Source organism: Colias eurytheme, chromosome 1, assembly GCF_061535395.1.
Source record: "Colias eurytheme isolate Ceu_HAF_F1 chromosome 1, ilColEury1 Martin Lab GWU primary, whole genome shotgun sequence".
NCBI lineage: Eukaryota > Metazoa > Arthropoda > Insecta > Lepidoptera > Pieridae > Colias > Colias eurytheme.
This window is the reverse complement of record NC_142980.1, coordinates 4,615,609-4,759,787: the sequence shown is the minus strand read 5'-3', so window position 1 is coordinate 4,759,787 and position 144,179 is coordinate 4,615,609. Positions and strand designations below refer to the sequence as shown.

The following is a 144,179-nucleotide window of genomic DNA, read 5'->3' as shown; positions in this document are numbered from 1 at the left end:
TATATCGTTTAAGTAATTTTAAATTTCAAGTATGGTGGTTACACTATACTTGAAAAATATGATTCGACCGGAAAATCTTCATTGTAATTGGAACGTCGGTTGAGCTTTTATAGCAATGTTCGTATTTTACAATTTCAATTTTTACAAAAAAAAATTAAGCATAAACCTGTTACAAATTTCTTAATCTGGCCGTACTTCTTTGTAATTTCTGAGCATTTAAATCATTACGTACAAAGAAAGAACTGAAAAGAAATGTATGTTTTAAAATTCCTTTAATATTAAATTCTGCAGCATTTTACCTTAACCTTGGTTCGTATCAAAGGTAATGGCTCTGTTAAATATTTGATGAAAATAGTTTCGCAGTAAGCAAGGTCTGCGCAGGCTTGACTTGCCTTTGCAGCAGAACTAACTGCGTAAAACATAGAATAAAGTATGAGCAAATTTTATTTACAGCTTACAGCATTAAAGCTTTTTACGTCTCTATGCATATAATAAGTACAATTTTTGAAGGAAAATTATTCAAATCAGTATTGATTTTTTATTAGGTCTTTTAACCGACGTTCCAAAAAAGCTAAAACTGAATAATTCGTAGCGTATGTTTTTAAGAGTCGCACACCGATGACTCCGTGAATCTTTTTTGCGTTTGATAGAAAATGTTGGTTTATCAAATGAAAATTTTGAGTTTAGTGTTACCACTATCGCGTGAAATTCTGCAGATAATGTTTAGTTCATTAAAATTTCAATATTATGAGAAACTATACGAACCATATTGGTTCAAGCCGATAGGGAACATTATAACGTCTAAACATGCTCAATGTTTTAGTAAAAACTATTAATGTAGATTTGTATAGGAATAGAATTATAGTATCAAGATACTGCGCTACATTTCAATTGAAACTTATGTTGTTCGAGGAATAGACAAATTTTATAGGATTTATATAGGCCAAAAGGATTGATCAGTTTGTAGGAAATCTTTTATACGAATAGATCTGATATCTTTTTCTTTCATCTTTGAAAAAAAAAATTGGCGTGTGTGTAGATAACTTTCCTGTAAAGTATTAGTAGATCCTAACTAAAAAAATAAATCGTTTAATATAAATGAGAATTGAATAGTTATGTTTATAAAACAATACATTTATTAATTTTACGTTACAAATCATACGTTGGCTTAAAATGTAAATTTTATTACATAATACAATCGTTACGTCTGTTAAGTTTGTGTCAAAGAAATATAAAGACTTAAGTTACTGTTAGTTGCGTAATAATTTTACGAAAGCAATTATTAAAATTTCAAATAAATATAAATGTAAATTACTGCACCTAGCTAGTAAGGAAGTAGAGTAGCTTAGCATGAGAGGGAGCGGTCGGATTGCGTCTGTCGGACTATGCAAGGTCTGTAGGGGATGAGAGTATGAATGGTAATTAGGTAGGTAGTCGTAAGTCAAAACATGAATGAATTGCAACGCTAAAAAGGTATAAAAGACGCAAATCGACCGCAAACCTCCACTGCGAAACCAAATTCTAAATCACATTTAAATAAACGTTAGAATAATAAAAATATATATTGAGATATAAAATCGAGTTAGTGAATTAATATAATGTATAGGTATCAATTGTTCAATGCCTATAATATATCAAATTTCATACTAGCGTTTGAAAACGGAGGATATGCACATAATACAACATTTTATAATAACATTTGGGAAATAGAATTCAATGTGGACGAGAGAGAGGTGTTGAGATGACTTTGACGAGAGCCGAATATTAGGTATTGATTAGGTAACGTGTAAAATTATATACATATAAATAGGGATTCAAATTACAATAGTTGAAGTGATAAATAGCAACATCGACGCCATGCCGAAACTTGCCGAAAACATCACAGACGATCGGATGCCTTTATTGTATTATGAATTACAGATTGGATCTATTTTTTGTCAAATTTGATGGTCTGGGCCTGCAAAAAGCACACGCAAGCATGATGCATAAATATTGTAGATATGCATATATATTTTTATTATTGTACAAGTCACGTTTATATGGTAGAAAAATTTCGTAATTTTAATACACGATTCGTATTTGTAGATGGTGTTGATTTTAAAACAAATGAATGTTGTAATAGAATTTGAATTTCGTACAGAAATGAAATTATGTGCCAAATTCAGGCTGTTTTAAAATGTCCGTCTCGATATTTTAATGTGAAAAATATTTTAAATTTCTTTGTAGGACGCAGATTATATTGAGATTGCTAAATGTACTCAACGTATAATTGGTGTTTCGTATTTCACTATTTAAATGATAATTACGCGCGACGATATGCTTACTTTTGAATGTTACATAGATGTTGCTTTATAAATAAAAAATCATGGTGTATTAGGACTAGCCAATGACGTTTCATGATATCTAAGTTCACCTGTACCTACACAATGACCTTCGAATCCTACACTAACGCGATAAATCTATCAAGAACAGCTTAGGCGAGCTCCATATCTATAAAATTAAATTCCCCGTGGTCCACTTGAATTATATCAACATCTTAGGATATGGGATTCCTTTCGGTGCTATTAACTGACTACCATTTCTTCAATTCTCGTTTTTCGAGCAGGACAGTAATATTGATGTGATACAGGATATTGGATTAGGTAACAATTAAATAATATTATACTATCTCGATGTTATCTTTAATTTATTGTGAATTCACGGTTTCAGCCTTTTAAACTCGGTTTGTTCTTCTCCTAATATAAAACTCTCATAATATTCCTAATCTCATTATTTATTTAGATCGTAATTATTATCCCTAACATATAATTCTCTGTACTTATTCTTGACATTTCAATTAATGTTCAGAGTTGATCATTAATATTTTTGTACAGCTCAAGTAACAAAAATCACTTCGAACCGTAATTAAAAAAGTAATTAAAAGGCTTCGTGTATTCATAATAACTTTCAGATAAAGTCTATTATATTTGACTATTGATAAAAGTATTTTTAGTTATATCTTACTAAGGCCCTCGACCTTTTCTTTCGAAATATCATGTTAACTTGTTAGTATTATTAAATAACTAATCGAATCAACTTCACTTACACTTAGACCTTATCCGTAGACTACGAGTTAAGTAACGAAATTTTATGTTTAACCTTTTGTAATTTTAACTTTAGTTCTTGTTCTTGCAACATTGTTATCGCGCTTATTAAAATGCTCAAACCGTAGTTCTTATTAAAATTGTTCAAAGATTTTGTACGGGAGTAAAACTTTATTAAATCCCTAAAATGTTTCGGCTAACGAACAAAGTTTAATTCGCGGGTTTCAAAGTTACGTTTCGGGGAAGGTCTAAAGGTGAGGCTAACACCGTCCGTCTACTGTTAATTATTCCTTTGTGTTATTTTACACGTCATTTACTCCCACTAGCTTTAACTAGATATTGTACTCAACGGAATTATCGATTGTCAGTATTAAAGAGGTAACTTTGAGGATGTATTTGTTACGTATGCGTTTGTTATTTTACTGAGCTAAAGTATTTTCGGATAAGCAGCATGAATGATTTGTATTGATTGTTTTGTAATAAATTGTAAAGTTTTTAAATCATGTTGTGTCCCCCGCTCATATGATATGGTATACAATCGGCCTCAAGCTTTTACAACAAAACTAACCATGTCATTTATTTATGATCACTCTTCTTTAATTCTGACAACATTGTCTTCAATTAACTATTTGTATTATAATATTATTTGATTCATGTTTCAAATTTGTTTTAACTGTGCTGTTTGCAGAGCTGTATTACCGATCTAAATTCTTTCATTGCTATTACCTACATAAAACTATTGGTATTATCTAATTGTTATATTCTTAGTTATATAATTTGAGACTGAATTAAGTGTTTTATCATAATTAATTTATTAATTAAGAGTTTATGAGTATTATTTATTAGTCTGTGATTAAGAATGGTTATCTGCATTTAAATTTTCAAGAATTTTAAAATGTTTGTTATGTAATGTGTAAAGAGTTTATTACGTGTTTTAGTTTATTTGGAGTCCTTATAGGGTCGTGTATCGCAATGTTATGTTATATTGATGGATTTAAAAATTATTTTATAGATACATTTTTTAAATATGTAATAATTGATAATAGCTTTCTAAATAATTGTTGAGATATCATTCTGAAACTGTTTCTTAGCATATCTTGTAATCTGTCAATAATATTTTAATAGTGTGTTAAAATAAAATGATTTTTTTAGATGGCAATTAAAGAATAGCAAATTGTATTTTTTTCCAAATTCCTATAACACAAAACAATGGGTAAACATCCTAAAATATTAAATAATAATACTTTATTTTTTCATCCATCAATACATTGTGGTACACACCTCTTCGCTAGTCATTTTGTAACATCTGACTATACGAAGACCCTTACAACTTCTTAAACTTAAACGAATTGTTAATTATAAATAAAATTTCGACTCGAATCAATAATTTAACTGTATTCTACGATTTAATCGTTACCGTGTTCTGTATAATTTTAAGCATTTTGTATTTTTAGTGTCTGAGAACTGTTTCGGGAAATTTTCTGAAAATAATTATTTAGATAGGTATTAAAATATGTGATACAGATAAAATTACTTATTTATAAAAAAACAGTGTGTGTGCCGTGCACACGTGTCAGAAATGAAACTTCTTTGGTAAGATTCAAAGGTATCAAATTCGTCGCTAACATGACGTGACGGTATTGCCATGACCTTGAAATTTTACTCTCAACGCGCATAAAGAAGTTTCACTTCAAAAATGAGGAATTAAATGTTCATATTGTGTTTACGCGCTCACTAGGCGGGTCCGTACAGCGGCCTCGAGAAGCATTTTCCGCGCGAGGCTGGTCTATGTGTGCCTCAGCCGAGGCCAGCGCGTGTTTAAACGATAAAAAAATAATTAAGTAATTTATGTAAGAACGATAATTCGTCTTTAATTTACTAAACATATTTAATCTCTAAAACTTAACTATCTTCACTGCATCGTGTGCACTTTGCGTACGATTTCCCAAATATCAATTAGAAAAACTAGTTTTTCGAAACGGTTCTTACATGTAGACGTTTATAGAGCGTTTTATCATAATATTTCTCTTTTGTATGAGTGATTTGTGTTCAAGTGATACCTATATTTGTAACAGTACATATTTAATTTTTTATATTATCTACCTAATGGTGTTGGTGTGAATAATGATGTTGCTCAAACTGAATAACTTTAAAATATGTGTGTAGTAACAATGTACGAAATTTAGTTCTGTGATCCAATAAAGTTATATAAATAATTTTCTGTGTTTATTTCCTGATTCATTTAGAATAATCTTCAATAAATTATAAAACTTAAAAAGCATTATTTAAATATCCACGAATAAAATTGTTAATTTAATTACTTAATAAAAAAGTTTTAAAAAGTCACAGTTAAACTAATTTAGGAAGAATCCGTAGTAATTGATTTCCACTCTAAACTATTTTTTTTTTTCAAAATTCATTTACTCGCGATATTATTTTTTATTTATTTATTTCTCTAGTTGCTTTTATTTTAATATTAAATTGTGTGTTAAATTAAAGAGAAAAACAAATAAAAATAGTTTATTTCGTTTCCAATTTTACAAAATACGCAGTAGTAGGTATAACTAGGAAAATTTTATTTTAAATTTAATAAATAATAATTATATTGTCTTCATTCTTATGGATAAGCATGCTTAAATTCTTCAAGAATAACTAAGACATAATATTATTTTACATTGAGGTCTCCTCCAAGTATGAGAATTACTAAAATAGGTCAATTAGTACATAAAAACTTATCTTTTTTTAAATAATAGAAGGCATTATGTTATTATTTAATCACACATGGATAAACCCCCTTAAAATAATTTTTTTTTGATGATTCATGCCCATAAAAATGGACTTTAATAATACAGTAAGTACCTAATATATTATATTATAAGACATCCATATTGTTGGAAAAAATACTGTTTAAAAAAACATCTAAGTACTCTTAAATTAAGAAATAACAAATCAAGTTAATTAAATTTGCAAAAATAAGACAGAGGAGTATTTTTATATCATATACATAATATAATATAGTTAATTTATAATCAATTTAATAAACATACAACAATTGTAATATAAAATACATATCATACCTATAGGCATTCCTTCCGCTGCGCTAAAAAAATATTAAGCATTGGCAGCAGCTATATTAAACATAATATTATCATATTGTCATGTTGTAAAGCTGAAATTATGAAAGTTTGAAAAAATAAAACTTTTTGCCGTAATAACTCAAGCCCCGGAACCACAGACACAATAAAAAATCTATTGTGTCTGGGACCGATCGGGCCGCTTGGGGTCAATGGGTGGGGTCAACGTTTTTTTCGTGGAAGATACAAACTACACCGAATTCAAGGGCGTTACATCTACAATAAAACACATAGGTTCAGTCCCACTTAATATATTTCAATGCCTTATTAAACACTATTTCAAATTCCCTATGAAGTACTGGAAAAATAAATATTATATATTCTATCATCCGTTGAGTCACAGGCCACAGCACTCAAAGACAGCTTTGTTGACAGATTTGCTTCGTATCGATAATGCATCAAATATTTTATTTAGGTGTATTTTGTGATATTTACATAGATTACATTTACGTAGCATATCCATTTCTAACTCCTTAATAGGCGAGTGATATACAAAAATGTCATGTGAAAATATACTTTTATTTTCTACTCGTTGAAATCATTACATACTACGTAACAAACATAATTATATTCTTTATTATATCATGTCAATATATTAGCTTTACGCATTTATTTTATTGCTACGTAAATGCAACCAAATTCAATTGAATATTTACAAGAAAAAATTATTGCCAAAGGATCTATTTAAAAGACAGTTTTTGTATTTTTTTCGTAAATATTATATTTTGTTTTGTAATCCGCGAAATTATGCAAATACTTCATATTTCGAACGAAGAATAAAAGAGCCGGAAAAGGTAAAATATCAAACACATTATAATAAATATTATCCACTTTATTAAAATAATATAAAACTAAAATAATTGAAATAACTTAAGGTATACAAAAAGTGTCTTATGTAATATAACCTTACAATTACGAATGAAATTAATTAATTTACAATATAATAATGGTGTAGGTAGTAATTGAGTTGACGTGTTCCAACATTTCTAATCTAGAACGTCTACGATCAAGTTAATTATTATTAATACTGTATAAATTATTAAATTACGAGTTGATTTTTAATTTCTAATACTGAATAGAACGTAATAGATTATGATTAAAGTCACGATGATTAAAAATTAAGTGGTTTCACCTACACCGAAAAAAAAAATATATATCACAGTATTTGAGATTCTGTTACGCTTTTCGTCAGTTTTTGGGGAAAATGGAAAATGAAATAATAAAACGTGAGAAAATTTGCTTGTTAATATTTGGGCAATCATCAAAGGAATCGAATGTATCATGAGCTCTAAGTATACTAATATTGAAGTCGTGTTATATTTTACTGTTTTTTAAATATACGAATATTTAGGTAAAGCAAGGCGCAAAAGGCGTGATATTATTGTTATCGATGAATTAAAATTTAGATAAGTATATTTTTATATATTATATAATATAATACAATATGAATACATTTAAGTTTGAAGGCGACGTAGGTTTCGACAGCGAGTTTAAAGCTTTTATAAATTCCACAGATGATTACCGCAATACGCCTTTGGCGTTGTAATCGAAAGATTTCGCAAGCAAATTAACAATTAAAATACGGGAAAAAGCACACGATATTTAGTAATATCTCTTGCCTTTCATTGTAACACAGGAATATGCTAACTATCTGTGAAACTTGTTTGCCGTTGTACTTGTTTACTCTATATATATGTCTTCGATCGGGTAAGCTGTTTCTATGAATTTTTGATAAAACCTCTGGAACGCCCGCCTGAAAAAAAAGAACTGATTATTAAATTTTATTTCCACATCTATCCATAAATAATAACATAGACATATAAAACCGAGTAAGTTGTTAACAAGATTTACGAGAAGTAAACATTAAACATTTTATGGTATGTTAACTTGTTTTCATTTAACTAAGCTCGTCTTATTGTCGTTTGTTAATAAATGGACCTTGCCATGAACACATAGATATTTGCAAAAAACAAGTTTGATACAAAAAAAAATACTTATTTCTAAAACGCTGGGTGAATTAAACCCGACTTCATTGACGACAAATCATAACATAATAATGTTTATATTTAGACCCTAGAATCACATAGTATGGCACAAATATTATAACTAAGTGTGCTCATTTGGGTCGGTTAGAATGTTAGAGAAGACACAGTCGCTAGGCTGAGGGATGTTATTGGCCGATTAAGAAGAGCTGGAACGTCAACACATTTAAACATGGCACATAATATTGTGTAGTGTCTGTGAAGACGCGCGCGGCGTGACGTCATACTGCATACGCATCATGAAAAGTCTGTCTGTCTCTCTCGCGCGCAGACTAGCTTATGAGGGTGAAGGGGACAATTATAGTTTTTATGTTGCAATTGTTTATAAATACAGGGTAATGTAATTTAAACAAAGACGTTAGGTATGTCTACTACTAACTATATTCGACGAGATACTTCACGGCACGCGGATATCTAAGCATATTTTTTTACTTTACCCAGGTTAATTAATTATGTAATCATTTTAATAAGTTTTGTAAACAAAATGTAAACGCCGTAAGTTAAAATTTTCATACATAGCTGAACAATACAGCTTTTATTGTAATGTAGCCTTATCTCTTACGTGCTAGGGTTTCGCTTGTATTGTTTCTTGTGAGTGAGCGCACGTGTTATTAGAATTGTTTATATCGTTATGATTGAATATGACATGAAATTTAATTATTATTTGATAATTGAATGATTATCAATACTATATTACAATTGATTATGAGAATAAATAATTAAGTTCATCGATTGAGTTACTTTTAAATTGTAATTTTACATATAAATTATGAGAGCTTTCATATTTATATTTATCTACAACGCACTCATTTTACGATTCAAGTCTGCAATAGTTAAACTAGAGTCGCATTTATTTTTGAATATACTCTATAGTAAAATTGCATATGTGTGAGTACTGTGAAGATGCCAGCTTTCCTTAATCGGCCAGTATATAAGACGTTGACGTCTAAATAGTCCATTGAAATGTTACTTTTTAGGCTTTAGCTTGCGCTTCTCAGAAGACGCAATTTTTATGTAGTAGTATGTAGTAGTAGGGATTAGTTTCTACTTATTTTTTATTATTTTGAAAAGATTCTGCTTAACGTCAAGTTTCAAGTTTGACTGCCATCTTGAAAAAATAATTTTACGCTTTTTCTCCTAAAATAACTACAGAAAATTTTATTTGAAAAATTTGTATTTGTAACTAGGTCTACAACTTTTATTTTACAGTAGTACCCCGACTTGCGTAAGCCCGTAACTCGGAGTTACGCGCTTTTTCACGCATCATTGAAGATAAAAGAAGTTAGATAAAAGAAGAACCGCATTAGACTTAATGTATTTATTTAAAATTTTAAATGGTCATATTAACTGTTCGGCGTTGCTATCTAAATTCAAAATTAAAGTTCCTTTCAAATATTCCCGAAATCCAGTTAACCTTCTATCTCCCCCATTACGTAGGACAGTCCTTGGTTCCAGTTCTCCGATTCCTAGACTCTATAGAATTAACAATGAATTTGCTAAAGATCTATAATACCTATGTTCTCCCTTAGGTTAAATAAATTTAAGTACCTTGTCCATCACTTAGTTTAAGATTTTAGATGTATTTTTTGTTTCCTGTATAAAACCTTTTAAAATTTAAATGTATGCATGTGGTGTTTACCTACCTTAAATTGTACACTTAGTTTTAAGATTAATTTTATATATACTTGTTAATTTTGTGTAACAATTACTGGTAAACCTAATAAATAAATAAATAAATAAATAACGATCCAAATAATTTTTAAGTAAAAATAATATTTTTGAATAAGTTTCATTTGGGAGTAAAGTAGATAATATTCTTATCTTCTTCATGTCATTTTACGATGATATTTGAGACGTTTTTTTTTTAAGTTTATCGCTCAGAAGTTGAGAAAAGCGACCGACATTGTATCTTTTCAATGGACTAATATCAGACAATTTATGATAAATATATCTACATACTATTATGTATAAAAAGACTATGTTTATTATTTTATAATTAATATTAAATATCAAAAGTATTTTATGTATAAGACATTTGTAAAAAGAATGGCTAAATTAAAAAAAAATACACATTAAATATACATCATAGTCATATTTCGCTTTGCGCATATTTGAAGTAAGAAGTAAGTAAGTATTTAACTGGGGAGGTAGAATAAGGAATAAATAAAATATAAACGTAGTGTTAAGGGTAAATATGATTTGATAATTCAAAATTATAAAGAACTTTTAAGAGTAAATGAAGCATTTTTTAAATTACTTTTAAATCAATATAAGATTTATGGATAAATTATGAATGGACTGCATGGCTTTTGAATGCAGTATTATGAAAACAAAAATCTATCGATCTGTCAAATCGAGTTTTAAAAAACGCAATAAGTGGAGTTTACATAATGTAGCGTTAATAAATATATATTTTCTTTTTTATTAGGTGTAAACACAAAATAAAAATTATCCAGATTCGTAAGACAAACTAGAATAATATTTATAATGATCTTAAAATACTGAATATTGCGTACCTATAGATCACAATTTTTAAGTGTGACAACTCAAATAATTATTTTAATATAATTTAAAATAAAGTAGATAATTAAAAATACTATCCATCTTGTATTTATAAGCGCAAAACTCAAGAATGACTGAATCAATTCGGCTAATTTGTTTTTTTTTATCTCCTAAAGATCCACGGGAAAAGCCGCAGCGAACAGCTAGTTAATAATATTTTATCAATCTCCTGTATGTTTGTGTAATTCCGAATTAGTGCGGTGAAGAGCTGCAAAACCATATCTATAACTTTTTAAGCTTACATGCTTCTCTAGAAAATAATAATAATAGTTAAAAAAAAACTAAAAAACACGCTTTTTATAGAAAGCCGAACTAAAAAATAGAAAATTTTTATCAAATTAGTGTATTGTCATCGGTCCTCATTAAATCTACAAAGTTTGAACGAAATCTGGCCGTTTAAAGTGGGTCAAAATCGCGCCCAAAGAAGTCGGTTTAACAAACATACAGGTGAAGCTACTATAAAGCGTGTAAAAAACACGCTTTTTATAGAAAACCGAACTAAAAAATTGAAAATTTTTATCAAATTAGTGTATTGTCATTGGTCCTCATTAAATCTACAAAGTTTGAACGAAATCTGGCCGTTTAAAGTGGGTCAAAATCGCGCCCAAAGAAGTCGGTTACAAACATACAGGTGAAGCTAATATAAAGCGTGTAAAAAATAACCTCATTTCCGATTTCACATTGCAAGTAAATAACGATCATAATATTATAAGTCTGTGAAATAATATAAATAAAATAAAAATATTAATTATTTAGCAGTAACTTTTGACTATTTAATGAAACTATTATGATCTATTTGTAGATATTATAATATGATTGATAATAATTATTGAACTCTAAATTTATTCTGCCAATACGATCTCATGTTTAAAATTATTGTTTTTTTTTTTATAATAAAATAGCAACTTAAAATGTTTAAATAAATAATTCAGGTGAACGTTATTAGATACATCTTAAGTTTTTGTACCCATTTTTGGGTCGCAAACAGCAAGATGTTACAAATTATTTGAGGTCACAAATCTTTTTTGCCAATATTGGTTTTATCAGTAATATTGTTTGTAATAACTGTAGGAAAAATTTGGTTACGATTTCAGCTTTTCAAAATAGGATTTTTAGTATAAAAAATTAATAAATTCAACACTGCTTGAAAGTGCTGATGGGGTGATCCGTGATTACGAAATTTTGAGAAATAAGGTACCTATCGAATGTTTGGAATACAAAAATAATATTTGATCCTATCTTTTAGTTCATTATTTTTTATTTAGTTTAATTTAATTATTTTTATATCAAGTCTACCATAATATAGATTTTCTAAAAAATACGCTTCGATATTTATTGTAAAATATTATGTTTAAAGTCTATTTAATCATTTTAAAATAGTAAGTATTGAAAAATATTTTACATGAAAAACATTTTTTTTTTCTTTTAATGCAATTCATTCATAATTTATCAGTAGTCTAAAATAATGTAAAAAAAAACTTTGTTTACCTATTTTTAATAGTCCGTATGTAGAGTTATAATTGTATAATAATATTATATCAATCCCTATATTATTTATTAATCTATTTAATTTATAAAAAAAATACTTTATATCCATTAAAATATGCCAAAAAAGTAATTTTTCCATGCTTCTTAGTAAAAAATTACTAATATTACGAAAAATTCTATCGTACATTTTTATAGGAATATATAATTATTAATTAATGAATGGATGTTCAAAAATTGAAATGGAGAATGGGATAAAAATGGGATTTTTTACACAGGATAAAAATGAAAAAAAAAATAGTATGTTACTTTGTATTTGTAGTGGGGTGTTGGGTCAAAAATATTATGTAGTCTCTGTTTGATAGAGCTTGAGTGGAAAATACAGTAATTGCACATAGAGGACGTTCTGTCGGTTCGGAAAAGTATATTATTTGTGCAGTATAAGTTCAGTAAAAAAAAAAACATGAAAATTGATTTCAAATTGTCAAAAAAAAGCTGTACATGCGCCCCTTGAAATAAAGCAGGTTGAAAAAAATCCTTCATATGAAATCTCACCACAAGAAAGACTGGCAAGTGTAATTTTTTGAATTACTAAAATGCCTCGAAAACTTTTACAAAACACAAAATATAATTTTCTAAACTGCCAACGACGCCTTCTACCTGCAGTCACCATAATAATATTATCTATTCATTACGCCACACCTTAAATGAACACTAGGTACCTACCCATTATGGAATATGTCCCCTAAAGGGTAATAAATGGGCTATCTAGGCTATGTGAGCAAGCCGCTGGCTAATAGCTAGTATAATATTATTATAATAATACACTACTGATTCCTATAAGGTTCTACAATTGGACTTTAGAAAAAAAAATACTTACTTGTTATTTTCATTTACCTTACTTTGAAGACTGGACAAACGGGCTAATGATACTCGTAAATTCCCATGCTATTACAGCATAAAGTGGACACAATATACAGGACGGATACAAGTTAGAGAGATTTCATGCATATAACTGACCCTAGCGATCGATGCAATATAAGTACAGGATGCATTTTTTTAGGCAGTTCGATTACCTGGAGTAGTAAGCGAATTCTGGGGTCATCTCTGAATCAACGTCGTCATAATAGACAAAAGACATCACATCTAAGGAGAATACTTGGTGACTGACTTTGTTTAGTGTCGACAACTTTAGTGATCCATGATCATCTTCTATTATTATTGAATAATAAATTTATACTGAAAGAAATTTCAGAACCTTACGGCGATACAATGTTTAAAAGTACTTTGTAAAAATAAAAACCAAACGCTGGTCTAATTGTATCTGGTGTGGATTATTAAATTGAATTGGTATCAACTTTTGGGTTCTCTATAGATGATCGAAAACTATTATTAGGTTACGGTCAACCTGAACCCTGAAATAAAGAACCGTAGTAGTTTTCTAAAATAATTGAGACTGATTCTCATATTTTTGAAGGAACGCCTAAAATGTCCAAATTTTGGAGGGATATAGTATTTTGACAAATAACTTTAAGTTCAATCTGAAAAAACAATGCCTTTGGATCTTTATAGATCTGAAGGTCACTCAGAGAGGTGCAATGGTATCTGTCCAAGTAAAAGGGATCGAAAAAGCAAGACCATCTGGTCAGCCATCTGGCTACCATGATGTCTTATAGCAGTATTAATTTCAATGTAGGAAATAATATAGACATCTTTAGACCACCTATAAGGCCCTGCCATTTATGTCTGTAAGACGTGGTACGGGGGCACGTGCACTTAGTGCAAAATTCCAACAAACCAAATATGCCAAAATATGCCAAAAGTGCTCAAATTGATTAACTGTGTTTAAAAAGGCTGATAGATGTTTTCAATATTTAAATTAATATTTCAGCGAATAAAAGCCTGATTAGTAAATCTTTTAAGGGTACCCACTACCCATATAGTCAAAAACAGGACCGTATTACTGATACTTTACAGGCTGTCATTCCGTCCTTATGTCACCAGGCTCGTGAACCGAACTAGTTTAGTTAGACAATTGAAATTTTCAGAGATAATCATTTCTTTTGCTATCTGCCCGAACAAAAATAGTAAATAATGAGGTTAAGCAACGGTTGGCACGGTCATAAATTAGATGCCTAATTTGTTTTCCAGTTGTCCATTTGCTTATTTGTACGGAACCCTTAGTGTTTCGGCCAAGGGTACTATAGGTGCTTGACCTTACCTAGTAGATTTTCTATTTCAATACTTATTTAATGGACTATATAAATAAAAAATAAAAAAAAAACTATTTTTTTAATACGCGTGCTTCATCACTTCAGTGTAGGAATATAATAATATATGCAATGCTATATACGCAAAACAGTGTTCTTACATAAAATTTTGCAAATAAAGAAGAACACGTTAATTCCTGGAATCTTTTCCAGGCATAAACGTGTTCTACTTTATTTGCAAAATTTTATGATAAATATTATCAATTCAACATACAAAATCTAAATTGGGTTTCGGAGCTACGATCACTAATATATACCCTTAATAAAGGCGTTGTAATCGAGTGAATAGGTTAGAAATAAATATTTTATGTTGCCAATGTATCATAAAATAATAGGGGATTATTAATAATGAATTGCTTTTAAAAATCAAACATACATTCAAACTTGATTTTTGCAAATAATTGTACAACCAGGTCCGTACCAACTCACTCGGTATTAACTGTATGTTAAAAAGCTATTTAACTATCTATAAAGCAATTAAAAAATGCACACAATTGAATTAGTAATATAAAAATCATCAATTACCCCACTGCTTCGGCGACAGGCCTTGTCGATTCCTGACCGCGGAAAACGTGACATGCGAACCTTTGCAACGTTGGATGTTTTGTAATAAAGCCGAGATATCGATGGTCACGAGGGTGGAAGGCGCAGAACGAAACATTTTTCAACGAATAGAAGTAATCGATGCAAGGTGTGTTCCGACTCCTCTGTTAAAAAATGTAAATCAAAAAAGGAAAATTAAAGAAAAAAAAAACTATAACAAATAGTTGTTTCATTTTAATAAAAATAATAAAAAAAATGAAATTATAAAACATAATTTAAATAAGAAACCAAATAAATCACCAATAAACCGAAACTTTTTTTTAATCGGTTGAAAATAGACATTTTTATATTTTACGTTTCATTTCAAATCACTCATAGTCACAATAATTAGAAATAGTAAAAAATTATAATCTATCACTCACATCTGGTTTAGATCTGTCGACCATGCGGAGGCCTTGGTCCGAAACTTCAAGAATGCAAGCTTGAGCGCCAATATCACCATTCGAGTCACCAACTATCTTTTTCACAGCCTGACACACTACACCAGTCCCCTTATGAGCGAGAGTTTCGACAGACCCCATGTACCTAAAGAGGACACACCTTTAACTCGAGAAAATGTGAACCTTCACGTTATATCTATGAATTATAAGGCAAAATAATGTAAAGTTTTGATTTGGTCCTTTTTTAAGTTACTTGGCGAAATTTGGTAATCTATAAGATGATATTTGATTAAAATTAGCTTCCTAACTTTCCTAAATCTCGCCTTTCACGTATTGGCGCCTATTTTGAGGAGTTGCGTGGTAAGAATCCGTAACGATCTTGAGTTTTTCGCAAACTGTGAAGGTCCTGATGCTCTATCTCATGTTGGTTTTTGAGATAGATTTTTAGTGCTTATGCTTTAAAATGACATCGAAGTATGCAAAAAAAATCCTTAGGTATAACAGATCGAGTGACAATAACTTTGAAAAAAAAGAAATACGAAATATAGCAACATTTGGATATTATGTATCAATAATCGAAGTCAAATATTTTAAAACGTTTATAATAAGCAATTTAAATTATACGAACCCCAATAAATATCTCTCGCGTTTAACTTTGGCATTGGCTGGATCGAAGTCGTTGTAGTCCATGTCAACGGCATAGGCCGATGGAAAAATGCCTTGCTGGCCAGTTCGTAAATTTACCCCTAAAAATAAGGAATTGCTCAAAATTTTGGAACTTTTCTCAATCTTGCAGATCTTGCGCACACCTAATTTAGTGCTTGTTGCTTTTTCAATAGATATGCATTACGAAGAGAAATAGTGAGTCTTATTTTACTGCTACTATTTAAGTTAAAAGTTTAAACGTGAAGTAAGACAGAACAACTCGTAACTATTTTATTACTTTAAATATATTATTACCTTCACACCATAGGTCTTCAGCTTCTTTCTGGACGTAAATAGGATCGCCGATTTCGACCTCTATTTCGTCATGGTGTCTGGGGTTGAACTTATGTAAGCCTCTGTGCGTAGCTTCAAGCATTTCTAGTTGGCTATGTGGGACAGTAGTCATGTTTCCAGCGAAGTTGATGCCGCTAATACTACAACTGGAGGATGGTGACACTGAGAAAGGAAAATAATCATAACTTATACATTCAAAACAAAAAGAAACATTAAAACTAAGTCTAGTAAAAAAAAACCTGCATACAATCACAAATAAAAGCTTAATTAGCAGTTCTTCAAAGACTTCTACAAAAAATGCCATTACAATTTTCGCCTTCCGCTTTATTTCCGCCTTTCCTTTATTTCATAGTTGAAATACAGGAAATACAACCAGAAAATGGGATACTTATTACTGATTTTAGAAATTTTAATACACTTGCGGTTGGTGTTTTCTCAGATTCAAAAATTAATTTAAATTAAATGGAATGCGTATATTAATTATTTAAGGATATATTTTGTTGTAAAAATAAAATTATGAAAGAAAATTATCTAATGCCGGCTCAAATCAGTCAGTCGGTCGGTCAGAACTCAGATGAAATCAGAAAACGTTATTTTAAAAAAGTTAGTTAAAGTACATGATATCAACGCCACCTATTAGACAACAGTTGTACTAGTTTAATATTCACACTGCCATCTATTGGGCAATAGCTGTACTAATGCATTCACGGTATACACACTTAAAGTTAAATCTGCTCTCATAGTTCCGTAACTCAACCATAGAGGGCGTGGAAAGGTTTTTTTAGATTTTACCCTCACCGATATCGGTAAACTATGTTGTTTTGAACATTTAAGGAATTACGGCGACAATTACAGTATGTCCACATGAGTAAATAAATATTTTAGAGACAGAGCTTCATACAACCGCGCAAATCGGTCAAAGTTTAGCTTGATCGCAGCTGCTGTACCGCGGTATGTGCGGTGTGGCGGGGACCAGAGCGCCGAGACAAACGTCAAAACATAAAGAAATAGAATCCGCTATTGATACTAATTGACATAAACGTAATATGATGTTTTGCTTAGGATGTGTTCACCCTACCAACGACGATGACGACCACCAACAAAATTTTCACCCAGTCGCAATTTAACAAAATGGTACAAAACCCAATTAAAAATAAAATATTGGAATTTTCTGTCGTTCTGGAGTTTAGAATTTTTATTTTTGAGATCAATGAATGCAAAAATAGATTTTTCGTAGAATCGGTAGATCCTAGAAAAAAATGTATTTGAAGTTTTTTATAGATAATATTATTAATTTTATGATCTACAATTTTGGTTCGAGGTGATTATATTATTATGATTAACTTACCGTCTCGACGAAAAACGCAAAAAAAAACATTTTTTTTTTATTAATTATTGACCTCGAAATTTTTTTCTTTCCGAGTACCATATGACGGGAAATTTTAATATTTTATTTTGAACAAATTTTGTCTGGATGGGAATTTTGGTCGTGGTCATCGTCGTCGTTGGTCTATTCCTTAGTACTCTCCCCCGCCTCACCGCGCACATACCTAAAGCGCGGTACAGCGGTTGCAGACAAGCTATAGTACAAGCATAATATGACACATACACATAACAGCATGCGTACCACTGGGAAGATATCATCGCTTCACGTACACGGCGATTTGAATTTTCAAAACAGTTTGACACGGTATTTTATTATTAATAATCGTTACTTTTTGCCCAGTGTGTTTAATACCTTATTGCCCAGTGAATAATACTCGTGTGTATAATATGTCTACAAACTCATGAAAATAATGTTTGAAGAACTCATCATATTCAAAAGCGTGGGAACTCTAAATTAGAGTAAATATTAATATTATGTCGTCGGCACACATACAAGTTGTAAACAATAAAATTGTTATATTTTTTATTAATTATTTAAGGCGAGAAAAATTCGTAAAAATGTTTTGTTTTTGTTAATATTAAGAGTTTTATTTATTTTATAGTGTTTTAACCTTTTTAATGTTTTTTTTTTCAAATTTGGATGATGAAAGCTCGAACAGCGGCTATGACAGGTATAATAATATTATAATCGTATAAATGTTTGTTTTGTCTACCAGAAGTTATTTTACTAATTAGGTACAAGATTTTAGGACTAATATAAAGATTGTTTACATTGCCAATTTATAGGTTACATTGACAATATAAAATTCAGTTTTTCATGCGAAAGTGATGGCAATATTTTATTTCAATACGGCAAATTGCGTTAAAGAATCGTCAACCTTACAACCAGTTGGGTTTAAAACCATGATATTTAAAGCAGCATTAGTTCCAGTGTTAAAAAGTAAGTGTCTTAGGATAATATGGGCTAAAAACCTATATATTTTTGCAAAAAAGGATATAAATACACAAAAAATAAGACTTATTTAAGGATATGGATTGCAGAAATCTATTTAGGTCATTGGTTCCTATCCGACGACTCGAAGGACCAGATGTACGACTAATAACACAGTAAGCATTTCACTGTTTATACGACTTTGACCTTTATGATTCGGGTTAGATAAACAATGTAAATGAGACATTTGAAAGCCCACAATGTGCTCTTACTCCAGATGAATTAAAATCTCCTTTAGAATTGGATATAGGTTTGCTTTATAAAATAAATCCTAACACCACAATCACCATCACCGTCATTGTCAGTAGATATAATTACTAGCAAATATTTTCCCCCTACATTTGCTCACGATGTCTTTCACCGTTACGAGCAGTGTTGATACAAAAATAAGCAGAAATTTTTAAAATCAATTTTATTAAGCTTTTGCACCGTCTTGAACCATCAAAATTGTCGATTGAGTTACGAGGATTTCACCACTAAGCCAGAACTGCTCGGCTTGAAATATTATTACATTGTCCTTTTCAAGTGGTGTAAATTTTGAAAGCCATATTATCTCATATATCCTGTCCTTATCCTATCCTCTCCTTTACCATACTTATGTCCTGTTGTGCTAGCGTTCTTGAATTGTCTCCTAGGTTAGGGTATTTCTAACTTAAGGCTGCAGTCTAGCAAAATTGCGTTTTCAACAAGTTATTTGACAATTTTTTCCCGGCTAATGAAATGATAAACTGAATTTTTTTTTCTTGTTTATCAATTAGTGTTATATACGCAATGCGCGTGAATTTTTTCACATGTATAAAGTTACTTTATGTTACCTTAATCAGGCCTTCAAGATAAGTCTCTTTCCCCCAAAGACATTTCGAGCTAAGTTTGTGCACTCACTACGTTGCAACCGATTACAATTTACACAATCTGATCAGCGCATTATTATCCTTATATAGTCGTTATTACTGCTGAATACAATTGCCAAAAAACTTATGATTTTCTTAATTAGAACGTTATAAATTCATTAAATTTCCCATTTTTTGCCTTACAAAATCTATTGATAAATACTGCTAAAAGTTATTTTTTCCATTAGTTTATTCGAGTTGGTTGAAGACCAATGAGTATTAATCCTTTAAAATTTTTTTTTTGAATTTTGATAATTCTTTAAATATTAAAAAAATATTTAAAATAATTAGGAAAAATCATAGCGAATTTCTTTAGTGTGCGTCCACACTGAATGCGCGGTGGCGGCGGCCTAGGCGGGCGCGACGAGCGGGCGCTCGCGGTGGCCACACCGACGCGCGAGCTCAAGTAGCGGTTCGACGTTTTTCGGATGTTGCAAACTTTGGACGATTTGCTATTTTTACTGGACAGTCCGATTTTGAGATGAGATCATTATAGAAGTTGTACACGAAATAAATAAAACAGAGGAATAACGGGTGAATCTTATATGAAGAATTGAGATTATACCCTACAAAATTACTGTGGTGTATATAAGTGTTTTAGATTGAATCGCACTTATTAATAAAGAAGTTTCACTTCAACAATTAAGTATTTACCGCTATTTTACAAAAAACAATAAAGTATATATTATAAGAAGTCGAGCGACAAGACCGAACTGGTTTGATACCCCCGCCGTCCGCGCATTGGGTCGCTTGCTGACTAGGCCCGTAGTGTGGCCAGAACGCGCGGATAGGAGAGTTTGAAAACTACGCGCGCTGGCTCGCTCATTACCGTCGCACTAGGCTTCCGCCATAGTCATTTCAATGTGGACGCAAAGGCGCGTTTCATACGTTTGATATTTCGCGCCCGCCGTCGCAACCGCGCTAGGCTCGCAGTGTGGACTTGCACATAGTCGCGCTCCTTGGGCCGGAGCGTTCTGACGTGTGGTCTACGCTCGATTTTCCTTCATACCGAAGTGAAAGTTGCTCTACTTCATTAAATTTAATATTTTTGTTAATTGATTATTTTTATCTTAGTTTTGTGCAAATATTCGTATTTTTAAACATTTGATTTCGATATGGAAAATAAACGAAAAAAATACGCGTGTAACTACTAGAAAAAAAATTATCTTCGAACATAAAGTTAATGAAACCAAATAGATTGCAAAGGTGATTGGCAACAATTTCTTTATTTTACGGGGTGTCAGTAAAGGGATGTATATTTCTTTAAAACTAAAGTAAGCTCATAAATTTTCTTATAATATAATTTTTTTGAAGTTCCAAAAATGTTTATTTCCAAAATTGATCCGAGGTGTTTTAATTTTTTCTTCTAGTCATTTTCAACGTAGCGGCATGTTGTTTGATTATTAATTTTGTAACTTAAATACAGGATGTTGGTTTTATATTCTGATCTTACAGACGCGCTGACAAATTTAGTCCGCCATTTCTAGTTTAGTCTACCAACTCTAAGTACCAATATTAAAACGAATGGATTATCATCACATCATCAAAACTCAGATGTAATGGAAGATCACAATAACATAGAAAATTCAGTGGGTGTTGAGAACTAAACAAACAGAAGTAACAGAGACGCGAAGAATAAAAAAAGAGGACGAAAACGATAATTCGTTGATGCTTTCCCTTTTCGACGTATTGTTAGGGTACATCACCAATCTGCAAAAAACAAAACTGATGATTCCCAATTGCTGATTAAAAATGAAAAACAAATAATCGACAACAGTGGTGAAAATTTTCTGATCACAATGAAACATCCTTCAGTGGTAAAACGTATCGGTGAACAGCGTAAAGGAGAGGAGGACAGGAAAACATTATGAATGTGGATGGTGGATTGTATACAGGGTGTAATCGATAAGTATGTGCAGGCGATTATGACGTTATTATTGCAGGTATCAAAAAACTTAAAACTGATATCGAAATTACTTTACCTAATGAGCAAAATGACAATAATAACTTTTTAAAAGTATAACGAGAAATATCTAAAAAATTTACTTTATACACTCCCATATCAAAAAGGGAAAATGGGACTAGTAGAAGTTAAATGTCTAATTCCGGCAAAAGACATGAATGCGGAAGATGCGGTTAAAAAATTTAATATTTGAAATACAATGCAAAAAATAACACTTTTAAGAATCATGACTATTTTTTCCAAATTCAGGGACAACTAAACGTTGCAGAAGCAGAAGTCTGCTTATTTGCTGTTTGGACTGGAGTGAATCATTCGTTAAAAATAGAATATATAAAAAAGTATGTAACGTTTAGGCAAAATAATATGATGGACCATTATCAAGATTTTACATAAATTGCCTACTGTCAGAATTGATTGATTCGAGACTTCAGCATTCGATGCCCATCAAGGACCCATCCTATATCATTCAAGCGATTGAAAAAAAAGAGATAAATCCAGTGCAACCGATAAAGCATCAGAATGCTAGCAAAAGATTTATTAGGTTTATCAATATAAATCTATATATTACACATAATATAATAAATCTGTAGAAGACGCGAAGACTGACATCCGCGCGGACGGAGTCATGGGCGGAAGCTAGTCAGAAATAAATATCTTTTGTTTTCATTTAACACAAACATTACATTTTTTTTTATTATATACAAAATTTGTTTATCCGTTTTATTAGTTAAACTGAACAACTTTCACTAAGAAACTTAGGTCGAAAAAAATGTATAGAGTTATGCATTTTGTATGGAAAGCTTATTTTTTTTTATATTTCGTCCAAATTTCTTTGTAAAAGTTGATCAGTTATATAAACATGAAGTTGAAGATATCAATAGAAAGTATTCGCAAATTTTGTGTACTGATAAAAAAAATCACCCGGTGTAATTTTCAGGAAAATTGTTTCAAATTGTCATTTTTGGTACTTATTACGAATATTAAATTATACGAATGATTTAATTTTTAAAAATTAAGTGGAGCAACTTTCCCTTAGTCATTTGTATTATTTACATATAGGATGACAGGATGCATTTGTTTGCACTACTAGACCAAGCCCTTAAGCGTAGCGCCACTCATTGGGAAGCTGGTGTACTAGTTTAATGTTTACATCGCCATCTATTGGGCAATAGAAATATGAATTCACCTAAAGCTTAACCTGCCCACCTCTATACGTAATTGCGATCCTAGAGAGCTCTCTATAATTGCGTAATGGAAATATATGGTGCTGCAACGCGATCATAGAGGGCGTGGAATAAAATTTATTGTTTATATCGATTAAGCCATCACAAGGACCTTCAGTTAAATTAAATATTAGCGCCACCCTTTAGGAAACAGTTGTACTTGTTTAATGTTTACATCGCCATCTATCTCAACTGTTTATAAACTTGAAGTTCAACCTATCCCTACAGTTTCGGAATACGACAATAGTGGGCCCTCTATATTCGCGTTTCGGAACTATATAGTTCTGAAATAAGATCATAGAGGGCGCGATATAAAATTTATTGTTTATTGATTAAGCCATCACAAGGTCTAAAATTTCAGATAAAGCGCATGTGAGCGCCACCCTTTAGGAGGCAGTTGAACTAGTTTAATGCTTATATCGCCATCTACCTCCACGGTATATAAACTTGAAGTTCAACCTGTCATATTGCGAGTCATGTTAAAAATAATGTATCTACATATCCCCATACTTTCCCCATAATTATCTACCTTGTTATCTACCAATCAGTGACATGTCCAATCTGATATTTTGAAACTAGTATGGAACAGTCAGTTATTAGTCTAAGCATTACTTCCTTTTATTTTGATATTGGATTCTAAACTCGCAAATTTGCACCAAATTTAATCTTCACCCAGGTACTTTTTGTACGGCGTTCCTGAGGAGAGCTGTGTGCACGGCAAGCAACCAGTGGTTACGCACACATAAATAGCGTGCTTGTAGTAGTACCACCGATTCGGACAGTTATATGAACATTAATTGTCTCTGTTCTGTTTATCTACTCACGTGGTTCACATGCTGCAGTTGCCCGCCGGGATGTTCACATGTGGCGTTTAAACTCGGCGTTTACCCGTGGCGTTCACATGCCGCGGTTGCACTTTGGTTAAACGTATCGTTCACACGCGTCGTTCACACGAATCGCGAATTCATGCGCTGCGGAAGCGCGCGGCGCCTGCGCGCAGCGGTAGCGCGCGGCGTCCTCGCGCTGCGATTCCGCGCGGTACTCACACGCGTCGTTCACTCGCGTCGTTCGCAAGCGGCGGTCGCTCGCAGTGTCTACTTGCATCGTTCACGCGCAACGTTCACGCGCACGCGTCATTAACGCGCGACATTCACGCGCACGCGTCATTCACGCGCGACGTTCACGCGCACTCGTCATTCACGCGCGACCTTCACACGCACGTGACGTTCGTGCGCGTCTTCTTCGCACGGCGGTTGCACGCGACGGTAATTCGGAGCCGTTTCTCGCATCGTTAGATGGTGAAACAGCGTTAGCGGGTCGAGGTTTTTAACAGGATTAGAGTTAGGTCTATTGAAGAAATTTATACGAGCTCATTGGCTCTATTAAACCACAACGGTATGGTCCGTTAGTATATTTTCTATAAACTTCGCTAAACTAAAGTTGGATCCAAATCAGTTCGGTAGTCTTGGACGTTTCTTAACAATTAGTGTCTTCAGATTATAAATATTAAGGATAGTGTATGGGCTGCTGATTGATATGGTATGATATCCCATACACTCCTTTAGCTGATAAATTGATAGTTTGATAGTTTCTACTGATGATGTAAAACAAGTTATTGCCTTTGATCACTTTATTGTTGATTGCTATAAACTAATGATGATAATATGATATTGGTATATTTGATAGTTGATTGATAATGAGATTAATTGATATAGCGCGTACACCCCGAGCGCTTTACACGAGCCGCGAGCGCAGACCAACTGGGTGAAGATGTTCTTGTCACCATAATGAAATAGGATCGTGTAAAGCGCTGAGTCAGGATGTACGGCTAGCCCGTACATGCTCCCAGGCCAAAAAGATGATATTGATGATATGATAATGATCTAAAACTAAACAAGGTGATAAACAATAAGAGCTTATATCTAATGATGATGATATTACAATATATGATCTTAAATGCTAAACACAAGGGGAGATTATACATTGAACATTGATAGAGTGTTGTTTGGGGAAGTGGACCGATCACACTTTTTGCTTTTTGCACTTTCACTATCACTTTTCACTAACACTTGTTGCTGCAATGGCGAGCCCTTAGCTCGCGCCACCGGCCCCGGCGGCCGCTGGAGAGGCAAGCCTCTGGCTCGCGTCGACGACACCGGCGACTGCTGTAGTGGCGAGCCTCTAGCTCGCGCGGGAGACCCCTGCTGCTGTTGTTGAGACGGTGAGCCCCGTGCTCGCCGCCTTGCCCGCCAGAATAAGATGCCACCGATAACCAGTATGGTGACCATGGCGAGATAAATCATCGCATAATGATGTATATCGTGATAGGATATACCATCGATGACTGGATCAATCTTTTTGATGTTGTTAATTTGCTCTTCAATCTTGATAATATTTGATGTGATATTATTTGTACTCTCATCGGCTGGCAGGTCCGTTAATGATAAATTTACTAAATTATTGATAGGTGATAACCATGATGTGTTCATATCAGGTGTTATTTGCAATATATTGTTCTTCTTTCTATAAGTTTGAATATAAAATTCTGATGATTTTATCAAACAATTTTGATCAATTGATATGATTCCGGTGTTATTTAATTGGATGGCCATAAGTTTTTGTTCACATAATATCTTGTACTGGCAATTGTTGCAGCAAAAATAAAAGTATTTATTGGGCTTGTTGATTGAAACTAAAATATTCTTGCATTTATTCATAACAGTTAGACAGCTGTTGGAGTTTTCTGCTTTCTCACATAAGTCTTTTTCGCTATTAAAATGATAAATAGGCTTGTTAATACGACACAACATTGTATCTATGTTTTGATTCTCACAAACATGTAATTCGATCTCTGATAGCATTATGAATGAGTCTTTCTTTATATTTAGCGCCAGGTATTCGCTAATAGGTACTATACTGATCATATTTTTTTCAAATTGTTTTGGAATAGCAATGATCTTGAGTAAATCATATGTATCTCTAGTGACTAGAGGTATTGATATTTCGAATATGAGAAACTTTTTTGATAATCTAGCTTTGATCTTTAGCAATTTATAAATACTTGATGGATTCGTGGGGTCAGTGGGTAGTGATAAATCCTTTGATAATTGGGATGATATTATGTTCAACTCTTCCTGCAGTTGCTTGGGGGTTAAAAAGTGAATGTTATATTTTCCATTAAATATATCTGTGATAGTTTCTAATAGATAACCTTGAATGCTTTTAAGTTTAATTAAAATATTATTAACGATTATCGCTGTCATAGTAAATTCACTGATATAGGTGTTGTTTTGCATCTCCGACTGCAATACGCCCATTGCAATGTCGATTTCATTTAACTTTTTGGTAACGCTTTTATGATGATTTTGCATAACTGATTCAATTCTTTTGATAAGATTAAATTCCGCTTCTACAACGGAAGTTTGATTTTTCCATAAACTAGCCATGTGCCGCTGATTTACTTTAATTAATTCGATATCTTTCTCGTACTGTTCGGCAAAGTTACTATCGAGTATTCCAAACAACTGATTAGCGACGTAACCTACACCGTTGATAAGGCCGCGCCGTCTGCGCGCGTGCCCGTCCAAACGCTGATCTAGCAACAATCTATTGTAATGTTGTAGCTCGGAGTACTCGTGATTTAATTGATACATGATACCTTCGCACTGTGAATGTTGTTTTATCTTAACACAGATGGTTTCTAAGTATTCTAAATACTTGCGAGACGCCATGTCGCCATGCCAATACGGGTTCATGTCGTAGTAAACAATGAGTCTCCAGTCATCTGTTATTAAATGCATTTTGGCAATGTCGTCGAAAAATAAACTTGTATTATTTTGTAGCGGAGTGATATTATATGAGGCGATTGTGTTTGTAAATAATGTCATAAAAAATAGAAGAATTGTTGTTGCGACGGTTGCAAAATTGTATTTTTGATTTCTCCTTCTCGTGGTTGTATGATTGTTTGATACTGTTTCTTCTTGATTGACGGGTAAAATTGATAACTTTATGATAGGTCTTTTGATATATCCATTTTTAGTTTTTAATGTGACCACACGCACGTAGCCATCACTACCAGGATGCAACTCCACCACTCGCCCTAAAGGCCATTTTCCTGCGGGAAGATTGCTGTCGTGAATGATTACAATGTCATTTAATTTGATATTATCTTTTGATTGTCTCCACTTGCTTCTCGTTGATAAATTTGTTAAATATTCATGTTGCCACCTCTTCCATATGTCTTGAAATATTTTTTGTGCTAAATGTAATCTTGTTCGTAGATCTCTCTCTGTTTCATATATTGATAATACTGGACCGCTGGCTAGAAAATGTGATGGTGTCAAATAATCGAGCTCCTCGGAGTCTTCTGTTAAAGCACAGAGTGGCCTTGAATTTAAGCAAGCCTCCAGCTGAGCTAGTATTGTACTATATTCTTCGTATGTTAATCGTTGCTCGCCAACCACCCTCTTAAGGTGAAATTTGAGACTTTTGACGGCTGCTTCACTAAGACCGCTCGCTGAAGGCCAAGATGGGGCATTAAAATGCCATGTTATGCCCATATCCGCCACCTCTGATTGAAATTGTGTGTTAAATATTTTGAGTATTTCATCGTATTCTTGCTGTAATATTTTATTTGCTCCTATGAAATTAGTGCCGTTATCACTGTAGATGTGACCAGGCTTACCCCTGCGAGCTGACATTCTACGCAGGGCTGATATAAAACTTGCACTTGATAAATCTGATACCAGTTCCAGGTGTACAGCCTTGGTGGCCATACAAGTAAATACTGCAATGTAACCTTTTGTTGTCTTGATACCTCTTCCAGCGTTTGATTTGATAAATACATGACCTGTATAGTCGACTCCCACGTTGTAGAAGGGTCTTGATGGGTTTACTCTAGCAGCTGGTAAATCTCCCATAATTTGATGATGCTTGGTGGGATTATGCCTCCTACATTTGATACATTGTCGTACTATCTTTTTAACAGCCCTATAGCCACCCATAATCCAATATTTCTGCCTCAAATATGATGATGTTAGCCTAGCACCTCCATGATAAGTAGATTGGTGTGCTTCATTAATTAATAATTTCGAGAGACGACTGTTATTCGGTATGATGATCGGATTTTTCATGTCAGGGTCAAGGTAAGCATGTCGCAGCCTTCCCCCTTCTCTGATGATTTGTTGTTGATCGATATAAGGATTTAATTCACACAATTTACTTTTCCTATGTATATTATTACCACTTCTTAAATCTGATATTTCCCTTTCAAATGATAACTGTTGAATATTTCTGATAATAAGCAATGTTGCACGTTTCAATTCCTCCACTGATAAATAACTTTGATATTTATTTTTGTTGTTGGTGAATCTACACATCCATGCAACAATTCGCACAGCCTTACGGAATGTGCTGTGTTTTGATAATATATCTAGTATGATAGAATTATTATGATGATTTGTTACCGCAGCGGTAACTTGTTTTGATACTTTCAACTCTTGATCTGTTGAATATATTGTGACCTTATTATTTTGATCACTTAATGTTGATAGCCACTTGGGGCCTTGCCACCACAAAGAATGATCCTTCAATTGTGATGCTGATAAACCTCGACTTGCACAGTCAGCAGGATTTTCTTCTGATTTGACATACCGCCAGCAATCTGGAGGCATGACCTTCGTTATTTGCTGCACTCTGTTTGCCACAAACGTTTTCCATCTAGCTGCATCTCCATTTAACCAACCTAAAACTACTGTACTGTCAACCCATCCATACATTTTGATATCATGATCCTTAAAATATTCCTTAACCTTATTCATTAATTTTGATAAAAGTAATGCTCCACTTAATTCTAATCTAGGTAATGTAACGACCTTGCTAGTGGGCACAAGTCTCGTTTTTCCAACCAATAATGTTATATGTGAATCTTCACCTTTATTTACACGGCAATATATAACACATGCATATGCTTTCATAGACGAGTCACAGAACCCATGTAACTCGATACTATCGCAATTACGGGTGTGAATCCAGCGTGGTAGTTTTATATCTTTGATCACGCTAATATCTTTTCTAACTTTGATCCATTCCTTATATATTTCTTCTGGTATTTGATCATCCCATCCTATATGCGCCGCCCATACTTGTTGAAAAATAATTTTTAATTTTGTTGATAACGGTGATAGCCATCCGATAGGGTCGAATAATTTTGATATGTCTGATAAAAGCATTCTTTTTGTTATTTTTGATGATTTCAAGGGTTCTAGTTGCGAATGAAATGTAAAAATATCTTCTTCGGGATTCCAGCCTAATCCTAGCGTTTTTGTTGTTTCTGATTGTTTAAAACTAAAATCACTAGAATTGATATTGGATTCTTTTATATTTTGTGATAATTCCGTAGTATTTGATTTCCACTTACGTAAGTTAAAGCCACTTGATTGCAATAACTTAATTAAATCGTTTTGTAATATCTTAGCTTCCTCTATGGAATGACAACCGTGTATGACGTCATCCATATAAAATGAGTTCTCTAAGACTTCGATTGCGGAGCTATGTAAATAATTATTTCTCTCATCACTAGCCAGCTGTTTTAAGGTCATCATAGCTAGGAATGGAGCTGCTTTCGTACCATAAGTAACCGTCGTGAGTTGATATTCACGAATAGGTTCCGAAGTAGAGTCCCGCCATACTATTTTTAATAATTTCTGATCTTCCGGGTGTAGCCAAATTTGACGAAACATTTTTTCTATGTCCGCAGTAAAAGCAAATTGATATTGTCTCCATTTAATGATTAAAGACTGTAAATCTTGTTGAAGATTCGGACCTTTTTGCATAAGGTCATTTAAACTGTATCCTGATGAAGTTTTGCATGATGCATTGAACACAACTCGAAATTTCGAATTTATGTCGCTATCTGTACGCACGCAATGATGAGTATTGAAACACTCTGGCTTAGACGTATTAGAGGCCGGTATCATATGACCCATTGAGTGATAATCTTGCATAAATAATTTATATTGTGTATGAATGTTATTGTTTTTGATAAATCTCTTTTCTAACGATTTAAATTGCGCTACAGCCTTGAATTTTGACTCTCCTAATTTTTCCGAATAATTGTTATGCATTGGAAGACGAACCTCGTAACGGCCATCTTCCCGCCTTGTTGTTGTATTTTTGTAGTAGTTGATACATTGTTGATCTTCGGTTGATAATTGCGACTCCTCAATGATATCCTCGATTTCCCAAAATTTTTGAATTTCTTCCAAATTATTGATGACGACGTTGCATTGTAAAGTTTTCACGCTACCTATCAAAATCCAACCCAGCTGTGTGTTTTGTGCTATAGGCATATTATTATTACCTTTACAAATTCCTTCCATAACAATTAATGAATAAATATCTGCCCCTAATAGCAAGTCCACCGGGCGACTTATATTGAAGTCGGGATCGGCTAATTTGATATTGTTGATATACGGCCAAAATGGCTTCGAAAAAGTGCTATTAGGCAGGTTATTCACTAGGTTTTTCATGATATATGCTTCCGTTTCAAATTGAAAATGATTGTTAATTGATGCACATGTGATTGATATGACACCCTTGCAATTGCTCTCCTTGATACCGACACCTGATATTACACCACGGCATTGTTGTCGAGGTTGTCCTAAAATTTGAGCAGCGTGTTCTGTGATAAGTGAGGTTTGAGAACCTTGATCAATTAAAGCCCGCATTTTGATAAATGACCCGTCGTTTGCTTGTACTTTTAATATGGCTGTCGCTAAAAGAATCTCAGGTGTTTCACGTTGCATCGAAACGTGAGCATTTCTCTGCACCTGTTGCGGCTCATGTTTTTGATAACTCTGGCTTGCTATTTTCGAAGAACTAGGAGTGGATATCTCATACGCCTCGTGTATGATAGTGTTATGCTTCCCATTGCATTTTACACATCTTTTTTCAGAAAAACACGGTTTACCATTGTGTGAATAGAGGCAACTTTCGCATACACCCAATCTTGTAACCGTGCCGCGTCTTGTTGGCGGTGTCATATTCAAAAACTTATTACAGTAAAACAGACAATGCTCGTTGGTTTTGCAAAGTTCGCATTTATGATGTTTCTGCGAACTGATGGGAACTGATGGGTCTTCTTGTTTGCGATTTTGATGGGAATGGGAAATAAATTTATTGCTTGTGGGAAACGGTGTCTTGATAAAATTTTTGTTTAATTTATAAAATGGTTGATATGAATTCTTGATCTCAGGTTTCTTTTTTAATGACTCTAATGATGTAAATTTATTTTCCAAAAATGTCAAGAACTCTTTTAATGTTGCTAATTCTCGAGGCTGTTTTAAAGTATTGATATATGCGTTATGCGTCTCGGAGTCCAATTTCTGGGCGATTAAATGTACGATTAATGGATCCCACGATCCTACGTCGACACCTAAGTTTTTGATAGCGTTGATAGTTTCTATGGTCGTATCATGTATCCGTTTGATATGATTTAATGATGTTTGTTGAGCGACAGGTATATTCAATAAAATATCAATATGCGAACGGAAAATTAATGATTTGTTATTGTAGCGATTATTAAGTATATCCCAGCATATTAAATAATTATCCGAGGTTATTGGTAGATGCTGAATAAGCCTTTCAGCTTCTCCTCTAACTTTAGTTTTCAAGAATTGCATTTTTTGCGCCGATGATAATGATGGATTGTCGTGAATTGTTTCTTTAAATACATCTTTAAAAGAGCACCACTGATGATAATTACCACTAAATACTGGTATTTCTATATGTGGTGTAGATTGTTCCCTATGTGATATAGACCATAATTTTTTGTTAAGCGATTTGATGATATCGTTATATTTTTGTTCATATGATAAAAAGGTATTCTCGTATTCCGAGTTTCTACCCCCAAGCTCACTGTCCAACTCCCAATGGAGAGAGTCTATTAGAGACCAGCGCGACTGTATTGATTTTAATAAATGATCGAATTCCCACTTTTCGTTAACATCATCCAAAATGATATTTGATATTGTATGATCAAAAGCCTTAAAATAACTTATCTGTCTACGAATCATTTCGTCAGTTTTGCTACTTATTATTTGATCAGTTAGTACCTTAGAAGATGACTGAGATTGAGAGATCCCTGGGACACCGAGAGGTTTAGCAGGTTGTAATAACGGTGTCTTAGGCCTTTCCTCTTTGCCTTGATTATAATTAGAAATTACTCCCCTGATATATTTATATCTATCTTGCGCTAAATCAAACTCATTATTTTCAAAATAACTATGAGATCTTATGACCTCAATATTACATAAAGCATTATGATTCTCTTGATATTCGTGCCAGTGTCTATCTAGCACATCCAACCTTCTTTTTATGTAATCGAAGGTTTTCCTTTCCGCGCCATCCTTTTTAAAATTACTATAAATGTTTTCGATGGTATTTGATAGTTGTTGTTGATTTTGAAGCAAATCTTCGGCGTTAGACATGATAAAAAATTTAAAGACTCACTGCTTGATACTAATCCTCACTTGTGAACACTAACACAACACTGATCACACACACAATATGTCCACACGCGAGGTCCAAGGCTGCGAAGGACCAAAAAGAGAGTCCTTATGATGATTAAAATGATATTTATTTTTCGCTCGAAGAACCAAAAAGAGAGATGTATGGGCTGCTGATTGATATGGTATGATATCCCATACACTCCTTTAGCTGATAAATTGATAGTTTGATAGTTTCTACTGATGATGTAAAACAAGTTATTGCCTTTGATCACTTTATTGTTGATTGCTATAAACTAATGATGATAATATGATATTGGTATATTTGATAGTTGATTGATAATGAGATTAATTGATATAGCGCGTACACCCCGAGCGCTTTACACGAGCCGCGAGCGCAGACCAACTGGGTGAAGATGTTCTTGTCACCATAATGAAATAGGATCGTGTAAAGCGCTGAGTCAGGATGTACGGCTAGCCCGTACAGATAGTAAGCTCTCATAATGTGAATTGAAGTTTTTATGTTTGTAAGTCCACAATGTTAATTTTGTATTTTTTTGTATGATATTTTTGTTTCTATGCCAATATGATTGGTTACGAAATGGATGTAATTTTATGGTCTACATAATATTAAGTATTTGTATGATGTAATTTATGTATTTGCACCCTCCCATGATTAAAGCCTAGTTTAAGTTTCCTTGATTTTATGCTATCATGTTGTCATGTTTTCATAATATAACTATATTTTATGCTTCTAGATTGTATACTCCTTGTATGCAGGTTTCTTTCTTAAAAAATACAACATATCAACAGCAGTCACAACTTATCACTAAATAAATCCTCTATATTTGAATCTCTACGATCAGTGCACCAAAATGACAACTGTATATTGTTGAAGTGTTTATCAAGAGGTCGTAAAAGAAGTCCATATGAATGTGTGTTCTTCAACTGAAATAAGATTCTAGCCCTTACCATTTTGTTGTAGCGGCGTCGGCGAGAGGCTCTTTGGCCCCGTGTCAATGGGTGAATGAGCTGTACTGTGCCCGCTGTCCACATCGCCAAGGCTCTGCAGTCTTTCGGAGTCAGGACTGGAGTCTTCATCCAAGAGATAGCCACACTTGAGCACCAGCAAAGGTCGCCCTTGGCCCCCTGGTCGTACAAGAAGGCCAGTTAATGCTCCTAGTTCGTCAGCGAGCGAGGCCGGTTGACTACCTGGCACTAAGTTCGCTGAAAAACCAAAATAGTCTAAGAAATTGCACGGGAAGAAGAAGATGGTGAAAAAGTTTTTTTTGGGTATGCAATCAATGATGCTTGGTCGCAAATTGTTGAAGTATTTTGCTTCATTACTTATATCAATGTATTTATTGAGCATAAATGTTTTATCCAAACTATTAACTACGCCATACCCATTTGTATAATTTCCTTAGTTACGGCGCGTCGCAAAACAAAATGGCAACCCGTGTTCAATACATGCTACGAAATCTGAACTCATTATCTGTAAAATGGCTCAAAATCATGATCCACTACATGATATTATGAAATCTAAACTCATTACCAGTAAAATGGCTTTTGGTAGGACCAAGGAACTTATAATTACAACGAGGAGACTGAAAATGTGAGATTTCATCTCAGCTCCGCGCAAAATCAACAAGTGGGCGCAAATCGATATTACTTCAAACTTCAAAGCAAAGCGGCGCACATCAAACTGCAATTTCACGTGTGAAGATTTATGCAAGTCATACTTCAGGTTGTACCTGTATTGATTTTCAGTAAAATTTATAATTTTTTTGGGAAAATAATTCCAAAACAACTGAATGTTTTTGGTAACTGGGGAGATTCTATTTGTGCGATGTTTTCATGAATATTATATTGGAATATATAATTCTTAAAATTTCTGTCCAAAAATAGAAAAGAATAGGTATTCGTATGATTAGGATTGACGAAACCGATGAAACAATAAAAATTTTATTGGAAATGCCGACATAATTTACATGACTAAAATATTTAACAAAGGCTAAAACAAAATGAGATCTAATTACACTATATAGATTATGTTATATTTAAATCAATAACCCATTGCAATAAGGAAGTCTTGCTTTAATTGTAAAAAGATTAACTCAATTGTATTAAGCCGCAAAAGTTTCATATTATTAATTAGGTTTATAACTGCTTAAGAATTCATGTTAGTTTAAATAAACTAATTATATTTAGTTGAGTTAAATCCAAATAATTGACTAATCCGTACCTATTTTCCATAGTGGTATCGCTTCACAAAAGACGATGGCACAAACATAATATTTAAAATATGAATGTCCAAACTAACTACATACTAAGAAAAGGGCTCTAAATTAGTTGTTGGGACAACTAACGAGCACCTATAAGCGCGAGATAATGCGTATATGAGATATAAATCTTCTCGGATACAGCTTACTTCAACAAGTGGGCGTGAATCAATATTCCATCGGAAGCGAAATGGCGAATATCAAACTTCAGGTTGTCTCTCTGTATTGATTTCGTGTAAAATTTTCTTATGAGTGGAAAATTCCAAATTTGACTGCCGCGCCCTTGGTAACAAAGATGTCGATGGAAAATTTCAGAATTTTACATGTACGAATTTAAATGGAATCAAAAAACAGAAAAAATACATTCCTATCATTAGATTAAAAGATGCTAGCGAAACTGATCAACTAATCATTTGGTAAATTTGTAGCAAATTATGATATAAGTTCTATGATTGAAACAATAAAAAATATCTAAAACATAACATACATATAGGCTAGATTGTTTGTTTTAGATAAGGTGCCCTTAGATAGCCTATCGGAATGAGTAACTCATGTAGGAGATGAAGCCTAAGCCTTCAACTTCAAGAGTAAATTGCATAATAGATTAAGAAAGCGATTATCTTTACATAATATGTTGTTGTTTTGCATTACTCGCCTCGTTTAGCAATTTTATAGTACTCTTCGATATAAACTAAAGCATACCTGATTAATAGGAGTAAAAATATAAGGGAGGCCATTTTGAAAGGATTTTCTGAAGTACTTTTGTATAATAGTGATAATGTTATTACACAAACACCTTATACTGTTCTTTTAAATCATAATGACAATATATTCACAGTAATATTCTTGGTAATTAAGGATACGGATCCATAAACGTTTGCACCTATAAGTCTATCGCGACGGGTCGACCATTACTAGCCAGAGCACGTATTGATTTTGGCTACCCCTATAGGAAATATTAGGGTTGGCAATAAATTTTATCTTGTCTATGTACGTCAAGGGTTGCATAAATTATATATTTCAAAAATCTATAAAAATTATTTTATCTATTCCCAAATGTTACTGTATGATAAAAACACATTTATATAAGACATTGCATTGCATTTATACCAAGAAAACATAAATTTCATAAATAATAACATACCATTGCTAGAGCGCAGGTGCTAAAATGAAATCGCTAGCTTCAATTTTATGCCAATAATGACTGGTGACAACATTAAAAATTATACTTACGTTTCCTATTTTTCGGTATTTCAGGTAGTTTTCTTCGTCTTCTTTCGCCGTTTGTGAATGTTTGGTGTCGAGGGCTGCGTTGTGCATCTGTTACATCAGGTTGAGCGACAGGCGATGCATCGGAGGTTGTCTTTACCCCGTCCGTATCGCCAACACACACTTTCTCTTCTTCAGGTGATTCCTCACTCTTGGATGAAGGTGATTCATCCTCAAATCCAACATTTGGCACTAATCTAAAACAAACATCACTTCAGTACTTGAACACTTATGGAAAACATGGAGTCACTCGAGACAATGTCGCGGCGTGTTCGAGGGAAGGTAGCGAGGCGGCCGGAAATTTATATGTAAACGTAAACTTACGAGTAAAAAGGCGTCGGGGCCTTAATGTGTTGTGGTAATTTATCAAATACACGGCGAAATTCTTCAAACTCGCTGTCGGCCATATCGCTACACCTGATTTTTCAACATAGAGGGAGTCGCATGCGCGAAACGCATTCTAGTCCCTGTATCGACCCTAATGACTTGGGTTGGTAGAAATAATCAGCACTGCGCATGTATCCGAGCGCTGCGCGCGCATGTTAACCCTCCACACTTTGCTCTTTGTAATATAAGGGTCTATTTGAACCTGTGTTATGAATCAGAGGGTTAATCCAAACTAGATGACAAATTTGATGAATGGACTGCGGTGTATTTTGGGCATGTTTATCTGTAGAGGAAAAAAGTATTTTTATTACGCAAATGAATATTGTTTGTCGTTTATAAATGAAAAAGTTATTCTTGTTTCATAAGTTTTTAATTTAAATATCTTTAAATATATTTTTATAAGATTATGTCTTACGAAACTTTTAGAACAATAGATAATCCATATCTTTGGACATTTTATTTTATAATAAAGAAAAAAATACATGTTTAGGTAATTTAATATTGAGGTATGATAATATAAATAACTATAAACCTTCATAATATCAATTGATGTTTTTAATCTGTTCATAAGCCAGAACTTCCACATTGACGAATCACGCATCCTTGTCGCTCTCATGTCAAAACTAGATAGATCTCTTTCTTCACCTGAATATGACGTAGTAAGAAGCCCCAATCACTGCCCCAATTGAGACACATTTGAGATTTGAGACTTCATAACTCGCGCGAATAGAACGCTTTACTTATCTGCCTCTTATGTTTTATAATATACGAGGGTTACATACAAATATCTTTTGATGTAAATAAAGAAATATTTAAGTATATAGATATTAAACAAATAAAATATAACTTTGTAAAAGAAAACAAAAAGGATATTTTTATAGCCTTCATACAAATTGAAACCAACACATTTTCTAATAGTTTTTAAAGAAGCATATAAGATAGACCTACTAACAAAAATTACAAACGTGAAAGTTTTTCAAAAATTTTTAAATTTTTAAATTAAAAATTTTTCTCCTGGAATATTAAAATTGCTTACTTACTATATTACAAAATAGCATATTTATATTTGCAATAGGGTATTTTCGTTTTAAATAATTTTACTTTACATAATCACGGCTAATCGCGGTCAGAACTCAGATCTTGACTGATATCAGTCTTTTGTTTCACAAATCACGCAAATTCGCACTTAAGCTATGAGGTACTGTTATTTAAACTAGTCCCTAGAGTCTAGATGGTCATGCATGCATGATATGCATTCACTTGAATAATAATTATCTGCATGAATGACCAAAAAAGTCCTGCATTTTTATAGAGTTCCCGTCGGGCCTGATATTAGTCCATGTCAGTCATAATTTGCAGGATAGAAATAATAAAGGCACATCAACCAGCTATTATGACACGATCATTCAAGCATGACAGCACGTAACACATGTCATGCAATATTGCCGTCTAGATCGACTTAATAATGTCAATGGTTTTCGGTCATCACAAATGGGATGTCAAAGCATTGTGTCAAAGGCAACTGATAAGGGCTCAATCTAGTTGGAATCCAACAAAACTCTATGAAATTTAGAAGACTGCATTTATACCTCACGAAGAATGTACATCTCAGTACTGTATTGTAAAATTAACTATTCGATAGATGTCCCTAAAACTAAAAATATAATAAATACTTGCATTCCTTTATAATAGAAAAGAGGGCGCCTTCTGATTGCGAATGTTTCTGCAATTTTCGTGGATGTTGAAAGTCGAATTCACTCATCTTCATAGATGTCAATTTTTTCAATACTTTCTAAGGGAGTATTCAGAGAGAAAGCTTGAAACTTATAAGCGCTTATCGGCGCTTGTCATGTTCATATATTTTCCTGCGCGGGTTGACAGCACTGACAGGAAAATATATGAACATGACAAGCGCCGATAAGCGCTTATAAGTTTCAAGCTTTCTTTCTGAATACGCCCTAAGCTACTATAAATTAACTTCTTTCATTACCACCCTAGCCGTGCGTTTGAAATTGTGTTCGTTCACCCCAACAGAGATGTCGCTGTAGTCAAAGTCATATGCAATTATTTTTATCTCTTATTTTTGTGTTAAGATAGAGCAGAGATAGAGTTTCTGAAGGAAAGCTTACAATGATTTATAAATTGTGTTGTGATAGTTATTTTAAGAGAACAAAACACCATCAGCATACACTAGAAAAATCTATTACATTTAAATTCTATTACCCTAAAATATCAGCTCAGTTAAACTAGACATCAAATAAATAAAAAAAGAATATCACCGTTCCTTGAAAAAATAACATAAATAAATGTAACATCACCTATAAATAATCATGGGGGTTGGTCCACCTAAAATCCAAACCACCTAAAATCAGATTGCCCACCTGTCCGTTTGCTTGCTCTACCATAAAAAAAAAGAAATACTCCCGATTACTTACTATATTTTTTATAATTCAGACATGTTAAATAGACCCGATTTCGAGAGCAGAGAAACATATTCATTAACTCAGTACAAAGCCTAGCAGAACACAAACCCTTACAAAACCTTTTCCAGGTATTTTTAGTATTTTAGGTTATATCAAATGAGACAATTAAACCAAATGAGCACACTCATCAAAAGAATGATGTAATTGCATGAATCCTTTTTAATTCAAAGCCAGTCTAGTGTTTGGGATACTGACCGAAGTATTGACAGTACTCTTAGACGTGCGCTTCACTCCGTCTGTGGGATGAAAGAGCACTTCAAGAGTAATGAAATTTTTATACAATTCTGTGGGAAACTTGAACGAAATAAGGAATGTATATCTTTACTGTTTAAATGGGCTATGTAAGACTCTTAATTTTTTTGGTTGTGCAGGACGTAATAATTTTTAACTGATTAAGATGTTGAGAAAATTCGGTTGTACTTTTTTTCAAAATATATTAATATATATTTTGAAAAAAAGTACAACCGAATTTTCTTTTTCTTCTTTTCTTACTTAATAGTAAGAAATATTTTTAAAGAACCCAAATTTGTATGGCTGTTAATAAACCATCTTTTAACAAACAACAACAAATATGAAACATTTTTACAAAAAATAAAAGATGTGTATTAAATATGTTTAAAACAGAATTTATTTGTGTATTGTCGTATATTAATTTCTGTTATTTCATAAACAACCTATTTATCGTACGAATATCACAAAATTTAAATGTTGCGACCAGCAGATAGTAACTATCAATTGATACTAAAAATTTAATTAACAGAAGAAGAAATAATAGAGCCACATAAAGAAGGCAGTTAGAAAGAAAAAATACAATTTCAATTAAAATATTAACATATCTACTGAATGCGCGATTAAAAGTGAAGTCCCGTGTCCCCGTAGTGGGGTAGGGGGCAGATGTATTATTCATACATCTGTTTCAATGATCGATTTTCTTTAGGGACAAGTAGGTGATCAGCCTTCTGTGTCCTGCCAGACCGAGACATTTTTTTTTTCGTCTCCACCGGGAATCGAACCCAGGACCCCTCGGTTCTACGCTCACGCGTCAACCACTGTACCGAGGAGACGGTCAACGAATGCGCGATTACGATTTCTTAATTAACCAGTATGCAAACGAAGAATATTCAATTATTTCAGTTTCCATCCTTTATTATACTTTTGCTGTTTCTTTTCTGTGATTGGAATTACTTTTTATCATAATCCATACTAATATTATAAATGCGAAAGTAACTCTGTCTGTCTTTCTGTTACTCAATCACGCCTAAACTACTGAACCAATTTGCATGAAATTTGGTATGGAGATATTTTGATACCCGAGAAAGGACATAGGCTACCTTTTATTGCGAAATATGTACCACGGGCGAAGCCGGGGCGGACCACTAGTAGAACATATTTTAGTTCAGTATAAAAGTAGCAATAGCTATTTATGACATTCTGTGGGCTAATTTAAATCAAAACAACTACTTGACGTAAAATTGTGTATAATAATTATTCCACAAAATCATTGTTATAGTATTATGATTAGATAGAATTTTTTTTGCGCTTTAGAATTTCGATTAGATTTTCATAGATACCTACTTTTTAAAGGGAAATTAAATTTGTGTACTTTGAAAAATTACTATAATGATAATATGTAAAAATCACCTAGAAAACCAAAAGATTTTTAAATTTAACCTATTTTATAATGATTCTATATATTATGTTGAATGAATTTGTCATTGGTCATACAAGATATAAAGAGTATCATCTTGATAGGGCATATTAATTACAAGAATAAAATATGTGTTTCATATTGAGAAATGTGTAAAGAATATAAAATATATGGTTTCATATTGTTTGAGCTTATACAAAGACCAAGAAAGAAATAATAGAATACAGCCTTGAAATGTAAGCAGCAATTATTTATTACAATTGTAGAAATTTACATAAAACATTATATTGATTACCAAAAGGTTATAAACATAACATGTTTTTAAATATTGATATCACAATAAGCGATCATTAAAGGAAGCAGTAACAAGCTCTGAATCAGTACAAATCGAATAAACGCTTCGTCTCTTAGGAAATCGAATTAAAAGCTCGCTCAGCGAATGAAATGTTTTATTGTGTTTCCATTTCTATAAACATTTAGTTATCATTTTTTCCCCGAAGGATATTATAATAATACTTGGAAATAATCTCTGCTTTGTATAAAAAAGAGACGTGGCCTCGAGATAGTGGCATTGGAATGGATCTTGAAATTATCAGTTTTAAATAAAAATATTGGAGATGGGTATGATTTTAATACTTGGAATTGACAACCTTGACTTTAGTTGACTTGGCTGATCACCTACTTTAGTTATCTGGCTACTAATACGTACATACTTTGGTTGCATTGATGGTCATATTTTGTTCTTGATCGGTTGTTAATTAAAACCATTATGATGACGATAAAGATGTTAAAAAAAGTGCCAAATTTTATTTGAAGACTGAAGTTTCACTCTGTTTAAATTATACTAATAAAAGTAAGCTTTAGCTTTGTGGCTCAAGTATTGTAATACTTTCTTAAGTTTGTTCTTTGGGTTTTGATCCAGCTTCTACGAAAAAATGATGCAATATTATATTGTTGAGAACAGTTACGCTTTTTCTCCCAGCAGAAGATAGTATTCATGTGGTTGAATTATATGACTGCGCTACTTTTTATGTATGAAATTTCGTATAATAAACAGACGATGTATCAAAAGCACCTATGTTCTTCTTTTCAAAGCGAGGAAATCCGATCATCTGTAATGCTTCTTATGACTGGATTTGGGAAAAAGGGGTTATACCAGACGCTAAATGAATGAATAACGATGTTTCAATATAAGGAATAATCATTGCTTCAAGGGCATAATATTATTATTGTCTTTAATCTCTCGTTTGTTTGCAAAATCTTATTGTATCTATGTATCTATCTATGTGTGTTGTATCTATGTATTACCTATTGGATTCAGGAAGGCATGTGTTTTTTTAACTTTTTTTCAAATAAATGTTCACTTTAATAAATCTTACAATAAAATATTTACGGTAAATTTTGTTTATTTTGCGTGACTATTTAAGTCACGAATTATTAATTATTATTTATTTATTTTATTTATCTATATTTTATTTATTTACTAATTTAGTAGCAGGAAATATATTTTCTAGTACCTATGTTATTAATTCTGACACCAATTAAATTATGTTTAAACAAGAAATTCAGTGATATTTGAAAATGGAAATTGAAATCGAACAAAGGCGCTTGTGTGTTGAAAAGGTATGATGTGTTTATATAAAGAACATTATTCATGCTTCAATTGCAGTTTATGCCAGTATGCGATATATATTTTTTTAATTCCTGATATTGTTTAAATAAAATAATGAATTAATAATTATAGTATTAATTAGCCGTCTTCATTATAATATATTACACCATTGCTCTGAACAATTCCTCATAACATTATTTAAACTGTCCTGTTTTTAATAAATAGTTTAAGTTTTTTTGTTTTTAATACATATTTCATTCATATTATGTTTATAATTCAAATTTTAAACATAATATGTATGAAAAAAATACATAATTGTCTAATAACAAATCACAAAACAAACATTTATTTCCTATTAAATTTTAAAGCAATTTTAAAATGAATCAATAGATAACATCCCCTATACCCCATACATAGAAACACCGATAGGGCATTCGAAATAATGCCTATAATTCACATTCATATATTTCTAAAATAGAATTTGTCAAAATGTGGGTCATACAATATACATAATTATTATTAGATAATTCAGTATCCAACGTTAACGAACTGTAACTGAGTCCACTACAATCTGTGTATCACATGAATGGATTATCATAGTCATACCAGTCTACATGTAGGACGTATGAAATGTACATTGTACAGTGAAAATTATTTGCAGATTTTCACTTTGATTACTACTGAATTTGGTACCACAAAAATAGTACAAGAATTACACATCTATACTTATAATAAATCTGTAGAGAGGCAAATTCTGTACATGAAATATATTAAAAAAAAACTATGAAGGGGTGATAAAGGATCGCTACTGATGCCAAAAATGCAATCAGTAAAATTTTTGTCTGTCTGTATGTCTGTCTATCTGTCTGTATATTCGTTATAGAAACAAACTACAAGACGGATTTTAACGAAATTTGGCACAATTATTCTTCATACTCCTGGGCAGGTTATAGTATACTTTTTATTACGCTACGCGGCTCATATTGATATATGAGCAGAGCAGTGAAGGGAAATATTGGGAAAACGCGCCGCGGGTCCGCACCCGTTTCGCGTTGTCACGGCATCACGTGTGAACGGCTAAACCGATTTCGATAATTCTTTTTTCATTATATTCCTTGAAGTACGAGGATGGTTCTTACGTAGAGGAAACGTAAATATGTACCACGGGCGAAGCCGGGGCGGACCGCTAGTTAATAATATGATTCTATTCTTATTAATTACAATAACCAAATATTCGGTAAAGAAGTAGCTATGAACGTTTATTTTTTAATAAAGAGTCTATCGAATCAAATCATTTGAAAATACCATATCTCAGATACGATACGAATTTATAAGGATAATCTAAAGCCATTTATATGGTTTTAACACAATTTCTTCAGTTCATTTCATAAAGATACAAATAACAAACAATAAAAGAAAACGTTACATATAAGTGTAGTTCAAGTTTCACATCAGAACGTTTACGCAAGGCTATTTGATAATGAATGACAGCGAATCCTCTTTCCGCTAAACAATGGTAATAAATACAGCAAGCCCACCGTTATCGGACTCTAGTCCGAAAGGGGGTGGGTGCATCTGTGTGTGTTAACAGCCCTAGAACATACTAGGTAACTTATATTGGCAATTTTACGACGCCTGAAACCAAAGTATTAGCATTTAATATGAGCATAAATTTCATTGCAATTATTGTTCAGGCGCTTTTAATTGGGATATGGCATTTGAATTTTAAAATTGGTTCTTTTACAACTTGGCCATTTTCTAATGAACGAATAGCAATTGAACAAAAAAATTAAATTAACGACGATACAGGTTTATCAGGTTTAATTCCAAAAAAACCCGTGTTGTAAAAAATCTCAAAAGGACAACCCTTGTTGTAAATAAGTGTACACGTACCAGAAAATTGTAATATCTCCTATCAAAAATAACAAGCGAAGTGTGTCCGTGACTTAACGATGTGAAAAGATTTTCCAAGTTACAGTGAACACTTGATTCAGCCAATCAAATATACCCACCCTCCTGTTCGGCTCCCGCGCCTCATCTCTTTATAAGGAGCGTTCGGGACAGGACACGACGCAGTACATCACCGTCACTCTTACCTACCATACCTCCTTAGACCCCTAATCCATAGTGTCCATTAATTTCAACCACTTGAAATGAGCGGATCAGGCAAAGGTCTCCTCGGTTTGTGGCTGTATAGAAATGGCTCGGATTGGGAGGTCAAAAAGGAAGCGCCTCACCATCCAAAACTTGGAGAGATGAGGTCCCAAACCCAGCCGGAGGGGGAAAGAATTTCCGTCATCTTCACTATTAAGAACCAAGTGGGGGGATTGGTGAAGGTTCTGACAGTATTCCAAGACCTTGGGATCAACGTACTCCATATTGAATCGAGGAAATCAGCAACTGAAATTTCCGCTGTAAGTTTATGATGTATGCTACGCTGCCTGCGATTTTGTCCATCAATACACTTTTTTTTTTATTTTCTATGTATTGAGCTTTTTCATTCTTAGATACATGTCTACTGTCTAAGCCAATTATTTTAATGAAAGCAACCTTCACCACTTACTCTAAATATAACTACAAAAAAAAAAATGTGTACCATTTACAAAGCGAATAATATACCTAATATTTTATTATTTAACGAATTCTCCTTTCAATCCCATCATTAAAAAAGTTAGAAAGCAAATATTTTATTCCGAAAATAGTATTATAAAATACCTAAAAAGCTCTCGTATTGCTAGAATTAGATCGAATGTAACTGGAAAAGGAAATTGAATTTTCTCTCTTAACTTTTTGTAATATAAATACCTATTTAAAGGCCTAATAAGAGCGATATTCAGCGATTTCATTATAATTTGATTGCAAATAATTATGCACCCATTATGTAAACCTTTTCATATACTTCAAAAGAATGGTGATCAAGTATACACCCTGTTTAAGTCACAAGTGCAACGCGTATAAATGTAAAAAAAAAATATTATTTTTTCGAATTGTGTAAGATGTCGAGTATTTTGCTAACACTTAACTTATATTTTATTATATTAATTAATTTAGGATTGTTGTGCTTATATTGATTTCGTCGTATCAGTAATGTACCACGCCCTTCGCTTTTTAAGACACAAAATGCGTAATCGAGATTTAAACAAATAACTGCTAAATTATCCCTTTTCAAATGATAAATAAAATGTATGAAAAACCTCACCCACCATAAGATGCGGAAAAACGTTCAAGCATACTATTGATGTTATTAATTAAATTGTTGCAGTAAATATAAAAAGGCTTCACGAAGCTTAACTTGAACAATAGTTTCAACAGTATTTTCCGTAGTTCAAACAAATGCAACTGCTAGCAGAAATGATACTTTCATGTAACTAGTGATTTAAGTAGAATTTGATACTTATTTAGTTTTATAGCATACAAAAAATAATTTGGAAAATCCAAAAGTGCACGCCTCATAATTTTTTTTTAATAAATATTTATTAATTATTATTTTTGTTTATTTAATAACAATTAAACCACATCGAATCAGACCCTGAAAAATGAAAGGGTTCTATTCCTGAGCATACTCAAGCGTAAGAGAAAAAAAAAAGACTCGATTAGTAAAGTATTTCGGTCGCTATCGTGTTAACAAGAAAAAGGATCCGCACATACAGACACACGGACGTCCAAGACAGAACTTTTTTAAACTGTTTTTTAACTAGTTTAAATAACAAAAATGACATCAAAAATATCATAAACGTTAAAAATAGTGTTTTTTCTTAATATGTGTGTGTATGTATTATCTTACAAGTGCAATGTATGATACATAAAGACATTTTAAGTTTGAAAAATCAGATGTTTTGCGCGAAGTGACAGTAGTACCCACCTCAACGCTTCGCTTATGAGGCGTGCAATATTTTAAATAATTTTTATTAAATTTCTTAATAAAATGAAGCAGCTTTTGAAAAGTCCAAACTATCTATAATAATATTCTAGTATACACTCAATTCCTATAAAATTAAAATATATTTGCTCCTAGTCGGATATTCTGGTCGACGTAGAATGTGATCCAAGACTCATGGAACAGTTGAAAAGAATGCTTAAACGGGAGGTTCAAGATTTTGAGCTGGTTGCCTCCAATACTGGGGACGAATTCCCCCCACCGACACCGTTGTCCGCTGCTGCTAGTTTTGGTAAGTTATCTTATAAGAAAAGCTTCATCAAAAAGTAATTGTTATAAAAATCGAAAACAAAAATGTCGTTTTTTGTCGTTTGTCTTCCTCTTTAAAAATCAACCCTTGTTATTTTTTTCCAATTACTTATAATTTTAGGAGACATTTTATTTTATGATTTAGGTAATAACGTTATTCGAGAGATTAGTTTTGAGCTTAAATCTACCAAGCCGATATAACAGAAAATAATATTCGCAAAATAAAGCCTTTCTCTGGTGCAGTCGGGAAAAAGCTTTTCTTTTAAAATTAAGTTAATTGATAATAAATCTATTACAAATAGTAATAGTTAATTAATCTGAACTAATTATGTGGACACCATGTTTACAATTAATCGTATGATTAAATGAGTCAATCAGCTACAACTGATTGCTATAATTGACTGGCAGATTCAAATATGATGGAGAATAATTATTATATTATACAAGATCAATATCGATATTAATATTAATGTGCACACTGCACATATTAACATATAGTAAAGTAGATGAGTCTGTTCATTAAAAAGAGCAACTATGGAGTTTCTTGCCGATTCTTCTCCGTAGATACTGCTTTCCGAATCGGTGGTAAATGTTAAGAATATTATGTACTTAATGACGTTTCAAAAGTGCTTCTAGAAGAAGTCTAATTGAATAAATAAATGTTTGAGTTTGAGTTTGAGTTTGAGAATTGTTTCTTAATGAACAGCAGAAAAAAATTAGATTGCTTTTGATGAATAAAAAAGTGGCCAAGGTTTTGAGTCCCGTAAATTCGTCTTGCAGAAAATAAAAGGGGTTGTATATGAAAAACTACAATGGAAACGTCAGAAATGATACAAATAAGCCACAGACTAGTTTGCAGATTACAAAATATTATACTATTTGTAATTGGTCTCTTCACTAAAATGTTTTTGCCTAGATTTCGGGGAAATGCCGTGGTTTCCTCGCAAGATTTCTGACTTGGACCGTGCACAGAATGTTCTAATGTACGGTTCAGAGCTGGATGCTGATCACCCAGGCTTCAAGGATCCTGTGTATAGAAAACGGCGTGAACAATTTGCAGCGATTGCAAATAATTATAAGTAGTAAGTAGTGTTTCAAGAAGCTTTGATGACTTCAATTTATGGCTGGATGGAGCATTGCGTTGAATGTCTTTTAATAAGATAGGATAGATTTAGATCAGTTGTGAAAATTATTCATTAAGTAAATGAGCATTTAAATTTCAAGTAGCTACACATTTTTTTGTAAGTGTTCTAATATTAAAAAAATTCATCAAAGTTCAGATCAAAGTTTTCAAGATTAAATGTATTATTATTTTAAGATACTTAACAAAATTAAGGTAACCATCTGTTTATTCAGGAAACAAAATCTTTATGAAACGTACCATCTCTCTCACAGATATCTTATCCATACTTAATATTATAAATGCGAAAGTAACTCTGTCTGTCTGTCTGTTACTCAATCACGCCTTAACTACTGAACCAATTTGCATGAAATTTGGTATAGAGATATTTTGATACCCGAGAAAGGACATAGGATAGGTTTTATCCCGGAAATCCTACGGGAACGTGTTTTTCTTTGAAAACGCGGGCGAAGCCGCGGGCGGAAAGCTAGTTTCCTATATTTTTGCTTCGTTCGTTTTTCGTTCAACCATACAAAACGATGCTATTTCCTTTTACAGTGGACAACCGATACCACGTGTGCAATACACTGAAGTGGAAATCAAAACCTGGTAGGTTAAATTGTGAATATTGAATCTATTTGATGTCAAAAAAATGCAAAAAAACTCCAAATGCTATTTACAAAATTAAAATTCAAAGAAACTCTTTCTATCTCCATAAAATTTCTTCGAAGTTTTTGATATTACGTCTTGGGAATTTAACATTTTTTAATTAACTTAACTTCTGTCGTACCAGTGTTATCTATAAAGAATTTTTTGAATATTTTTCATAACTTACTAATAAAGAAACTTCATATAAAGTGAAAATTCTTATCATAATATTCTTAACGTGAGCTTGTTTGTTTGGAAAATTGTTTCCGAGAAAATAAATTTAGGATAATGAGACATGGAAAATAAAATAATATGTAGAGCATTGCTACTACAACTATATTATGGCTAGCCTATATTTTAGTTTACTCTGAATTTTATAGAACTCAACACAATTGACAGTGAAACTTTAAATTATTATCTGGTGTTGTAAATTATTCCGAGTTGAATTTAAGCTTCGACGATGTGGTGTTAACAAGGACTTACTCAAGTTTGTAACTTCAAGTATAAACTGTGTTACATACTAATTTTGAACTAGTGTTTTGGCTCAGTTTCGAATTGATGTACAACAGCTTTGAAGACTAACTTAGTGTTTTCGTGCAATACAAGATCTTCATTATTATAAGTTTGAATTGGATTAAGAGATAAGAGATAATTATTGGTTTTAGTAGTCTAAAGAAATGTGGAGCATATATTATGCATATAGTTCCCGTATTTTAACTTGTTTAGTTTTTTGGGTTTACAATAAAATTTAAATGTAAAATGCAAATAATATATTCACAATATGGAAATTTTGATGGCGCCACGAAAATAATTGGAAATCAAAAGAAATCTTTGCATTTTTATTACTTGTACTTAGTATGTAGCACGTACTAACTTATTATCGACCAGTATGTCGGTTTCCAGACGATGTTTTCCTTCACCATTTAGAGTGATGGGTGATATTGTGGTGTTTGAAAAATCAATTTATTTCCTGCACGGTAGTTTCGAATCCCCAACTTATCGATTGGAAGTCCGAGATCCTCACCACAGAGCCGAGCTGATACGAGGCCATTGATTGAGGACGTGGCGTATTTGTTCACACAATCAATTTAAGCCAACGATCCGGTCCTACTATTTCTTCTATTTTTTTTCTTCTTACATTTAAAAATTATTTTATATCAACAGGGGTATTGTGTTTCGTGAGCTGCACAAGCTGTATCAAATGCATGCGTGTGAAGAATATTTGCAGAATTGGCCTCAACTGGTCAAATATTGTGGATACAGAGAGGACAATCTCCCTCAGGTATGTTTATTTGTACCTATTTATATCTATTAAATTGTACACTATATTTTAAAGGGTGGATAATATTTAATTAATTGATTCTTGTAAAAGCCGGTTTAGATTTGCTGGGATGAATAAGGGTCTGTTTTTAGATAGCTTAAATATTAAAATAATTTGGAAAATCCAAAAGTGCACGCCTCATAATTTTTTTTTTTAATAAATATTTATTAATTATTATTTTTGTTTATTTAATAACAATTAAACCACATCGAATCAGACCCTGAAAAATGAAAGGGTTCTATTCCTGAGCATACTCAAGCGTAAGAGAAAAAAAAAGACTCGATTAGTAAAGTATTTCGGTCGCTATCGTGTTAACAAGAAAAAGGATCCGCACATACAGACACACGGACGTCCAAGACAGAACTTTTTTAAACTGTTTTTTAACTAGTTTAAATAACAAAAATGACATCAAAAATATCATGAACGTTAAAAATAGTGTTTTTTCTTAATATGTGTGTGTATGTATTATCTTACAAGTGCAATGTATGATACATAAAGACATTTTAAGTTTGAAAAATCAGATGTTTTGCGCGAAGTGACAGTAGTACCCACCTCAACGCTTCGCTATGAGGCGTGCAATTACGTTTTATTTTCGATTTTAATTATTTAAAAAGGTTCATAGCTTTGTCTGGAATTTGCAATCAAGGTCCCCGTTTAATTATTTGTATCTCCACCGTCTTTTTAATATGGGAAAAAATAGAGAGTAATAAATAAATTAAGTAAATTTTTATCAAAGTTATTTATATTAAGATCTACGAAATTCTAAAAAGTTTTCGTACTTCATTAGTAAAGTTATATATTTAATGTTTTTACCAACTTCGTTTTTTGTTCTTATATTTGATAATAATTAATTTTGTAAAGTAGCTGTGGGTAGGTAATGATTTGTTGTTTGTCTTAATCGGATTTCGGAATACAGGGAATTTATATTCATAGATTATAATATTATAATTATTGGCTGGTGTGTCTATTTGTAATTGATAACTCAATGATTTATCGTAATTCTCTTATAGTCGAGAGCAAATAATTTTCTTCTTGGCACGTGTATTCCAAGATAAAATAAAGTCAAAACTTTCCGTTCTTTCCTTATTTTTATAAAAAGTTGCATTTTATTCTGAAGTAAAATATAAAATAAATTTGAGACATGCAAGGAATGTACGTAACCTTCTTGAAGTTCTACAAATGCAATGTGATATTGAAAAATGAATGTATCACATTTCGTAACATAAAAATACTCGTATAAAATCTACATAAGATTCTGTACCTCACATCTCTTCAACATAATATAATATTGTTTCGGAAAATAGTACTCAACATGGCCTAGAAAAGTATAAAATCTTTTTAATATTGCCTGCGCAAACACTATGATACAAAATAAACACTCTATTAGCTAGGAATACAGTATAATTTTCAAAGGCATATTTCTACAGCACTTTCACTTGCTCTCAGATATAATTACAGAGATTCAAGGCCTCGGTAAAGAGTTCCAAGTTCAGGTTGAAGCTTGAGGCGGTTTGTTTTTGTTTATTTTCTTCAATTATTTTCTACGCATTTTATTAAAGACGGCTCTTTGTACCCTTATAATCTTTGTTGAGAAATCTGCTTACTAACCCTGTGAACTTTGTAGCATCCTTGAAATTTCCTTTACTTTTTTATCGTTAAATAAATAATAATTATTATAATGGAGATTAGACTCAGTAAAACACATCTCTCAAAGTTTTTTTTAAATATTTTTTTATTTCAACTTAAGGTCAATGCCAATCTCAATTACTTGGACTATTTCTTTAATTCAGATTCAAGAGCTCTATCTCTTAAACGATGCCTTTCAGAAATCTAGGTATTAACTAAATCATAATTGCTTAAATTATATCTTCTATAATATAAAAATGAATCGCAAAATGTGTTGGTAAGCGCATAACTGGAGAACGGCTGAACCGATTTCGATAATTCTTTTTTTATTATATTCCTTGAAGTACGAGGATAGTTTTTATGTAGAGAAAACGTAAATATGTACCACGGGCGAAGCCGGGGCGGACCGCTAGTTCCATATATAGACAAACAGTTATTTTCTATATTATTTTGTTTTAGTGTGTTTCTCTAATTTTTTTCTTCTTCTGTATGTGTGTGTTAAATAAAGGCTATTGTATTCTTTTAGCTGGAAGACGTGAGTGCGTTTTTGAAGCGCAAAACGGGATTTCAACTGCGTCCCGTTGCCGGGTACCTGTCTCCAAGAGATTTTCTATCTGGGCTGGCGTTCCGCGTGTTCCATTGCACGCAGTATATACGACACTCTTCGGATCCGTTTTATACGCCAGAACCGTAAGTATTATATTCATCTTCAACCTTATAATGCATTGATTTTTTTCAACAATCCATATTCTTAGCGTCCTTATTCTATAAGTCATACATACCTACGTAGCCTTATATCTTTAAAACTTTTATCTACTGTTTATTTGTTTCAATTTGAAGATACAGAAATCATCGGTAGCCAATTAAACCAATTAAATTCTAAAATTATCTATTGGGAGACGCCTTTTCATGTTTCATCTGTATATTTGTAATTTTATATGTAACCAAAACCCTAAGACTCGATTCAGACCGACATTAAACGGACAGATTTTATTCAAACTTTGCAGTATCAAGGATAGGTGACAATACAAATATTCTACGAATTTTTTAAAATAGAGAGTTTTGTTTTTAAACTAAATTTATTATTTTCAGTGATTGCTGCCACGAGCTCTTGGGCCACATGCCTCTTCTGGCCAATCCTAGCTTCGCCCAGTTTTCGCAAGAACTGGGATTGGCATCACTTGGCGCTTCTGACGAAGATATCGACAAATTAGCTACGGTAATATTGTTAAAACATAAATGATAATATATTAATATTATGACAGACTGTTTTCATCTTTATCTACTATTATAATTATTAATTATATACCGCCCACATAAATTAGAAAGAAATAAAATAATATTTATAGCACTCGACCCGTTTCATAGAAAAAGATAACAAAAGTATGATCTTTATGCAAATTTTACGCAATTATTCTAGAATTTTCCTTAAACTAAATATAAGTACGAACTTACGTAAAGTTAATACACTTTATTAAATGAATTTTTTTATTTATAGCTATATTTCTTCACTGTGGAGTTTGGTCTTTGCCGTCAAGCAGATGGTACATACAGGGTGTATGGAGCTGGTCTACTTTCTTCTGTCGCAGAACTTAAACACGCGATATCTACTCCCGATAAGATCAAGAGATTTGACCCTGATGTCACTGTGAATGAAGAATGTATAATCACGGCGTATCAAAACGCCTATTATTACACTGACTCTTTTGAAGAGGCTAAAGAGAAGATGAGGTAAGACGTACAATTAGTATGGATTTCCTATTTTTAGTGGTTCGGTACATAAATAGAGAAGTAAACGTTTAGATATAAAATATAAGATTATAAATAATAAAAAAGCGATTGCACTAAGATTTATCGATGACAAAAGCTGTAAACAAAATTTCAGCACCTTGCATCTAGGCGACGATGATAATATTATTATAAATGTAATAGAATATTTCCAATGAATGCTAATAATAAGTGATCCACGCAAATTTATTTGCTCTGAAAAGAAACATTATTTCAACATTTTTATTTTCTTCATTGTCTTCCTCGATAAATAAACTACCAACACAACAACAATTATTCAATTCAAACCACCAGTTCATGATGTTCAGCGTTATAATTTTAGTTACAGATAAATGCAATATATTATCTTGACGTTGTATTTCCAACTAACATGTTTAATAATAGACTATTTTCTAATTTACATATTACATCTTTTATAAATACAGGGCCTTCGCGGAGAGCATTCAGCGTCCATTCGGCGTCCGCTACAACCCTTACACCCAAAGTGTCGAAGTACTCAGCAATGCACAGAAGATAACCGCTCTAGTTAGCGAATTGAGAGGCGATATTTGTATCGTGTCGTCTGCTATAAAGAAGATCTCAGCTCAAGACTCTACGCTCGATGTTGAGACTATAGCGAATATGCTACATACCGGATTGCAGGTAAAGTTTTAACTCTACTATATTGGATACTAATTTTCTACGTTCCAAAAGTCGTGTCGTCTGCTGTAAAGAAGATTACGGCCCAGGACTCTATGTCGAGACTATAGCGAACATGCTTCATACTGGATTGCAGGTATAGTTTTCAAGTATTGGATACATATATCTACATTCCTAGAGAGTCGTGTCGTCTGCTATAAAGAAGTATCGGCTCAAGATTCGACACTCGATGTTGATTGTTGAGACTATAGCGAATATGCTTCATACTTGTTTACAGGTATGGTTTTCTAATATCGGATACATATCTTCATTCTTAGAGACTCGTGTCTTCTGCTATAAAGAATTATCGGCTCAAGATTCGACACTCGATGTTGAGACGATAGCGAATATGCTTCATACTGGCTTGTACTTAGACCCAGTTTTTAGCGACTATTTTTTGTCTTTATCGCAATGTTTTAGTGCTGATAAACACTCTAGTAATTGTCTCAACAACTGTAAACATTATATCTATTTAGCAAGTATTACTTAAGTACTTAAAATAAAATGTAAATGAAGTTTTATGCATTTATTTATAGGTCAGTGATAGAAGTCCTCAAAGCGCGTCTGGAGGAAGCTCTCCTAACTCTGAGAGGGGTCAATCACCTAGATCAGATAATTATAAATAAATTCATAATAAAAATGTATTTGATATAAATTAAAAACAAACTATTTTTCCTTAAACGGCATTAATATTTTCTGAAATGTAATGACAATATTGGTCTTGATAATATTATAATTATTAGTGTATAATAAACATTTGAAAATACCAAAAATATTTTGCATGAAAGTATTGAAAAGTTATAATATTTTATATTTTATCATATTTCTGTCTATATGCTAATTGTAAGGAGATAACTTTCATTCCAAAGAAAATATATTTTATTGAGATTATTATATTCACATAGTTATTAATCTTAGCTAATATTTAAAGTCGTCTTTTAATAATTATCTATGTTAAATCGCATTGAATGTGTAGATAATAGCTAAATATTTATATCTAATAAAGTTTAAAATATACTTCGAATCTGAAGCTTATTTATGTATTTGTCTTTTAACTATTCAAAATGACCATTTAAAAATGTATATTTAGACTTATAGACAATAAATAAAGCATGAAGCATTTAAATGAGTTTTCTTATAAAACCACTTTTTTATTATTTCAATTATTGATGACAAATGAATTGTATGAAACAATAAAAATGTCCTGCAGGTATGCAGGTATGTGAGTAGCCGACTTTAGACTTTATATTGTACATAATATAATAATATATTAATTATATAGTTAAATAAGAAAAAACTCAATTTATTATTATGCTTGGCGAAAGTCATATTTCGACTTAGAAACTTCTTTAAAAACCAATTAATTTTCATCAAGTAATACCAATCTATCAAGTAAATTAATTACGTTTTGAAGTAAAGCGAATATTGTATTTTAATATTGATTATTAATGTCAAGATATTTCATCTCAAAAGAACTCAATGGTAAAGAATCTAATATACTTTTCTTGTTCAAATTGAATAACAGCCTTATAATCGACTTAAAAATTTATTTCATTTCTTTTTTTGTTTTCAGCGATACAAAGCCTAAAGTTTATACAAAATTTGTTAACAATATGTAATAGTTTAAACTTTATAATTGGGTATTGTTCAAGACAGCCTGAATGGCGCATACTTAATTAAACTTCACATTTATATTTAAATCGTATATTTTTGTGTTAAATACAACAAAACATATTTAGGTATATATTTTTTGTATTTTGAGATCTTACTGGGTAGTCCTCCGCAATTCAATATTAAGTAACTAATTTAACCGTAAATTGTGGATTAACCGAGGGGTCCTGTGTTCTATTCCCGGTGGAGATGAAGAAAAAAATGTCTTATGGTCTGGCAGGATACAGAAGGCTGATCAGTGATCACCTCCTAGACCTAAAAATAGCGATCAGCGAAACAGACTCATAATGCATCTGCCCCATACCTACCATATATTAATAATATTTACTTTAATTAGGTGTACATTAAACCGATTAATAACACAGAATACTGTTTATTTCTCCCCACAATTTATAGTTTAACTAAGAAACTTACGATAAGAGCTTAAACATTTATTAATTATTAAATTGTTAGAAGGTCTGAATTATAAATAAACTTGTATAGAGATTATCAGTTTCTCACCCCTGAAGCATGTTTACAAATTGTTTAATTGAAACAAATGTACAAGCAATTAATATTATATAATACTAGCTTTCCAACCGAGGCTGTGCTTGCGTAGTCAAAGAAAAATGAGCATAGGTCCCGTGCTCAGGATTTTTGCGATAACCTCTTTCCTATGTCTCAAAATATCTTGTACCAAATATCATCCAAGCGGTTCAATCGGCTTAGGAGTGAAGAAGATACAGTCAGATTGATAGACAAATTTTATCTTACTCTATTTAAATTAAATCGATGAATAATGGAACGCACAAGGACGCACAAAACAATAAAAATATACAAATTATATACCTAGCTATATTTATGCTTATGAAATAATAATTGTTTGGTGGAATGTAGGTAAGTGATATTTTCATATTACAGCTGAAAAACAGATGTGCATTACACATCATTACACATAGTACATACATCATTACCTTACATTTGTCCCATTACTATGAAATAATACGTTGAGAGCTTAATAACAGCTCTACATAGAATTATAGTATTTATTCTCGAGGAAATTTATAAATACCTATAAAACCATGTAAGAAATAAACACCATATCTATGAATAGAATATATTATAAATATGGCAAATACATCATAAAAAATCGATGTAAGAAAAGTAAGTAGTCTTGTAACATCGGAAATTGTATGAAGCCATCCCATTTAAAAACATGTCAACTTACGTCGCCTTTCCGTGATTTCAGATATTTCTTTCTCACTTCGGTTTATTTTACTTTCCTCGTAAAATAGTATTTTTATAAGGGTCCCACTTACTTATCGCAATAAAACGTAGCTAAAACTGTGGATCGCCTTAATACTACTTAATGTTAGAAATTTAGAATACCCAACATCTTTAACGAAAATTTTTAATCTATATCTTAAACAGCTAAAAATAAATAATATCATTTTGTACTGAATGGTCACTTCTCGACAGAACGGCTTCAAAATAATTTGAACCTTTTTTTATTTCTTTTATATAGAAAAATAAGTACATCAGTTTTTAATTCCGCATGTCATTCTTCTCTTTACTTCCGATGGACATCAATAAGTTGGCAACAATATACGGAATAAGGTCACATTTGTTATACGTACATGCTTATGGAATTTAGCCAAATATTTTAAAATATACTGAGCTAGACAATACTAAAATACTTTAGATATGCACCTGTGTAAGATTTGTTATCTAAACCGACCGCCAACATTATTTTAAAATAATCTTTTGTTAGTTTGATTTTGATGCGTTGTATGTTTGATAGAAACGCGCAAAGAATATAATGGCTTGGGCTATTTATAAGAATACTAAGCTATGACGTCGTGTCTTGAAGATAATAGTTATTCTTTGACTTGACACTAATATTATCTGATGTCAACACGTTTACCATAGTTTACCTCATAAAGGATCAGAGTACCTACTATTTTTAATTCTGATAGTAGCTATTTCGCATAGCTATATAGATCCGTGGTCAGTAGGTATTTAGGTACACCCACAAATTTCTGGTTGGAGCCGACTAACCGCAGGCTATTCATTTAGTTTTATGGATTATCAGTAGGTAGCTAGTGTAATTGAATGAGTTTCAGCTTTGAAAATTATCGGAATATATAGTTAAATATAATTTATTGTAACTTTTTTTCTTGAATTCGTTTGTTTGTATTGAATTGGTTTGATTGCGTTTTTTTGCAAATAAATTAATTTGAATTTGAATTAATTTGATTTGTATATACGATAGATCTTCTTGAACTTCTCTTAAGGTCTTCCACATTCATTTGACGTCTTTATTCGGCTAAATAAAGATAATTAGTAAAACTTCCTATCTGCAGGTGAGATTGCGTTCAAATGTATATCCATATACTTAATATGTGAACAAAGATCTCCTTAAGAAACCTAAGAGCAAATAAATTGAATTTAATGATCCATTACAAGAATCTGCAAAATCTACCTACCTATAATTTCATATCCCTTCGAAACTAGGAGGCAAACAGATTCAAACTGAAATACCAATGTACCTCTAACATACCATACTGTCATAGTCGTATTACATTGCATTTGGATGCTACGTTGCTGGATCCAAGCCGGCATGAACTAATCTATACTAATATTATAAAGCTGAAGTGTTTGTTTGTTTGAACCCGCTAATCTCAGGAACTTCTAGTCAGATTTGAAAAATTATTTCTGTGTTAGATAGCCCATTCATCGAGGAAGGCTATTTGGCTATAGATCATCACGCTACGACCAACAGGAGCGGAGACACGCGGGTGAAACCGCGGAGCGCAGCTAGTATAAGATAATCCGTTCAGTATCGTATATCTTAATGCAAAATGATATAAAATAAGAAAAAGTTAACCAATTGTTTATGAACAACAGTTTTCATTAACGTCCACAAGAAATGTTTTAGTGTGAATATATTAAACTGAATGATGAACCATAAATTTTATAACCAGTTAAACAAGATTAAGATGTGCTGTTAAGAATCCGAATAAATTGTAGTCAATAGGCGTAAAAGCAATAGTAACGGGCAGGTCTTAACGCATTTTTATGACTTTAACGCCAGGTGTGCTGGGAAAATAAAGAATAAATCTTTTATTGATACGTTCTGCGTCATTTGAAAGTCCCTTGCCTTTTCCTTGAGTTTTTGTTCCTGATCATATTATGGTAGGTTAAGGCGTATGCGGCAGTTTGCTAGCATTTTCTTAATTTGTGAATCCTATTAAACTGTTTTAGTTACTAGGCTAAGTTATAATATCATTAAATGCATAACTAATTTTTTTTATTTTAAAAAGTGTCGCCAACACGAAGTGATTTTTCATTAAGTGATGAATAACAATTTAGTTCAGGAATTTTCTTCACTAACTACATTTAAAAGTCTTGAGATATTTCTTGTGGATTTATAATAAATCATAACTCTATTATTAAAAGTCTTTTAAATATATTTATTAATATAAAACACTCGCATAAAACTAAGTAGAAAGCAAACATTAAAATTCATAACGAGAGAAATGAACAAATCCGTGATAACACAAAACTTACACACAATACAGCTTACATTCATATACAAAGATGTAAAAGATAATAAGACGCTTAAAATATAATATAAGTTTTTCCAAGCATTGTGAATGATGCGGGAACTTACAGAATATTACAAAAGGCTGAGAGCAAATCGATGTTTGCTAGTTTCTCCCGTTTCCCTGACCTGAAACATTTACTTTGTTAGTTGATAATATTGTCCATCTTTGACGGAGATTAATGGCTTCTCGATTTACTGAATTTAACGAATTGAACTACATATTTAACTTTAAGAATATAAAACATTGGTCTTAATTTGTAGCTTTTGAATTATTTATGCGGGAGAGTGGATACTGTTTGTTACTAGATTTTTAGGGTTTTTTGTTATAGGTTTTAACTGTCTAATCTTTTAGATATACTCTTCTTGACGTACAGTTACTTACATATTTTGTAAAATTAAAATTGTAATACTGAAATGATTTAAAAGAGCAACTATGGAGTTTCTTGCCGATTCTTTTCCATAGATACTGCTTTCCGAATCGGTGGTAAATTTTAAAAATATGTATTGACGTTTCAAAAGTGCTTCTCAAAGAAGTCTAATTGAATAAATAAATGTTTGAGTTTGAGTTTGAGTTTTGAGTTTGTCTGTCTATGATGTGTTGATGTCAAACCACTGCACGAATTTATAATTTGTCTGACGAAATAAAATTTACAACAAAGTAGAAAATATAAATTAATATGGATATTGGCCTTGACTTTATGAAGGCCACGAGATAGCCTGAAGACTGAAGTCTAGCTTCAGTATAATTTGCTTACATTTCAAAGCAGACCTTTCAAGTGATCTTAAGTGACAGCTGTTGAAAGCGATGTTTATCACCCAGCTTATTTGCTTTGACTTAGCTTCTTTAATACTTTTCTATTCATCTATATATTCTATACATAAAATCGTAGGAAAGTCAAAACTGCATATTGAATATTTTTTAAAGATTACTTGGGGCATGATCTACAATCGATATAGAAGCCAAAAATATAGTTTTTAGAATGTTTGTCTGTTTGTCTGTATGCCTGGTCTAAACTCAAAAAGTACGCATGGATTTACTTCAAATTTGGTACAGATATAGCTTGAGACCTAAGGAAGGAGAAAGAATAGGTTTTATTACGTAAATCGCATGAAAACGGGAACTATGCGGGATTTTCTTTGAGTATGCGGTCGGAGCCTCTGGCGGAAAGCTAGTGTTCTATCTAATACTACAAAGATACATTTTAATTAGGTTTCGTCAATACGAAATAGTCAATAGACCCTGCCTTTGATACAACGAGCAATCAATTAGTGAATTTCACTCGAATCCGAACCTCATATTACGTTATTAACGCAAGAAAATCACCTCAATTTTCCTTATTCATTGTTCTTATTGACCTGCTACAAGATAAGTCACTTTACTTTGTTTAGCAAAAGTAACAGATGTTGTTAATGTGGGAATTTTTAAAATTTCATTTTTACTTTTTCCTTGTTCCCCTTGTAGTTTAAGAAATTTAATTTATCCTTTATTATAAACAACATAAGAGGGTTTTTGGACTACTGGTATATGATACTACCTACTGGGTAAAACTACAATATATTTTACAAAAAAAAAAATTGTTTCGTATTGCCTTGTCGTGTATAAATCTAAGTTTTCTAAGCACATTTGCTTTTTAAATTCAATTTCAAAGTAAGTTCCATAGAAATCTAAATAACAAGACACTAGAAGTCGTAAGCGCGCGTGACCTTGTCGCCACTCAGGTGACTTTCACAACACCAGCGTGTTCGTCACTGTTCAGTTGCTCTGGAGACGTATGTGTATAAACATGGTGTGTTTCAGCATATCCCATTGCGGAAATTTTTCCACAAGTTGTAAACTAATAAAGGAATAATATTTCATCGGTAAATACTTCTTTTTTAGAAATAATGCCGTTTTTCCTTAAAATTATAGAATATTTACAAGTATTACGAGTGTCACCATAGTAATCGAAATAACAATGAATGACACAGTCTACCGTTCTTATTATCACGTTTAACACAAATTTCAACCTTATTTCTATGAGTTTATGTTCAAAGTTATATCTATTGAAAATTGACAACTTCTGTTGTAGAAAAGCCGAATTTTTTCGTATTGGAACAAAAAGAAACAAAACGTCTCATATACTTAGGGATGTTATTCTAAAATAAACCGTAAATTCGTGCGTTAGGATACATATTAAAAAGCTTAATTTGATATTTAAGTTAGTTTTCACTAAAATCAAGCTGTCCAATAAAAGGCATAGTTTACTTGTGTGTTCTGTTTAGCTATCGGTCTAAATGTGTTGATTTTGGCGACAGCGGTTTTAATATGAATTATGACATTATAGCACTTCTATTATATGTGTCTTGTTATTTAGATTTCTATGGTAAGTTCGTATTACAATTGATTACAATACACTTCGGCATCTGACGCGCGTTAATAACGCCTTCTATCTGACACAGCCATTAAAACGTCTTTATTCTTTACGCCGTCTATTCTTGGAAAAATATTTGTAAAACCCGATATTCATTAAGGATAGTGCAGCTTTCTATTGGAAATATAATTTGTAGAATGGCTTTGTTTTAGTGATTGCTATAGGATCAAGAAACAGCGTCTGCTTTTAATGTTATTATTTATATCGCTTATTTCTCTTAATATTTCTTAGTTGGTTTGTACTTTGTATTTCTTTCTTTCATGGCGAAACGGAGAGATTTCATGGTGTGAATTTTTTATCTGGAGATATCATATAGGCTTATAATCGCAGTGAAAAATCTCATTCCCATGGCAATTTCTTTTGAATACGCAGAATCAGAGGGCGGATAGCTAGTATTTTATACATGTTTTCACAAAAGGCAGTCTTAATTGAAACCAGGCCACGCATATTGAAGCATCTATCCAGAAAATTTCTTATTATAGTTGATAGTGCAATGAATATAAAATTTTCTTTTACACTTGAGCTATCGCGGTGGACCGATCCGACGTTTTATTATACGATACGCTTCAAAACACGAACGAACTTCGTATCTGGAATACGAATATGTCTCAAGATACGTCTTAAGATTTGTAAGTAAAGATATCAATATCACATATTATGGTTTGTTCCCGGCCAATAGATTTCTCTAAGTCAAAGTATCGATACAAAAGAAACATGGTTGTGTTGGTTGTGATCACAGGTTGTGATATTTAGACTTATTTTTGCTTCAGTTAGCAATGTCTGATATTGGAAATCTCATCCGAAAAGTGATGGTTTTATGTGTATTCATACATTCCCGTGTTCTCTAGTGGGGTATGGGGCGGATGCATTATAATATATTTCAGTCACTGGTCGATTTTCTTTACGGAATAGTAGTTTTTGATATTTTAACAGCACATGCGGATAGAAAAGAAGATCACAAAGAAAAAAGAAGGTCCGTCAGCCGTAATATAATTTTGAGAGAGTAAAATTTATCATCACTATCACTACATAGTATAAAACAAAGTCGCTTTCTCTGTCCCTATTTCCCTATGTCCCTATGTCCCTTTGTACGCTTAAATCTTTGAAACTACGCAACGGATTTTGATGCGGTTTTTTTAATAGATAGAATGTTTCAAGAGGAAGGTTTATATGTATAATAACATCCATTAAATAGTGGAGAAGTACTGTTATTTTTGAGGTTTCTAATGTGATGTCGTAAATAATTATATTTTTTCCGCTTACATTGCAAACGCAGGCTGAACCCTACGAGTTTTATCAAAATAATGTACTAAGTATTGTACACATTGAAAAAAGGTCTACAGAAAAGTCCGCGATGGTATATGTCTATCTCTTATGGATAACCCACAATAACTTTTTTTTGTCATTTACTTTTTACGACAAATAATGGTTAATTTTCGAAGCGATTTTAACCAATACAGCATTAATCCTTAACCAATTAAATACCTTGAATACATTGTTCATTTAATATAGATCTATACGGCCCTTTACACCGTATGATTTAAGTGAATATTTTCGAAGATATTACAGATTTAAAAATTGCGGGACGTAGCATTGTGGCGGTACCGGCCGGCCGCCATTGCACCCGTGCGAAGCCGGGGCGGGTCGCTAGTATATAACATAATTTACTCTAGGATTCTAAAAAACACTAAAGCTCATTCACTTGAGTTTGGGAAGAAGCATTACTCTCGAAATACTAATTATATATTTAATAAATAAATAAATTTTTAATCTATTTCTACGTCTGTTCCGGTCTAGCGAGTTGAGCACATTAGTCATCTTCATCATGATTAATGAAAGCGTCCGGTTCTTTATTGACTTTTCACACTACTAGTTGAGGAAAATTTTCCTTCATTATACGCTACTAGCTGTGCCCCGCGATTTTACCCGCAGTGCTCCACTCGTGTTGGTCTTAGCGTGATGATAATATAGCCTATAGCCTTCCTCGATAAATAGGCTATCTAACACCGAAATAATTTTTCAAATCGGTCCAGTAGTTCCTGAGATTAGCGCCTTCAAACAAACAAACTCTTCAGCTTTATAATATTAAGACGTATAAATAGTACCTAGATAATATGTGTATGGTGTATAATTGATTACTAATATCAGACGGCCGGGCTTATAATATCTATTTTTACTTAAATGTTATGTTGCTAATGGTGGAATATTTTTCGTCTGGAATATTTTTGATGTTATGTGATATTTTTATGTATTATATTTATTGTAGCAAGGGTGTTTGTTTAGTGGAGAGTGGTAAAACCGTTAACAGAGAATTAATAAACATAAATATTAATAAATTGTGGGACAGAGATTAAGCCTATAAATATAATTAATTGTGTTGGTAATTCAGTGTAATGAAAAGTTTTTAAATTAATATTCTCTTATTTATAATATTTTCTTTCATTATTATATTTTCGTTACGTTATTGAATCCGTTTGCCTGTCATGTTATTGTGTATGTGCTATTTGTTTCCGTTTTTTTTTTGGTACAGTCTATCGGCTATTTTTCCACATAAAAATAAGTTCCAAATACCCTCAATACAATTCAGTTGTTCATAACGCTGTCAACCATTTAGCAATAATGGTAATACTTAATGTAAAATTCATGTAGATTCTGATTCTTGCGCTCCTCACTTCTGAACATTATCGTTTCCTTAAAATATGTATAATTCATGAGTTGACGTACTTATGAAGTGCAAGTCAATGGGAAAACTAGGAGTTACTAATCTCCATATTAAGTTGGTACGTGTAGGTTGATAAGGCATACAGTGAAGTCCCATGTCCCCTAGTGGGGTAAGGGGCAGATACATTATACATCTGTTTCACTGATCGATTTTCTTTAGGGACAAGTAGGTGATCAGCCTTCTGTGTCCTACCAGACCGAGACATTTTTTTTTCTTCGTCCCCACCGATAATCGAACCCAGGACCCCTCGGTGGACGGTGCTACGCTCACGCGTCAACCACTGTACCAAGGAGGCGGTCAATATAATGTCAATATAGGCGGTCGATCAGGCAGGCATACGTGTAGGTAAATCGTTACATATAAAAGGAATCAAGTACATATTATATCAAATAAATACCTATCTATATGTGGTCGGTGTACCCTTGGAATTATAATATTATGCTAGGTATTTATTTATTTTATTTATTTAATCCTTTATTGCACACACAAGAAATAGATATACATAAAGAAAACAGAATAAGAGAAATATATGTACGAACGGTGGCTTTATCGCTAGGTAGCGATCTCTTCCAGGCCACCGTAGGTATGTAGTTAAAACCTTGGCCTCTAAAAATTTAATTGAGACTGATGCTGTAATTTACCTGTGAATGCTAAACGGAATTTTACAATTATAATTACATAAGTTTGGACTCAACTCTCAGGTTTCGGACGCCTTAATGAAAATTCGATCCAATATTATTATCCATAAATTGAGTAAACAACAAAAGGGTCGACATTATAATCATTATTCACATAATTATAATCGATGAAAATTAATCATAATCCAACTCGAGCTCCCATTTAGATACGGTAATAGGCAATTAAACTTGTACTCAAGACTGACCAAAAACATATGCCACTTACATGCGTCATTATTGATAGATGTATTAATTTGATATTTGTTTATGAGTCTCCGTCATAACTATATTAAAGTCGTCACGAAGAAAGTTAAGCAAAACTTTCCTTTGGCTCGCGATTGTTCTATTAATATAGGAGTAATATAAAATCGTTATCGTTTGATCCGACAGTTTTTGCGTGTAAATTAATACTTATGGAGTACTAAAATAGAATTTAAATTGGATCATGAAAATGTGTACATTTTTAATTGCTTTTGTAGCTTTGTGAAAATTACGAGTCTAAAGAAATCGATTCATCCTTTCAAATTGACTCTACTACTTAAATACGCTCGAGGTCCTTTGTTAACTTCTAATTAGTTTATACTCTTATTGTAGAAATAACTATGCCGCGTGGATCCGCCCTGACCCGCAGCCTAGAGCTTCCATGTATACTGCCAGCATTGAAAATATGACGTACGTATTTGATTCGATTCAAATCTCTAATCGGCCTCTCGTTCCAAATAACGAGAAGGTGAAACTAATCGTTTCACCTTCTCGAAACAGCTCATCTGTAGACTGCGCGACTTCATTTAATTGCTAAAAATATCCGAATAGCACAAAAACCTTGAATATAAGCCTATAGTTGTTACTGTCAAGTACAACGGATAAAACCACAAACATAAACTAAACCGTCGTTAAACAACCCAGTGGATTTCCTGTAAACAGATCAGCGAAATCCAAAATAGAAATGATTTAACACCTCGTAACGTGTTAAAAATTAACCAATAAATTTTATAGAATATTACTCGCAATGTCCATTTATATCTGATATATGGACAAACAGATGTTAAAACTTTTTATATGTTAAAAAAGGTTGAAAATGTCAATTGATATACTTTTTCTAAGCATTGGATTTATTATGGGCGGTCGTATCGTTGTTTTTTGTAAATTGCTTTGAATAAAATCGATGCTGATGTGTTTACACATGATTTGAGCTGACTTATGCGGCTTTTATCTTTGAAATCGATGTGCGATTTGTCGATTCGCGATTTAATCGAATCGATTAAACGTTGTCTGATAAATTGTGAGCTCAGCGAAAGAATTATCGGTTTCTTTTATGTTTTAAATCGGCTCTGGGGAAACTTAAATCCTGCATGAAATTCGTTTTGAGTTTAATCTATTTAATATAACGGGGTTCGTTTTTGCGTGAAATATGCATATGGCTTTAAAAATATGCAGTAAAACTTCTACTGTTCAATATATGGTACCTATATTATAGGTAAGGTCTTTTATTGACAGAACTATAATAATTTTTTCGTAATATATACAGAGATAGCTAAAAACAAGGTAAGTATTGGTATAAGAACTTATAAGTGTTAGAGATGTAATAACAAAGTTTAACTATATAAAATACTTGTTTTATGTTATCCAACAAATAGGTCAAGCCAAATAGAAACGATACTCATGGGCATCCACTTTAGTTAGTTGTAACTATCAAGGCAGTCAGTATTCATAATATTTAAACACTCTTGGCATATATCATTCTTTTGAATTATGTACTAGTTTTGAACAGAGAGCATTTATCTAAAAATGTGTATCGTACGACAGAGGATCCTTACTATTTTAAATGCGACAGTTTGTTAGTTTGGCTTACTTTATGCATTGAAAGGATCTTGTGATATGATTTTTGTGCCAGACAGGAGAGTTACTTTTTAATTTTCTTTGATCACATAGGCGAAACCGCAGGTAACAGCTACTAAAGGTTATAAATGTAAAATTGGCATATCCAATAACACATCACCGACGGCCCTAACAGTACTTATCTCAAAGCTCATACAGATGTAAAGCATACGCAATCAAACTTTATGACCACTATGGTTGGAACTCTTTGAAGCAACATATTTATATAATGATAATGATTCAGTAAAAACGTATAATGAAACCCTTCAGATGATGTTCATTTTAACGTTGATGTTTGAATTTGTTGGCACCGTGCCAAAATATCGCATTATTTTTTATATCTGAAGTGATGCAAGCTGAATAAGGTCGTTCATGATAGACGTCTGAGAAACGGAAATATAATCGAATTGCGAGATTTTAAAGTGTCATCGGAATCATTAATAGCCAACTCTGAATGCATGACACAGCAGTGATGAAAGGCAAGCTGGAATTCTTTGTGAATTAAAAGATCCAGGGGGTTACCATGATGTCGTATAGCGTATTTTTTCATAGGAAAGTAGACGTCACGTGAGAGTGAATGCTAGACGACCCATAATAGCGCTGTCATTTTTCTCTGGAAATAATACTGCTTTAAGACAATACCATGTTGTCTTAAACTGTGTTTGTTGGGGCGTGTAGATTATGATAAATTAATTATTGTTCAAAAAATATAATAACTATAGAAAAATAGTATATTTGATGAGTATAACTCACTATTGAGTATAACCACTTAAGGTACCGGTGTACCGGTATTTTATGAAGAAACTTTGTCTATTAAATTGGATAAAAAAAACGTATGACATAGACGATGTAGACAGACAACATACGTTGAGTTATCTGAGGGCTTAATTTTTAAAGCTTGGATAATTGCATTGTTACACCCAAAAACTGTTCTCTGTAAAATGACAAAAGTCGGACAATTAACACATTTTAGAAATGGTTACGGTTATGTTGGATAATCTTACGGTTTCCATAACTTGTATGCAACGATTGAAAAAACAAACCTTTGTAACAGACTACATTTCAACGAATAACAGCTCTTCTTGTATCCAGGAATTGAAATTGAAAATCAGCCCAACATACAGTACCTATACGCTTTTAATTACGCTTTTTTTTACGCTTTTTTTTTAATTTACTAAATTATCAGTATCTTAAGTCAATGTCATGTGCCACTTGTTTAATTATAGGACAGGAATTTATCGCTCGTTTCACAGTAAGTGCTGGTGGAAATCTTTTTAACGTCACTTGCTCCCAATAAAGAAGATATAGCACTTTATAAAAACGGTATAAACTCACCATTTATAAGCATTTAACTATTAGGATAGCAAAGGTCTGTAATGTGAGGAGACTGGGGTCAATCTTGTTGTTTAACAATGTAAGATTTATTGTAAATATTTTTTTCTTTTTTATTATTCACATTTGGTTATAGCATTACACGTAAAATAGCTTTGTAGAGCATATGATTAGAAGTATAACATATTATTATTTAAAATAACGCAAGGTGAGACTGCAATTTTAAGGAATTGGGGAGTACGAAACGACTTCAAATTAAATGGAAATTAGGTCGTTGCTATTCCTATTTTCTGAATTTAAATTTTAAGGTCTTTTTCTATATTATCTACACTAAACAAATTGAAAGTACCTACATTAGGTATTATTAAAATGTGTATAAACAGCATGTGAATAAATTTGTGACTATTTAATAAGCATGTAAGGTAGGTTAAATATTTCTATGATAATGTTCTAAAAATATTAATATTGGTTACTTAATAAAAATCACTTTATGTAAGTCTTATTTTAATAATTGCCGTTAAACAAAATTAATATGATGAAAATAATTTCAGGTCAACTTAATTAAAGATAGAGCGATAGAATTGTAAATAAAAACCGGTTGTTATGGTCAAGCTAAAACTTCATTAAATCAAGAAAAGATTTATCCTTAATCCAATTAAAGGTCCTTTTCTCGCATGAAGCAATAAATTCAATTGGTCTTTATGTCTTTATCTAGTAGAGACAGAAATTTGCGACGAAATTAACTTACCGCTTTGGTATGGGAATTAATAATCGGAATTTCTAAGAAATGGGTAACTCTAACGATGTTTAATTAATACTGTGGAAGTCTTATAGATGTACTTGGATCACAAAGCATATTTAGAGAAATACGTTAATATGTATGTATAATCAAAGTAGTTATCTACGTCATAATATAGACCAAACTAGGCTAAGATACCTTATTGGGTACGGTCATTTCTAGTTTAGTAGTTTTGTCTTTTTTAATTCTTCGGGAAATATTTTCTGTTTTAATTGTTGTTATTTAGGTGAATATAATAAAAATAAACATAGCAAACTCAAACGTTCGAAGCAATAATAATATTATTTGTAACCTATATACCTACAAACATTTATGTTGTGTAATTTCACCTGGGAGCCAATAAAAATATTAGATAGAAAATAACAGTTTAGACCAGGGTTCAAACTGTCCTTGGCAGTGCTTCTTCAATTTAATTATAACTAGCAACGTTTCTGTCAAAAACGTATGAATGTTGGCAAGTGAGCGATCCACCGCTTCTCGATATAAATAACTGGGACATTGAAAAATTTTGTGACGTACATAAATGCGAGACGGTGGGAAATTATTGCTCTAATTTGGTGATCTTTATATTGCTATAATTTATTCGAATGTTCGTGAAGTGGGTATTGGTAGACGGTTTTGTCAAAATGTGTCACATCATCAGTTACTATAATATTGAGGACTTAACATACATTTTAAAGGTAATTAACTCCATGTTGAAAAACATTTATAGGGACAGTAAGGGCTTACCTATAACATGTATTTGTATTTTATTCCTGATTTTAACCAGTCTCTTATAGACGGCGGCGCTAAAAATACACGTCGTCTTGTCAAATATAGATCATAATATTTTGCTTTGCGTAATAGTTTGCTTGCGTACAATGTGTAACCATCGTTACACTCCGGAATAATCTTAAAACAAGGTAACGCACAATTACCATAATCCAGATATAGTTTTTTTCCAAATACACGGGAAAAACGTACTTCTTGCGCAAGACCTTAGATCTATAACAGTGACAATATGTTTAATATAATATGTAATAGTATATCAAAGTCATCACACTGAGAGATAAGGAAACTTGGATGCGCCGTATCTTTTGGCAACCTGGTGATCAAAGAGATTCCAAATAATTTGCTAAGCATCGTTCGTGTTTATTTAGTATTGTTTATAACCGTTTTATATCATACAACACATGCTTCAATCGTAATTTTATTTGCATATACTTTTAATTTCAGAAGTATTTTTAGCGATTAGTATTTATTTAAGCAACTGCAATGGTTTTATAAAGGTTATTAACAGATTTTTAACAAAAAATTGTATAAAACATAATACAAATATTATATTCTGACGATTATCGCGTGGTTTGTACGTAAATACCGAATAACATTTAACTGAAAATGTTATTCATTCGTTAAATTTTTAGCATCGCGTAAACAAGTTTCGGAACAATGAAAATGAGAATAAAAGTATATTATATTTATTTAAAAGTAACAAAAGAGGCCGTGTTCATTGTTTGTGTAGTTATATTGTATTGCCTTAAGATATTTAGACTAATGGCGAAATACATAAAACCATAATTAACCTGATATAGAAGAGAATTAATGCTAAACATATTATGAATTTCGAAATAGGTCATATTATTGTGTCCTTGCTTCAGGGTAGTTTCTGAGACAAATAACGAATGCTGAATAAAATTAATGTTAGTGAGAATGAGTATAATAATATGAAGAAAATAACGCAGCTGCTCATATAACGATTGTTGCTGATGCTTGGTATTTAAGCTATTGCAAAGCTTCTATCGCGGACGGCGGTAGAAGCTGCAGTAGAAGCGGGGACCGAATCCACAAATTCCGTAACGAAAAAAACCTCACGCTCCACGAAGGCATAGCATGCAATAGCTTTAGCGCGGCAGTCCTCGAGTGCCACAAGTCTTTTTGTTTTAAATAAGTAGGTATTTACTTAGATTATTCTCTGTAAATCTCTCGATGAAGTTTAAGGTTGTTTCCTACTTGTATCTAAAAATGATGTTCACACACACATTCTAAACACAAATGATGTACCTATATAGTGCTATCGGTAAGTACCATTTACTTATATTTCTCTGTATTTTGAATCTTGTATTTGTAAAAGCCAAATTGTATTTTTTGTTTGTTTTTTCCTTCTTTCATGGAACAACGGAGTTTGTGATATGATTTTTGTAACTGGAGGTAGGAAGCTAACATAGGCTACTATTCACCGCTATGAAAACATCTCATTCCAATGGGAATTTCCTTAAACCACGTGGGAGAATCCGCGGTGGAAAGTTAGTAAACTATAATTAAATAAGTCATACGAAATATAAAGAACAAGCATGTAAGAAAGTTACTGGCTTCTGAACAAATGTTTAATTAGATCAGTTATAATGTCACGTTATTATGTCCATAAACTACGTACAGACTGTAAACATTACATAGTTTATTTATAGAAAGAAATAGAATAGAATTTTTGTGACGCAAAAGAAAGGAACTGAATTAATGAAAATTAGGATAAAAATCTTGCATAAGATCGCTGAATTACAGTAGACGCCTTGGCTTATTCCCTTATAACTTGACATTTCATTTAAAGTTTCTAATCGTAACAAATATGATATTTAGATCTGATAAACTTATAATTTAACTAGTGGTCCGCCCCGGCTTCGCCCGTGGTACCTACATGTTCAAACTATCCTATCCTATCTCTCAAGTTGGATCGAACTGCACAGTGCACATGTTGTGCGAATTTTATTATAATCGGTTAAGTGGTTTAGGAGTCCATTGAGGACAAACATTGTGACACGAGATTTATGAGATAATTAACAGCAAAATTGTGTTAGGTACTACAAAAAGGATCTTAATTATTTTCCAAGATAAAATTTTACCTTAATCTTAAACATCAATAAAAGCCGCTATCTATTAAATAGGAACGAGTAATAAAAATAGTAATAGGGAAACCATTAAGCCGTGTACTAATGAGAAAAAAAGAGGTTTCTGTGAGAGAAAGATAGCTTTTGTGTTTGCAACGCTACGGTATATTAATCATTGCGTAAATTGGTATCGCTCTGTAAACCCAGGATTATGGCTAAAGGTGACTTTAATTTGCTTTTTATTAATTAAAAAACAGAACAGAATACGTAATAACTGGCTTAACAATAACTCGATTAATATTGATAAAAGCGAACGTTTGTGTTATATATTTTATGAGATACTATATATATTATATATTTAAGTATTCGTATGATTGAAATTCGAAGAAAAAATTTATTTACTATTAAATTCTACTATTATAAGTATAAATCCTGCAAGAAGAATGTTGTTATTTAATTAGAAATAAGAAGGTTCTGTAGTTTAGGAGCTTATCCATCAAAAATAAACAAAAACTAGTTTCTCAGTAGATACTTATTTGCTAACCAAAGTTGAAAATTTGAAACACACAGACGAGCGTATATATTATAATATTTATGTGATAGCAGGAATAGCGAATATGCAAATTTCTCTCAGACTAAAGTGTTTATTTTTAGGCGGTTCAACTTATAAGAGCATTTACTCGTAGTTTTAGCAAAGTTTCAATTTGATACTTGCAGGTTATTCCAGTTGAATGTGAAAACCCTTTTATTTTAGATTACATTTATAGAAGAAAATCTATATCTGTTAGTTATTTTAACAGGTTACCTACGTAATTTATATTTAGGAATATACATTTGAATCGTGACGACAAAATTCTAGTAAGCAAAATTTAATTTATACCAAGACTTCAGATGTGTCGAGAAAGCACATCTTTTTTACTAAAATTAAACTGCTTATATTATAGCTTTGACATTAATTATGCCAAGTAAAAGGCGTTCAAAGCTACTGAAGATGATTAAAATTAAAATATGAATTAATTACGTAGGTATATTTATCTTCACACACCCGTCTATCATTATGTTTCTCGTACTAATGAGCTAGTAGGAATTGAGATCAGTCAAGTGGATTATATAATAATAAAGACTTATTCCAGCTAAATGCTTAACAACTTATTCCCTTATATCTATCTGTACTATTATATAATATGTATTATAAAACTAAAGATTTTCTTTGTTTGTTTGTTTGAACGCGCTTATCTCAGGAACTACTGATCCGATTTTAAAAATTCTATCGGTATTAGATAGCCCATTCATCGAGGAAAGCTACAGGCTATAATATATTATTATTATCACGCTAAGACCAACAGGAGCGGAGCCACGCGGGTGAAACCGCGGAGCGCAGCTAGTATTATATATATATGTATCTTTCTAAATATACTTAACCGTGGTGGTTGGGAAACATACGTCTATAGATTTAATTATAATAATATGAAGTTATATTATGTAATCCATACTTAAGGGCGCGTATAAAGTCAAATCACCAATCAACTTTTAGTTGATACGTGTAATATTCAAGACCAAATATAAAAAATAAAATATATGTAAAACTTGATGATATTTTCGATTATATTGTCAGATCAAAAACATAAAATATTGAAATTGACTCGATAGAAAAAATTCACGAAGTTACCTCTAAATTTCACACTTTTACGTTTTTTACTGGACATGGTAATACTTATTATGATTTTTTTTTTCATAAACAATTATATTAAAACATTTGCAAGATATTTGTCAGAGCATTTTGTGTAATTACTTTTAGTTTTGGTTTAATCACGATAAAACACTTTTGGCGCTTACTATATTTTTAATTACGCAAGAAATCATCTTCCATCGCACGTTCCGGGAGCTAAAAACATAATTCTATTTCATACATCAGACGCTATCGCTCCGTTGAGACGAGTAGACCACGCTAAAATTGCTGCGCCGTGTTTTATAATTACGCCGAATATTGATTTGTTGAAAATGGTAAACAACAAAATGAAAAGACTTAAGAAACGAGAACTAAAGAAGATTCAAATTGAAAAGATAACTAAATGTCGAAGGTAATAATGTATATAATGTATAATATAATAGTATTGTTATAATATTAATAAATAATAATTATAATATAAAAAGATAAGTCTTGATTTACCTATTTGAGAAAGTTTAGTTTCTGTAAAATAATTTCCGCGGGCTGAGTATTGACGCGATAGCAGCAGCAACTATAGATAGGTAAATAAAATTCATAGTGGTACCTAATTCTTACAGTCGCGGTGCAATCAATCAAGTCAAGAAAGATTTATATTATTATTATTACTATAGGCAGATCCTATGTTCGCTCCAGTAAATAATAATATCAATAATATGTAAACCGGTTGTGAATAGTACATATATATTATATTTACAATCTGTATTAGATAATCATACATAACATCTATACATAGGTATAACAAATTCGTACGAAAGTCAAAATTGTACTTACATTGAATAGGTATTTTTTTATAATATACATATGTATATGTATATATATAATATATTCATAATCTGTATTACATAGTAATATGTAGTACATATCTATACATAAATATAGTTTTTAGAATTTTTGTATGTGTGTCTGTATGTAGGTATGTCTGGGCTCTAATTTTGGTGCAGATATAGCTTGAGACCTGAGAAAGGTCATAGGATGAGTTTTATCCCGTAAATAAAAAAAACTGTCTGTGTTTGTCTGTTTGTTTGTACACGCTAATCTCCGGAACTACTGGACGGATTTGAATGAAAGTTATTTTGTTGTGTAGGTACTATTATATTATCCGGGAAATATAAAATAATAATTTATTTTGAAAACTGAAACACCTGATGCAGAACCGCAACAGACCACCTAAACTATAGATTCATTTGAGAAAGTTTATCCAGGCGAGTTTGGATATTATTATTTGTGTAAATTCTGTAAATTCGTTTCCGCGAGTTGAGTATTCATGCGACGATATTTATAGATACCTACATTCATAGTGGGTACCTACAATTTACAAAGACACTTTTTATACTTAGTTATGTAGGTACCTAATTCCTACGGTCGCCTTGCAAATGCAATCAATCAAATTGACCCTGTTTGAAAGTAATTTACTAATTTCACAGAACAATTTTAAATTTGGAAAATGTGGACCCTCACTCTCAACCTGTGTCTACTGACTATTGCCACGCAGAAAAAAATACTCCAGAAAGGTACCTGCTAAAGTTACCAGCTCTCGATAAAATAATACGTAAATTTCGAAGAACTTTGTAATATTTTATAAAGGATAATTTTTATTTTTATTTTTAGAATAATTGCTGAGTCGAAAAATGTCGTACAATCTAATAGTCCATTGAATAAAAAGTTCTAGAGTGCGTGAGTTAGTAACGTAAGATGTTTCTTCGGAAACATGTCAAGAGTCCCTAGGTAATAAACATACTAAAACCCCGGGCCACTAGGAGGAGCCCCGGAGTGGGGGGAGGGGGAAAATGGGTCCATTTTTTCATTTTTCGCTTAAATCTCAAAAACGGTACATGTTAGAGAAAAACTTTCAAGGAAAAGTTGAAAGGCCATAAAATTATCTACAAGTTGTACCTGAATCATTTTTTCCTATATCCTACCGTTTCTGAGTTATACGCAGTAAAACATGATTTTGGCTCAAACAATTTCCACATCAATCGATCAAAAAATATTTCTTTCTTCCAAAAAACTCAAAAGTGCTACTTGTGACCGGTACTGATAGATTGCTCTAAATTAGGTCTATAATTGGTAAAATAAACACATTCCTCCATGGAAGCCTTTAGGAGGAATCGATTGTCAAAATATTATATTATGGTAGTTTGAGTTACTGAACTTGATCTTTTTATTTTTTTCTTCCAAAAAACTCATAAGTGCAACTTGTGACCGGTACAGATAGATTGCTCATAATTGGGTCTATCATTGATAAAAATACCAGATTCCACCATGGAGGCCTGAAATTCGAAGAAAAAATTTATTTACTATTAAATTCTACTATTATAAGTATAAATCCTGCAAGAAGAATGTTGTTATTTAATTAGAAATAAGAAGGTTCTGTAGTTTAGGAGCTTATCCATCAAAAATAAACAAAAACTAGTTTCTCAGTAGATACTTATTTGCTAACCAAAGTTGAAAATTTGAAACACACAGACGAGCGTATATATTATAATATTTATGTGATAGCAGGAATAGCGAATATGCAAATTTCTCTCAGACTAAAGTGTTTATTTTTAGGCGGTTCAACTTATAAGAGCATTTACTCGTAGTTTTAGCAAAGTTTCAATTTGATACTTGCAGGTTATTCCAGTTGAATGTGAAAACCCTTTTATTTTAGATTACATTTATAGAAGAAAATCTATATCTGTTAGTTATTTTAACAGGTTACCTACGTAATTTATATTTAGGAATATACATTTGAATCGTGACGACAAAATTCTAGTAAGCAAAATTTAATTTATACCAAGACTTCAGATGTGTCGAGAAAGCACATCTTTTTTACTAAAATTAAACTGCTTATATTATAGCTTTGACATTAATTATGCCAAGTAAAAGGCGTTCAAAGCTACTGAAGATGATTAAAATTAAAATATGAATTAATTACGTAGGTATATTTATCTTCACACACCCGTCTATCATTATGTTTCTCGTACTAATGAGCTAGTAGGAATTGAGATCAGTCAAGTGGATTATATAATAATAAAGACTTATTCCAGCTAAATGCTTAACAACTTATTCCCTTATATCTATCTGTACTATTATATAATATGTATTATAAAACTAAAGATTTTCTTTGTTTGTTTGTTTGAACGCGCTTATCTCAGGAACTACTGATCCGATTTTAAAAATTCTATCGGTATTAGATAGCCCATTCATCGAGGAAAGCTACAGGCTATAATATATTATTATTATCACGCTAAGACCAACAGGAGCGGAGCCACGCGGGTGAAACCGCGGAGCGCAGCTAGTATTATATATATATGTATCTTTCTAAATATACTTAACCGTGGTGGTTGGGAAACATACGTCTATAGATTTAATTATAATAATATGAAGTTATATTATGTAATCCATACTTAAGGGCGCGTATAAAGTCAAATCACCAATCAACTTTTAGTTGATACGTGTAATATTCAAGACCAAATATAAAAAATAAAATATATGTAAAACTTGATGATATTTTCGATTATATTGTCAGATCAAAAACATAAAATATTGAAATTGACTCGATAGAAAAAATTCACGAAGTTACCTCTAAATTTCACACTTTTACGTTTTTTACTGGACATGGTAATACTTATTATGATTTTTTTTTTCATAAACAATTATATTAAAACATTTGCAAGATATTTGTCAGAGCATTTTGTGTAATTACTTTTAGTTTTGGTTTAATCACGATAAAACACTTTTGGCGCTTACTATATTTTTAATTACGCAAGAAATCATCTTCCATCGCACGTTCCGGGAGCTAAAAACATAATTCTATTTCATACATCAGACGCTATCGCTCCGTTGAGACGAGTAGACCACGCTAAAATTGCTGCGCCGTGTTTTATAATTACGCCGAATATTGATTTGTTGAAAATGGTAAACAACAAAATGAAAAGACTTAAGAAACGAGAACTAAAGAAGATTCAAATTGAAAAGATAACTAAATGTCGAAGGTAATAATGTATATAATGTATAATATAATAGTATTGTTATAATATTAATAAATAATAATTATAATATAAAAAGATAAGTCTTGATTTACCTATTTGAGAAAGTTTAGTTTCTGTAAAATAATTTCCGCGGGCTGAGTATTGACGCGATAGCAGCAGCAACTATAGATAGGTAAATAAAATTCATAGTGGTACCTAATTCTTACAGTCGCGGTGCAATCAATCAAGTCAAGAAAGATTTATATTATTATTATTACTATAGGCAGATCCTATGTTCGCTCCAGTAAATAATAATATCAATAATATGTAAACCGGTTGTGAATAGTACATATATATTATATTTACAATCTGTATTAGATAATCATACATAACATCTATACATAGGTATAACAAATTCGTACGAAAGTCAAAATTGTACTTACATTGAATAGGTATTTTTTTATAATATACATATGTATATGTATATATATAATATATTCATAATCTGTATTACATAGTAATATGTAGTACATATCTATACATAAATATAGTTTTTAGAATTTTTGTATGTGTGTCTGTATGTAGGTATGTCTGGGCTCTAATTTTGGTGCAGATATAGCTTGAGACCTGAGAAAGGTCATAGGATGAGTTTTATCCCGTAAATAAAAAAAACTGTCTGTGTTTGTCTGTTTGTTTGTACACGCTAATCTCCGGAACTACTGGACGGATTTGAATGAAAGTTATTTTGTTGTGTAGGTACTATTATATTATCCGGGAAATATAAAATAATAATTTATTTTGAAAACTGAAACACCTGATGCAGAACCGCAACAGACCACCTAAACTATAGATTCATTTGAGAAAGTTTATCCAGGCGAGTTTGGATATTATTATTTGTGTAAATTCTGTAAATTCGTTTCCGCGAGTTGAGTATTCATGCGACGATATTTATAGATACCTACATTCATAGTGGGTACCTACAATTTACAAAGACACTTTTTATACTTAGTTATGTAGGTACCTAATTCCTACGGTCGCCTTGCAAATGCAATCAATCAAATTGACCCTGTTTGAAAGTAATTTTTAAAAGTATGTAAGTACCGAAATTTACCGTCTGCCATAGCTACTACAAATAACGACCTATCCTTGATTATGAATTGGAGTAAAGCACATGGCTTAGTTGTTAATCCTTCTAAGACTAAAACGATTCTCATTGGCAGCTCTTCTTTCATATCAAGGATAGGATGGTCTAGTTTACCCCCTATTACTGTAGACGGTAACATCATACCATTCAGTGATAGCATCAAAAGCTTAGGCGTCACCATTGATCGGACGTTATCTTGGCAACCACAAATCAATGAGTTAAATAAAAAAATCTTTGCCTCATCTCATTCACTCATGAGAATTCGTAACTTCTTGCCCATTTCCACCAGAACTTCTCTTGCACAGTCCCTTCTCCTTCCCATCCTGGATTATGCCGATGCCTGTTATCCCGACCTGACCGAAATCCAGTTGGACAAACTTGAGCGACTCCAAAATGTTTGCATACGCTTCATATTTGGCTTGCGCAAGTATGACCACGTCTCTCAATACAGGAAAAAGCTCAAGTGGTTACCAATACGTCAGCGTCGGAACTCCCACCTTCTCCAACTCCTATACCGTGTCCTGTTCCATCCTAATACTCCCAGTTACCTTAAGGAAAAATTCCAATTTCGCGAGAGTACGGATTTCAACCTTCGATGCTCTGAAAATGTACTTTTAAAAATTCCACCTCACAAGACCAAATTTTATCATAATTCGTTCCATGTTCAAGCCATACTCCTGTGGAATGCACTTCCGATAACCATACGTCGCGCTAAATCTCTGCACATATTTAAAAAACTAATTTTTAACCATTTCTTCAACGAGCTGTAATATTTTTATTTATACATAGTTATGTATTATGTATCATGTATGTATGTATGTAAGTATATATGTATGTATGTGTATTTATAGCATGTATTTATAGTATTGGTATCTATTTTAATATATATATATATATATATATGTATATGTATGTACATATTTTTTATTATTATTATCATGATTTTTTTTTTCTCTTTTAAATCAAACACCACCCATCTAATTCTAATTCGTATGACATATCCTATCCAAAGGTTGCCTGGAAGAGATCGCTTATAGCGATAAGGCCGCCTATTTAACATGTTAATATGATTTTCTTTTTTTGTTCTTTTATTTTTGTGTATATTCTTTTTTTTTTTGTGTGTGTTAAATAAAGAATTTAAATAAAAATAAATAATTTACTAATTTCACAGAACAATTTTAAATTTGGAAAATGTGGACCCTCACTCTCAACCTGTGTCTACTGACTATTGCCACGCAGAAAAAAATACTCCAGAAAGGTACCTGCTAAAGTTACCAGCTCTCGATAAAATAATACGTAAATTTCGAAGAACTTTGTAATATTTTATAAAGGATAATTTTTATTTTTATTTTTAGAATAATTGCTGAGTCGAAAAATGTCGTACAATCTAATAGTCCATTGAATAAAAAGTTCTAGAGTGCGTGAGTTAGTAACGTAAGATGTTTCTTCGGAAACATGTCAAGAGTCCCTAGGTAATAAACATACTAAAACCCCGGGCCACTAGGAGGAGCCCCGGAGTGGGGGGAGGGGGAAAATGGGTCCATTTTTTCATTTTTCGCTTAAATCTCAAAAACGGTACATGTTAGAGAAAAACTTTCAAGGAAAAGTTGAAAGGCCATAAAATTATCTACAAGTTGTACCTGAATCATTTTTTCCTATATCCTACCGTTTCTGAGTTATACGCAGTAAAACATGATTTTGGCTCAAACAATTTCCACATCAATCGATCAAAAAATATTTCTTTCTTCCAAAAAACTCAAAAGTGCTACTTGTGACCGGTACTGATAGATTGCTCTAAATTAGGTCTATAATTGGTAAAATAAACACATTCCTCCATGGAAGCCTTTAGGAGGAATCGATTGTCAAAATATTATATTATGGTAGTTTGAGTTACTGAACTTGATCTTTTTATTTTTTTCTTCCAAAAAACTCATAAGTGCAACTTGTGACCGGTACAGATAGATTGCTCATAATTGGGTCTATCATTGATAAAAATACCAGATTCCACCATGGAGGCCTTTAGGAGGTATTGAATTTTATTAGGGTAGTTACGATACATGAACTTTTTAACTAACTACCCTAATAAAATTCAATTCCCCGTAAACGCCTCCATGGTGGAATCTGGTATTTTTATCAATGATAGACCTAATTATGAGCAATCTATCTGTACCGGTCACAAGTTGCACTTTTGAGTTTTTTGGAAGAAAAAAATAAAAAGATCAAGTTCAGTAACTCAAACTGCCCTAATATAATATTTTGACAATCGATTCCTCCTAAAGGCTTCCATGGAGGAATGTGTTTATTTTACCAATTATAGACCTAATTAAGAGCAATCTATCAGTACTGGTCACAAGTTGCACATTTGAGTTTTTTGGAAGAAAGAAATATTTTTTGATCGATTGATGTTGAAATTGTTTGAGCCAAAATCATGTTTTACTGCGTATAACTCAGAAACGGTAGGATATAGGAAAAAATGATTCAGGTACAACTTGTAGATAATTTTATGGCCTTTCAACTTTTCCTTGAAAGTTTTTCTCTAACATGTACCGTTTTTGAGATTTAAGCGAAAAATGAAAAAAATGGACCCATTTCCCCCCTCCCCCCACTCCGGGGCTCCTCCTAGTGGCCCGGGGTTTTAGTATGTTTATTACCTAGGGACTCTGACATGTTTCCGAAGAAACATCTTACGTTACTAACTCACGCACTCTAGACCCCCCTTGACTCATTCAATGGACTATAACCAAATTAATCAAAATAAAGTTCTGGAGGAATGTGTGTCGTCGACTGCGTATGTTTATTTAAAAATAGTATCTATACTCGCTATTTCGACAGACTTTTTTTACGGATTCGTGCTCTATACTGTTTCCCTAATATTGTTTTTTTTTATATATTACATACAGACAGTTTTTACTTTTTTTATTGTTTTATAATATGTATAGATTATCATTAATAATTATAAACAAATAATAATAAAAAGACATATTACATAATTTGTGATGATTTCAACTTCACTGTTTTATACAATTATTTTAGACAACATACCTACTAACTACCGAAAATACGCGTTGAACGAGCGAAGAATATTGTGTATAATTTAGCGTGCGATGAACTTTACGTACGTTGGATGAGCCGGGTGTATGAGGGTATTGTGAGGGCGCGCGGCATGGCGCGTAATGTGCGGGGCTTAATCGTAGAATTATCTGGCTTTATACGCCCTCTTAATATTATAAATGCGAAAGTAACTCTGTCTGTCTGTCTGTTACTCAATCACGGCTAAACTACTGAACCAATTTGCATGAAATTTGGTACGGAGATATTTTGATACCCGAGAAAGGACATAGGCTACCTTTTATTGCGAAAAATGTACCACGGGCGAAGCCGGGTCGGACCTCTAGTATAATATATTCTTGTTATTGGAAGTCTTTTATGATTCCGTGAATACATTGTTCATATTTTAGTATTCGTTGTGTAGGTTGGAAATTATAAATCATTTTAAGTCCTATATTTTTAGCTCTAGTCTTGACCCATTTAGGTAAGCTTAAGAAAGTTTAATCAATATTAGTGCAAACGACGACTTCTGGACTGCAACAATTAAAACAAAATAAAAAATAACTATGTACGTTAAAAAAACCAGAAAAGTAAAAAATAAAAAAGATTTGATACTATTAATTACTACATGTTATTTAGATGTGCTTTTTACTAAATAGCTTTGAAGTCGGTGGTATTATACGGTCTAATTGAGAACCTCCTCCTTTTTTAAAGTCGGTTAAAAATTCCTAGTAGGTACCACTAAAACCTTATACTGAATTCATAAAAACAATACATAGTTGAAAAAGTTTGTATACAACCAAGCTTATCCTAGACAGACAAAATCCTCGCTTTTGGCAAACTAAAACCGAAAACACAAAAAATCTTGTTAGATTCGAATTGAGTGCATGGATTTATTTACCGCCCCGAAAAATTCGTTTCGCAAAGCGGATTAAAAACCATGGACTTAGGATTACATTGAAGAATATTTGTGGAAAAAATCACACTGTTATAATATTTGTGTTGGTCTTGTTCATGAAATAAAAAACACGAAAAGTTAAATCCAATAAATGATAATAAATCATCCTTGCTTACCATAAGTATGGAAAGTTATTTATATCTCTGATCCAAGTCCCGTATCAAGTTTATAATAATCATACATAGCTACAAGGCACTAAATAAGAAGTTGGCTCCCTTTTCTATTGGACGGCATATATAAGTATATGTAACATCTACATCATCTACATCATCATCTGAACACATTATTGTCACACACAGGGTTTAAAAATAATCTATACTAATATTATAAAGCTGAAGAGTTTGTTTGTTTGTTCGTTTGTTTGAACGCGCTAATCTCGGGAACTACTGGTCCGATTTGAAAAATTCTTTCGGTGTTAGATAGCCCATTTATCGAGGAAGGTTATAGGCTATATATCATCACGCTACGACCAACAGGGGTGGAGCCACGGGGGTGAAACCGCGCGGAGCAGCTAGTATTATAATAAAAATAAAATTCCATCCTAGCTTTACATTACGTAAAACAAAGACTGAATTATATAATAAAAGCTTTTTTATTCCTAAATCACAATACTTCAATATTTATAAATGAACAAAGCGAATACTTTCTCATTCACAGACAAATCTGAAATACGCATTAACCTTTAAAGGAACCAAACAAACGTATGCTCGAAACCCTCTATCGATCAACATTCATGAATAATGAGATATTCAGCCCTTTCGATGTTATTGAATAATTAATACTGAATAACATTATGAAACTTCAACTAATATAGCGCTCTTTCATTGAGAAAAATCACACACGTGTACTCTTAGCAAGTATTGGAAAAAATATGATTGTAGATTGCAACTAGTTTAATAGAAAAATTTCCTCTACAGATAATAATTTCTGTAAGTCCCTCGGGCCTTACAAGTACGAAGCTTTAGTTCTTTAAAACAGAAATTATAAGATGACTATATTTTTATATACATATTTCCACATTATATTTAAGACTTCGTCTTCTTCTTGACGTCTGTGCATACATTAGATTGTTTCATAGCAGACGTCTTAAATAAGAAGAAGAATGTGTACCTAAGTAATCTACTAATAGTTTGGCGGCAGCCTCCCGATATAGCACGAAGCCTCACTCTTAGCCTTTATGATTTATTCTATTTGATATTGAATGTAAAACTAATTAGAACAAATGAAAAACGTACATTATAAAGTTACGGAAATATGCATCAGATGCATCACAAGGGAAGTTCACTTAGTCAAACACAAAAGGGATGCTAAACCCACGCAAGTTTCGATCTCTTGGAGTTTGAATAGAGTTTAATCTTCCTCTCAAACACCGATTATACTAAACTTTTCATCTGTATTCAAATCGTGCTGCAATACCGTAAGTTTTATGGGATTTTTAATTTCCATTTTAGCATATTTTATGGTCTGAATTACACAATTGGTTTACAGCCTTTCTCGGAATATTTTTGGTATGTATATTTTTTATTGCTACTTTTATAAAAGTTGTAAATATGCGAAAAACTGAACGGGTTACCTAACTGTGTACGAATCACATTAGAGAAAGGAAAAATTATTGAAAGAGATGGAAATGCTTTACTCCAAACGCTTTAAATTATATAACATACAATTTGTTCTAGTATAAATAACGCATTTGGTGAACCGTTTATAGATATCCAATTTGAGGCGAATTACACCGGATCAGTTTACATTTTCGCACAAAGTCAATACCATGAAATCCGTGTCACTTCAAAGTAAACTGTATCAAAGCGTATACCTAAAATTATTGGATTTCGATGCCAGCAAAATATGCTCTTCAAAACACGGTAGATGTTTTAGTCCATGATTCCATTTGCATCAGCGCATAATTTGATTTCTTCCCTATCGGCACGTGTCTACCAATAAACGACTTTTCCTTTAAAATGTTTCGTAGCAAAAGGTCAAAGTTTTTTTTAAACTTATTTATTAATAGTGTGTACATATTGGATTGATTGGATTTATTTTACTGTTCATCGAAAAGCTATTTTTACCAGCACTAATTATTAATAATACAAGCAAATAGTAGTATAGTAATTGGATCCAAATAACAAGAAAAAATAGTCATTAGTCTCATACGTTCCTAATGCGTAATTATTAATAACAGAATATCTCTAATTAAGATAGAATAACAATACAATAATCGCACTTGAGCGTCGTTAAACCGAAGACAAACCCCTCGTTACATGTAACCGAATCCATTATAAATTTAAAGCAACAATTCCATGGTTTGGTTAACGTTTAGTAGGTCAGTGGGTCATCAGGAGTTACCTTTGTCACTTGTCAAAGCAATCGTATGGACATGCTCTTTGAACAATGCTTTTACACGTGTGTAATTTCATGCTGAAACTAATTAATTGTTGTAATAACGACTATGTAATAACAATATAAGTGTGTGAAAAGGTTGGGCATATAATTGTATGCCCAACCTTTTCACACACTTATATTTGCTGCGCCTGTATGTTAAGCTCGTAACTGTAACTGGCTCTTTTAGATTCGAATCTGACCGTCTTTAACGAATAGATTTAACTCAAACTTTGTACACTTATCAAGTATGGATGACAATACAATAATTAAATAAGTTTATCTAATTAAATTATACCTTTCGAATACTAAAAATTGTTAAAATATTAGTTTTTTATATTCAGTTGACTCTATCATTAAACCGTCATTTTTAGTTTATTACAATATTTAAGATTATTTGTGCCATGAGTTCAAAATGGCCGCGCCTGGACTCCGAACTGGAACGTTCATAATCCTTGTAAACTTTGATACATTGCATAGTATTTTCTTCTGTTACATTGTAGATACGTGAGAAACAAACTGAGACTGCTAGGTACATTCATTATTTAACCTGCCACTTGAAGCACTATACCCAGAGCGTTGCAAGCTATTATATCAACTGTATTTTATGTTTTTATATTTCACCGTACTGTTATGAATGAATGATTTTTGTTGAGATCTTGTTGAGAATGTCGATTTCAATATTGAACTTGCATTTCAGCAAAGCGAAGAATTCTCAGAAAATAGACATTAGAAAAATAGATGGAAATCCCCTTGTTCTATATTTGGATTCAAAGTAAATTGTATCAGGTATTGTACCTTTATTGACAGTAATTGTATCACGCGCTTCTAAAATTACATAGACGGCATTACGTAATCAAAGCATTATATACTATGGCATATACCCTAATAGCTTTGAGTTGTATGCATCAGACACTAGAATCTTGATGATAGAGTTCAGAGTCTGTAAAGGCATGCTGTAATACCTCGTTAGTACTAAATTACTAAACTATTTAGTTCGAATTGTAAAGAGTAATAAACTACACAGTATTACTAAAGACTTTATAAATAACAAGAATATCAAAACAATATCCCTTAAATTAATTTATTTATAAATTTTCCTAAACTCCCGAAACCTTTCCATAAAATTTCTATAAAAACGCCTTCATGCTTCTATTTATAGACAGCTTAATAATCAATTAAAATTTAATGTTATAGTTTCCTTAATAATAATAATTATACGTTTAATTTAACACGATGTATAAGCGAATTCGTCGCCTCAATGAGCACTACGACTATTAGTATGTTGCAATTTCAGCAGTTTCAAATCTGATTTTAACATTGGACTTACAATTTTAATAATTTAGTGGTTTGTGCAAAAGTGCGTCTTATTCGAAAGGTGGAGAGTATAAATTTATTATTCTCGACGGTTGCGCAGAGTATAACAGTCGTGAAGGGAAGTACACTTAGAGGGATTTCTGAAAGCTCGTAGCGTTCGGAACCAGCAGCAGTCGTGCCCAGCGCCCGCCGCGTCTAGCCGCTTTCACTCACAATCGATATTCGCGAACACGCTTTTATTAACACGTAAACATTTGACGACTGTTTAAAAGTTTTACAGCGTACCTACATGATTGAAATACATCATGTCTTCCACGTTGTGACAGCATAAAATTTAAATGGCTCGAGCGGCTGAAGCTCTTTTTAAATTTCAAACTAATATTTGAATTTCGCATAAGTTTTAGAACATTAATGACGTACGCATCCCCAGACAATGGCGGGCTTGTGTTTAATTTTGAATTAGAATTTTTATATTAGCTTGAACTTTTATATTAGCAGAATTTATCTTATTTAATATTCACGTTTAGATAATCCTAAAATAGTAATTAAATCACACAAAAAAACGAATTTTCAAATTCACTATTCCTAAAAATGGCGTATTTTCAAGACAAATTTGATTGATCCAGTCCCATGATTCGAATTCCCGCGGTTAGCGCGCGCGGCTGAAGGTCGGCGCTTGCGTCGTCGTTGGCACTGCGCGGGCGCGTGCAGTCGATGTAAGCGGGCACTGGGGACATGACCGTGTTATGGATTACCAATGCGTCGTCGTGTACACGGTCATCAACATCGCGCCGCCGAAACTCGCGTCCCAAGCGACGGACTTTTCGAATGGTTGCGTCGACTGGATTAAGAATAAAATTAAAAGGTAGGTATGGTAGTTTTGTCGGCAAATATATCTCAATTGTCTATTGATTTTTCGGGGAAATTTAGTCTATTATTTGTTGTTGTTTTTTTGTATTAGAGCGCTGTTAAACGATCACAATCTCAATCAAATCAAATAAGTTATATACTTCCGGATAGAGATGATAATCATTTTTAAGGACTTAGCAGCCGGTTTTTGGATTGAGTATTTGATGTAAATAAGTCTGAAACCGTAGTTTAATGCTGCTCTCAAATTCTCAAATCTTTAACAAAACAATTCTCAATTCAGAAAGTGGCCTTTAGTATTTAATACGAATTACGAACACGAAGTTTAAACCCGTTGATAAAAAAAAGCATTGTTTGTACAACAAAATAAATAAGTAGACGCTTAATTTATTGTATCGATCCATGTTTTCCTGAAACTGTATTTAAACCGTGGCTAAATACCGTACAAGTTTGTATGAATAAAATATGTGACCATAACAGGTGATGGCTATCAAGAATGCAACGGACAAATAATTGCTATGTTATTATCCAATCGATCTATCGAAATTATAAAATATTCTAAAACTTCTGTTTATTTTTCCGTAGCAAATATAATATCATTTCAAGAGCAAGATCGTTAAAAAACCTTTAAAGCTAATCGTTTTTACTTGTCACTGTCGTTATTTATTTCTCATCATTATTTTACAAAATGGTTGTTTTGCAAAATTAAAAATAATATTATTTACATTTTATATGTGTTACTTCGCAATAAAATGAATTTTAACTAGCAAGGGAATTTGGATGAAAACGAATATAAGTTTTTCAGGCAACTTTATTTAGTACTACTCAATATACTTATTAAAAGATATGTCTAAGATCTAAGATAAATATTTGGCAGATGAATTGCAAAAATAATAAACACGTTTCAGAAATTTTGTAACACTTTTTTACAAAATTGTAAAACTGAATGTCAAGGTAATACGTATAAAAATCAATATTACATTCAACGGAAATATATTTCTTTTAAACTATTTTAAAATGAATGTAATGATTTCATAAGCGATATAAACTGAGAACAAAATCATTAAATATTCGTATATTTAGTTCTCGTAAAAGAGATATATATCAAAACAATTCGGTACTTATAGTTAGTAGTTGTTGCAAATTTATAAAGGTTAAGATGGAATCAACTCGGATTATTATTTAAAGGTGAAAAGGTTTTCCTACGGTCCTACCTTACTTTTTGACACTCGAGGGTAATCCCTCGATTTTATCAACCTCGACCTAGACCTTATCAATCTTTGGAAATAAAGCCATGAGCTATAGGAATATTTATTAAAATTGTAAAATATGAAATTATTGCTACTAATATTATAAAGCTGAAGAGTTTGTTTGTTTGAACGCGCTAATCTCAGGAACTTCTGGCCCGATTTGAAAAATTATTTCAGTGTTAGATAGCCCATTTATTGAGGAAGACTGTAAGGTATATATCATCACGCTAAGACGAACAAGAGCGGAGCCACGCGGGTGAAATCGCAGGGCGCAGCTAGTTCCTAATATAATAAATACGATAGAGTTCATTTGTTTGTCTTCACGTCGCTACGTAAAAAAAAACCCCTTTTATATTCATTTTTTATGGAGATAGTAGTCTAGAGCATTCTCTAATGTCATTATATTACCTGGGTGTAAGGTCTTATTGCTATGGAAATATTATTTTAATACGCGGGCGAAACTGGAGCCGAAAGCTAGACGTAACGTTTTTTACGTAAATGTGAAATTAATATAAGTAATTATTTCAATTTAAAAGTTTTAATAATAAATGTAAATATTATATTTCTTTGTATAAAAAACTACCCCTAACATAATGAATACATTGAAAACTTCGCAGATATTTTACTTCTACTTCACAATAGAAAGTTAAGAACCCCTGAGAATTTATATTAGACGACTAGAGAAATATATAACAACTAGCTTCCGCCCGCGACTCTGTCCGCGCGGAAAAATTAAGAATTTTTTTTTTCTAAGTATTTTTCCAAGAAAAGGTATCTTATTTTATGCCCAGGATAATAAGGTATAATTATACAAAGTTTCATCGAAATCGAACCGTTAGTTTTTACGTGATACCTTCACATACAGACAGACAAAAAATTTTTTAATCACATATTTGGGTTTGGTATCGATCCAGTAACACCCCCTGCTATTTATTTTTTCAATATTAAGTATCAATGTACAGAATGGACCCTTCTACAGATTTATTATATGTACTTATAGATATTTTTGTTTTAAATTTTATGAAACTTATCAAGAAAATATGGAAAATTTAAAGCATTTAGTAAAAGTTTGCTGTAATATGAACAAGTATTTCTATAGCTCATGTGTTATGCTGATGTATAATTTCTGTAAAATATTCGTCCAAATCTGTGCAGCAATAATATAGATTAACAAACATACACACATTCATCCTCACCAACTTTTACATAAATAATATCAGTAGGATAATAGGTATTATTGTAATAATCAATTCTGATTCTGGTATGAGGCAAATATATTTTTTTATAAATAGACTTCAAAGTAATTAAAATTACTTACACCATATAATAATATATAATATGAAAATAATTCAAAAATGGTATAACGTAGCAATTAATCTATACGCGTATTAATATTTTATACTCAAATTGGTTTCCGCCCGCGGCTTCGCCCGCGCAGTCAAAGAAAAACCCGCATAGTTACCGTTCCCGTGGGAATTCCGGGATTGCGTAATTTTCCTGGGATAAAAAGTAGCCTATGTCTTTTCTCGGGTATCAAAATATCTCCATACCAAATTTCATGAAAAAATGGTTCAGTAGTTTAGGCGTGATTGAGTAACACACAGACAGACAGAGTTACTTTCGCATTTATAATATTGGTATGGATGTTGACGTAGAAAATTATAAAAGCAAGTATATTATAAAGATTTATCGTGTATTTTTCACCTCAGTACACTTTAAATTCTTATAATACCTATAGGTCAAAGTGAAAATTTATATTAATATTAAATACTTCGATCAGATCGAAACTTATAAAACATTTTCAATTACTTATTTGATTAATTTCTACCCGAATATATTTTTCAAAGTAAATAACAGAATTTCGATACTTCATGATTGACTCCATACAAATATCAGGAAATGAGATGGAAAAAATATACGATATTTATGAGATAAAAGAAACATAACATTTTAATCTATACTAATATTATAAAGCTGAAGAGTTTGTTTGTTTGAACGCGCTAATCTCACGAACTACTGGTCAGATTTGAAAAATTCTTTCGATGTTAGATAGCCCATTTATCGAGGAAGGCTATATATAGGCTATACCATATCATTACGCTAAGGCAAACAATAGTAGAGCAACGCGGGTAAAATCGTGGGGCACAGCTAGTTTAAAGATATGAATCTATAATGAGAAATAATTTAAAATACGTCTGTATTAGAATATCTGAATCTTACATCACAGTCTTATTTTCAATAAAGGTGGCTAGATAAACAAGGGCTGTCTCTGGCTTCGACTGATAAAGTTTTATCATAATAATTTATATTCCAAAGCTCGATTTACGACAAATAAATATAATTGGAACCGAGAGATACTTCACGTTGGTAAATTATAGGGATCTTTGTTAGTTCTATTCCATGATATTATAAGTAAAAATGAGATTAACCTGTGGATTGACCAATACAAAATTCGATCTTCAAAAACGGCATTGTAACGCACACATGATTAGACGTCAAAGTAAGATGGCATGATTCAACTATCGTGAGCAAAAGAGACAAATAATTTGCTAATTAGCTAAATTTCGATGTATCAGTCTTGGAGCGCTATTATTCTATCTAGATTGTTCTATAAAGGTAGGTTCACATGTATCATCAAGTAATCGTATCCGTATCAGGCGTACCGTATCGATCCTAAGTGTGGACGTCCATTTTGACCATACAGTATCTCACGACATTAGATTATACATTATTATTAGTACTACATAAACGCGGATCGCGACCATTTTGCGTCCACAATAGCAAACATGCTACGCGACGGAGATCTGATACTCGAAAATGATCAAATGTGGACCCACCTTTATAGGTGTGAAATGATAAAGGAAATTATGATACAGACTATAATAGGGAAGTAATACGATATGTAGATCGTTAGTAACATATCCGTGTACAAGTTCAATGCGTTCGTAATTAGTATAGCCTCAGGTAGATGCAGATATTCCGTTTACCTACTGTACTATTACGCTATATATTTCTAACTATACTAGAGAACATACGCTATTCTGTGTGTGTCCGAACTATAATAGTCGTTATGTTTTCTGAAAACTTCTGATATTTTGCAAATATTGCATAAAGTTTAATTGTATAAGACGTACGTAGACGTATGTACGATATACACTACAAAAGATAATTCGGTATTTTATTATCATTTTCATAAAAGGTGTCCAAACCTATGTTATTGTTAATAATTTCAAATAAAACCAAAAACTCAGTTTCACAAGGAAAACAGTTATTATAATGGCAAGCAAATTCATATTGCAATTTTAAATATTGCTTATAAAACGTTTGAAGCGAAATTTTTAACGTCATCGCAGAAGTCCCTCAGGCAGAATGCTAGTACACAGCCGGATCATGAATAAGTAATACCAATCATGAGAATTCGCGACATATTAACAATTGACTGTAGCAACCTTGAACTACGTGAATGTCACAAAGTTTATGTATTTGCATCTATATGTTTCAATGTATCTGATTATCAGCTGCAGCTTTATTCGTGAAAAAAGAAGCTGTGGTGTCATCTCTGTGCGAAATTTTATTCATATCGGATCGGTCGTTTTTGCGTGAAGGAGTCACAAACATTCATCTTTACATACTTCGCATAGGTACTGTAGACTGTAATCTATCTCTGTGCGAAGTTTTATCCAGATCCGATCTGTCGTTTTTGTGTGAAGGAATCACAAACGTCCACCCTCACAAACTTACACTGAAATCTATGATTGATGTTGTATGGTGAGAAGTAAATTTTTCAATGTTAAAAATTATTTCTTTTTCTGATCCAAAATTATTACAAGACGGACAAAACAAAGATACAAAAATAAAATTGATAATGTTTTGCTATCGGTCAAAATCCTCACAAAGGAGAATATACGTGTTATTCAAACACATTTTTCATAAACACGAATAAAATTTGGACACCGTAAAAAATGAAAATCTATTTATCACAGAATCAGAGTCTGCAGTTCGTCAAAGTAAATTTATGTACAAATTGAGGTGTTATTCAAAAATTCTCCATACTCGGGAATTTTCCTTTTTATATCGCGGTCCTTGTGCGAAAGTGAGAAACGATAACTATCGAGTCAGGCTTTCATAAATCTCAGGGTACGATCATAGTTTGTGACTGGTTTACCTCCTCTTGTTGGATTTTACGTAGGTATATCATATATATAAAATTCTCGTGTCACAATGTTAGTCTGCATACTCCTCCGAAACGGGTGGACCGATTCTCATGAAATTTTCTGTGCATATCGGGTAAGTCTGAGAATCGGCCAACATCTATTTTTCATATGTACCACGGACGAAGCCGGGGCGGACCGCTAGTAATATATATATTTTTAAGTGAAACTACTTTAGTTGAGAGTAAAATTTCAAGGTCGCGTCATGGCAAAGCCCTCACGGAGTAAGGCGACCATTTGGCAATGCCGTCATGGAATAAGGTGACGATTTTGGTATCTTTGAATTTTGCCAAGAAAGTTCATTTCTAACACGTGTGCACACATGCTCTTTTTTAAATCTACCTAGTAAAAAGTGGTGGCTCAGTGGTGAGGACCTCGGACTTCAAATCAATAAGTCGGGGATTCGAGACCAGGCGAGCATTCAGAAAATAAATTGGCTTTTCAATTTATCTCTGCATGTTACAACATCACCACTGCTAAATGGAGAAGGAAAACATCGTTAGGAAACCGACATTTCGAAGATTCAAAATTTCGATGAAATATGACATCTACCAACCCGCACTTGGCCAGCGTAGTGGATTATGGCCTGTACCCTCATAGGAGGCCCAGCAGTGGAAACGTATATGGGCTGATGATGATGAATATACCTAGTACATGTAGGTTACGTTGCATGTAGGCCGGTGCGATTCAAAAGTGCTTCCTAAATAAGAAGTGGATGAATAAAATATGTTTGAGTTTGAGATTGAGTTTTATACGGCACGGTGGTTTCATAATATTATGCAGATTTTGCCTAAAAATAGGGTGATCGTTCGAACTTATAGAAATAACTTCATAACATAACATTATTTGCTGGAAACAATCTGTTAAAATAACAAAATATGCTTTAAAGCACTTTTTTAAACGGCTGTATGCGATATAATTATTTTGACCAAAAAGTATATAATAATGTAGCGACGACAAGCCAATTTACGAGTTACCGAAATATTTCAAGTGTAGTACCTACTAAGAAAGTTCCCACCATAGGTTCACACGGTAACTCGTATATAAACAGTTCGTGCGCTATGCATGAACAGTTAAGGGCTTGTCGGGACGCGGGTTGGTCGCATTAGGTCGAATATTAATTACATACCGAGTAAATATATGTAGTTAACGAAATATAACCTTTGCGTAGTTATTCAACTTTTATTACACCCGCAAATAACAAGCCCCTACATTGGTGACTCCCGACGAAAAGTGAATATTATATTAGTGAATTGCATAGATATCGTTTGTTTAAAATTTAATTCAAAATGAATCCGGCAGTTCCAATTAGAGCGGACGAGAGTGAAAATGCTCTCGCGCAGATGCTCTCTCACTGTGTCAATTGGATATGTTATTACCATTACCGCTATAAGCACAACGCCAGCAAGTGCATTCAACCTTGTGCGTGGCAGAAGCAGCAGGAGAGCCAACAAAAAAACTAAATACGGTACAGACAGAGGCGGATGTCTGTTCCACCGTAAATAAACGCCTGTATATAAGAGATAGAAAAAGTAATCTTAATTTTTTGGTGGACACCGGCGCTAATGTTTCAGTTTTACCAGTGTCGAAAAATAACCAATCCGCGAGTGAGTGTACTGTGTAGTGATTATAAAGTGTAGTTTAGTGTAATTAAGACATTTGGTACTAAGTTAATGACTTTAGATCTTAGTTTACGGCGACCGTATAAATGGTTATTTATTATCGCCAATGTTTTTGTTTATAAAGTGCAGATTTTTTTTAGCACCCTAGGGCCGATGCATCGCTCGCACTTATGACGGACGCATCGGATACTCATGTCGGTTATTTTTCTAAGAATCTATCTAAGATTGAACGCAAGTATAGTACGTATATAGGGAGTTATTAGCAATTTACTTGGCTATTCGTCATTTTCGGAATATGGTCGAAGGATGACAGTTAGCGGTGTATACGGATCACAAACCGTTAATTTATGCATTTTCTAAAGTAAATAGCGAGAAAGAGTTACCCAGACGTACACGACACTTGATATTCATTAGTGAGTTCACAACGGATTTGAGACGTTAGTGGGCAAGATAATGTCGTTGCAGATTTGTTATCACGAGTCGCAACAATAAGTTGTCCCACTGTAATAAATTACGCAGAACTTGCTAAGGATCAACAACAAGATTATTTTATGTTAAAATTATCTAATTCGAAAGACGTTAATAATAGGTCAAAGAAAAAAATGTTACCTGAAAGCGGTACATTTATTTATTGTAATTTAGATAATGATAAAATTAGACCCTATTTGACTGATAAATTTCGACGTATTGCTTTTGATAGTGTACATAATTTATGTCATCCCGGAATAAGGACTACACGAAAATTGATTCAAAATCGTTTTTATTGGCCAAATATGATTCGTCACGTTGGCCAATGGGTTAAAAGTTAAAACAAGCATTGAATGTCAACGATCGAAGTTTAATCGACATACAATGTCAGGTTTAGGATCGTTTCTGCAGTGCGATAGGTTTGAACATATTCATGTTGATTTAATTGGACCTTTACCCACTTCACCCGAAGGTTTTAGGACGTATTGCCTAACCATAGTGACAGGGGGACGCGATGGTCAGAATGTTTTCCTACGAGAGATATAACTGCTGAAACGATTTCGCGTGTAATATATGAAGGATGGATCTCTCGTTTTGGTTGTCCGAAAAAGGCTAACAAGCGATCAAGGACGCCAATTCGAAAGTCAATTATTTGCTACACTAATGAAGTTATTAGGTATTAATAAGTTGCGTACGACACCTTACCACCCACAGAGTAACGGGGCGATAGAGCGTTGGCATAGGTCGCTTAAAGCGGCATTAACGGCTCGCTTATGCAATATAATATCATCATCTTGGGTTACGGAATTACCAACTGTGTTGCTAGGACTTAGAACAGCAGTAAGAAGTGATACCGGCATAAGCGCAGCAGAAATAACGTACGGAACAACTTTACGATTACCAGGTGATTATTACGATAAAAAATCGAGTTTAGAAATAAATAGCAGTCTTGAGTATGCAAGTAAATTACGAGACTCTATTAGGATATATCAGTCAGTAGCTATTAGGCAGAATGAAAGACGGAACATATTTATACACCCCGATTTAGAAAAGTGCGATTATGTTTTCGTAAGAAACGACGCAGTACGTAAGCCTTTATAACCAACATACGACGGTCCTTATCGTGTGTTGAGTCGAGAGGAAAAGGTATTTTACATTCAAATGACTGGCAGGAAAGTTAGAATATCTGTAGACCGTCTAAAACCTGCATATTATTTGAATGATGATAGTGATACGATATCTGGGGCAGATACTAAGGTTCCGTTACAAATTCCAAATAAATTGCCTAATACACATACCACGCGTAGTGGAAGAGCTATACGATTACCAGTACGATTTAGGTAATAGTATTGTATTTGTAATTGTTTCAACTATTTTAAATTTATTAGAATTACGATGATTATAAGTATTCATAAGACTTCATAGAAATGTATAATAAATACTTAGTAATCAACACATCGTATTTAATAAATAATAGCACTTATGAAATTTGAAACGAGTTTTTTGTTCATTGTTTAACGTTTTAAGTATGGTATTTCAAATTTATGTTTGTGTTGAGTTTTGATTGAAATGTTTACTACTTAGAAATTTAAGCACTTTTGATTTATGGCTTTTGAGTGTTTAGTAGTAGCCTTTGTAATATTAAACGATACAAGTGTAAAGAACGTATTGGGATTTGAAATGTTAATGTTACCAAGTGTTAGATGACGTGTAACAATTATCGCATGCCACTTAGAAGACCCAACCAAGTTTTTATAATAACATAAATAGTTTAACGAAATTAGGTGTTAACTTTGAACCACTTGTATACGTTATGATTGATTTATATTGTGAACATTTTTTATACTTTATATTGTAAACATTTTGTAACCTTATATAGCGACACTTTATATATACCCCTTTGTTTATTGTTTAATTTTATTGTAAGATTTTTTTACTTGTATACCCTTTTTATTTTAAGGGGGGAATGATGTAGCGACGACAAGCCAATTTACGAGTTACCGAAATATTTCAAGTGTAGTACCTACTAAGAAAGTTCCCACCATAGGTTCACACGGTAACTCGTATATAAACAGTTCGTGCGCTATGCATGAACAGTTAAGGGCTTGTCGGGACGCGGGTTGGTCGCATTAGGTCGAATATTAATTACATACCGAGTAAATATATGTAGTTAACGAAATATAACCTTTGCGTAGTTATTCAACTTTTATTACACCCGCAAATAACAAGCCCCTACAATAATACTAGCGGTCCGCCCCGGCTTCGCCCGTGGTACATATGAAAAATAGATGTTGTCCGATTCTCAGACTTACCCGATATGCACAGAAAATTTCATGAGAATCGGTCCAACCGTTTCGGAGGAGTATGCAGACTAACATTGTGACAGGAGAATTTTATATATAAGATGTATTAATTATTGAAAATCACTGCATATGTGTGGAAAATAGTTCTGTGCCTCCAGTGAATAAGGGAGTAAGACGAGTTATTCCCTTTGGTTTTTATTGCACCATTGGATTCAGCTCGTCAAAATACACAACATATCAAAAGGTCATATCTCTAGCTGCGTCCTAACCCATTTTTTCGAATGACCCAAACGGTATAAGTAGGGTGTGATTAACGGTATAAGTTACCTTATCCATCATTTTAGACAATCGCAAAGGAACTATTCGTCTCGAGTCAAAAGTACCCACGAACACAAAGACGTATGTGTAGTTATACTTTTTGAATACAGACTTAATTCATTTTGTTCCATCAGTCCTAACACTATTTTAGTATTAAACGCATTTGTGTCATTTTTCTAACATGAGCATAAAGGAACAACTCTTTTAGTGTCATTGGTTCAAGTGACGACATGAGACAGTTTGGCATTAATGCCGTGTTGCTATTGGTCTATTAATTGAATACTGCACGGAAACAACACACACTATTCCTTATTATTTTTAAATCGTTTTTTTCAATAAATCTGCAACAACAAATCTTTATATTTTTTAAAAAAGGTATTTATCAGTTAACTTGGGATACTAATATATTTCTATGGAAATTAACTATTTTTTGCAATAGATATTAAAAATACAGTTAACACATTAAGTGCATTTAATGATATTATACTCTTTGTTTATATAAATACAGAACGATAATTGCATCATCTAAAAAAAGCCAACAAAAATGTTAAACTTATATTTTCTTCTTATAATTGGGTAAGTTTTTAAAAAATAACTCGTTTTTAATCTTTTTTTAAAAAAATTATCTTACTACAATAATCAAGACAATAATACTATAGTCTATAATAGTCGCATAAAAAAAAGTATTTATAACCAGTCTTGACAATTATGAATATTGTTTTCTCCGCATATAGCGTTTTAGCCACTGTGCTTTGGCAATTTGCCTTTTTTATAGGAAAAAAATCCGCAATATCGATACTTCTTTGGTCCTGCATTTTCGTAAACATTTTATGGATACTCTGGTACCACATATTTTGAAAAAATTGGGCTATTGTCACGTAGAGTCTCTTCAAAGTGCGTGCCACAAGTCGTATTTGCATCCAAGGCATCTTCAAATCTGTGTTTAATTTTTTCATAAAATCTTTGCGGCTCATTGTATTTTCTTTATTTATCTACATTATTTTGATATTATATGATATAGAAATATACTATAACTTTTCCTGTATTAACTGAACATACAGGAATATGGTTTTCGGGCTTCTCTTATCTCTTTATAGTGCTTGTATCCTCAATGTATACCACCATGACATTGTGGCGTTGCCACTTTTATTGTCTATATTTTATTATCTGGTGAAACATTGTATAGCATTAACAACATAGTACTGTATTATTGAAAGATCGATTAAAGGTTTATTTTACAATAGCTACGACTTTCATTATACATGGGTAACAAAACCCCATAACATATTCAGTTTTACTCCGGACAACATCTTCAGCCACCCAATCCCTTTGCTTGAAGTCCAAATCCAGCGGAGGACAATAATCGTCATTTACTAAAATTGAAGGTTTTTCGTCCTAGTATAAAAGTTGTCTGGATCCCATTTTATACTCAATCTATAGTATAATACTATCTATAGTATAATACAATCTATAGTATAATACTATAGATATCATGTGAAACGTGACTTGGAAAAAAATTATTCAAATAAATCACAAAATAAAAATTTGAAACAATTTTAAAAGTTACGAAAAGCCCAATTACGTCAAAATGACGCACAACATCCTCTTTACAACCAAATGGCGGAATTTACCTGGATGAGCCAACTATGTACTGCTAGGTCTCGACGGCTAATAAGTTGGTTCTGGATTTTGCAGCGATTCCATGGTAAATATAGAAGAGTTCATACGTCAAATTTACGTAGATTGGACTTCTAGGGTTAAATGCATAAATACCAAAATGTTGTTTTGTTTTTATTATCTAATTACGATAAAAAAACCCGTTGATTTCATTCGTTTTTCAAGCTACGTGCATAGTTTTTCCACTAAAATGTCTCAATTGAGTCATAAAGTACACAAATTTCAAGCATAATAAGTCACATCATTTCTATAAAACCAAAACTGGCAATAATATAAGTCGTGTTGTGCGATTATGAACATAGTGCATAAGGGCATAAGTCGTTATATTGCAAAGAGTAAAAAAAAAATTATGTGAATACATTGAGTTATTCCATGAAGTACTCGTTCATAAGGCCACAACTACAAAAAAACACGAAAAAAGTATATTTATGGGGTTGTTACAATATGTGTTCATATGTAAAAATATAGTCTAACATCATATCTTACCCATACAAGCTTAAAATTTTGAATTAATAAAGATTTAGTATTGATATATAGTTTTTTGTCTCTCCTGAAAAGTGCTGTTTTTGAGTTATTCCCTTATTCACTGGAGGCACAGAGTTAACGCTCAGAAACCGTGGATGATAGCTTTGCGGTTTAAAGCTATTTAATTGTGGTAAATTAAAACAAAGTTGCAGTACGAAATATGAAACAGTACACAATGTGGTTAATTATACTCCTACTTATATACCGACACTGCTTATGATTTTTTTAATAACATAGACGTATAATTACAAATTCTGTAATTATTTTCCCATTTGGTAACAAAATGTATTAATGGTAACAAATATTGCCATACACTGAAAAATATATCTCATATAGTTATAATTTGCCATAAAAAGATTAGTTTTTTCAAATTATTTAGAAAATATATGTATTCTATTTATCTTCCCAATTCAAGTCGAATACAGGTAATGAGTTCGAGCTTGACCTCTTTTCAGAGAGAAGAAAAAAAATTCATTCACATATTTCGACTTGGCCGTGGCTGGAATAAAAGCCGAAAGCAAATACGGTATTTTACGTTTTATAGAAGTAGGTCTAGAAGTAAATCAAGTTACATAATTTTCCTAACGATAAATACGATATCCCTGGAACGTAAAATATACATTTGTTGTAAGTATTTATCTTTTAGCGGGAGAGTGTCAAATTTCGATCCCCATTTTACCGCCAATTTATTTTGTGCCCGAAAAAGGAGAGGATTGAGCCATTTCACCCCAAACACAAAGGCTTCGTAAACCGTTTACTTGTAATAATGGATAGATAAAATCTTTACGATCTTAATATTGATAAATGTAAGTATTTGTGCTAATATATTTGCTATCGATCTTCTATTGATGCGTTAACAACTTGCAGTAACTGATGTCAAATAAAATAACCTATTATATTTATAGCTAGAAATGATTTGTAAACAACAAGATTAAGAGCAAAATAAGTCGTATTTTTATTTTACATTAAAAATGTAACATAGCATACAACCAATTACGGCTTTTTTTAATCGGCTTATACGGCGTTTCTAGATAACTTTTTAAACGTTCGAATTCCAGGAAATTTGAACTGGAGAAGTTCATACAATTTAATGAATTCCGTCTAGCAACCGTTTTTTTTTTTAATTTTACATCTCTTTTTACTTTTTTAATGAGAAATATCTTTGAAACGAATTAATGAAATTGTATTTTTTGTTTAAAAGCTGGGCGCAAATTTATTGTAATTTAAAAACAAATAAAGGCTTGATTGCTTTAAATAGATATTTATTAAAAGATATCTATATTAAGATAAGATATTAATAGATATTTATATTAAATAGATATATAGACATTAATTCATCATTTAAAGCATCTAGTTTTGAAAATTTTAATAAATAAAAGATAATGCATGTAGGATAAAATATACAGTATAAAAAATGAGGCTATCAAAATCATAATTAACAACAAAACATTTGGAGAAAATATAACTTCCCCTGCTTTGTTTATCTCAATAGAGAACGAAATTTATTGCATACCGATAGCATTTTAGTTGAATAAATTTATTACCATTTGCAAAATAATCGTACAATTTTCCGCGAATAAACTGCTACCTCGTTCTGAATCATACGCCAAAACCTGATTGATTGTTAACACATCAAATCGATTGAATTTTGTTTATAATTCCAGAGCGGTAGCAGTATATCTCCAATCGCTGAAGCTTACTCCAAACAATGGGATTATACACGGGAATTTGGCATGTTTGTATTACAAACAAGGTTTCATAGACTTGGCCATAGATACATACAGGCGAGCTATTGAATTACATCCCAATTTCCCTGACGCTTACTGCAATCTTGCCAACGCCCTCAAAGAGAAAGGCCTCGTTAATGAAGCGGAAGAATGCTACAGCAAAGCATTATATTTTTGCCCTTCGCATGTCGATTCACTTAATAACCTCGGAAACGTTAAAAGAGAACTGGGGAAAATTGAAGAAGCCACTGAGCTGTACATGAAAGCTTTGGAGGTCTTCCCTAATTTTGCTGTCACTCACAGCAACTTAGCATCGCTTTTGCAACAACAAGGTAAATATCATATTATAATGATAATATTGAACAATTTGCGAAATTAATTGAATAAAAATACTATAATTTAAACATTTCGCTCATTACGCAGCATGGAGCATGATTTCGTTAGACATTTTATTGTAACTCTCTGAATTCTATTAGTTTTATTCCAGGTATTTTGTAATCATTAAATCCTTAACAAGACAAACAACAACATGTTATTTTTGTAATATGTGCGTCTATTATTTATGCCTGATATTATTATGACTATTGTATTGTGATAACATAAATGCGAATTATTATGCCTTGCGAAATAAATGTGAATTGTAACCAATCGTTACGTTGTTAAATTTTACGGTCGTTAATTATTCGATTATCACAAGAGTACAATACTCAATTGTGATAATTATCTCGTTTCAGGAAAATACCATGAAGCGCTTATGCATTATGAACAAGCAATTAACATTCAACCAAAGTTCGCGGATGCCTACAGCAATATGGGGAACACGTTAAGGGAGTTACAAGATATATCGGGGGCTTTAAAATGTTTTAAAAAAGCGATTGAAATAAATCCCTCATTTGCCGACGCCCATTGCAATCTAGCTAGCATTTACAAAGATACGGGTAATATTACTGAAGCGATTGAAGCATATAAAAGGGCTCTTTCATTAAGAGATGATTTCCCGGACGCTTATTGTAATTTAACACATTGTTTACAAATTGTCTGTGATTGGGATGATTACGAGGAACGTATGAGTAAAATTGTTTCTATAGTCGAATGTCAATTAAATAGTGAAAAATTGTCATCAGTGCATCCTCATCATTCCATTTTATATCCGTTAACTAATAAGTGTAGAAGAGAAATTGCAGCAAAACATGCATTATTATATTTAGAAAAAGTTAAAGGAATAAACATAGAACACAATATAAATAGTAACGAGAGAAAAGGTCGATTACGTATTGGTTATGTTAGTAGTGATTTCGGAAATCATCCAACTTCACATTTGATGCAATCAGTACCAGGACTTCACGACCTATCAAACGTTGAAATTTTTTGTTATGCATTAAATGCAAACGATGGCTCAACATTCCGTAGTAAAATAGTTAGAGAATCTGAACATTTTGTTGATCTTTCTGAAGTAACGTGTAACACAGATGCTGTAAATAGAATAGTTAGTGATGGTATTAATATATTGGTAAATATGAATGGTTACACAAAAGGGTCCAGAAATGAAATATTTGCTTTAAAACCAGCGCCTATCCAAGTAATGTGGCTTGGTTATCCTGGTACGAGTGGTGCTACATATATGGATTATATAATATGTGATAGAATTACGTGTCCGATGCAAGCGGAGCGTGATTTTAGTGAAAAGTTTGCTTACATGCCGTTTACGTACTTTATTGGGGATCACATGCAAATGTTTCCTCATTTACAAAAACGGTATAGATTAAGAATTGAAAATGATGCACTGAGTGGAAATGTAGCACTTTTAAATTATTATGAGGATTTAGAAAAATATTTCAGTATTGAAACAAATACAATGATTTTACACTATGATGATTTAATCCCAGTAGAAGTATTAGAACAAGTCTTAAACATTCCTAAATATGTGATTGAAGAAACAAAGGATTCAACCCAAAGACAAGTAATAATTATTTATATTTATCTCATTAATTTTGAAAAATAATATGCTCTTAATTTATATAAAACAAATATTTTACAGGTTTACGTTGGTGATGTACCGATACAAAACGGCCTTAGCATAATATCTTGTGATGAAAGAGTAGCGAATGGAGAAAAAATTTGTACAAATATCGTGATAACATCAAGATCTCAGTATGGTTTACCAGATGATGCAATAGTTTATTGCAATTTTAATCAGTTGTATAAAGCAGATCCAAATGTATTGAAATCATGGGTGAATATCTTAAAGAAAGTCCCGAATAGTGTTCTTTGGCTAGTGAGCTTTCCGCTAGCAGGAGAACCTAATATACACAAATATTCTCAGAACTTAGGTAAGATAGTAAATTAACTCTATAAATTTTATTGAAATAATGTGGTATTCTATAAGGTAAATATTATATTTTCAGGTTTAGATCCTGGTCGAATTATATTTTCAAAAATAGCCAGTAAAGAGGAGCATGTCCGCCGAGGTCAATTGGCCGACGTGTGTTTAGACACACCTCTATGTAATGGTCACACAACAACTATGGATATATTATGGGCGGGCACTCCTGTTGTAACTCTCCCGGGGGACACTTTAGCCTCCAGGTATTGTAATTTTTATTACTTTTGTTTAAACTGCGACTCACCTAATTTGAAATTCACTACCCACAAATGCCAAGTAGGTACAAATAAAAAAAAAATAATAAAAAAGAAATTTTTGGTAAATTACATAAATAAAAATACCTAGTTAAGTTTATTTCATAAACTACGTCCGTAGAGGAAAATTTGTTTGTATTTTATACTAACTATTAAAATATGTCATGTATATTTATTATCAAATTATAATTCCAGAGTGGCCGCATCTCAACTGATATCATTGAATTGTCCCGAACTAATTGCTAGCGATAGAAGCCATTACGATGAAATTGCTGTTAAAATAGGATTAGACGCACAATAGTAAGTAAATTTAAACTGCATATTGTGTTTCGCTTTCATTTAATTATAATTTAGTAAAATTTTATACTATTCCTATCCCATCCTATTGGTAGTATGTATGAGCTTTATGCCCGCCAACATTGTAAAGCATAATTCATAGGTATATTTTAACGAGATCGCCTTTTTTAATTACCCACAACGTAATAAATTGTTATCTGTAAATCTATTCCCTGTGGTACTACACACATTAAACAAAAAATTCCAGTCTAAACAATCATCAATTACTTCACGATTCATTAGATTGACAACCTTTCACACCGATTCGTCTTCCTGCTTACGTTATTCAAAATAATTTTGCTCAATTTATTCTGCGCGTGCTGGATATCACAAAATTGCTGATGATTTAGATAAAAGGATACATGAATATTGAATAATATTTAGTAATGAAAATATCAGGATCTAAACAGTGATGTTATTATGTTATGCTTCTGACCTAAATTTCTACTGTGGGCATAATGAGCTGTCTGAACGATAGACGTATTGTTTCGGTTGGCGATAAATTGACGATCACGTTTTTATTCAAACAATTGCCTTGATGTTAATTACATACTGTTTATAGTTCAACACAACGAGAAATGTTTTTTTGCTATACGACATTCACGATGTTCTTTTGCCTGTTCATTTTGAGCAAATCAGCTATTTCACTTGGTTTTATAATATAAAAGCTAAATGTACGTAAAAATGTAATAAGAAAAGTATTACCTACACTTATACTTTAACCCATATAATGTGTTTCTTCATATATTTTTTACTGGACAAAATGGTATTACAAGAATTTCACCACATATTTTTCACAGAGTACTTGATAAAAAAAAAAATATCTTTATTGAATTGAAGTGGAATTATCTGGCCTATTTTGATTACATTTTTTTAATGAATTTATAAATGATTTATAGGACTCATAATGCAATAGTTTACTGATATGATCAATACTCTGCTGCGATTTACGTAAACAAACATTAATTAAAAATCTCATTAAGACATGGCAACAATTATGCCAGTGGAGTTTCAATGACTGCTAAGGGTTGATATTTTTAATTTTCAACCGAATTAAAAAAGGAGGAGGTTCTCAATTCAACTGTATTTTTTGGTGTGTTACCTCAGAACTTTTGAACTAGGTTAACTCGCCATACCCCTGGTATTGTGGGTGCAAGTGGGCGACGATGATTATTCCACATCAGATGACTCGTTCGACTGCTCGTTTGCCTGCTCTTCACATAAAAGAAACGTTTTTTTTGTAATATTTTTTTATTTGAAATCACCAGGCCTCGCATGCCACCCCTTTTAAAATTGATTCAGTTATGATACTTTGAATAAATAGATATGGCTTGCGCGATTGGTAAACCCGTTCCCGCTATTAAGAAAATTAACAAATCTGAAAGCAGCTCCATCTAGTATCATTCGTTCATAACGTGATCTTTTCAGGGAACGGTAGACGTGGACAAACTTCGCAGTTTTGCCACGACTACAGTTTCATGAAGGTACCAAAATTTGACACAGTAAAGCGCCTTAGCAGTGTTCAATGTTCATGGCAAATTTAAGATTAAAAATAATATAGAATCTACTAGGAACATATTATGACGGACGAAATGATGTTTTATAAAATAATACGACATGACGTGTCATCCGCCAAACAGCACTTGTCTTTACTCTCATAGGAGGCTCGTGTCCCAGCAGTGGGAACGTATATGGGATGATGATGATGATGATTAACTCCGTATGATCCAAAATAGCTTAGCAAATTTTTATAACATGAAAGATATACAAATTATTTTTACACGAATATACGCCACATTTAAGGAATTTGAATTATTAGTTTCAATTTTGGTTGCATGATCAGAAGATACTGACCTTTTTCTTACTCTAATCCACTTTCATTTGGGCTAGCGCGATTACCGCTTTTAACAAAATTAACAAAATATCTGAAATCGTTGTCTGAAAATATCTTAAACTGTAAATGTTTATAACGGCGCCATCTAGTATTCATTCGACCATAACGTGACACGGAAGGTCTTTTCCGTGGAACGGCAGACGTGGACAAACTTCGTAGTTTTGCCACGACTACAGTTTCATGAAGTTACGAAATTTAACACAGTAAAGCGCTATAACAATGTTCATGGCAAGTTTAAGATTCATAATAACATAGAATCACACAAGGAGCAGATGATGGACAAAATGTTATGATTTACAAAATAATACAAATAATACTTAGATCATGACTATCTCCATGATCCAAAATGGCTTAGCAAATTTTTAAAACTTGATAGACATCAAAATTTTACATTAACTTGTTCCATTAAGTAATGTGCAAATTCTTAATATTAACTTGTGTCATGAATCTGTCGTGAATGTGCTTCACTTAATTAATAAACCTATAGTAGTCCACACCCAGGAGGCTTCATGAGGCACAATTTTCTTTACTCTTGGTCAAACTTTTGACACAAAGCAAATAAAGAACTGATTGGATTAAGATGTCGATGATGATGATTATATTATCACAAAAATAGTCTTGCCACAGTAACAATTTTGAAAACTAAATTTACATTTTTATTTTTTCAGTCGAAAATACATTCGAGCCAAAGTTTACAACGCACGAATAGAGAGTCCTCTGTTCAACTGTAAATATTACACCGAAGGTTTAGAAGCACTTTACACTAGGATGTGGGCGCTTTACGAAAATGGTTATAGCCCGGACCATATATCAGCGGTTATGGATTAAATCTGGGTTTTTGCCTAGTTTTTGTAAGTATTTATGACTCTTGTTTTCATTAACCACAATACTTAAGGGATAATCATTTATCAACAAATTATATAAAAGCTTTAACCCTCCGTGCACCATGTGGGGTTTAATACACCCCAGCCATACAAAAAATCTTTGTATCTTTTCCAAACATTGTGCGAAAGTCTTGAAACCTCGTGTAGCTGGAGTTGCGACCTTGCCAGACCTCTTAGAGACATTGGTTTAGTAATAGCGTCGCAGACGCGGTAAACGGACGCCGTCAAAGTGCAGCTGGGTGTCAGAAACCCCACGTAGTTCGGGACGTCCACTAAAAGGTGAGCAGTATGGTGTGATAAAATACGACTATTTTTATATAAATATTTATTTAGTTTGTTTTTTTATTATTTAAAATTATCTGAAATTGTTCCTAGGGCTCATTATGGCTCATCACATCAATGAAAATACAATAATATCCGCACTTATGGAAGAAAATGATAGCGATACGGATGAGCTGTTTCTACCTGGAAGTGAAGATGACTCGGATCACTTGAGCATTCAGTCTGAAAGTGAAAGTGAAGAAGATGTACAGGATATTAATTTTTAAGCTATTGCATAGCTTCTATCGCGGGCTTTGAGCGCGGGGACCGAATCCAGAAATTCCGTAACGAAAAACCTCACGCTCCCCACTCCGACGGGCACGGAGGTGTGGTTTGAAGGCATAGCATGCAATATCTTTACCGCGGCAGTCCCCGAGTGCCACACGTATTTTTTTTTCTTACAGTCTTACCGAACCGAACATAGTCTTATTTTAGTTGGTAAAAAGTACTATTTCTGTTACATAGCCTAAAGATATAATAAATGTTTATAATATTTGATAAATTTATTTTATTTTTAACCTCTTATAGTCAAGGGATAATAATAATATACACATTACAAATTTACAATAAATACTAGCTATAAAAACGTGGAAAGATTATTGGGTCCAGGAAACCCCACGTAGTGCAGGACGTAACTTTTATCCACGTGGTTCACGGAGGGTTAAAATGAACATAAATCCAGAATGAATTTTGCATATTACTATTTAGCTGCACGTTTCGAATATTTTATTACTAAGGTTACATGTCAATGTTTTACCGCACTTAAAATTCATTGTAAAGCCTTTAAAACAAACAAATAATAACTAAAAGTACGGTAAAATGACTTAAAAAGTACTTACGCATAAACCTTTATTTTTGCCGCTAAATGTAACCGAAACTTTGTTTTACTAAAACTCTTCATAGATGGCGTTAGTTTTCGTCCACGTGGGTAAAAATGACAGTGAAAGTCACGAGAAGCATTTCTTGTTGTGTTTCAAGTTTGCTAACCACAACCGCTAGATGGCGCTTAGTCAGGTTGTTTTAAAATAACTTTTAACTTTCACTGATTTATATTTACATCGCGAAAATATAACTTCTACGATTAAACTTCGATGCTTGTCGTATGCTGTTTCGATATTATTATTAGGAATAAAAAAAGTGTGCGTGTTAGTGTACACAGTACACACGTAAGCAGTGAAACTTCTTTATGACTTTATTTTTCAAAAAATAATTTACTATATGCCACTTTACAGAAATACGTCGAATCACGCGTGGTAGGGATAAGAAAAAGATGGCTCGTAACGAAAAAATTTCACGCGTAACGAAAAAATGTAACACTAAATTTTTTTCCAACCCCGATAAAGAATTTTCCCTTCACTTTATTGCATGGATAATTTATTATTTAAACCAAGGATTGAAAATTGGCCTAATACAAGATAGAAAGATACTAATTTAACAGGAACCAGCATCTCATTTGTTCTCATACAATATTATTTTAGAAATACTCGTTTAAGTGAACAAATGTTACGTAAATAATTTATGACAACAATTGAGAAGCTAATTTTCTATGCGTATATTGAATTCCTATAATACATTTTTTATTTTAATCTTCATTGAACGGTAAGTCAGAACCAATGAGACAGTAAATCCTATAAATCTAGGTAGGTACTTCATGATTAGAAGTCTAGGATAATAAGAGATTCTGGACTTGTTGAATTATTAAATGTCATCCTATTTAACATTTTTTGTACAGTCAGCAAGACATAAGCTTTGCTTACATGTGTGAATGATTGCCAAATGTACCTACATCCAGAAAACGCTATCTTCATACGTCGCGCCTCAGGCCGCTGCCCGCTACACAGAAAACTGTACAAGCCAATCAAAGGATGCTCCGCGCTTTAAGCCGTCATTTCTTCCATACTATATAATATTATGTACACTCACACAAATGCAAAGCTCAACTTATGTTTTATATTTTCATGAATCATAGATAAGCCAAACGGCACATATTTAGAAGTTATCCCAGTGGCTGTAAGACTTATAGTTTTCACTAAACGAGGGAAAAGTAATTCTGGAAATAGAATTTCCATCAATCATCATTCATAATTCTATACCAATAATATAAAGAGTTTGTTGGTTTGAACGCGCAAATCTTGGGAACTATCGGACCGATTTCAAAAATTATTTTAATGTTGGATATTATGTAACCCTGAGGCTATATACATGTACCACAGGCGAATCCTGGGCCAACCGCTAGTGAATTAATATAAAAAAAGGCATAATAATATTTTGTCCATGCACAATGTACATGTTCATTATAGATACTATTCGTATAGTCCATCAGTCCCCGGAATCACAGACACAATAGATAATCTATTGTGTCGCGCCCCGATCGGGGCGCTCGGTGGTCAATGGGATAGTCTTGTTTTGAATGTATAATATTAATATTAAAGTTCCCCTTTGTTCAATTTCAGTTTAGAATCCGAGTGACACGTCCGTCCGGAAGGAAGTCAAAGAGAATTCTGGATCAATTAGAAGTATTACACCAATTTTAAATGTATAATTATATATCTTTATGTGTGAATTAAATTCTTTGTGTGTTTGTGTTTATTTATTTTGTAACATACCTACTATTTTTAAGAGAATTAAGATAAGCGGAGTCCCGTGTTCCCTATTTGGATATGCACTATATGCCCTAGATGCAGTAAATATTAATTAACTGATCGATTTTCTTTACAAAATATAAGTAAGTGTGTTCTGTTTGCCTGTCTCCTGTATCCTGTCAGCTCGAGATTTTTTTTTGTCCCCACAGTTTTGAAACCAGTTACCTTTTTCCACTTACATTCTATTTACTTTTTATTGGAAGTTTTGCAAAATAAGGCATGTTATCCTTAAGATCATATTAATATTGAATTGTTTAAAAATTTTATGTAGGCATGACCAAAGTTGACACAAAAATTCAAAATTGTTTATTTGGAACAAAAAATAAATGTACATAAACTTAATTTTCGATTACACCCATATTTAATTAGTGGTGGAACAGGTGCTGACGCCCATTTACACCCGTGAAATAAGTTACACTATTAACGAGCTAATAATATCAACTATCCAAAAATATTGAAAATTGTTAGTACAAAAATTAACAACGGACTGGTAGGATAATTTTTGTGGTTGAGAGTTTATGATTGTGCGAGAGTGTATCAATAATTAATAGAGTTGATAATATAAAAATATATACTAAAGTTGAAAAATTTCAATAACAATTATTATAACATTGAAATGAGTAGATAGTGAGTGCTTGTTTTTTTATCAATATAATTGGATATTCCTAATTTAGAATACAAGCGTAGATTATGGATAGAAAAATTTAAATATATAATACTAGCGACCCGCCCCGGCTTCGCACGGGTGCAATGCTGATACTAAATACACTACAGACAAACTGTGAACGTTGTATATAAAAACATAGCGGCCCGCTTCGGCACGGGTATAAAATAGATAGCCGGTACCGCCGCAAACGCTACGTCCCGCAATTTTTAAATCTGTAATATCTTCGAATATATTCACTTAAATCATACGGTGTAAAGGGCCATATAGATCTATATTAAATGAACAATGTATTCGAGGTATTTAATTGGTTAAGGATTAATGCAGTATTAGTTAAAATCGCATCGAAAATTAGCCATTATTTGTCGTAAAAAGTAAATGGCAAAAAAAAGTTATTTTGGGTTATCCATAAGAGATAGACATATACCATCGCGGACTTTTCTGTAGAACTTTTCAATGTGTATAATACTTAGTACATTATTTTGATAAAACTCGTATGGTTCAGCCTGCGTTTTCAATGTAAGCGGAAAAAATGTAATTTTTTACGACATCACATTAGAAACCTCAAAAATAACAGTACTTCTCCACAATTTAATGGATGTTATTATACATATAAACCTTCCTCTTGAATCACTCTATCTATTAAAAAAAACCGCATCAAAATCCGTTGCGTAGTTTCAAAGATTTAAGCGTACAAAGGGACATAGGGACAGGGAAAGCGACTTTGTTTTATACTATGTAGTGATAGTGATAGTGAAGACAATATTTAAAAAATAACTATAAAATATGGCGCTCAATCGTGAAGCTTTGGTATCCACACCACAAATTCCGTTTGTGGTGTGGATACAACAACAAGTGGATAGTGGATACAAGAAACAGTTTTAGTAGGAGTGTGTTAAATTGAAAAACAAGTCAATTAAATTTGTAAAGTATTTCTTTTTTATAATGTTTATATTTTTATAGTAACGTTATTATTAAACTAGGTTCAGAAAAGCATTTAATTCGATAAGCGATAATTTTCATCTCGTAAACAAGCGAGCGAAGGTCGAGCTTAATTAATTAGCCTTCCCTACTTAATTGAGTTCAATGTAATGCATTTATCTATCTGGAAATAATATTACAGTCTTAATTTTAAGCTATTGCATAGCTTCTATCGCGGGCCTTGAGCGCGGGGACCGAATCCAGAAATTCCGTAACGAAAAAACCTCACGCTCCCCACTCCGACGGGCACGGAGGTGTGGCTTAAAGGCATAGATAGCATGCAATAGCTTTACCGCGGCAGTCCCCGAGTGCCACACGTCTTTTTAATTGTTGAAAAAAAATAATAATTTGTGAATGCACATCGTTCGCTGTTTTACGTTTACCAATAGGAAAAAAAATTATTTAATTTTACATTTTTCATCCAAAAACATAAATTTTGACTATAGTCTTTTATATTCGTACTTGTAAGCTATTCTTTTATTTTTTTAATGATACAATTATTATCTTTGTAATTCTTATCGAGATTTAGATTTAAGTGACACGTGCTGACTCTGGCTATTATTTTATTTAAGCTCATAAACTGCCTAGGCTTTTACAACTTTATAACCAACTAGCTGCGCTCCGTGATTTCTCCCGCGGAGCTCTGCTCCTGTTGGTCTTAGCTTCATGATATAACGCCGACGCCGCCGGTCGCCTATAACCTTTCTCGATAAATGGGCTATCTAAGACCAAAATAATTTTTCAAATCGGATCAGCAGTTCCTAAGATTAGCGCGTTCAAACAAACAAACAAACTCTACAGCTTTATAATAATAGTATAGCTTAACAGGCTAGCCCTTTGATTTTTCTTAGTTGGGTATCACTCATATAGGGTAAATATACCCTATATGAGCAGCATTTAATATATTTGGGAGCACATTTCTCCTATACATGAGCTTCAGACTTCTGTGAGATTAGCCCTTTTTTGTTTGGTTCCCCGGGGAAAAGAAACCAGTCACCAATGTCAATTATACTTCTGTTTGAATCAACGAGATTTATTAACAAGATTAAACATAGTTTTAATTGAAATAAATTATGAGACAACATAAAGAATATTAAGGAGTATATCTGGGTAGATTTATATTATGGCATCTTGAGGTGTCTTGTTACAAAATAAAACACAAGAGTTTTGTTCGACATTTTTAATATACGTGTACTACAATTATTAGTGGAACATCAATTGCATTTAGTACTCTGCTGATGATGATTGTTAAATAAAAATGTTATAAAAACTTTAAAGCTGAATAAAATTGTAATAAAATTGATTTCGATTTTGAAAGTAATCACAGTTTAATGGTTACAAATTTAAAATGATTATGTGTACATACGTAATGACTGACGTGAAATGAATAACTGTAATAGAATAAAAAGTGACCATATTTTTTATGTATAAAAAAGTAAATTTGTACTCAGTTACATTTTGAAAAGATAATTTTAATATTGCTCATGATGTAATTTTAAAATGATTTTCAATGATCAATCAAATCAGTCATTGTAGTATGATTATTTTGAATTTCGAATAATTGATGTCTAATATGATATATTTTTATTACGATAATAAGCGTATGTATTTATTTTTTACTAGGTAAACCCTTAAACAAAATGAACTCTATGTGCTACTAAATGATATTATCACAAATTTTGTCGTTACTAAAATTATTGTTTTCATAAATAAATAAATATTTCACACATTTATACTTTAGTTCATTGTCTGTGATATTAAAAGTTAAAAAATAAATAGAAGAAACAATATCACTTTTTGAAAAACTTGAAGGGACATTTTTACCAAGAACGTAAGAAAATAATAATTAAATATATATTTTAATTCTAATGAAAAATTTCTGTAAATAATTTCATATTTATATCAATATTGTGTCGTAAGTCCTAATACCTTAACTATAATATACGTTAATAAAATTGTATATTAATGAGCAATTTCTTGAAAAATCTGTCTAAAATGAAAAGGCCAGCTTGCCTCCATATCATCGGGAAAGTGATGTTTTTTTAATCTTTAAGTGTGTTATAATATGGAGTTTTAATGTATCATTTATTGTATTTATGAATGCCACGCTTGAATAAATAATATACCGAAGAGATAAAGCAACTCTTTTGTAAGCTATGAACTAAAGTTCTTTATAAAACTCGTCTTCGGTTACACTAGGCGTATAAAGATCCCTTTTATTAAGTAAAGTCTAAAGTCAATCCATAGGTAATACCACAGATTATTATAAATCAATAATATACTGATCGGTTTGTACATAATATAAAAATTATATTTAACAACTCGAGCAGTAGATTAATTACTTTTAACACTATCGAACTCACGCACTATACTTGTAAACTCGCAACGGTATTTGTTATATGTTTTTTTTCTACTTTCTCTGTTTTTTTTTTAATGTAATCTTTTTTTTGTACTGTAACTGTATGCTCTCTGGGAAGGAACTGTCTTCCTAGGAAGACAGAGCCACACTGTAATTGTACTGTATTCATTTTTGTACTCAATAAAGATATTTTTATTTTTTTATGTAACCAACATGTTTGTAGATATGTAACTGACATTTTTATATATAACCGACACCTTTATATGTTATCGACTCCTAGACTTGAATTTGACCCGCTTTTAACAGTCAAATTTAATTTTATCTTTGTACTCTTTACAAGGACCGATGAGAATAAAATAATCTCATGATCTTATTGCATTATTCTGAATAATAAAAATTAAAAAAATATTTCTTACTTGTAGTGAATTCTATCATTAAAGCGTGTTTTTTAGTTTTATAAACTATATATAAGATTACCTATTATCTGGAATTTTTATTGCAGCGCTTTATTACGCCGTTAGTACACCGACGCATTCGCGTGCGGCAGCGAATCTCTGCGAATCTCTGCGAATCTCTGCGAAACTACTGCGTAGCGAAATATCTGCGGAACCTTAGTAAACAGCAATGTTTTCGCAACTTTTTCGCAATGCGCCTGTGTAATGGCCATTTCGCAGTTCCTTGCGAAACAATACTGACAAGGACGCAACTATTTCATCTATCTATGTGCTAGAGTGAGACATATCATAATTATACGAAATCGTGCCACACTACAGACAGATTTTTCGTTGTTTCGCTGCCGCACGCGAAGGCGTCGGTGTACCTACTAACGCCGTTAAAATACAAAATGCATTACTTATTGCTTATAGAATGTCAGTTGCCACTCATCATATTAATACAACATTAATTGTATATTTGCTACAAACAAATGCCTATAAGCTATTGACGCTTGTTCGTGTAACTTTAATATTTAATCTGTGGTATTGATATTTCATTTGTATGGATTAAATATTTTTTTTAATTACATCATAATGTATTTCACCATTATATAATATATTAATAGGCAACGTAGGCCTTTTATTTGTGCACTTTCTAACGCCTAGTGTAACCGCAACTCTATACCACGTGCATTATATTTTATACACAACATTTATAAATTTTAAAATGCTAACTTAGCTTCATGTAACTAATCGTTAACAATATTATATTCTTCAATAAAATCAACGTAATAAATTCGTTAAACGTAACTACTGCGTTAAAATATTATTTCTATAATAAAGTAATATTATTTCAACTTGGAAACAAATTTAAATATTATCTATTATATATTGGGCTTTACATTGGTGTACATTATTTTATTTTACAGCCCCGTTTCAGTAATTATTGCAGCAAATTAACTATTAGTGACGTTTCAAGTCAGTCTATTTCATATTATTTTATTGAATAACAATATTATTATGCAATCTATTCACATCGAATATAATGTTAACATTTAAAAATATCATCAAAAATGTTATTGCGGCATATGAATCAATTTCTATCTAAAACATAGGTATATGAAATTATTATGTATCAGACACATGTGAGCCAAAGATCGCCGTGTGCGTGTGACATGTCATCTCACTTATAGCTATCACTTATCCATACCGTTCTTACAAACTATTACTACACATATATTTTAGAATTTCGTTTCAGAAAGACGCATTATTATATTATGGAAAACGTCGTAGATACGCTATTATTAGTGCTACGCCTACACCTTTAATAAATATCCGAGAATAATAAAAAAGTGAATGAGAAGGTGCCAATATATTTGAGTGAAAATAGATTTTTACATACTTAATGATAATAGATATAATTATATATTTAGTTCCAATTTATACATTTTTGTATTAATTTATCATCCCTTTAACGGCTGTCGACCGTGATGCGTGTACTATAAAAAACAATGAACACAATTTTTTTTCTATTCATATATAATATAAATCAATATAGATCTCATACTAAAAAATAGACTTCTTATAATATTTATTTCAATTTTTAGAGGACTGTGATGTTAGGAAAGGACAGTAAATATATTATAATTACTTACAACAAATAAAAAAGTGTTCACAAAATATCAATAAACAGCACACGCACAATTACGTTATTTTCTTTTAACTAAAGTTTTATTTCTAACCGTCTAATATTTCCATATATTTTATTAATAACTAGCTATTTTATTTAAATACATTTGTCGTCACTAAATCTAGTCCGTATTAACAATGAAAAACCATGGGTTATTATAAATAATACCCGATTACACATATACGAGGACGAGAGAATATATTAAAAAATATATTATTTTTGAAATCAACTAACGAGAGATAAATTAATCTAATTATTCGGTTTCATATTATTACAGCATTCTATTCGAATCTTTACTCTAAAAATCACGACGCCACTAAGGCTCCCACTGCATTTAAACACACCAAAAACTGATGCCTTTCTCCTGAATATGATGCTCTTGACTTTAACTTCCCTTTTCACATTAGTCAAAATAATTGACACAACTAGATAAAAATAACGCGACGTTATTAGAATCATTACTTTGCTACATTCTATTTCCTTAAGCTTCGTGATTCAACCTGTATGCACTCCCACGCCTCGATTCCATCTTAGCTAAAAGCCAGACTTTGTTCAAACCGTCTTTCACCCGAGTAACGCTTCGACACCACTAATATAAATACGAATTAACGTGTATCGTGTTATTGCGATGTAAATATTAATATTCGAATTCTATAAGACATCTAGCATTATTACGTAAAACAACACGTATAATAATTACAGTGCTATATTGCTTTATTCACTAAAGTATTGAGATCTTGGTGTACTTATGCATGGGGCAGTGATTCTCATTAAAATTACTCGTAAACTAATAAGGAACCCGTTCGTAAAGGCGCACATTCACGTCATAGCTGAAGACAGGAGCTCTGCATGTCAGATAGTCGAGGGTTGTGGTGTTGTTAAGGAAGGAACGGTCAATCGAAGCCATCGTGTTCTTTGGGGCAAAGAACGTGAGAGCATGCGCGATCTCGATTCCCGCTATAACAACGGATCTAATGCTCAATTGGCGGTCAACTACATGGAGTCTTCAACAGACATCGGCGAAAGAAATAACTACACTATTCAAAGCGTTGTGTCGGACTACGGTGCGATTTCTAAACTATTGAATGAGACACAATTCAATAAGATGCTCACGACGGTACTGTGGGAACCAGCAGGAATTGTGTAACAATGATACGAATGGAGGAAACGAAAGCGGACTTTAGCTGTAAGCCGAGGTTATTAGATCTAGGATTGTCGATACTGCGGGATGAGCCCTCACAGATGCTTAGTTTTTCCTCGGAAAAATCGCTATATCGCATCGATTTAACTAATTAAAGAATACTAAGCAACTGCGAGGGATTAAAAGGGAAATGAATAATTAGTATCATTAAGAGCTAACAGCTACACGTATTTACAAACGACCGATTTCTTAAACATTAATCCGATTTCTAAAATTATCAGTGCATTGACTAGACGAAAGCGAGAACGTCGTTATTAACTGTATCATCGCCATATAAAATCGCTCAGTCTCCTTGTAAAATATTCTTACAATGTTTTAATGACAATACAGAATTCATTGCGATCGCGCTTATGTGTCACGACTTTAAAATAATGCTATTCTAGATAATAATTATTACTTTAGTGGTAACATCAGCATTTTAATTAAAATCATTCCCAATTTCCGTAAATAAATTATTGATATAAAAATGACAGCAATATAATATTTGTATAAAATAACGTTACTTACAAAAGCAATATGTCTGCATTCGATTAAGTCTATGCTGGAGATTGGTATGAGACGAGGTGAAGCTAAAAGCCAAACTTTATCTGTTACATTTATATAAGTATTATAACATAACATGCTATCAAAAAGTTTACGCGCATGCATGCGGCTAATTTTATTTTTTATTCTACAAATTCATGAAAGTAAACAAAATAAAATGCCTTTTTAAAATACAGCATACTTATAGTACATCTACTCATTTTACAATAATTCTACAAAATTCAATATAACAATAATTTAAGCCCTAATGATATTTTGAAACCTAAAATTTAAGAATTAACATGCATATAAATATTTAAAGCTGAAATATTTAGTCAATTAAACATGAACTATAGATCCACATTACCATATAAAGCTATGACAGTAAAATTAAATCTATAAATATAAACAAGATGATATTTGCCACTACATTTAAAATAAAAGTCTAACATCATAACATGGATACAACTTGCAAACAATAAACATTTTTTTTATGTTTAACACATTTAATAAACTAATGAGTTTTCAAGCAGAAAGTTTGAGCATTAGAATAATTTCCAAAGCGGAAACCAAGTACATCCACTCATTTTGCCACGTAATAATAATTTGAAACCAATTATAAATCCATACAAAATTCAAACCTTTGCTTCCTTTTATTTCATTCTAAAACCAATATCATAAATTGCTGTCCAAACGTAAATTTCTTCTCCGAATAAAAAACAAAACCAGACACGTCTATTCAGTCGCTTATCCTTCAGACTTTACAAGAGAACGACTAATTCTTATTGTTAGAACTATTCTTTACTACTCGTATCGATCAAGTCTTTTAGTATATACAAATACATTATTAGCGATATTCTAGCATCTAAGCTAAACGCGTTTATGTCTACAAATTCATTTTCGTTTTAATGTTAAACAACTACCGAATATTCTATATAATCGCTGATAAGTCTGATCGTTTCGCGTTTCAAATTATTATTCATTATAATGAGTGGAAAAATAAGTGGTACTTTGAGATCCCTCTATTTATCTTCTTCCAGAAGAACCAGATCGTCAGCCACGACGTCAGATACGTGAAGGTAAATGATCCAATACATAAGATTGAAGCAGACGAAACACACCGGGAACACGATGCGCGAGTATTTGTCGATGTCTGAGGGTGTCATTCCGAGTAACTTGCTGATATCCTGCAACAATACAATGCTACCGTCTATGACATTAAAAGGAACAAGATCTATAACATTATTCTATCAATACACACGCATCAACACTGATAAAGATTACAATAGTATCAATCTTATTATATCAAGTCTTATAACAATATTCACTTTGCATTCAGGAGACATATATTCGTACATTCGCATAACTGCATAGAACGCAAAATACGCAAGCACATGTTAGAAATTAAAAAAAAACCCGTAACAAAATTTATTACCTTTCCAGGCTGTATCAGCTGTGGAGGCTGCGCCGAAGGATCGTCCTCAGAATTTCTTCCACCGTTGATTGTGTTTTCTAAAATACCACCTTTTGAATGCACCTTGGGATCGTGGACTTTAAATCGTACTTCCTAAAATTATATTGGATGAATTCATAAGTAGATACAATACAAATAAAGCGTATTTTTTAAACAACAATTATTGCATATTAATTTATTACCGATGGTCGTCCAGGTGGACATCTACCAATTGTATTCATTTTAGAAAGTGTATGCGCATCGACAGGCGGACAATCTACTGGCATTTTCTTCTCAGAAGCAATTTTTTGGATTGTCATAAATCTTTGCTTTCTCATCTGTATTCTCTTAGCCATATATCCCACCGTAGCATATTCTGAAAAGACGGAGAATACTCTTACTTTTCTTTATCGAGCAGTGTACCCTGTAGCACGTTAGTTAGTCACCATTGCAATAGCCAGGCCTTATACACTAACAATCAAATGTCGCTTTGCATAAATCGACAAATCATAATTACCTAATAAACTGGCGAAGACCATAACGAAGCAGGTGCCCAGGTACACATCAATAGATTTAACGTATGAAATCTTTGGTAAAGCTGCATTTGTCGAGGACATAAGAGTTGTCATCGTCAACACCGTTGTCACACCTAATGCTACACGTGCAGGGGTCGCGTTGCGATTCAACCAAAATGAAACCCATGATATGATTACAATGAGACCCGATGGAATGTAAATTTGAATTAAATAATATCCCATTGACCGCACAAATTGGATCTCACATGCCAGTCTTGAATAATTTCCTGCAAAAAAAGTTGTAACAAAGATGTAAGTCGTCAATGAATGCTTAGATGTATGTCAAATATAAGTCATTACTCTCTATCATAATAGTAATTGTCATAAACATAAACTATCATTAAACTTATGAGGTATTTTAATAATAACTTAATTTATTTATCTTTAATATAATATATTATACACTGTGATACTAAAGACATCACTCAGTGTTGCTAGTGCAAAAATACAAAAGCAGGACGTGAACAATTTCGTGGTTTTTATGCCCAGTGTTTCATGTTACGTAATGATTTTGTTCGTCTCTTAGTCCATTTTTTCCCCAAGTAAAGTACCTGTCGTAAGGGAGATTTCCATAGCACGTTGTCGATGACCAAGCACCTTGAACTGCGGGAGAGACACCTCACTGGAGACGCCCACTGAATTGGGCCCCTCATTCCATTTGTAACGGATGTCTCGCATGGTGTAGCCGACTGTGCGCAGCACATAGATAAATGAAATAACCCCAGACCCATTTCAATGGGTTTTGCTACACGAGTCGTCATTCGGTCGGGGCAAAGGCAGGGATTCTCGAGCTTGATTTCGCGTCTTATCGTGCGATTGTCGTGTCATGTATAATTGTGCGAGTGCCACGGTATCTGCGCACGGGCTGAGGGAGACGGGGTCGATAGCGGATTATGGATGGATAATGCAAAGGATAGCGATTGATGCTAAATAGTTTACCTGTGGTCAACGTAACAACAGTTGCCCGCTGTCGGTGCCCGAGGACCCGGAACTGCGGTAGCTGAACTTCATTACTCATGCCGACGCTCGCCAAGCCGTCTTTCCAATGGTACCGAATGTCTCTCATTGTGTATCCGACTCCGGAGACATGCCAAACACACAAAACGCTATCACTTACGCTGTGGAGCATCGCGCATCCCACACGCAGCCGTTGACGATGGGACCCACGTTTAGACAACCGAGCAGAGCCGAGTTCAGTAACTCGAGTCGGCTTGGTGGGGATGATAGAAAAATATAAATCTATAAGGATTTATCTACTGCGTGAAATAAGGTAAACATCTATTTCTAATTGTACATGTACTCATAAAATATACGTATATAAAAAAGTAACATAGTAATGTGAAGCAAGATACATCATGCAAGTGCTGGCAAGAAAGTTGTGCTAGTAGAGTTTGGTAGCGCGTGGTGCGAGGAATGAGTGGCAATTCTCGGGTGCGGGGTTGCCTAGTACTGTGTGGTATAGTACTGTGGTGCGTGCAGTAGTGTCTGCGGCACGGCTCTCGGTGGTTGAGCAGACTGCTGACCCCGCCTCCTTCGGCCCGCTCAGCAATCACAGCGTCGATGTCTCAAAATCAGTTTAGCATATGCTCGTGAGGACACAGGCTTACTATTTACGTGTCTGCCTTCTGCGGGTGCTGTATGCGAGAAGGAGACTCCAAAATAATGATAACACGAGGGAATCACAGCACGTGTCGTCGTTATTACGCTTGTGCTCACAGGAGATACCCTGAATAACATCTGTGATACAAGAAAGTGGTCACAACACAATATTGGGAAGCCTAGTGAAAATTGCACTGTGTTAAGAATTAAATGGTTGCCTTTGGTGAGCACACGGATGTAGTTAAAATATAAATTGCCTATTTTTCTATCATCATAAATTTTACTCGTAATATTTACGCATCGGAAATGCCGATGCTTTTATAAGGGAAAGGTAACATTAATATTTTACGATATATATCATATGAAGCGTGAGTTGAATATATATTTATATTTGCAGGGGTACAATAAATTATAACTCATCTATAGTGCCGTGGCTTATATTATATTATTCAATTAATATACAGATTTCCTAAATTACAATTATTAACATTAACATTAACATTATTAATTATACAATTAATGATATCTTAACAAATTTCAAGATACTTACAACTCTCTATTTCGATGTGACACAATTGCCGATCCATCGGAAAGTATTGAAGGTTCATTGGGCAGGATGCTGTAATTGTCAATCTGTAATTGGTTTTAAATACAGTAATTAAATATAACACCAGTTCTTTTATTATCAGTGTGCATGTTTTTGGGCCAATGTGTGGCATTAAAAAATAAAAAGAAAGAATCAACATATGAATTGTAAAGGCCTCTTGAACCTCAGTAACTACCTGATACTCCTCGTGATAGATCCCGAATAATGAATGCGTATAAATTCGTTACTAGTAGTTGCTATATGAAAGTACGATTGCTTTTCGTTGACAAAAAATGTATCTGGCACCCAAATATTTTTTATAAATTCCGAGCCGACTGACAATGTTTCTACCCCTGGCCTCTTCTTATATGCCAACCTCGGGTCCGTCCAGAATTGTCTGAAGTAGAAATCCAGCGTGAAGTCCTACAATCATTAAAACATTTGAAGATACACAAAGGATAAACTCACTATCTTCAATATTCACAAAATAAATTTCACAGGTACTGAGAATGTTTCCAAACCTGTGTAATTTATGCCATAAATAATGTTACTATGAATAACATCTAACACTTGCATGCTGTATTGTGAAGGCTGCGATTTTCACACGTAAAACATTTACAACAAATATACAAACTAATTACCGATCAAACATTTGTGCAGTGAAGTGAAGAAAAGCTATGCGGAAGTGTGTGGAGTGTTTAAGTTAGGTAGTGAAATAAGTGTGGTCTACGAATGGACAAGTGGCTTCTTATTGGTTGGGACGACAATGTATTTAGTGGGTGTTGGCGCAAGCTGGCACCCACGGCTCGATAAAGCAGTTTTTAAACTGAAGCGTACAAGCCCATTTATTTCATTTAAATTGAAAGGAAAAATAACATTATGATTCTTTGTTATCTTTGATGCTCATCACGCAATTAATCCTTTGCAATTCAGCCACGTTCAATGTGACCTTATATTTTTGATTTGGTTTCCACTTTTCTGTCATAATTAAGTACTTTGGAAAGGTTCTCCTGTCCGCGACAGTGGCTACTATATACATAAAGGAATAAATAAGCAATCGAAAGGAAACTAGAGCTCTAAAGACGTGAAATACCGGTGCCCCAATTTACTGGAGAGCGTGAAAAGTTACGATTACGTTGGCAGTATTCCAGTAGATACAAGTACCACAGATACAATCACAACCAACTACGAAATGTCTGACAAATAAAACTGCACAGTCGTCGCAAGTCCACGCAGTGTGAAGTATTACGTAACAAAATTATCAAAAATGCCTTTGCAATTCAAGATTTCTGAGACTCCCTGTGATCAAGTTCAAGCGGTTATTGTTAAAATACATTGCAAAAGCCAGGGACGTTTAGGAACTTCGCCACAGGTTACTAAGAAATGTCATCATGCTAAGCGACTTCGTTGGAGTTACGAGAACTGCTATACACAATTAGACAATTTAGGTATACACAGATTGCTTTTCTTATCATGGTTTCAATATTTCAATGTTGATCATGATAAGAAAGCAAATTGGCGGACAAGGGCGTTTTGCTGGACAAAACGTAGACATGCTCGCAGCCTCGTGTCTAGGGCTGCTCGGTCGCTCAGCGCGGCTGAACGACCGAGACAAGCGTGAGCTGACAGGGACGAGTACCATGAGCACTTCGGAGACGGAGCTGATAGAGAGCACATACATGGTGACGCCCACCTCCACTGGCGGACCTGCAATCAAGCCCAATGGTAAGTGTCGCTCGCTCCTCGCGCCGTGAAAACCAAACCAAAGGTCTGAGACGTGCCCATCGCCTGAGCAACGAAAGGCGCGGGGTGCGTGCGGATAAACGGGCACGATGTAACGGTAACCGTGGTTACGGTCATCGTGCACGATCGCAATCGAACCGTGGACACGGGTGCTACGATGAACGGTAATGCTGGTGATTTACTAATGCATTGTGTCTTTATATTGCTTTGAAAACAAGGTACCATTTTCACTTCAGAGAGAGAGCTGATGGAGAGCACGTACATGGTAACCCCCACTTCCACGGGTGGTCCTGAAAACGATATAACATGTGTATGATAGTTTTTTTTATCTCGCACAGGCAAGTTTTATTTTTTATTTTAATTGTACTCATTTTCAGAATTATAACCCGATCGTAGATAAATTTAGTAGCCGTAAAACAAAACGCGCTTGTAGATGTGGAATGGATAAAAATAACAATTTGAAAAATCTCCGTTTTATATTTTTATCATGGAGCGAGGGTGAGCTTATCTTTTGTTATAAGAAGAAAAGGGTAGGCTTAAGTGGAAATTTTTTGATGCGTGAAATTTGAAGGTGAGCACTCAACTTCAATTTATTTTACGAACATATTATTACGTTCAAGTGTTAAAACATTTATGTAGCGTAATAATTAAACGTATCATTTTGAAATGTAAAATGAAATGCTGTAAAACATTTTCTTTGACGTAACAATTTAATTTATCATAAAGAAAGTTTTTATCCTGAACGAATATATTTTAGAACTTTTCTAGGTACGGTTTAAAACTACCATTACGGCTAACTTGTTTGAGGTCATACAAGTATTATGCAACTGTATCGATTTAAAATTTGGCAACGTTCTCGGTTATACCCACATGCATTTGCCAACAAAGGAGCAAAACGTTTTTTTTAATGGATACTGTTTTACTGATAATCTCACATCACAGATATTATAAAAAAAATATTTTTTTAAATTGTTTTATATTGTACTTTGATATAATCTGATTTAACAAGTAGTCATTCAAATTATTACAGCTTTGGCAGATTTATATATAACTAGCGGTCCGCCCCGGCTTCGCCCGTGGTACATATTTACGTTTTCTCTACATAAAAACCATCCTCGTACTTCAAGGAATATAATAAAAAAAGAATTATCGAAATCGGTTCAGCCGTTCTCGAGTTATGCGCTTACCAACACATTTTGCGATTCATTTTTATATATAAGACTAGCGGTCCGCCCCGGCTTCGCCCGTGGTACATGTTTACGTTTTCTCTACATAAGAACCATCCTCGTACTTCAAGGAATATAATAAAAAAAGAATTATCGAAATCGGTTCAGCCGTTCTCGAGTTATGCGCTTACCAACACATTTTGCGATTCATTTTTATATATAAGATTATGCTCTCAATTTGGCCATTTTGTCATCAAGTTGTTTCGAAATGTATTTATAATTATAATATTAGCCTATATATGCGACGAAACGCTATGTTTATTTTCTATCTGTAAGCTATTATTAGTAGAAGTTATGAAAATATTGCTTTTATTTAGATTGAATAGGTTTCAGCCTATTGCCTTCTATTAAATTCGACACAACCTTATAAACCTGTTTCGTACATTTGTTACGTCGATTCAGGTCCTTTTCAGCTTTCAGTTTTCACCTAATAACTGCAATTATATCTTAAAATGCACTCAAATATACCAGAGAGAGGAAATATAACCTGTACATAACTGAAAATAAACAATACTGAAGGTGCGATGTGAAAGACCTTTCCTAGCGTTATATTCATGTTTTACGAATCATTTTAGCAGAAACACTACATAATATACATATAGTATAAATACATACGCCTCTTTCCTGTTATTGTGGGCAGAGCTTGCAGAACATAATGTTTACAGAACTGGGCACTAAATATTACATAGCGAGCTTCAGGTGGAGTACATAATATAACAGGGTCGACTGCATGGAGCTGTCTCTTTCACACTTGCGCTTTATCGATGAATCGTTCCTCGTTACACAGGCTCTCGCTTAAAGCTCGACGTTCAATATTTAATACCTAGCGCTGTATCTTGTTATCTATGACTACAATATATCTCTGCTTTATTTACATTGGCTATTCTAATGTGAAAGGTTTTAACTGTTGATAATAATCGACCTTCATTGGGTATTTTAATAAGTTTAGGTTGTAACGAATATGAAATAATTAAAAGTGTAAATTAATACAATCGGATTAATTTCCAATGAGCGTAACATTTAATAATTAATTGCCGCTGTTGTGGATTTCAATAATTGATACATCGGCTTAATTTTGATAATTGGATTTCCACGAATTAATTCAATCCTATTTTCAGCGGTAACTAACTTCATGAGGAGTTTATGTGGGAAATACAAGAATTTGACTCAATTTGTAGTCTATTTGGATAACTTATAATATATTGTTACCTTTTATATCTATTTTATACAAGTTAATACTCGTAATATTATATTCATACAAGAGTAATTTAAAAATTGTATGAATTAAAGTGAATATATTACATTTTTTACCATTAGATTAGAATGAAATTAGAAATTAATATAACTTACACGAAACACGAGAGCTAATAAATTTAGTCACAGATAACTCTGTAATATTCTGAGCTTATAGGTAACTATTGCAGTGACCCAATTAATTCTGAACCGCCTCGCAAATATAACTGAGTAAATACGAGTATATACGTGTTTTGGGCGTGTTTATTGGGAAAATTGTAGGCATTTCATCTTGAAATATTATAATAGTTTGTTACTTATGGAAGTTTGGTTTATTAATTAATATGCTATTATTTTCTTACTGTTTTTGTTTTAGGTTGAGTTTAAATAATTATCTAATATGGAAGTGTTCTTAAAAAATAGTTTGTTTGAATATATACTTAATTAATATTTTTAAACGGCTTTACGCTAGCGTAGAGTTTTTTCTCTATTTCTTCTCTAGGTTTTTCCTATTTTGATGATGGACAGGCAAGAATTATCTTTTTCCTTTTTTTGTGTTTTACTTTTTATATTTTTGTGTTTTGTTTCACATTTTATATATATAATTTAACATATTGGACATTTTGAACAAGAGCGTAATCATCTTTATTGAGTCATAGAATACATTATACAACTCAATCATTAGCATAAGGACAAAGGCAACAGAAGTAAAATTTGCATGAATATTAACATCAAATAAAATCGAACATCAAACTCAGACAGAATAGTATCGTCTCAATGAAACAAAGAGCATTACTTTTTCCTTTATTTGTGAGTCTGCATTATATTTAGTACTCGCATTGCAGATATAATGTGCACTTTGTTAGAGTTTAGAGACAAATATAAGCAGCACTATTATATTTTTACCGTATCCTAGTTTCAGTGGCGTAGCGTGCTACGGAGGCCCCGCAGAGGGCCCAATAAACTTTTTATATCTCAAATATAATAACATTTTAACTTTTTATATCTCAAATACCTTTTCATTTTTAACCCTACTTTTTTACCCCTTCACATATGGGGCCCCATTAAACTGGGGCCCCATTAGACTCGGAAACCAATGACTCTATTTCAGCTTACCATTGTTAAAAGTTTCACCGTCCAAAACTGTACGGTGGATGGCGCTTATTAATTTCTATGAACGATTTATTCTATTGCTCACTGTATTCAAAGGAAAAGTTTTGAGAGGACTTTAGTTCGTCACTTTGCAATGAAAAGACAGGGGATATTTTGGCAGTTTCAACTTACGTTACCAAAAACGATGGAAGGTTTGTAAGCGTATTTCATTATTTTATTATTGGAAATTGTTTATTGTAATTTGATAATTTCTACTATTTATAATGATATTATTTCTATTCTGTTCTAAAAATTGTTTCAATTTGCGTCATTGTATTCCATAGAAACGCAGTAAAAGGACAAATATGCTATAATGCTGAAGTTTTATACGTAACTTAAAAAATTATATGGTCCCAATCAAGAATAGATATTAGCTTCAAAGTTTCAAAATGTGATTAGCAAAATTTATCCAAGAAATTTGAACTTAAAGAGAAAATAGAGTACCTTCCAAACTAATCTTTCCAAGAAAACTGCAAAGTTTCCGACCCGCGATCTAACGCTAATGTGTCTTAGAAAATTCAGTTAAAATTGCATGTCCATTTTAATTTTTTTCTATTAAGAACGGAGCTACGGAGAATTTTTACTATGACCATTTCCGGAGCATTTTATCCGAGGTAAGATTGAGTAAAGTAAAACTTTGTGAAGTACTTTCGAAGCACCGTCCCCTTATTTATCAACGGCTCGAAAGACGCTCTTTCTAAGATAAACTACCAGGGAATTCTAATAGTTAACCTTTTGAAACTTTATGTACTTTGTTTGTATTTGTTCTAAAATAAATGGACACTTTTAAACAGCTTCACTGCAGTGATGTTGATAACATAGTGTTGGTTTACAAAAAGATGCCTTTCTTATGCCATTTATGTTCATTTTATTTTATATATTTGATGTGATTGGACAGGTCAAAATTTGCATTTTATTCGTGATTTTACATTATGTTAAAAATTATACAAATTGTCCTAATAAATAATATTATATCCATCGTTTTGTCCTGTTTAAGATAGAACATTAGTAGAGTTGAAGATTTTTATAAGTTTAATTTCCACCTATGACGTTGCAAGAACAAATTTTAAGTGAATAAAATGTATATTTGCTATTTTACTGAACATACCTGTAGTTAAATATGAAATAATTATCGCATTGATTCAATTATTACAAGCCAATCAGCAAGCCACAAGCCGCATTAAGTATCGGGTATACCGCAAACAAAACTAATTACCAAATTGCTATAACATATTCATCATTCATATTAAAACTTTCACATTCCAATATAATATTATATTATAAAAGAGCAATTTATTAACAGAATTGAGATTTTTAATCGTTTCACTGCCTACTAATATAATGTCCTAATATCGAGTCTCTGGATCGATAGTAAAGATATGACATTATTAAACAACTAATTGTAATGTTTAACAGTTTCTGGTAATTTCTGGAATACTATATTTTTATAATTGGGGGGAGAGTAACTTACGGTGGTGCCGTTAAAAACAATTTTTATTATTGCAATATGGAAATATCCTTTTAGCTCATTCATCATCAATTATCAATACCTTCAGAAAATCAATCCCTAAAACTCATTTAACAACGAATTTTCCAATTTAACAAAAAATGAAGTCCCGCGGGCCGATTATACATCTGTTTCACTGATCGATTTTCTTTACGGTCAAGTAGGTGATCTGCCTTCTGTGTCCTGCCACACCAAAACATTTTTTTTTCTTAATCTGAACCGGGAATTGAACCCAGGACCCCCTCGGTTAACGCTCAAGTGTCAACCACTGTACCATGGAGGCGGTCCCAATTTAACAACGAACGATAAATTACAAACACATCATATTTATTATCTTTGTAGCCCAATAAAATGACAGTGCAGAAAACGTAGTTAAATCCATTTACAACACGACTGGCGCCAGCTGGCTGCATCGATAGCGCTAGCTACTATTAAGTATTCTGTGTCGATACGTCAAATGAACAATTAATTTAGCAAGTCAAATTGTGCCTATTCATGCTATTTGTAAAGATTGGAAGATTTATTTCCAAGAATGGACATGTGTATTGGGAAATTTGAGGTTTTTTTATTGAGAATAGGGAAGTGCTTGACAACAATCTCGCCTGATGTTAAGCTGAGATGTGGTCTAAGATGGTACGCGCGTCCCTAAAAGGTACCTGTTCAATCTACGCTTGAAGAGTATTAGTCGAGCTTGAGTTTGTAGTTATTGAGAGCTAAAAGCTTATGTTTCATAACAGGGTTTTGAAATACTCCTAACTAATATATGTTTACTAAATACCTAGTATTAATTTTATTGATATCAACGTACCTAATGAATCTTTTAATTCCGTTGTATGTGTATGAGCTTAAAAAGTATTTGAATCGAACATTAAAAAGTCAAGTCGAGTAAGAAAAAGTTATTTTAAAACAGTGAAAAGTATATTTTATTCACAAATTTATTGAATACGTCACATTTATAAAGTCATAATAAGTATATGCGAGTAGCTAAAATATATTCAAGAAAACGTCTAGACTGAAATTCTCTAGAGATACTTTTGAAATGGTACCTTCATAAATAAAGTTAACGTTCACGTCGTTAGACTGCATTTCTTTTAATGTTTTTAAATGTTACTTTATCTTCTAATAGTGATAATTAACATGACAGCTGTATCCCATGCTAAACCAAATGAAAAAATGTAATAATTACCTACACATTTTTAATGTACTCTGATTGATTGATTTGATCTTTACTAAACTTTATTAGCGCTTTTGTCGACATTTTCAGAATGGATGAAAGGTAAGTACAATAATGAAAATCTCCGTATAAATTAGGTATTGAAAAACATGTCGCAAGTACTCAAAAGCTTTTGAAAAACATCCATGAAAACGTGCGATACTAGAAAATTGTAAAATAACACTGTACCGTTAGTAAAACCTCTGTGAAAAACCAATATTTAATTACGGAACTACGTGTGTATAAACCCTTTGAATATTGTTCCAACGCTACCGCAATATTCATCGGGACAAAATTAAATATTTGGTACCGTTGTAAACAAATTAAATACCGCTTTTATTCGAATATTTGAATGACAAACTGTTTTTATTCTTTGCAATTTGTACGATACATTTTTATCGTGATTTTCTGACTCAGTTCACGGAATTTACAAAATGTTTGGATGAATAATTTTTTTTATGACTGACGTATATGTGGGATGTGGAATGATAGTTAAATAATTGAATTGAATTTTGTCTGTTAACTGTATTTTACTACTTTTCGAACATGACAGTTTTTTTGTTCTTTAATACTTTCGTCAGGAAATTTAGTGTTTTGTGAAAATTCAGCAAGCACATTTATATTTTACTAGCGGTCCGCCCCGGATTCGCCCGTGGTACATATGAAAAATAGATTCTCAGACTTACCCGATATGCACAGAAAATTTCATGAGAATCGGTCCACCCGTTTCGGAGGAGTATGCAGACTAACATTGTGACACGAGAATTTTATATATAAGATAAACTGTTTAATCTCGTATTTTACTTTACAACTCAGTTGTATAGTAAAATATAGATAGACTCGAGAAAAGATAATAATTTTGCTCTTTTAGTAGTTACGGTAGAACGAAAACATAAATACCTCATCAGTAAATGATAGAGAATAGAGTACCTATATAATAAATTATTAGTTATAAAGTATTAAAACGGTATTAACTATTTCATATTATCTTTAAAAAAGTTTTATTTACCCTACAAAATTTTCAATAAATAAATAAATAAATATTATAGGACATTATTACACAAATCGACCTAGTCCCACAGTAAGCTCAATTAAGGATTGTGTTGTGGGTACTAGGCGACGATAGATATAATATTTAATAAATACATATATAGATAATAACACCCAGACCCAAGAACAAATAATTGAGTTCATCACACAAATATTTGCCCTGACCGGGGATCGAACCCGGGACCGTCGGCTCAGTAGGCAGTTACTTTACCACTGCGCCAACCGCGTCGTCAATAGCCTAGGAATTACAAGCTGGATCCTCTAGATATAGAGTAAAAAATACTTATTACTAGACTAACGCGAATCTTATTTTAACTTTTTAGAACAAATTAATATAATAAACAAGTTATGATTACCAAAAATAATAAAACCCGTTTTCCTTGGTCACGGCATTACGCGTGAACGGGTGGACCGATTTCGATATTTTTTTTTTATTATATTCCTTGAAGTACGAGCATGGTTCTTATGGAGAGAAAACGTAAATATATACCACGAGCGAAGCCGGACCGCTAGTGTGTTAAATTTTCGTAAGCTATACCGGCAATAACGGATAATAATTAATGCAACTCCACGTCCAGGATAAAATATTATAAATGGTAAAACAAATTATACGCCGAAAGATTCAATAGGATTATGAAACATGGCAAATTAATACGTTAAGTGAAAACAATTGGCAATTATTGCTCATATTTATTATTCATTTTCAGTACATTCAGGTTTAATTTAAAGAACAATACAACCCTCGTAGCCGCATTACTAGACGTATCACCCTTCAGTGTGTTATATTATCATGTTAATTTAACAAGGGAATAATTATGAAAATATTACGGGAATTTCGAGTATGATTGACGTTCTTTGTCTGGTTATAGGTCACAAATAAAGCTATTTTCGTTAACTTTATAAATAAGTAAAATTCCTTTGCATCAAGTCTTCAACATACGATTTGCTAACAAAGCAGTTGATTTCTTAATAATACGAGACTTATTATTTTTGTTATGTTCCATTGAGCCTATATTATGTAAAATGTATGTACTTACTGACTCTGTACTAATAATCAGAAAGTGTATGAATTATCTATTAGGCTCATTAAGAAAAGAGTCTTGTTTTAATGGTTAATCTGAAAGAAAGCCGTAATTATTAGAAAGGTCATTTCAATTAGGTCTAATTGCTGTTAGAAATTGTCGGATCGTGTTGAAATGTTATTTTATTAAGTTCACTTCTTTAAGAAAAACTAAAAGCTCGCTTAAACTCATAACATTATTGTATTAATTCTGATCCTTGTTAAGCGTACAAAGTTTGAATTAAGTCTGTTCGTTTAAAGTTTGGGACAATCGAGTATATAGGATCTATAGAATCGAATATAAGGAGTCGTTACATACAAACTTACAGATGAAATTTATATAAGCGTGTTAAAAAGAACTTTACTAATAGAAATAACTTTCCAATAATGTCCTTTAATAACCAAATAATTAACATAGACCGTTTAGTGTTATCTCACCGAAACATTTCCAACAAGACAAGGCTAATTGACAATGCAGGTCGCTGAGCTGTCACAAATCCAGTGATCCAGTAATTGACTGGATGATTCGATAAACTGGGAAGGACATAATGGTCATTTTGTAATCATTATAGACGTCATAATGAGAACGTTTTCAGTTTTGTGGGTATCTCTTTGTTGGCTGTTTTTGTGATAAAATTGTTATTGAAATCTATACTTTATGATATTATAAATCTGAAGAGCATGTTTTTTTTGTTTCTTTGAACGCGCTATTTATTGTATCTCAGGAAATACTGGCCCGTTTGAAAAATTACTTCGGTTTTAGATAGCCTATTTACCGAGGAAGGCTATAATATATCATCACGCTAAGACCAACAGGAGCGGAGCGGGGATAACATTTATATGTGTAAAAATGCAACACAGTTTTTAATTGTTAATTTAAAAAAAAAAGGTGACTGATCGTTATTTAAGTCTTAAACTAGCGAGTTTGAACTAGTATTTTGAGCGCGTTTTCGATACATTTCTCAGCTTATATACGTAGTTGATCTACCCAATTGTTAACAAAAGCTGCTAAACAATAACATGACAGGTCATAACGTCCGCATTCAAGAGGTAATTATTGTTGCCGTTCAATTTATGATGTGATTAGAAACACCTACCTATAGTTAATTTTGACATAACTCAATATTAATTGATGCTGCATTATTAGTTTAAAGTATGATTTATTGTGCTTTTCACAATAATATGAACATTTAGATATACTAGGTATATTTTTTTAATTTAAAACCAATGTATTTAGTCAATGTGTCTGATTAGAAATAAAATCATATTTAGAAACTTCTCTATAGTCAAAACTGTAGTACCAAGGAAATACATTTAAGAAGCTTATAACAAATGTTCCTGTCAGTAAATCTTTATTTTAATGCTGTTAATTTACTTTTACTATATTTTCTGTAGTTTATGTTTTATATTATGATTATATTGATTTAATAACTGCTAGTAAGTTACGGATAAAGATTTTTAGAATATCAGTAGGCTATATTTCATGTTAAGTGAATATTAATACATTTTTATATTTTTTATTTTAAACAATTTTCACTATAGTAATATTATGTTCGTAGAGAAGCGTAACAAGGATTTTATTATCGAGATAACGCAGTAAAACGTAGGAGTTAGAGAGTCGGGTGTCTGTAGGACGTTCGTGTCCTCTCGGGTTAATTCGGCTTCGATCGTGGGAGAGACAGTGCAATGTCCCCAGCCCTCTAGAGATACTATTGTACTAACTTGTTAAGTCTACGAAGATTCTACCGCTAAAATTTTGGTTCGGTTTTGATCACGGCGTTGTAAAAAATACTTAAATTATTTATGTTGATGAATAGTATCATATGCAATGGGTTATGACGTGTTAGATTTTAATGCAGTATGTTTGTTTGATACATTTTGATACGCGTCTTGCTTTAACCGTTGTCTGTCTGTTACGTTTTTGCAGTTTGCAACGTTTGATTTAAGAAATTTGAAACCTTTATATACGGGATAAGATACATTTTACTGTGAAAATAAAACAAAAGGGTGTTAGGAATGAAAACTTAAAGGGAGAACGTCGATCGCACGACAGCGTAAAATACCCATGAAGTTACGGATGGAAAGCTAGTTTAATAAATATTATTTCAAGGGGAAAATTGATTATCAAGTTAAATTGCTTTGTTGTGTCCACTTTAAGGACAAATAATATGATTTTAGTCGTTATTTAGTTTAAATATAAACGATAGGAAACTTTCGCGAAATGCCAATTCAGTATTTACGGGATTGTTTTAATATTCTTCAGTGTTGGATTTGTTTGAGTTAATTTGTGATTTAGTATCTTTGTTCAGTGTTTGTGTGTGTGTGTGACTAACCTCCATAATTGGGCCTTACTCTTTTATCGTAACTTATACTAAAAGAGTCCAGTATTGCTGATATATTGACATCTCCAAACATTCCACCACCACCCGAGCCTCTGAAACAAAATAAATTATGTCAAAATTGTAATAAAGTGCGCAATTATTTCTTTATTGCTATTATTTTTTACTACCTAGTAAGTAGTACATCTCAAAGGACTTAAAAGTGAAATACGCTATTATAAAAGACATGTGAATGGAAAGGTTGGAGTGATAGCTTTTAAATAGTTATAATTTTATAATAGCTATAAACAACTTGTAAGCTTAATTCTATGAAAATAAAACTCATAATAACAAATATTCAATCTGTCTCATAAATCAAACTCGACATCATCTGGATTCATAAAATATTGAAACGTATCATATTTTTTGAAGCATCGAAACTCAGAGCCACTGCTGCAATAATGATTCATGCTCTGAAATCTGAATTCGAGCAGTATAATAAATTCTGAACGAGTCTCGATCGCGCTGGCGTATAAAACCAGCCTTTCATAAAATAATCCTCGTTGATGATTAAAAAGCAAGTTTAATGAGACGTAGTCTATGAAATATCTTCAAATGAGTATTTGAGTTTTATCCTATTAATATTATAAATGCAAAGTTTGTGAGGATGGATGGATGAATGTTTTTACTCTTTTACGCAAATACTACTGAGCTGATTACAATGTTTGTATATGTAACTATTTGAAGACCCAGAATAAGCGTTCTAACAGACGAACGGCAAATTGCGAACGGCAGAGGCTACTTCAGCCGTAGCCACATGTCGACGTCAGTCGTCGACGCGTCGGCGGCAGCAGTTAATATGTCGATGACAGTTAATATATCGACTGCTGCCGTCGACATGTGGCGTCGGCTGAAGTTGCCTCTGCCGTTCACAAGTTGCCGTTCGTCTGTTAGAACTCTAAGACATAGGCTACATTTTATCCCGGAAATACGGAGTTTTTCTTTTAAAACGCGGGTCGCGGCGCCGGGAATACAGTTACATAATATGTATATATAGATACATAGATGTTGCGAAGACTACCACCTTGGTAATCTGGACACAGAGGTCTGACCAAGTTTTCCGTAAAGAAAATCGATCAGTGAAACAGATGTATAAAGCATGTGCCTCATACAAACATTAGGGGACACGGGAGTTCAATTTACACTTCGACGCCCCCCGCGAATAATCCGGTAATCGTAAAAGTGAAAATGTTCAGGAAAAATAAAAAACCATTTTTCGTTAATAACTCCATTAAACAACAAGTATCAGAGACTTTTAATATCGCATATGGAAGCTAATTTTTTCAGCTATCTGGTTATTTCAACAAAATTTAAGTAGTCCCAAGGGCTTCGTTATAATTTAGCTGGATGCATTTTACTATACTAGTGTAGGTCAAGCTCTGGTCAGTAATGTCACTTACGATATTGTTCGTGTAAATTTATATTTTCGACGGCAACAGTAATATCTTGTTGCGCTAATATTCGTGTTATTTGTTTTGTATACTGAACATTTGTAAAAATCTATTATTTGGTTATTCGATTGTTTAACAGTAACGTACATTTTATTGTTATAACTATTACTGTTTATTCGAATAGTTTACTTAAGTATTATTTGATGATTATTATAGTATATTTTATGAAATACAGGACATTTTAGTAAATGAAACAACTTTGGATTGTTTCACAAAACACGATATAAAAAATAGACACTGCACTGAAGACACGACTATTACACATGATTACATAATCATGAAAATTATACTATGGTCCTATTACAGTTAAAAATTTAATCAGAATCCTCATCAGAACCTCACTGCAGAATGCGAATCCACCGTGACCAGTCAGTACTTGTATGGTGTGGTGTGTGATGTCTTTTTCCCGACTACCTTCTATGCAGCAGCAGCGCTTGGGAAAAAGAGCTTCGTGACTCCGGCCGTTCCTCCTACATCGTATCTCCTATCCCATTCGCTGATCGTAGCCTGTCTCAAAATACGCTTGACGAATGAAACAGGACACAGATCGTAATCCGGTTTCCTCCTCAACCCCAGAGCGGCCTCCTTGGCTAACTCGTCTGCCCGTTCGTTCCCCGCCCTGCGTGCGCCTTAATCCAAAACAGGGAGACCTCCCGCCTCTGCAATGCAGCTTTTCGGAGGGCCGCCCGTGTTTGTACAGTCAGGGGATGAGGGGAACTCAGGGTAACCGCCTGGAGCGCCGATCTGGAGTCAATAAGGACACCGACCTTTGCCGCTCCACTCTTGCAGGCTATGTCTACTGCTCTTTTGAGTGCTAGGAGCTCAGCCTGATAGATAGGTACAATACGGTGGCAACGCAAGCTTAATGGCCTTTGTCTCGGCATATCCTTTCCATACGGAAAAGGCGGCTCCGACTCGACCCTCAATCTTGCTGCCGTCCGTATAGACCCTGTGGACGTGGCTGTTAACCACGTCAGCATAGGTGTCCTCATTTATCAAGCCGAGCCCCAGCTCTACCTGCTCTGCCGAATGTGGGTCCTCAATCGCAAGAGCCATTCGTTCCACCTCCCTGTCCCTCAACACCGCCGGGTGCGACACACCCCTCTTGATCTCATAAAGCCTCGAAGCTTCGAGTATCCTGAGGTCAAGAGGGAGAATCCCAGCCAACAGCATCGCAGAGTTCAGGGAGACAGTCCGATATGCTCTGCAGATCTTCTGGGCAAAACCCCGTTGAACGGTGTTAAGCCTCTTTTGGACCCCCATCTTTTCCGTAGTGGGTGCCCACGCTGCTGATGCATACAAGATAGTCGGTTCTATAACTGCGATATATATAGTCTTAACTACTTGGGGGTTAAGCCCCCAATTTACTCTAGCTGCTCTTGCTAATAGCTTATAACGGGCGATTGCCTTTTTGCAAACGCTCCCGACGTTTCGGTCAATGTCAGGCCGCCATCAATAGTAAGGCCCAGTATCTTAATACTTTCGAAATATTGGATGTCCACACTCCCCATTACAAGTCGTGGCATGTCAAATTTTAATTTTCGTGTCGAGAGCAGGGCACATGTCTTGTGCGGTGCGAATTTTTGTTTATTTCTGACACCCCATTCGTCAATTTTCCTCAATGTGCAGTTTGTCTTCGTCTCTACTTCTAAAGCAGTATCTCCATCAAACACTAGCACAATGTCGTCGGCAAATGCCTGACAAAACACATCCATCTCCTCTAACATCCACAGCACAGGATCCAGCAAGAGGTCCCACAGGAGCGGCTCACCTATGGAATCCTGCACCCACCCCTTGTTGGTCTCTCTACTCACTTCACACCCGCAGGTATGCGGGGGACAAGAGGTGTGAAAGTTAGGTAACTTTCACACCTCTTCCACTCAGGTATCTGCTGATCACCCGCCTTACGTTCCCCGGACACCCAACTTCGGCCAACTGCACCTTTATGACTGGCCACCAGGCGCTGTCGAAGGCTCCCTTTATGTCCAGAAATACCACAACAGAAATCTTCTTCTCCTCCCTCTTATTTCTGATGTGGCCCACCAGTCTATAGAGGGCGTTCTCGGTGCTCCTCTGTGGCATGAAGCCATACTGATGGGGGCTTATTGTGGGTAGCAGGTAGAACCTGAGTCGGACGACCAGCATCTAATGAAGATGAAGATGAAGGTTTCGATGTGGTCTATTCTGATGCCTGTCTCGTTTATCTATCAAACTTTCATCTCTTTTAATTTTTCTAAGGCCGTATAAATCATTTGCTCAGTAATAGAAAGTGTTTAAAAAAATACCTTGCATACTTGCACTCCATAATGAAGGTATCTGGAAATCGATTTCTTAATAAAACCCCGAATAAGCCTGTACTAGCACTTACTTAAATAATGTAGAAAACTATTTACCTGAATAATATCGTAACAATGTTTACTGTCGAAGCATATTGATATTATTTTTCGTAAAGATCTAAAACCATATTATTCGTTTAAAATACATTTTAATGTTATTTTATGGAATATACGCGTAATTTTTCATATCTTCGTAAATAAAGATAGAAAAATTCTGAAAAAAATTTACATGGTGTATTGTAACTTCTAGATGCCGAAAAACGCATAACATGAAAAACCCCGTAATAGGTCATTACCGGATTATTCGCGGGGGGCGTCGACTTTATTTAAAAAAACATGAATAACCGTATTTTGAAACACTTACAAATCGACAAAATGTAACACGAGACTATTCTATTATTTTCTATGAGACAAAAATTTCGCAGATAATTTTTACAATTGTGTGAATAAGGGTTACTTTCCCTTGCACCAAACTCCCCGCGTTGAAATACACGCATAAGATCAATACCGCCAAATACGGTAAATAAGCTCATTGTAGCGAATTTTCTAAAGAATGGCTTAAAGCTTTTTATCAAACGCATAGAAAAATTGTTTATTTATTGGGCGGTTGGGATTTTTAATTGAGTTTCTATACCTATTTTGTGTAGATGTAGTAGTGTTTCATTTTTCCTGATTTAAATTAGATTGCTTGGCGCTTGGTATTGACATAATATTAAGTTTACGATTATAATTTTCAGTAAGTAATTACATAACAATTAATGGCATAAATTAAAATGATTAGTTTCTGATTATCGGTAGTAAATGTTAATACTGTTACGACGATTCAAAAGTATTGAATAAATAAGTGTTTCAGTTTTAGTTTGAGTTTGTATTGAATGAATGAATGAATGAATGAATGAATGAAAGCCTTTATTGCAAGAAATTTACAAGTAACAATAATTTATAGCTTAACTAGGTTTCTTCTGGGTATCTTGCTTGTCTTTCGACAAAAGCCTCCTCCAAAGTTTGTATTACCTAAAAATATACCTATTGGCAGTAAACTGGAAGAAAAATATAAAATAATTATGAAGATATTCACCATTAAAAACCGATGAATCAAAGTTAAATAATATAAACAAGAACAGTTAATTATAACTCCAAACTAAAAACAACGCAGCAGAATACATCGCCCGTCATAGCCATATTTCATTGGAATATCATAAATAGTATTAATGATCGACTAGATAGATAGATACTGTTCAAACAAATAGGACTATAGTAAATATTATGTTTACTATAAATTTCAATTAAAATCATCAATCCGTAAATGATACTATAATTTATTAATGGTCATTGCAATATGTTTTGTTTTAAATTGATAATGTAGGTCTATGTAGGTATACTGATACGAAATATAGAATGGAATTTGGAGCAGTAATTTTAATAAATCGTAAAATATGATTAATAGTTCTGAAAAAAAAATAATTGCGGTTTACTTATTTAAAACTAGAGGTCCACCCCGGCTTTGCCCGTGGTACATATTTCGCAATAAAAGGTAGCCTATGTCCTTTCTCGGGTATCAAAATATTCATTTTCCAAATTTCATGCAAATTGGTTCAGTAGTTTAGGCGTGATTGAGTAACAGACAGACAGAGTTACTTTCTCATTTTTAATATTAGTATGGATGACTATAGTCAAAGGTAAACTGTACCCGTATTTGACTTTTAAAATAACAAGCTAAATATACATGATATCTCTTATTTTCAACAACCAATTATTATTTTTTTACGCTTCGGAGAATTGTTACAGTCACAAAATTCACAAGAGCTTTAAAAACTAGGAACAGCGTTGTTATTTTTATTTTATGTTAGGTTTTTATTTTAAAATATAGTGGTCTTTTTGTAGTTCCATAAAAGATTTAAATTATCTTTACTACTAACCAACACTAATGCAAGATTAATTTATTAAGTACTAGCTTTCCGCCCGCGGCTTCGCCCGCGTTTTCAGAGAAAAACCCGTTCACGTAGGATTTCCGGGATGACCTATCCTATGTCCTTTCTCGGGTATCAAAATATCTCTATACCAAATTTCATGCAAATTGGTTCAGTAGTTCAGGCGTGATTGAGTAACAGACAGACAGACAGAGTTACTTTCGCATTTATAATATTAGTATGGATTGAGTTCCAAATACAATAAACTTACAATAACAACGTACTTAAGTAAAAAAAAAATGTTGTGTGGTTTTATGAAACCACGGTAAAAGTGAAACTGTTCGAACGGTTCCGAACACTGCTTTGTGTAGCGCATGTCGCGTGACGGTCGGCTGCCGAGTAGGTATACCTATACAACGCAGCGATACACGCGACATGCGCTACACAGACCAAAAAGTTTGAGACGATTTAATAAAAGTTTCACTTTAAAAATGAGTTCGTACTTAAGTAAAAAAACTAAAATATTATTAACATTTTTATATCATACTAGCGCGAGCGGTCCGCCCCGGCTTCGCCCGTGGTACATGTTTACGTTTTCTCTACATAAGAACCATTCTCGTACTTCAAGGAATATAATAAAAAAAGAATTATCGAAATCGGTTCAGCCGTTCTTGAGTTATGCGCTTACCAACACATTTTGCGATTCATTTTTATATATAAGATTTATTAATTTATAAATATTTATATCCAAAACCAAGAAAAGAAATAATATCTTATTTTCAAAGCATGTAGAATACAATAACACGTGAAATATTCTGAAGAAATAAATATTTCCATTTTATACGGTATCCACCGTGAAATGCTTACAAAGCTTAGAATCGTATTGAAAGTCACAAACTTCGTGCTTCCATACAAAGTATCTTACATGTATAAAATTAAACTCAATAAAATACGAAGTCTTTCAATATTTTATATTCCTCACATCTTATAATCTTACGTCGTTCTCGTTACTTTTCTTTACCTTTTATATGAGCCACAAGGACTTTAAGCCACTCTACTTAGTGACATACAAAATTAATTTAGTTTTGCGTAGCCGTATTGTGAACAAGCACATTTATAATGTTAGTGGGATTCCAGTATATGAAAAAGAGAAATAGTACATTGTGGGACACATTCACCAGTTTGAAAAGAAATAAATGAAGAACATTTCGTACAACAATATTAAACACGGAATGCTCAACTTGGAGAATGGTCTAGAAAATGTCGCGCAAATTGCCTCAGTTCATAACTTTGTAATATTCAGAGTATTTGTTAACCTGAAGAGTTGTATTTGGAGACAAAATTTTCCATCGCAACTTTCCCTTTGAACCCGAGTCAATCGGCTTATCGGCTGTGAATGCTTTTATTTAAAAGTAATACACAAATACCTTTGATTTAAAAGAAACAAGAATCTTTCAAATCGTTCGAATCTATTTTAGAAATAACAGCTCTTATCGTAATCCGACTTCAAATACATTGGTTCTTTGCTACGAGCATTCAATTTGTGACAATTTAGATCTCTTACATTTTCAATGGAATTATCTTTTAGTATCAACAATTTCATTTTGTTGTTATTATTACTGCACTTGCTCAAACTAAGTATCGTAACGCTATGCAGAACAATTTGTACATTTTGTGCCAGCAATTGCTCATTAGCATCGAATTAACATGAACACCGAACTTAACTGTTTCAAGGCGCACAAAACTAAACTTCCAAATATACATGCAATTTTACTTCTACTTTGTTGTTATTGAAATATACACGAAGTTTAATTAAAACTTCCTCGAAGAAAGGTAACTAAACGTAGCATAGACATGCAAGGGGCCAGTAATTTTCGCTGCATATTTCGACATTGAAAGTGTGAAACTAACTGTAAAGTTCACGCTAAAGCTCTTCCGTACATGCATCATTTAACAGAAATGTTCATTCAAATATCAAATGCGTTTTCACGCGAGTACTCGTCGCGATTTTTCTGTTCATCTCTTCTATGTAATTTCGTTCTAAAGATTCATTGATGTGTGAATTTGCTAGCGTTTAATCTCTATCTTCTACCTTATGAAACGAGATCACAAAAAGGTAACCTGTTAAAGTTACAAATTGCAATTCACTAGCTTTCGAATATTCGATTTGGAGTGGTCAAATAAAGTACTGAAACGAGCAGTAAAAATTCTGCTTGGATTGTGATTTTTTACACGCAAGTTCCGAAGCCTCAAACCGAATTGCAGCTCACTTGTTTTTTAGCTCCGTCTACATTGCTTTCGTTTATTTAATGGACTCTCAAACGCCCATAGTCTGGCGCTGGATAGTTTTAAGGTATTTTTTGTACGGTTTTATACGTTTTGTTTGATGATTGGCGATAAAGTTTAAAAGTGAGAGCAAAAAGTTAGGAATATCATATTTAAATTACGTTTTTAATTAATTAGAATAGTTTTTTTGTGCAGATCTAATATTCAGCTTTCTCAGAATATTATCAAATACAAATCAAGTAAGATTATTCTCCTACGTTTCGGCAAATTAATGTATTTCGTAGCTAATTTGTTAATTCATCACCTGAAAAATTAACACATCATACTAAACGTGTTCCAAACGCAATACAAAATGTACGGCTAGTTTACGTACAAATTGCTTTTATTAATAATGTAAGGTGGCCGCTTTTTGAGCGATCTAAAAATAGATTCGCCCAGCCCAAACCGCGCATGACACTGTATACGTAGGCCCAAAATTTGGTAGTCCTTCTCGAACGACCATCTTTCTCGTTCGGCATTTGCTATTTCACTAAGGTGAATATAAAATAGAGAGATGGCGCTCTTCTTCATTTATATTAAAGGTCTAGTCGAGTATGATATTATAAATGATGTTTTCGTGAGCTACTTTGCGTGATCCGTTTTAACGTTGGGTAGTATTGATCGTCGTAATGCGAACTTGAAAGTTACTAACGTATGGGAGGGCCTTGCGTTTAATAAATTTTTAGTTTGAGGTCGTGTGTTGACTTGGGAATTTCAAACAAAGAGTATTTTAATGTATGTACTCGAAGATGTAGCTAATGAAAACAATTTAATAATGGTGCTTGATGCAGATGTTTAATGACCTAACTCAATACATAGCTAAGTTGTGGAACGAAAAATTACTTTAGCAATATTAAAAATAAAAATGCAACTCTACGACGAGCGCCTATTTTGCTTTATATCAACAAACCTTATTGTTTTAAAATTACGGTTTGAATTAACTTGTTCTCTAGAATATTGACCGCACCCACATCGTGAGAAATGCCGCTGTTGTATATCTATAGCTATCTAGCTATATCATTGAGAAGCTTGCAATTTCCTTCATAAGGTTTCCGGATTATAGTCACGTATAAAATAAAAATCGCAATGAATTTGAATAAGTTTTAGCCATAGGCGTAGTACGCTTTTGTGAAAGACTAGATACAATTTAATACATGTACAAACTTATGGAATTTAATATTAAGTACATATTTACATAATGTGAACCAAATACACAAACAAATTGATTTAATAATGTTAGGTGTGCTTTTATAAACCAAATATATTACCCATCATTACGAAAAATATAAATTCTAGATGTTTTTACGTAAATTTGAACCTTATTGACATTGAACACACTTCCAAACATTTATGAAAAAGCAAAGCCAAACAAAAGAGATGATTCCAAATAATACTGTCATACCTTGAAAAAGATATAAAGGCAGAATACACAGAGGTAATCAAAGAAACACCGAGTCACCATACTTCTATCTAAATTTCGTTTACGAGTATCGGAAATAACCTATTTCGTATAACAAGTTGTTTACAATCCGAATGTTTCGCGAAAACTACGAAATGAAATGTTTTGTCAATTTATATTCTACATAATATTTTGTCGAATGACCTATATATACCTACGTGTTGGTTATAAGAGTATGAATATGTGTGTAATATTTATATGCATATAAATTGGAGAAATATTTATATTTATTTGATGAAATCTTTAGTCGATACAACTCTTTTCGATATTGCAAAAAATTGCCTGAATGTAATTTAATAAGCTATATTCCCATTTATTATGAGGCTTTGTCCATTATAATTTATTATTGTAATTTGTTATATC

The 144,179-nt window shown here is 32.7% G+C and overlaps 4 protein-coding genes across 6 annotated transcripts; 2 read left to right on the top strand and 2 right to left on the bottom strand.

Annotated features, from left to right (window-relative positions):
* Positions 1-6,974: 6,974 nt before the first annotated feature.
* On the bottom strand, positions 6,975-36,514 carry Aplip1 (JNK-interacting protein Aplip1). Its single transcript, XM_090101590.1, has 8 exons — positions 36,393-36,514; positions 36,033-36,265; positions 33,490-33,744; positions 16,520-16,720; positions 16,188-16,305; positions 15,542-15,704; positions 15,102-15,283; positions 6,975-7,970 (listed from the first exon to the last, which is right to left on the bottom strand). The coding sequence occupies exons 1-8, from the start codon at positions 36,473-36,475 to the stop codon at positions 7,898-7,900; spliced, it is 1,308 nt and encodes a 435-aa protein (XP_089957716.1). The 5' UTR covers positions 36,476-36,514; the 3' UTR covers positions 6,975-7,897.
* A 7,779-nt stretch (positions 36,515-44,293) lies between these two features.
* Trhn (tryptophan hydroxylase) lies at positions 44,294-54,267 on the top strand. Its single transcript, XM_090105646.1, has 10 exons — positions 44,294-44,612; positions 46,214-46,367; positions 47,301-47,466; positions 48,063-48,113; positions 49,317-49,434; positions 51,626-51,789; positions 52,192-52,318; positions 52,598-52,830; positions 53,313-53,529; positions 54,102-54,267. The coding sequence occupies exons 1-10, from the start codon at positions 44,352-44,354 to the stop codon at positions 54,189-54,191; spliced, it is 1,581 nt and encodes a 526-aa protein (XP_089961772.1). The 5' UTR covers positions 44,294-44,351; the 3' UTR covers positions 54,192-54,267.
* A 31,948-nt stretch (positions 54,268-86,215) lies between these two features.
* On the top strand, positions 86,216-119,117 carry LOC149910977 (UDP-N-acetylglucosamine--peptide N-acetylglucosaminyltransferase 110 kDa subunit-like). Of its 3 annotated transcripts, XR_016456697.1 has the most exons (9): positions 86,216-86,892; positions 100,933-101,327; positions 101,730-102,955; positions 103,034-103,325; positions 103,401-103,581; positions 103,828-103,932; positions 109,521-109,583; positions 118,601-118,639; positions 119,004-119,117. XR_016456697.1 is itself a non-coding variant. In XM_090101568.1 (8 exons), the coding sequence occupies exons 1-7, from the start codon at positions 86,774-86,776 to the stop codon at positions 106,688-106,690; spliced, it is 2,478 nt and encodes an 825-aa protein (XP_089957694.1). In that variant the 5' UTR covers positions 86,216-86,773; the 3' UTR covers positions 106,691-106,713; positions 109,521-109,608. The 3 variants fall into 3 exon arrangements, 2 of the variants coding, with proteins under 2 accessions (XP_089957694.1, XP_089957705.1); XM_090101568.1 differs by lacking the exons at positions 118,601-118,639; positions 119,004-119,117 and adding an exon at positions 106,531-106,713 and having other exon boundaries at positions 109,521-109,608; XM_090101579.1 differs by lacking the exons at positions 118,601-118,639; positions 119,004-119,117 and having other exon boundaries at positions 109,521-109,602.
* Positions 118,212-135,175, bottom strand: LOC149910976 (gamma-aminobutyric acid receptor subunit beta-like). The gene is made up of 11 exons (XM_090107065.1): positions 135,078-135,175; positions 134,291-134,391; positions 123,739-123,806; positions 121,970-122,196; positions 121,738-121,820; positions 120,528-120,665; positions 120,140-120,277; positions 119,531-119,815; positions 119,217-119,389; positions 118,996-119,127; positions 118,212-118,747 (listed from the first exon to the last, which is right to left on the bottom strand). The coding sequence occupies exons 1-11, from the start codon at positions 135,173-135,175 to the stop codon at positions 118,583-118,585; spliced, it is 1,608 nt and encodes a 535-aa protein (XP_089963191.1). The 3' UTR covers positions 118,212-118,582.
* Positions 135,176-144,179: the final 9,004 nt, after the last annotated feature.

Bases quoted from the DNA above. Each gene is read 5' to 3' on its own strand.
- Aplip1 (XM_090101590.1), bottom strand. From the start codon at position 36,475: ATGGCCGACAGCGAGTTTGAAGAATTTCGCCGTGTATTTGATAAATTA. The intron at 16,306-16,519 runs GTAATAATATAT...CCTTATTTTTAG, and splicing joins TGAAGACCTATGGTGTGAAG to GGGTAAATTTACGAACTGGC. The intron at 15,284-15,541 runs GTGAGTGATAGA...ATTTTTTAACAG, and splicing joins TCGACAGATCTAAACCAGAT to AGGAGTCGGAACACACCTTG.
- Trhn (XM_090105646.1), top strand. From the start codon at position 44,352: ATGAGCGGATCAGGCAAAGGTCTCCTCGGTTTGTGGCTGTATAGAAAT. The intron at 48,114-49,316 runs GTAGGTTAAATT...TTATATCAACAG, and splicing joins GAAGTGGAAATCAAAACCTG to GGGTATTGTGTTTCGTGAGC. The intron at 51,790-52,191 runs GTAAGTATTATA...TATTATTTTCAG, and splicing joins CCGTTTTATACGCCAGAACC to TGATTGCTGCCACGAGCTCT.
- LOC149910977 (XM_090101568.1), top strand. From the start codon at position 86,774: ATGGATTACCAATGCGTCGTCGTGTACACGGTCATCAACATCGCGCCG. The intron at 101,328-101,729 runs GTAAATATCATA...ATCTCGTTTCAG, and splicing joins ATCGCTTTTGCAACAACAAG to GAAAATACCATGAAGCGCTT. The intron at 102,956-103,033 runs GTAATAATTATT...AATATTTTACAG, and splicing joins AGGATTCAACCCAAAGACAA to GTTTACGTTGGTGATGTACC.
- LOC149910976 (XM_090107065.1), bottom strand. From the start codon at position 135,175: ATGTCGACGGCAGCAGTCGATATATTAACTGTCATCGACATATTAACT. The intron at 121,821-121,969 runs GTAGTTACTGAG...AACCAATTACAG, and splicing joins TCTATCACGAGGAGTATCAG to ATTGACAATTACAGCATCCT. The intron at 119,816-120,139 runs GTACTTTACTTG...CTTTTTTTGCAG, and splicing joins GGAAATCTCCCTTACGACAG to GAAATTATTCAAGACTGGCA.